The 144,009-nt window shown below is 35.5% G+C and overlaps 8 protein-coding genes and 1 pseudogene across 9 annotated transcripts; 5 read left to right on the top strand and 4 right to left on the bottom strand.

The window, feature by feature from the left end:
* The first annotated feature begins 11,191 nt into the window (after positions 1–11,191).
* LOC138309541 (gamma-interferon-inducible lysosomal thiol reductase-like) lies at positions 11,192–21,024 on the top strand. The gene is made up of 7 exons (XM_069250770.1): positions 11,192–11,358; positions 14,841–15,023; positions 15,785–15,862; positions 16,239–16,349; positions 17,611–17,760; positions 18,492–18,560; positions 19,436–21,024. Exons 1-7 carry the CDS (start codon positions 11,233–11,235, stop codon positions 19,487–19,489), a joined length of 771 nt encoding a protein of 256 aa, XP_069106871.1. The 5' UTR covers positions 11,192–11,232; the 3' UTR covers positions 19,490–21,024.
* Positions 21,025–28,466: 7,442 nt separating this feature from the next.
* Positions 28,467–31,439, bottom strand: LOC138309134 (peroxisomal acyl-coenzyme A oxidase 1-like). The gene is made up of 4 exons (XM_069250285.1): positions 31,282–31,439; positions 30,689–30,879; positions 29,720–29,872; positions 28,467–28,606 (listed from the first exon to the last, which is right to left on the bottom strand). The coding sequence occupies exons 1-4, from the start codon at positions 31,387–31,389 to the stop codon at positions 28,480–28,482; spliced, it is 579 nt and encodes a 192-aa protein (XP_069106386.1). The 5' UTR covers positions 31,390–31,439; the 3' UTR covers positions 28,467–28,479.
* A 271-nt stretch (positions 31,440–31,710) lies between these two features.
* On the bottom strand, positions 31,711–33,679 carry LOC138308469 (X-ray repair cross-complementing protein 5-like). The gene is made up of 3 exons (XM_069249452.1): positions 33,535–33,679; positions 32,420–32,533; positions 31,711–31,921 (listed from the first exon to the last, which is right to left on the bottom strand). Exons 1-3 carry the CDS (start codon positions 33,547–33,549, stop codon positions 31,718–31,720), a joined length of 333 nt encoding a protein of 110 aa, XP_069105553.1. The 5' UTR covers positions 33,550–33,679; the 3' UTR covers positions 31,711–31,717.
* Positions 33,680–35,220: 1,541 nt separating this feature from the next.
* LOC138308468 (peroxisomal acyl-coenzyme A oxidase 1-like) lies at positions 35,221–51,515 on the top strand. 2 transcript variants are annotated; one of them, XM_069249451.1, is made up of 15 exons: positions 35,221–35,360; positions 36,347–36,509; positions 38,569–38,729; positions 39,929–40,036; positions 40,476–40,595; positions 41,324–41,439; positions 41,821–41,990; positions 44,223–44,385; positions 44,788–44,978; positions 45,792–45,944; positions 47,046–47,151; positions 48,112–48,258; positions 48,900–49,106; positions 50,057–50,702; positions 50,876–51,515. In XM_069249451.1, the coding sequence occupies exons 1-14, from the start codon at positions 35,222–35,224 to the stop codon at positions 50,138–50,140; spliced, it is 2,028 nt and encodes a 675-aa protein (XP_069105552.1). In that variant the 5' UTR covers position 35,221; the 3' UTR covers positions 50,141–50,702; positions 50,876–51,515. The 2 variants fall into 2 exon arrangements, with proteins under 2 accessions (XP_069105552.1, XP_069105551.1); XM_069249450.1 differs by having other exon boundaries at positions 50,787–51,515.
* A 2,682-nt stretch (positions 51,516–54,197) lies between these two features.
* Positions 54,198–69,489, bottom strand: LOC138308628 (gamma-interferon-inducible lysosomal thiol reductase-like; annotated as a pseudogene).
* Positions 69,490–78,071: 8,582 nt separating this feature from the next.
* LOC138309724 (uncharacterized) lies at positions 78,072–83,055 on the top strand. The gene is made up of 7 exons (XM_069250942.1): positions 78,072–78,140; positions 78,653–78,775; positions 79,074–79,241; positions 79,554–79,647; positions 79,855–80,033; positions 80,686–81,056; positions 81,340–83,055. Exons 1-7 carry the CDS (start codon positions 78,111–78,113, stop codon positions 81,599–81,601), a joined length of 1,227 nt encoding a protein of 408 aa, XP_069107043.1. The 5' UTR covers positions 78,072–78,110; the 3' UTR covers positions 81,602–83,055.
* A 3,665-nt stretch (positions 83,056–86,720) lies between these two features.
* Positions 86,721–90,298, bottom strand: LOC138308627 (uncharacterized). Its single transcript, XM_069249668.1, has 6 exons — positions 90,172–90,298; positions 89,732–89,781; positions 88,709–88,793; positions 88,573–88,604; positions 88,044–88,080; positions 86,721–87,529 (listed from the first exon to the last, which is right to left on the bottom strand). Exons 1-6 carry the CDS (start codon positions 90,296–90,298, stop codon positions 87,171–87,173), a joined length of 690 nt encoding a protein of 229 aa, XP_069105769.1. The 3' UTR covers positions 86,721–87,170.
* Positions 90,299–95,519: 5,221 nt separating this feature from the next.
* On the top strand, positions 95,520–98,853 carry LOC138309725 (uncharacterized). Its single transcript, XM_069250943.1, has 7 exons — positions 95,520–95,925; positions 96,440–96,505; positions 96,652–96,840; positions 97,085–97,156; positions 97,357–97,485; positions 97,780–97,950; positions 98,328–98,853. Exons 1-7 carry the CDS (start codon positions 95,824–95,826, stop codon positions 98,496–98,498), a joined length of 900 nt encoding a protein of 299 aa, XP_069107044.1. The 5' UTR covers positions 95,520–95,823; the 3' UTR covers positions 98,499–98,853.
* Positions 98,854–98,944: 91 nt separating this feature from the next.
* LOC138308625 (X-ray repair cross-complementing protein 5-like) lies at positions 98,945–127,100 on the top strand. The gene is made up of 20 exons (XM_069249667.1): positions 98,945–98,953; positions 99,532–99,645; positions 100,143–100,326; positions 100,532–100,604; positions 112,436–112,597; positions 113,413–113,527; positions 114,168–114,303; positions 114,766–114,875; positions 115,353–115,415; positions 117,393–117,530; positions 118,066–118,180; positions 118,693–118,753; positions 119,443–119,524; positions 120,703–120,896; positions 121,764–121,857; positions 122,627–122,699; positions 122,848–122,960; positions 123,818–123,914; positions 125,503–125,642; positions 125,830–127,100. The coding sequence occupies exons 1-20, from the start codon at positions 98,945–98,947 to the stop codon at positions 125,842–125,844; spliced, it is 2,088 nt and encodes a 695-aa protein (XP_069105768.1). The 3' UTR covers positions 125,845–127,100.
* The last annotated feature ends 16,909 nt before the right edge of the window (positions 127,101–144,009 follow it).

The following is a 144,009-nucleotide window of genomic DNA, read 5'->3' as shown; positions in this document are numbered from 1 at the left end:
CTATCACATAGCCAAGTGGTTGATATATATCGACAGTGATAGCTGGACCCCTGAAATATTGGACATATGTGTTCACGACGATGCTTTCACAGTCAAAGTCAAAGATTTTTAATAACAAGTATTTGAAATGAATGCATTTCATTGTTTTTAAATAGCAAAAGGATTGGACACGATCGAGTTATATCAACTCATTCGGTTCATTCCTTAATCTGTATTGATAAAAGAACATCAATATGACAGACAAAGTAGCCGGTTATATATGCTACAATTCCAGAAAAAGAGCTAAAATATTATGTAAAATCAAGTCTGTAGAAATACTTTTCATCAAAAGTGACTGCATCATATAGTTTAGTGACGGCAAGGACGTATATGAATTATAAATCCTTGGTGACGGCCACGCGTCCCTTTATTTGCGACAAACATACTTTTCCCCATAATGGTACAAAACACGCGTTCTTTGTAGTCAAACGTAGTGAAACAAGTCACGTGCATATACCTCATTCATGCCATTGGCCGAAATAAGTATGGCATTGTATTATGGGTAACTAGTGATCACGTGAGTGTGTGTTTACTTCCAAATATAGTGATTTCTCTGACCTGGTTTTTAGTATATATAATTGGGCCTTTTGACGAAGATCTTATTTTCTCTGTGTTATATGTATCTGTTCTGAAACCTAAAGCAGGTAATTATATATATCAAAATAAATTTAGAAATCTACGAATTTAGCCGGGAGTAGCCGATCTTCGCTGATCCTAGATTAGACGGTTAGACCTATCGAATTGGTCAATTCGCAATATATAATTTATTTACAAAACGTGAAAATGGCAGTTTTATAACTCATTTCAGATGATTATTTATAGTAAAACAGTACATATGTGCAAGTCAAAATGATATGCATGCAATATTAATAACATTTTGGAGTTCAAATGTTTTCAAATAGATCAATTTTTCCGAAGAAATGGCAAGCAAACTATCACCATATTTGGAAGTAAACACACAATCACGTGATCACTAGTTACCCATAATACAATTGTATATTCCGGCCAATGGCATGAATGAGGTATAAGCACGTGACTTGTTTTACTACGTTTTACTACAAACAACGCGTGTTTTTACTACAAAAAATATATGCAGATGTATACCGAGTTTGGACTTTAAAACCGCGTCCCGGGAGGATTTTTAGCCCAAAGGTTTAATCTGGCCATTGAGACCGTAACAAAAATTCGTTGTGTCTTTATATAAGTGTATCGTGGGATGTAAATATTTATGTACCTATATATATAGAAAAAAAAATACATCTCCTGAAGAACAACGGCAGCTGGGAAAACGTTAGAGATCGATCGCAGATTTGTTTTAGTTTTGGGTTTTTGTTTAAATTTAAATTCCATCACAAGGATATTCATCATTTATTAGAAAGTAAGTAAAACATGAAAAAATCATTGTTTTGTATTTTTCATTTTTCATTTATTCTTTTAATATAGTATAGTATAGTACGGTATGTAATTCATGGACTTGGTACAAATGCTAATCAACAAAACACACACAGCTTCTATTTTTCATTTTTCATTCATTCTTTTAATATAGTATAGTATAGTACGGTATGTAATTCATGGACTTGGTACAAATGCTAATCAACAAAACACACACAGCTTTTAAACGAATTTTCAACCCAGACTACAGTATGGTGGCATATTTCTGCCATCGAGTTGCCGACTTACGACTTAATGATGTCGACATAATTAAGGTATTATGTCGACATCATATAGGAAGATGTCGACATAAACAGAAGAATATGTCGACTTACCACATGTACCTGCCCACATAATGATTCCAAGATAATTATGTAGAAAGTCGGTAACTCGGCGATTAATCGTGTTTATGCTCGGGTGTGACACCGACTTGTGAGTTATTGATGTCGACATCTAAACTAAAAGATGTCGACATCTGGTCTTGAAAGTGGAAATCAAAGGCCACTTATTCATGACGCACTAGTACTGTGTATATGCAGCAAGGTACCATACAGCAGGGATCGACGTTGATTTTGTTAATTCAGGTTTTTATTTATTTGATTTCAAAATTAAAAATTGTGATCCTGCACATCCCGGTCATGCATCTGTAATTAACCTACGTGTACGTAGCTGTTAGTCCGAGCTGAGGAAGTTAGGTGTGCAAGAGGACTCTGCTTTGTACAACGTATTTCCATCCTTTTGGCCATAATTATTTATTAATATAGGGGTATAGCCGTGGGTTGAAAATTCGTTTAAAAGCTCTGTGTGTGTTTGTTGATTGGCATTCGTACCAAGTCCATGTAGTACATACCGTACTATACTATATTAAAAGAATGAATGAAAAATTTAAAAAAAAATGCAAAACAATGATTTTTTTCATGTTTTGTTTTCTTGCGAATCACGAAAAATACCAGTTACGTAATTTAAAAGCCATAACGGTCACAGAACAGGTACACAATACACATTGGGAAACCAGCTTTACTTGTTAGCTTGCCCTGTCCATATATATATATACATAACTATTTACATCCCTCGATACACTTATATAAAGGCACAACGAATTTTCCTTACGGTCAACCTTTCGAATAAAAATTCTCCCGGAACGCAGTTTTATTAGGATTTATTAGGACAATTGATGGATGCAGGCTGGAAGCCTCTATATCCATATCAACAATATATACATTCATAAAATAAGTAAATAAATTCCAGTATATCAATGGCTATGATCCTACAATATAGACTATTAGATTTTAAAACAAATATTTTTCCAGTGTTCATCTAACATTACTTCAAAGTTGTATACAGTATATGCATCTATAATATGTTGCGGCAATTTATTCCATATGTCTACTATTCTGTTACTGAAGAATTTCTTTCTTAATTCTAAATTGCAACGTTTCTTAAAAATTTTCTCAGGGTGACCTGTCGTTCTACCTGTACTGTCCATTTGCAAAAAGTTCTCAGTTACTCTACGATCATATTATGTTTTTTTATTTTAAAAACATTTATAATGTCCCCTCTAGTTCTCCGATGTTGTAAAGTTGGAAGATTTAGTCTTTCTGAGCGTTCCTCGTATGTTAGGTTTTTGAGGTTTTAAGCTCCAAACTCGGGATACATAGATCTGCATCTATTTTTCGTAGTAAAAACACGCGTTCATTGTAGTCAAACGTAGTCAAAAAAAAAAAAAAAGGTCACGTGCTTATACTTCATTCATGCCATTGGTCGGAATATACAATTGTATTATGGGTAACTAGTGATCACGTGATTGTGTGTTTACTTCCAAATATGGTGATAGTTTGCTTGCCATTTCTTCGGAAAAAATTGATCTATTTGAAAACATTTGAACTCCAAAATGTTATTAATATTGCATGCATATCATTTTGACTTGCACATATGCACTGTTTACTATAAATAATGAACTGAAATGAGTTATAAAACTGACATTTCCTCGTTTTGTAAATAAATGATATAATGCGAATTGACCAATTCAATAGGTCTAACCGTCTAATCTAGGATCAGCGAAGATCGGCTACTCCCGGCTAAATTCGTAGAATTATAAATTTATATTGATATATAATTACCTGCTTTAGGTTTCAGAACAGATACATATAACTCAGAGAAAATAAGATTACTAAATACCAGGTCAAAGAAATCACTCTATTTGGGAGTAAACACAATCATGTGATCACTAGTTACCCACATTACAATTCCAGCCAATGGCATGAATGAGGTATAAGCACGTGACTTGTTTTACTACGTTTGACTACAAAGAACACGTGTTTTGTGCCATTATTGGGCAAATCCCCCGCGGATCGTGGTTTCATTTACACCATTTGAAATTGCTAAGCAATACTATCATTTCATAGTTTAATTTCCAAATTCTTTCCAAACAAATGGTTAAGCTTCCGCGTAGCCCACTTAGCTTTTTGGGAATCTAATACATGTACTTGTACACATGCTAAGGAAAATGATGTGCATGCACGGGCTAATGTGCTAAATTGGGACCTACATTATGCTTCGGTAGGTTCCGTACGAAAATGTATCATTTTGTTTGCCAGAATTACTCTTCATAGATTGAAAGGTCTCAAGGCCCTCTACCAATTTTATGAATTTCATGGCCCTGGGGTCTCGGAATTTTCCCCAGGGGAGAGGGTCAAATTTACCATAGTTTATATAGGGAAACACATTTACGAGCATTATTTGCTCGATTTTCATAGGAAATGTAGCAGATGTAATGGAATCAACATGATGGCAACAGAATTGTCCGCCTGGCTGTGTTTTGAGCTACACAAGCGCGTGGGAGCAGTAGACAGGCAAGTCAAATAGTCAGACTAAATTGAATTTTTACAGATAAACACTTTGTTGATAGATCAATAATATGAGAGCCATTAAAATTTAATCTGTTGAAAAAGATTTGGTTACATTGTAAATACTATATCACTAATGCTAGGAGATGCGCACGTCAGTAAATGAGTTTATTTTTATTTCAAATTCTTTAAAGCATTGTTGGTTTTTCCTAAGTTGGACATTGAAATGGTGAAAGAAGTTTTTTTCATGTCCTTGGCATTGCAGTCTTTACAAAGAAATGAGTCAACACCCAGTGCTTCAAAGCAGAAATATATATAATATTATGTATATGTGTTTCTGTTCAAAGGGTATCAAGGTGATGAAATACAAGTACAACCACATAACGTCAGCTGATGAAGCATATGTACTATGGAAAAGAAAATATATCTGTCTTAATTCTTAAGGATTCAATAATTTGGGCTTTGAAGTTGCATTTAAATGTTTAAAAAAAATCCCAATAAAGAATCCGGAAGTTTGATCAAGTGCATATGAATGTTTTAAAGATGCTCCATCGCCGATAGAACATAAATGATACACATCATTTGAACAATAATTGGTGTTTAATCGTGTGTATATATGTCTAATTAACACACACAAAAAAATAAAATAATTAATTACTGTGCAACCAGTACTTCATTTCATATAGGACATAGTGCGACGGATTTTTTTCGGGATACAATTAATTATTTTTAATATTTTTATCTTCAAGTAAAATGAAAAGCTCAAACTTCTCAATGGTGGTAAAGATGTAAAGTCAGTAACTTTTGTAACTGAAGAAAAATTCTAAATCGTCTGCTTTTGTTTTTGATAGATAAAAAAATTACCATTTGTCAGCGGTGGATCATCTTTAAATGGGAGCATAAAATATTTACATCAAAAGCTTTTTGTGTGAAGTCATGTAAGTTAAAATTCTCATAATCTATTAATTTTACAATTTCAGAATAGAAATTATCTGCGATCTTTTAATGGAGGCTGATGTTACAGGACCAGAATCTAAAGTAGGAAGAAGGGAGACAACCTTCAGCGCCTGTCAACGAGACATTTCTTAAGACACCTTCCATCCAACGGGAACCCAAATCTGTGGGCCAGGTGAGATAGAGCTGTATAGAGTACATCCTGCTCCAAGACGTCTTAGAAGGGAAACCACTTTCCAGTGTAAACAGTGTTGTGTTCCATTGTGTTTTGAACTCTGTTTGAATTATATCACACAAAGGCAGAGTTTGTGTTAGCTTACAGAAGGCTTAGAGTAGACTTTGATTGTGAAACATTGATAAATTGAAGATTACATATTGTGCCAGATGTCAAAGTTCATGTATATACTTAAAAATTGCTTGAAATATCATCTAATAAATTTGTGTTGAAATTATAATGAATGTTGACCAGGAAATGTACCAGTCTAATTTTTGGTTGAATAATGCATGGAAAGTGAATTATAATCTTAACTTTTCCACTTTGTGGAAATTCCCTCAAAACGGATTATCTCCCTTGATTGAAATGACAAACCATGTACATTTGCTAAGATAGTTTTTTTTCATTTTTTAATTCATAAAATAAATGCAGATTAAATATATTAATCAAATATGTGTATTAATCTAATTTGAAACATGTTTGTTTTGCTGAAAATTTGCAAAAAAAAATAATAACAATACAAAATATTCATGATTGTAATTTTATTGTTGTTGTTTTTGTACTTGCTGTAAAGTGAGAAAAACCATGTTGTGGAGAAGGAGTTTGTTAGAATTAGAATCGTTTACATATGGATGAGAGTTGAGAATGAGCAGAAGGCAATAAGGATATATATGTCTAACAGTCACCTGAATTTCGATATGCACAGTTATAAAGAATGTTTTACTTTTAAACAAATAATAGATATGTCTCATCCCTGTGACTTGGCACATAGGTCAAGATCATTGATTTGAACAAACTTTGTATCCCTTAATCCCAGCATGCTATGGCCCAATATCATGTCCATGTATGAGGGTCTGGGTTATTAAGAAGATTGTAAATTGTTTACAACAGACACTGGAAGATGCCGGTGTAACGTTGAAAATGGACCTTCGTTGAAAATTGACCTCGGGTCATTTTTCAACGTTGAAAACGGACCCCGAATGCCGTTGAAAATTGAACATGCCGTTTAAAATTGACAGCGTCTAGGGTGAATTCTCAACGGCAGGTCTGTTGAAAAATGACGGTGGAAAAATGACCTTGGCAAACTCTCAACGGACGGTCTCTTGAAAATGATCTTAGTGCATTCACATCTCGAATTCTGTTATCGCCATTCTTAATATAAGCCCCCCCCTTATGTGCTGGTAACTAAATTACGTAATCACCGCGATTTGAAATGAAATTTTGTATTGTTATCATCGTTGTGTTTTGTGTTTTGTGTTGTTGTGTTATGTTATTATGTTGTGTGTTGTTGGATGCTGTGTGGCTGTGTTTTGTGTGGTGTTGTGTTGTGTGTTGTTGTCGTGTGGTTGTGATGTGTGTTGTGTTGTTGTGTGTCGTGTTGCTGTGTGATATATTGTGTGATGTTGTGTTGTGTGATGTTGTGTGTCGTGTTGTGTTGTTGTTGTGTTTTGTTGTTGTTGGGTGGTGTTGTATTGTTGTTGCGTGGTTGTGTGTTGTGGTGTGGTTGTGTTGTGTGTTGTGGTGTGGTTGTGTTGTGTGTTGTTGTGTTGTGTGGTGTTGTTGTACAAAAGATGTTATGTGTCAATATAGGATTAGACATCAGGCATATGCCTATCTTTGTCTTTTCCTGAGAAGTGTCACTTTTCAACGGGGTCCATTTTCAACGGGTCGGTGTGAAAAGTCAGCTAAAGTTCAGTTTTCAACGGTTTTCGGGGTCATTTTTTCAACGTTGAAAAATGACCCGAGGTCAGTTTTCAACGGGGGTCCATTTTCAACGTTACACCGGTCAAAAGACACTTGAGACTTCACTCCCACACGAGGAGATTAATTCAACACGCAACCATATATACTTTCATGGTGTTTTTTTCATAAATCATTACATATAATCCTTGTACACATCCACATCTATAGACAGTGGCGACGCTAACAGGAAATTAATGAATAAGCATTTTGGTGTTTGGGGTCCGGGAGTCTCCCCCGGAAAAATATTACGATTTTGAATGGCTGAGGTAATTTTCAACGATGTATTGTAATGATTTTGCGAGCGCCGAATGCGCGAGATTTTGGTGTTTTGGGGGTCCGGAGGTCTCCCCCGGGAAAAAATATTACGATTTAGAATGGCCAAGATGAGTTTTACGATGTATTTTGAGGATTTTAAAGCGACTTAAAGTTACCTGCATTTAGAAATTATAATTGTGAATGCCGTCATATCATTACCGGCTTCTCACCTTTAGCACATTGTTGATTAACTCAAAAAATAATGAATTGATTTAATTGTCTTGCTAAGACATATAAACAAATTAAATTTTTTTTTGAAATAGTAGAATCCCTTGATGGACATTTTTAGTCTTGTTCATGTGTATTGAATTTTTATTGTTAAAGGTTTGAACATAACGTGATTGAACGTTTTATGAAATGTGCCGCAAAGCTGCAAACATTTCTAAAATGAAGTACGAAAAATGTGCAGGAGAACCCTTTTCTTCCTACGCCCCTGCAGTTGCACATTAAAGTTTAATTAACTTGGTACCCACTACTGACTGATGTAAATCATGCCAATTAAAGATGGATCTTTTCTCTATTTCTGTAATTCTTTACCTTTTTCTTTCCTTTTGGAAATATTTTATAACATGGGAAAACTAAAAATGAAGTCTATTTATTTAAATAGCAGTAATAGCCACCTGTCAGCCATGTTTTTTGTTTTCTGATTGGTCACCTGAGTTCGGATACAGAGTGAAACAAAGACATACACTGTATATAAGCACCATATACTGGCCTATCAGGCCCATGAAATCAGTCAGTGATGATATCAATTTAACCTTTTAATCTATGAAGAGTATTTGATTCCATTACATCTGTTACATTTCATATGAAAATTGAGCAAATAATGCTCATAAATGAAGACCCTATCCCCGGGGACAATTCTGAGACCCCAGGGCCATAAAATTCACAATATTGGTAGAGGGCCTTGAGACCTTTTAGTCTATGAAGAGTATTTCTGACAAACAAAATTATACATTTTCGTACGGAACCTACCGAAGCATAATGAGTTAGGTCCTAGGTCCCAATCTACCAGGCGGGAAGCTGCCATGTAAGCACATAAGCCCGTGCATGCACATGTATTAGATTCCCAAAAAGCTAAGTGTGCTACACGGAAGCTTATAGCTATTTGTTTGTAAAGAAAATAAACAATTATATGATAGTATTGCTTAGCAGTTTCAAATGGTGGAAATGAAACCACGATCCGCGGAGGATTTGCCCAATAATGGTACAAAACACACGTTCTTTGTAGTCAAACGTAGTAAAACAAGTCACGTGATTATACCTCATTCATGTCATTGGCCGAAATAAATATGGAATTGTATTATGGGTAACTAGTGATCACATGAGTGTGTGTTTACTTCCAAATAGAGTAATTTCTCTGACCTGGTATTAAGTATATATAATTTGGGCTTTTGACGAAGATCTTATTTTCTCTGTATTATATGTATCTGTTCTGAAACCTAAAGCGGGTAATTATATATATATATATATAAATTTATAATTCTACGAATTTAGCCGGGAGTAGCCGATCTTCGCTGATCCTAGATTAGACGGTTAGACCTATTGAATTGGTCAATTCGCATTATATCATTTATTTACAAAACGAGGAAATGGCAATTTTATAACTCATTTCATTTCATTATTTATAGTAAAACAGTACATATGTGCAAGTCAGAATCATATGCATGCAATATTAATAACATTTTGGAGTTCAAATATTTTCAATTAAATCACTTTTTCCGAAGAAATGGCAAGCAAACTATCACCATATTTGGAAGTAAACACACAATCACGTGATCACTAGTTACCCATAATACATTGTATACTCCGGCCAATGGCATGAATGAAGTATAAGCACGTGACTTTTTTTTACTACGTTTGACTACAAAGAACGCGTGTTTTTACTACAAAAAATAGATGCAGATGTATCGCGAGTTTGGAGTTTAAAACCGCGTCCCGGCAGGATTTTTAGCCCAAAGGTTGAATCTGGCCATTAAGACCGTAACAAAAATTCATTGTGCCTTTATATAAGTGTATCGAGGGATGTAAATATTTACCTATATATATATATATGTATGGACAGGGCAAGCTAACAAGTGAAGCTGGTTTCCCAATGTGTATTGTGTACCTGTACTGTGACCTTTATGGCTTTTAAATTACGTAACTGGTATTTTTCGTGATTCGCAAGAAAATAAAACATGAAAAAATCATTGTTTTGCATTTTTTTATTTTTTTTTTATTTTTCATTCATTCTTTTATATAGTATAGTACGGTATGTACTACATGGACTTGGTAAGAATGCCAATCAACAAACACACACAGAGCTTTTAAACGAATTTTCAACCCACGGTTATACCCCTATATTAATAAATAATTATGGCCAAGAGGATGGAAATTCGTTGTACAAAGCAGAGTCCTCTTGCACTCCTAACTTCCTCAGCACGGACTAACAGCTACGTACACGTAGGTTAATTACAGATGCATGGCCGGGATGTGCAGGATCACATTTTTTAATTTTGAAATCAAATAAATAAAAACCTGAATTAACAAAATCAACGTCGATCCCTGCTGTATGGTACCTTGCTGCATATACACAGTACTAGTGCGTCATGAATGAGTGGACTTTGATTTCCACTTTCAAGACCAGATGTCGACATCTTTTAGTTTAGATGTCGACATCAATAACTGACAAGTCGGTGTCACACCCGAGCATAAACACGATTAATCGCCGAGTCACCGACTTTCTACATAATTATCTTGGAATCATTATGTTGGCAGGTACATGTGGTAAGTCGACATATTCTTCTGTTTATGTCGATATCTTCCTATATGATGTCGACATAATACCTTAATTATGTCGACATCATTAAGTCATAAGTCGGCAACGCGATGGCAGAAATATGCCATCATACTATGGCCAAATATCGACGATTTCATCGACGTAACAACTTTCATATTTGCAGAAATATATATATATATATTTGGAGAAGCCAAGCTACTTTTTATCTTATTCAAACACTCAGATACTGATATTAAAATTTCCGATATAAAAATTCTTATTCTGATATCGAAAAGTGTATTTTTGATATAAAAAAATTCGTAAACTTCTCAGAGAAAATTGCATTTCTGATATGGGAAATTCTAGCTATTCCCGGTATGGGAATTCAATTATCGATATCGGAAATTAACTCTCACACTAATGCAATAGTAATATAATTCCCGATATCGCCGGGAAATAGAATTTTAGATATTAGAATTCGGTTTTAATTTTCAATATGAGAAATAGATTTTCAGATATCAGAAATTAACAGCTATTCCCAAATGGTCGCCTTTTAAGTAAGAATAGTTTCTACAGAAAGTTATTATTTTAGCATCACCCTGCATGGGTAATGTCGGGATAGAACGATACAAATATATATGTATATGACAAATAAAACCCCTGAAATATGGATGGTGCATTAGCATTAGCTGACAGTATTATTTTTAATATTGCTTTGATAATGTGATATTATTGTGTAAATAAATTTCTTGAAAATCTTTGAAATATAAATAATTTTAAAAAAAAATCGAAGGTCCAAAGATAGATCCTTGAGAAACGCCCTCCCGGAACTAGTCCTGCGTGAGATTCGCTGTCGAATGCGCCTTGAGGTCATATGATATCACATGACCAGACGATGAAGGTGATCATGTGATGTAAATATAAACAACATGGACGGGTTTGTGTGGTGTGTTCTTCTTGCCTTTGTGTCCACAGTATCTTCTGTCGACGGAAGCTTGTGTAATTTCCCGCCAAGTCTATGGTGTTCATCGGAGGAAATAGCTGCCGCATGTCAGGTGAATTTTAGTTTTGTCACTTCTAGCCAAGGACGTATATCTCACTTATAAATCCTTGCTTCTAGCAGACAAAATTCCATCGATGTCGATCCACAGGCGTCTGCATCTGGTTTTGGAAAAATGAAATATCCTACCCCTAATATTTGAATGTTCATATAGTAGGGGTAGGTTATAATATTTTTATCATACCAAAAGCAGACGCTTGCTGTCGATGATTGTATTGAGTGGTTTGGCAGGGGCGTGATTGTGAAAAAAGAATGCTTGAAGTTATTTACAACAGAGCTCGAGACCAAGATCAGATCTCTGTTAATATATACTTTATTTATTTTACATCGATTGAGAAACAAGTTAAACAACTTATGTCAATCACTCTCGATGGCCCGGTGTAAGTGCGCGAGGAGTCTTAGTATGGGAGGAAACGGGAGTGTCCGGAGAAAACCCACGTGATCGGACAGGTGACCACTGACCTTTTCACGTCTGTGCCGGGGATCAAACCCTGGCCGGCTAGGTGAAAGGCGAGTGGCTTAACCATTACACCACCCGATTACCCGTCATTCACTTATAGAATAAATAAACACATTGATTTATAAACAGTTAACTTATTTTTGTATAACTGAATAATACATAAATTATTTCACAGTTACAAATTCAAACACATTTGATGAAAAGCTGCAATGAATACAGTATATAGTTAAACAATTATAGAATGTGTGGGAATATAGGTCACTCGCCTTATATATGTAGCGGGTTTTAATTGTACATAGTGATACAGTCGCTTTCTAGCTTCATGCTGAGGGGAATTTCCCTTTAGTTCAGTCGGTAGAGCCGCAGACCAGTACATTTTAAGTCTGGGGTTGTGTGTTCAAGCCCGGCCGGCGGCACACTACTCTCGCCTTGTTACATTTCAGGTGCTGTAGACCACTCCAAGCGAAAGCTATACGAGATTGAGAGGCTTCGTTGGAGATAGAACCTGGGTTGGTCTGTGTTCAAGGGCAAATACGTTTGAGTAGTGTAGCTTCGCGCGAGGGATAATTTCCCTTTAGCTTAGTCGGTAAAGTGGAGGGGTCAGTAAGTCAGGGCTCACAGGTTTGAGCCCGGCTGGCGGCACACTACTCTCGCCTGTTACAAATCGTATAATGGTTATTATTTTAGTGTGTGTGCCATAATTGCAATGGTTTCTTTCATTTTACCATCTGTTTGAATCTGGTTGTGTATTATGATAGTGGCTATCATTTGTATCTTTGGGCAATCTAGGTTAACTTAATTGGTGTTCATCCAGAAACAACAGGATATTGGTGAGTTGCGGGATAAGGTTCCGTGCTCACTTCGCATATGCCATAGATTGGACCAATCAGAATGGGTGTGCGATGCCACACAGAGAACCAGGGGGAGATACCTCCCCTACCAAGTGCTGACAACAGTTGCCATAGTGCTGACAACAGTTGCCATAGTGCTGACAACAGTTGCCATAGTGCTGACAACAGTTGCCATAGTGCTGATAACAGTTGCCATAGTGCTGACAACAGTTGCCATAGTGCTGATAACAGTTGCCATAGTGCTGATAACAGTTGCCATAGTGCTGACAACAGTTGCCATAGTGCTGATAACAGTTGCCATAGTGCTGACAACAGTTGCCATAGTGCTGATAACAGTTGCCATAGTGCTGACAACAGTTGCCATAGTGCTGATAACAGTTGCCATAGTGCTGATTACAGTTGCCATAGTGCTGATAACAGCACACGTACATATATGTACGTACTTACGTTAGGACACTTAGGGTGTTATATATAGTTTAGGGAGTGGGGTTGCTGTGGAGTTAGCTGGGAGGAGGGAGCGAATAGGAAGGGATGATGGTCATTAGCCAGGCTTTTGGCAGAAACTTGTGGGGGCTAGTGTTATCGTTAGGTACAAACTGTAAATACTTCTGTTCTCTATTCTTACTTTGTTATTGTTTACCTGTATATTATCTATTACTTAGTACAATAAATCTCCATTTAACCTTATACAATGTTTTATTGAATTAATTAGGGGTTGAGCTGTCTCTAATCAGCTCCACATGTGTACAGTGTGTGTGTTTCTACTCTTGGGGTTTGTCTGCTGACTGGTGTCGGGGGATTGTAAATCAAAACTATACAATCACACATTTGGGAATTAACAGTGGTTAAGGGGGTGGGTGGGTGGATATGTAACCCCTGGAGCATCGATGATGAATAGTTACATGGTTGTATGTTTAACTGCATTAGGAGTTCAATTAATTTTACTGAGAATTCCAAAGTTTTTGCTTAAATTGATCCCTGAAAATCATCAAAATTCTTCAATTATCCGATTTCAAAGAAAATTAATATGCAAGGGATTTCAGAAACAATCAGTACTAAGATAAGCAATTGCCTGTAATGCCCCCTTCTGAGTTTTATGTAAAAGGTTTTAATGGAAATGTTTGAATGGAAATAAGAATCTTAGTAAATGGAAGTGGAATTTAGTGTTCTGGGTCATGGAATATAATGGAAATGGATGAATGGTTGATGAACTTTGGTTAACCACCATTACCATGATCACAATTTCTACAATAAATATACTTCCATTACATACCTTGAGCAAGCACATGTACAGTGTACTTTGGTCCATTAGCTGGAGTGGAGCCGTTTCTTACAGATGTCAGTTTTCTACTTTGTTTTAAGACTTTTAATTTATTTATCAATTAAACTTTAATTTACCTTTATAAAGATATGCTCTGATTTTGCCTTATTCTCATTGGCTAATACATGGTCATGTAGTGTTTGATATAAAGCATGTCGACTGGTAGAATCTAAAATAAAGACCTCGGGATATAACGCCTTAGGTCATTATTTTAATTATTATACTAGAACACCATACAAACCTCGAAACAGGTCCATAATTGATATACATGTAAATATTATTGCTGCATGGGTTTTTTTCTAACAAAATTATTGAAATAAGGATAAAATGTAACTTTACCATCTAAAGTTTTGAGGTCACCCACATATACATGTATGATACACCTGACTAATTTATAAATTCTTATGCTAACTATACTTCATTGATTTGTCCTTTAACTGCACGATCATATTATGCTGTATTATGTAGATTTTCTGTATACCTGGTAAGGTTGTCACAGCAACCAAAAGAAAGTGACAGATTGTGTTACTAGCAACAACTGTGACCATGTGTGCACTCACCCATAACTAATGGGCTACTACATAACTTATACTGAATCATTCACACTCAATACGGCACAAGATGGTACAAGATTATATGAAGAGGAAATAACGTGATTTTACATTTCAGATATATATGAATACGTGGTATAATTGACATACAGAAAATATCTGAATGGTACAAAACGACCATAAATACACAAAAACAATCTGTGAAGAAGTGATATGAAAATTTCCAGCTCAGGAAAGACCATCAAGTGGCATGTTATTGGTGTAATATTGATTGTGTTGCTGATTCTCCACCAGGTAACTTGGCAGTGTAAGCAGTACTGGTCTCGGCAGACAGTTGCTGCTCCAGTTCAGCTCACTCTTTACTATGAAACGCTGTGTCCCGACTGTCAAAACTTCTACAAGAAACAGCTCTACCCCGCCTACAAACAGGTTGGGGATATCATGAACATAACCCTGGTTCCCTATGGGAATGCACATGTGAGTAAACAGCTTTATGTTTTCTTTGGTAAAAAAATAGCATGAGTCCGTTTCTGTTCATTTAAAGTGAACAGTCGGGCAAGGATGGCTAAAGTAGGTAAAAATGGTGTGAATGTATCCAGTATAATTTCTTATGAAATGGAAAAATAAAATCTCTCGTCAAAATCTGTCTGCGTACGAAGAAATTAATTTTAAAGTATGGAAATTCTAAAACATCCTCCCGGCTCACTTTGTCCGTGGTTACATTTCCACGCAGCCTCGCTTTCAATTCTTTCAACTTTTCTTTACTTTAATGGTCAGAACTGGGAAACTAAGCAGAACTTGGCCGTCGTATTAATATGCGAGAACTTTTGGAAGGCTAATGAATGCATTTAGACTGGTTTTCTTTGCCCGACTATTCACTTTAATTATAAATGTGTATACGTATATATACATACAGTGTTTGCCCCGCATCACAAATTAAGACATTTTAAAGTTATATAACATTTATGAAGCAAGGTTGATCTTTGACGGTGACAACTAAAACTCAATTAACTGAAAGCGGGTCATATATGTCAAAGTCATTGTTTTAGAGGTCAAGGTCACTTGATCACCATCTCTGATTTAGGCATGGTAAAATCATGTTGCATGTGCATGCTGAGATTTTATGAGAAGCTGTTTAGAATTACAATTAATTCAGTTTCTTTTCAATAACTATAAGAGGTCTAATTGATAAGTCAATTAGATTTTATCATCTTTTCTTATTATTTTTTTTTATAAAGGAGAAGAAGACTTCGGAGGGAAAATGGCAGTTCCAGTGTCAGCATGGAGAACAGGAATGTGTGGGAAATATCATAGATGTAAGTATATGATGTATACTGACATCATACAATATAATCTACATCATAGATTGATGTAATGGCCAGACCACAGTGGAAAAGTGATTTGAAATAAAGGAAACAAACAATTTTACTAAAGAATTTAGGCGACTGGAGAGTTCTGTTTTCTCAATGTCTAACATACTTCAATAACATCCAAACGTAGCGGAATTGGACTGGGTTGATCATTGTTGACCATGACTCAGTCGGTAAAGCATCTGGCTAGTGTTCGGAGGTCCAGGTTCGAACCCCGGTCTGGCCACTACAGTTTCTCTCCTCCTGTTACACTAATAAATAAGTCTATATGGTCGGTTTTGCCATTGACAAATTCTGTATGTAACGTTCTTTGTTTGTGTAGGCCTGCACGATCAGTATTGTGAAAAACTTCACGGTGTATTTCCCATTTATCTACTGTATGGAGGAGAAGCTATACGAAGGCAATATCAAACCTCCAGAGGCCGCTGACAAGGTAATTTCATGTACAGGACTATGTATACTGTGTTATACATGTAGTTGTTTATTTTTATGTGGAGATAATTCCGTGATTTAATATATTTCTGTTTTGTATTTTATAGTGCGTAGAATTTTTTACACATTGTCAATTTTTAACAGTTTTATGCTACAAGGGTTATCATCTTTCATTTGTATTTGCTGGTATTTAAATTCCGAAATATTAACTTTTTCGTAAATATAAAGAAATTTAATCCTCTGAATAAAAGCGACTATACAGTATGGACATACAGTGGAACTTGGTTGATACGAACTCGAATAATTCGACAACCCGGCTTAATACGAAGTACTTTGACGGTCCCGGCCGAATTTCCTCTTTATATTTGTTTAAAGAACTTGGATAATTCAAATTTGGAAAACTCGAAAAACTCAGATAATACGAAGTTAATTTTGGGTCCGAATAACAAAAAATCATACATCAAACGTTCGTATAACTCGAAACGAGATTTCTTGGACAACGAGATCGCCGAAAATGCCGATTTTCTTTTTCATACATCTGCCGTAGAACGGCTTTTCAAAATATATATTTAGATTTTCTTGTTATAATTTTGCAACTACCATCAGTGATTTTACATCTCCTTTTTCGCATCGTTTTACGACATCAAACTAGTCTATATATACCAAATAAAGAGATAGTCAGTAGACATGAGAACTCGCTTAATTCGAACACCCGGATAATTCGAAGTTTTATCTCGGTCCCTTCGAGTTCGTATTAACCAAGTTCCACTGTACATGTACCTTTATTACTAAATACAGTAGAATAAATTTATAACAAACACGCTGAAAAGGAATTTGTGGTTATTAAGTAGCAATTTTCATTCCCTGTTACGGTTCATATAAGATGCCTGTAATAGCTGGTATGTGTATAACGAACTATATTTATAACGAAATGATTTTGTTGGTCCCTAGAGGGTCTTTATGTTAATACATGTACAGAAGTGATGCTTCTGTCAGTTTCATAAAAAAGGAGAAAAATTGCTAAAAGGAAGATATACATTTAAAAATACAGGTAATGCTGTACATGTAATGGCAAGCTACAAACATGAAATGAGATTTGAATCAGATTCATTTAATAAATAGTAACACAATCATATAAAATTATAAATAAGTATTTTTAATTAATTTTAAAGAATGATGTTAAAAGAAATGTTAAAAAGGATATAAAATTATAAAACAAGGTTATACAATTGTATATACATATATTCTTTAATTTATTTCAGTGTGCAAAACTGTTAAACTTGAAGGAAATAGATGCCATCTTGGCCTGTTCTAATAGTGATGCTGGAAACATGCTTGAACACCAGATGGCGCTACAAACAGATGCTCTACAACCTCCCCACACCTATGTACCGTGGGTCCAACTAAATGGGGTAAATATTAACCACTCGCTATTAGGGAAAGTGCAGGGAACAAAGGTCAAGGTCACTGTTAAATCACATAACATTAGAATAAGCTGCCTGTAAACCAAGAGCCATGGTGGCTGATTGGTTAAGATATCATGACTATCACAAGCCCTCCATCTTTGGTTGCAATTTCAAATGCCATGTGAGGCAGTTGCTAGATACTGTGGTTTTTCTCTGGGTACTCCAGCTTTCCTCCACCAACAAACCTGGCATGTCCTTAAATTATTGGTTTGGTTTGTTTAGTTTTACGCCCTATTAACCGCCAGGGTCATTTATGGACATGCCAAGTTTGATGGTTGAGGAAAGCCAGAGTACCCAGAGAAAAAACACCGAACAAACAATGAATCAACTTATTTCCACGCCAATTTAATTTCTCAACTTATCGTCATATTATTCTAAGTACCCGGAAAAGAAACGCTAACCAGGAGCAAATACCCAGCAACTATGACTGTTATATAATAAGACGTTACTAAAATAATCAAACCAAACCGGACAATAAACCAACACATTTTCACGGCAATTTAATTTCGCAATTTATCGTCATATGATTCTACTGCATCCTGAGCTTGGCAAGTTTTCATTATTTTTACTTGCCTTTGAATTAAACCATGTGGAGAATAAGTTAGTTTTACATTTTCCTATGTCAGGTTGAGAACTAGTCATTCTGTGAGATATTTATGTGGCCATTTTTGTTCCAGGTTCACACTGAAAAGATAGAGAAGGAAGCGGAGAGAGACCTGGTAGGCCTGGTGTGTGATACCTATATGGTAAGTATCAAAGCTGTGTGTGTCGATAGCAAATGTTTGTGATAACAATGTTTGATCTAAATTGTTCCATAACTGAAATCTGAGTTGTCCCCTAATAACCAACTTTTAAATTAGTTCCCCTCTAATTGGCTGATTTACAGATGATAATTATTTAGGCACATATCGTGCTTGACACACACATGTACCTACCATGTCATGTACCTACCAATATCAGAGCAAATGTTGTAGCATATACAATGCAAAGCCATGTGCAGTACCTAGGCAGTTTGAATGACATTTGGTGAACCATCATCAGCCAATTGAGTTGGTCATTATAGCCACTTTGATTTACCTCCTGTAGCATATCAGACTTCCTCCTAATATATATATCCCCTATCGAAGGGCAAATCTAAGTGGCTCACAATAGCCAATTTAAGCTGTCCCCAAACAGCCAATCTGAGTTAATTTCCAATCTGTTCTGTCCTCCACCCTTCCCTTACAGGTTATTGCTCAAAGCCAAGAGTTATCTCCCTGTTCATTGAGTGGTTAAGACGGTTTTTAGGACCGTATTTTAGAAATTGAATTTTGAGCTAACAAAATCAATAATGAAACGGTCTTAAGTCTTAACAGACTGAAGTTCAGACTTAACCAATTACAGATGACGTTACAAAAAGCTACATCATTCTTGTCATTTGATTGGCTAAGGGAAAACTTAAGTCTAACACTGTTTAATGATCCTGGGGCCTACAAGTAATGTAAATTTTACAAGATCTTTGAGAACTATGCATGCCTGCCATTAAGAATTTAGACAAAATTAGAGTTATCTCCCCTGTTCACATTTTTAGATTATATTTCTCTTAATTACTTCTAATTTGCCTTTACTTTATACATTGCAGGGTGAAAAGCCCCCAGCATGCCAGAAAGAACTGAAGTTCAAACACAGAATTTAGATGAAGAAGGAAATATTACATGGCATTTAGCTTTCTTTATGAAAATTCATGATATGATCTTCTTGTCTGGAATCATGATGCATAGAAGAAATTTGGTAGATCTCACATTTTAAATTTTGTCAGGATTCATGATGTATGAAAGAGATTTTGGAGACCGTGCATTTTTAATTTTGTCTGGATTCATGATGTATGGAAGAAATTTTGTAGACCTCGCATTTCAAATTGGATTTTCTTAGAGCTGAGAAAGGCAATAGATGTAGAGCTGAAAAACTAAATAGCAGAGAATACTTACAATATACATAGGTAGATTTTATTTTTGCCCCATCGATTTGGTATCCCTGACCTAATCAGCTCTATCATTTAAAGCGTTTATGATGCACTTTTGATTCACAGTTGTTTCTAGAAAGTACAAGAAAAGCTACATGTTTATGCATGATGATACAAGTGTATAATTGACTGATCGTCAGGTGTAATATAGCCACACCTCGTACTTGCAAACTCACATGTTTTAATTCAATGTGTGAGTAAATATCGCAGAGCTCACAATACAAAATGCAATGTCATGTGTTAGTTTTTATTGACAGCTTGCGATTCGTCAATTGTGCAAATATCAGGAATTGTCTCCCTCTGTTGTTTCATTAATAATTAAAGTTATGATATTGTTTCTTATTATAATTTACATACTGACTATTTATTAATATCATTTGTAAATTATTGTGCATGAATTGTATTGATCAAAGTATTTGATCAAGACATTGCTCCTATTTTGATTAGCTAATTTACGATATTGATTAATAATAAAAGAGCTGTGATATATAGTTAGTAATACCATTTTCAAACTATTTTTGTTACATTGTATAACAGTTTTATTTCACGGATGATTTATTTTCACTACCAGTATATTCATGTTGTAACTGAAATATGGGAATTCTAAATACCAGCGAAATATTCAGAAATTAATTGATGTATCCAAAGTGATGTTCAATAATTCAACGAAGTATAGGAATTAATTAACCACAAAATTCAACCTTGGTGAATATGCTCCGTACAGGAAACCGCGAAATATTGACTCAGCAAATTTAAAGTGCTATACAGTAAGACATTGTTTATGCCATTTAATAAATTTATCATACTCATATGACCTTTGTGATGTCACAATTAATACAAGATGCCAGCATTAATTGTGTTAACAAAGCCAGTTTAACTACTTTGCTAAAAAAAACCTTGATTTTGAAATCCATTTACTCAGAAATGTGCATGTGGGTTGTTTTTTCTGTGTGATAACTTATATTTGTGTTAATTTCATGAATTTATATTCAAGATTTAATTTTGTTCTCGATAATGCTCCAAAGTTGATAAGGATATATATAAATATGTCTCGCAATATTGTTTTATAAAAGCTCTAATAAGGAAATGAACATGTTAATACTTAAAAAGAAAATGTGTACTGTCTATTTAATGTTATTCTGATCCATCAGAGTGATGTTAAATATTCTGTATTTTTGTCTGGACCAATAAACCTGTATCAGATGTAATGAATACAAGTGTTATTATTGTGAGATACACAGTTTCATCAGAATTGCCCGATATCATGATAAACAAAAGTGTATAATTAGCCGGTCAGTAAAACATGCAAGAAATGACAAAGAAAACTTGTCGCAATCAATCGCTTGTGTGTGATGTTGCTCACATCATTTCAAATAACAAACGTCTAAACGAATTAAAGAGCACATAAGCACTACGTAGTAATGTAAACATTCAGAGGAGTATTAAAAACATGAGCGACCGGGGAACATGGCAACACTTGAGTCTGTAGAAGAAAGTTTGTACAATTTTCCTGGAAAACGCACACGTCAAATATAATTGATTTTAATCGATCATCGATTGGTTACACAAAACTGATGATCGATCATAAAATTTCAACCGATTCCCAACACTACCTACAGTACAATACAGTTCACAACAAGAGATCAGGTTATTGAATCATTTAATGTATCAATCAATTATCACAAAAGATCACATTTAATCTACTTTTAGTATAAATATATACACGTATATAATACAGTGTAATTAAAAACATCTTTATATTACAGTGTCTGTTTAATAATTTAAAAGATAAGCCCTTCACATGACCTGTCACCTGATAAAATAATATATAGAATTATCTCATTAACCCCTAAAGACACATTTAGACTCTTCTAAATCAAGAACTAGACCAGTCTATTATGAAATTTCAGGGGTGAATGAGTTAATGTGTATTGGAATGTTTCTACAAATTTTGTTAACTTTGATTCAGTTGTTTTGGAGAATTTGAATACTGTATATAAACATGGATATTTTCACGAGTGCTAAATTTCGCAATTTACATGCATACAACTTACGTGGTGTTATTTTTGCAAAAGATACACTATTGGACAACAAAGATCATATATGTACAACATATTATGTGCTGTGGAATTTTTGCAATTAAATAGCCTTCATGAAATTAGTATAAATTTCCCCCTCACGTAAATCTCAGTGCTTACAGCATGTTCTCTTTCATTGTTACAAATGGATAAGAAAATCATGCACAAGGCAGAACAGCCAATGAATGAAAGACAAAGGACAAATTTCAGATGGAATAGCTAGGCCTCCAGTCACTTCATCTCAGTTGATATAAAAGTAATTAAATACATATTATTAAATTTAATGCCATAAATTATGTTCAGACATTCTGTGACCGTAGATATTTACCTCTGTCTAAATTAATATGTTTTATTTTGTCGTACACTTTGAACATTTATCAGTTTGAATTATCACAAAATCTGTATAAAATATATTACTCATGAATTAAAATGTTTTGTTCTTTCAATTATTAATTAACAGAGAGGTAAAGCAACCTTTCGCGTAAGTGAAGATTACACATAGAGCAGACGTAAATATTGCTGTTATCCCTTTACATCATGCATGAATACAATGTTTTATGACATGTTCATGTATGGAGTTATGTTAGCTAGCTATGTTCAGCTATTGATTTGTCAATGTGTTGTGTCTTATTCAAATGCAATTACACACTGTAATATAACATAAATACTTCAAAACAGAAATTACAGCAGATAATAGCAGATGCAAGGCAACATAAAATGATGACGTCATAAACGCTAAATTCCGGGGATTCCCAGTTTACACTTACACGTAAGGTAGCGTAACCTCTCTGATAACAAAATGAGGCATACCTGTACCACTATAGACTATATAAAGAAATCATAATGCTGATGATTTGAGACAAACTTTTGTTATTTTGTGGAACTGTTAAAATAAATGTGACCATACTACTTAAGATAATTTTCAAAACATCACAAAAAATTCCCAAATCTATTTCTTACTTATACTGTACAGTAACCAAATATTAAGATGCATGTTTGATCAATACAACGACTCCAAAACTGTAACATTCAAGTCTTATTACACTGTATATGTACTATTTATTGCATTACAACAACACTCCTCAACATGTATATATCACTTAAAAATGCTCCACCTCCGACAGAGCATAAACCATACTCATCACTTGAACAATTATTGGTGTTAAATCATGCATATATCTGTCTAATTAAACACAAAAATAAAATAATTTATTTTGCTTTTGGTGTATGCACAATCAGTGCTTCATTCCATATAGGACATAGTGCCACTGAATTTTTTCAGGATGCAAGAAATTATTTTTGATATTTTCATCTTCAAGTAAAATTAGAAGCTCAAACTTTTCAATGGTGGTAATGGTGTAAAGTCAGTAATTTTTGTAACTAAAGAAAAATAATAATTCGTCTGCTCTTGTTTTTGATAGAGAAAAAATACCATTTGTCAGTGGTGTAGCATCTTTGATATATATATCTTATCATAATAACACCAATGAACTATTATATACCTCATGTTTATAGTTGAAACACATCAGATGGCCAGAAAATAAAATATTGTGTTTCCCAGTGGGATGTGCCTCCAAACCGCCATCTTTTTCACATGGAGTTATCCCCCTTCTGATTGTACAACAATGTAACGGACATCATAAAATTTAATACAGTTATATATATATATATGTATAAATAGCAAATCACTCATTATTTTCAGGATATAAAAACAATATCTGTCCCCCAGTGACAGTGTGATATGAAAGTTTATTGACCCTCGGGCACATATTACAATTAATAAAAGGTAAATCTTTATAATAAGCGTTACGGCCGATGGCCTGGATGCAAGCGCGCGAGGGGGTCTTATTGTAAAAGGAAAGTGGCGGGACGTGATCGGGCAGGTGACCCCTAACCTTTTCATGTCCGTGCCGGGAATTGAACCCCAGCCGGCTAGGTGAAAGGCGAACTGCTTAACCAATACACCATCAGATCACCCACGTGTAAACCTTTATATCATCCTACCATAGTTATTTATCCTGCAACTGTCCCACATACTGACCGATAACTACTGCCGGGTAAACTTGTGCTTTATCCGTCAATACGAAATGCTTTATCCGTCAATACGATCACGTGAATTTGTTCCATATCTGACGGAACTTTTTCTAACTTGACCCAGAACTTGAACCTTCCGGTGAATGAAACGTCATTCAGTCCCGCTAAAACGTGACGTCACATTCATCGGAATGACGTCATTTTTACGGTATCCAAAATCTCGTATGGCGGTGTAGTTTTTTTCTTGGCTCATGGCAAAGGTACAGTATGTATTGCAAAGTAATTTTTAAACGGGTATATATTGTTTTTTTTTAGTATTTTTATATTGTTTCAGTGATATATTACACTGAATGGATTTACGGATGGTGTTTGTGAATGCGCTTATTTATTTTCCACGGCTGTAAAAAGGAGTACACTCTCATTCGGTTAAGTGAATGAATATTTACCTCCGCATCAAAGAAGCGTCACGCTTCGAGCGAAACCCAGTAAATAACTGTCAATTTGCTTTCGTTTTGAATGCCATAATGGTTGCAGGATAAACAGAATACACGGTTAGTATCTTACAATACAAGTTTTATTTTGGTGCTCGACACGGAAAGCCGAGATGACTCGGCAAAGCCTCGTCATCTCGGCTTTCCTAAGTCTCGCACCAAAATAAACTTTGTATTGTAAGATACTAAGCATGTATTCTCTATATGCATAGTAAAATACTTTTTTTGTCTTAAAACTCGTGTCTTTTATCATTCACTCAAAAAATTTATGTCTTAAACATAAACCTTACACCATTCATTCTTCAAAAAATGTATGTCTTAAACATCAACTTTACACCATTCATTCTTCAAAAAATGTATGTCTTAAACATCAACTTTACACCATTCATTCTTCAAAAAATGTATGTCTTAAACATCAACCTTACACCATTCATTCTTCACACAATTTATGTCTTAAACATCAACCTTACACCATTCATTCTTCAAGCAATTCATATCTTAAACATTATCTCATACCAAACATTCTTAAAATAAAACCAAATAGTTTACATCAACTTCATTCTTATAAATCAAACAATTTATGTCTTAAACATCAAGTGTATAACTAGCCCGAGATACTCTGGCCCTGACACCAGACTTAGACATTATGACAGATAGACGTCTGGTTTAGGGCCAGAGCACAGTAGTACTCAAAAACCTGGAATAAGCCGACACCGTTTGGTATCGGGCCAGGTACTCTCCGATTCAGACTGACCACCGAGAATCACCACTAAACTTAGTCTATTCAACAAATGAATACCATATCTACCCAAATATAGCAATCCGTCGAGATCAAAGAGGATTTGCATACTACGAGAAAATGGCGATGACGACGAGTGAAATTTAAAGTTGCGGAAAAGAAACTACTGTGTTGACACAATAGAACGTGCATGCCTGGTGAAATGGATGGCTATGAGTAGATAAATTATTCATTTGTTGAAAAGGCCAAGGTAAGTGGCGATTCTCGGTGGTAATATTCTGTAAGTAGTCTGAATCGGAGAGTACCTGGCCCGATACCAAATGGTGTCGGCTTATTCCAGGTTTTCGAGTACTACTGCGCTCTGGCCCTAAACCAGACATCTAACTGTCATAATGTCTAAGTCTGGTGTCAGGGCCAGAGTATCTCGGGCTAGTGTATAACAAACATTTGTGTGAGGCTTAATAGGTACATGAACCAGTTACATTTGACAATATTACTTAGTAAGCGTATATGTATGTCTAACAAACTTCAAAGTTTCTGTATTAAATAAATTTCATAAATTTGTTCATTTATCAAGTATAAATATTATAATGCCAATTTTTTGTCATTTAGCAAAAATATCACATATTTACAACCTGCAGTCAAATGTTAAGTACCTGTGGTTATAAAAAAAATACAGCAATGCGACTTATCTCTGTGGCTAGGGACAATGCAGCCATATATAAGGTTCTTATAGATATACAGTCTATTTGGTTTTTAGTAGTCAGGTTTATATGTTCAAGTCTAACAAGTTACAGTTTGGACACCACAGACATGTCGTTTTTGTTGAATTCTCCTCTCATCGGCTTAAGGTACTTATGGTAAGAATCCAGAACCTACAATTTATAATACAGATTTTAAATACTGTTTATACAATGTAAGACATTTTAAGGTACAATATTATAAACAAATAACTTTCATGTTTAAGGAACAATTCACTCAGGCTAATTCTTTTACATAAGCAAGAAGCAAAATATTGCATAAATGTATTGTTCTACATTTCTTATGAAACATAAAACATAAAATACTGACAAATTCCACGTCATTGTTCAGTATTTTAATTAATATCGTTGAAATATCAAATCGTTGATCAATACGATTAAGCAATTACAATATAGTTGCTGTATCCATACCCAAGCCAAAGTAACGCACGTTAAACAAATAAACTACATAACCACTGAGAAGGTGAAAAAATGATTTTTAGGCAAGATAATTCACCTAAGGTAAACACACTACTCTCCGAGCGATTTGAGCAGTTCTAGACAAAAGTTGCATTACTCTACAAGCAAAGGACAGGGTTCGGCATATAAGAAGTTTGACCACAATGTGTAATGGCGGACAGCGAGCGAGTTTGAACATCTACACACATGTCACAACCATGGGGTTTTCAGGCATATTACAGTAAAACCGACTGATCTAATTTCCATTAGAACTGTATTTTTCCCGATATATGTACTTTTAATTTTCTCTTAGACTGAATTGTCCCTTTAAGCAATTGGACACAGAAAATAATCAAATGCTAAAATTCTGGAGTAAAGCAGAACAAGAGATCCCAGAGGGATCTTGGCACCCACCAAAGAATGATCTATATCTGACAAAGGAAAGATGGATCTTTTCTCTACTTTTTAAACTTTTTCAAACATACTACATATCAAATTTGAGACAGATCGCTTCAGTACCTTTTGAGAAATAGCGGTAACAAACTTCAACTATCAAAATCCAAGATGACTCCCTTGACGGCCATCTTGTTGATCAATCGGTCCCAAATCACAATATGTACAACTAGGGCCCTAGGGGAACCTACATGTGAAATTTGAGAAAGATCCATTCAATACTATTTGAGAAATAGCGATAATAAACTTTGAATATAAAAATCCAAGACGGCTGCCTGGCAGCAATTTTGTTGACCGATCGTCCCAAATCACAATATGCACAACTAGGGCCCTAGGGGAACCTACATATGAATTTTGAGACAGATCCCTTCAGTACTTTCTGAGAAATAGCGATAACAAACTTTAAATAACAAAATCCAAGATGGCTGCCTGGTGGCCATCTTGTTAACCGATCGGTCCCAAAATGCAATATGCACAACTAGGTCCCTAGGGGAACCTACATATGAAATTTGAGACAGATCCCTTCAGTACTATCTGAGAAATAGCCATAACAAACTTTAATTATCGAAATCTAAGATGGCGGTCTGGCGGCCATCTTGTTCACCGTTTGGTCCAAAAATGCAATATGCACAACAAGGGCCCTAGGGGAACCTACATATTAAATTTGAGAAAGATCCCTTCAGCACTTTTTGAGAAATGGGGATATCAAACCTTAACTATCAAAATCCAAGATGGCCGCCAGGCGGCCATCGTGTTTTTCCTATCAGCCTCAAAATCTGTATGGCACAAATAGGGACCAAGGGTAACCTCCATGTGAAGTTTGAACAAAATTCCTTCAGTAGTTCTCAAGAAATATCGATAACAAACTTCAACTGTCAAAATCAAAGATGGCTGCCTGGCGGCCATCTTGTTTTTCCGAACAGCCGCAAAATCTGTATGGCACAACTAGGGACCAAGGGTACCCTCCATGTGAAGTTTGAACAAAATCCCTTCAGTAGTTCTCAAGAAATATCGATAACAAACTTCGACTGCCAAAATCAAAGATGGCTGCCTGGCGGCCATCTTGTTTTTCGATCAGCCTCATAATCTGTATGGCACAACTAGGGACCAAGGGTAACCTCCATGTGAAGTTTGAACAAAATCCCTTCAGTAGTTCTCAAGAAATATAGATAACAAACTTCAACTGCCAAAATCAAAGATGGCTGCCTGGCGGCCATCTTGTTTTTCCGATCAGCCGCAAAATCTGTATGGCACAACTAGGGACCAAGGGTAACCTCCATGTGAAGTTTGAACAAAATCCCTTCAGTAGTTCTCAAGAAATATCGATAACAAACTTCAACTGCCAAAATCAAAGATGGCTGCCTGGCGGCCATCTTGTTTTTCCGATCAGCCTCAAAATCTGTATGGCACAAATATGGACCAAGGGGACCCTCCATGTGAAGTTTGAACAAAATCCCTGCAGCAGTTTTTAAGAAATAGTGATAGTGACGGACGACGGACGACGGACGACGGACCACAGACGCAGGGCGGATTTGAATAGCCCACCATCTGATGATGGTGGGCTAAAAATGCACTGTCGGATCATGGTTCAAATCTGGGACCCTCAGAGCGCTAGCTCGATGACTGGTATGAATGGAAAAAACCAAAACCACCAAATTTGATTTATATTTCAAAAGCGTAAATAACTAACCCGGGATGCCCAAACTAACTGCTGTGTTGTGTTGTTCCAAGCTTCCTGCTGACTCTGACCTTCACTGACAAGGTTTTTTATTCTCAGTGCTGCAGTCTGAATCATTCTGGAGAAAACAAAAAAGGAGCAACTTTATTTTTGCTTCTATTAAATTTCTTGATTATCGTGATCTTAAAACAAGCTTGTGGAGTTTACCAAAATTAATCTAATTACTTAATTTTAGTTTCCATATGAATGAGCTAGATATTAGATTTTATTTCTTGAAGTATTAAATAGCATGTGAAATAAATTTGGCTCACAAAATCGTTATGGCAAAGAGATACTTTAAACTTCCCTTGCAAATATGTACATAGTATATATATACAATGTTGGTGATCAAGATTCAAATCCCAAAACAGATATAGAAACTGATGAGATCAATCTGCCATGCATGTTATCCAGGTTTGAAAATTAACACATATCCTACCATATATATTCAAGGCTGAGAAATAGAATTTCCATTTGTACCACATCATCAAAATACCAGGGGTTACTATAACTGTCATATCTATCCATGGACTACTGGTAAGTCATAGCAAAACTGAAGGATCTGTATACAACAACAAATGAAACAGGTAGTTTGGTCATTTGATGTATGTATATCAAAAGGATCAAATAATGGTATACCGGTACTCTATATCCACTACAAAGCACTATGTTACACTACAATACAAGATATAACCACTCCCTATTATGGGTCACATCAGCATGACCCCCTGGCCTCGAATTGGAACATCTCAGGACATACTATCTGTAGCTAGTATCCCTTTATACTTACGATTGAATCAACCACACCAAAGATTTCCTAGCTAGGCGACATGCTCATTGGCTAACCGTAGGGGTCATGCTGATGTGACCTTGAACAGGGAGTTGTTAGATCTTGCATTGGAGCGTAATGTAGAGTATCGTATATAAAGTGTAGCAGAATTACAAGTCTAATTTTTATTCAATTAGGTATGCTGTATGACTTTGAAGTTGGGCGTCACTTTCTGTAATCTTCAAAGGAAGTCAAAGGAAGGTAGGCCTGTGGTTGGTCAGGTTTTTTATGCTAAAATACTTTTACTTGATTAGTTTAGCTCTTACATAGTTTAGGGGAGGATATTACAAAAGTGATAGTAACCCCTGGAATATTCAGGATGCATGTACCATAACTGTAACAACAATTTAATGAATTACTTACCTGGTAGCTCTATGTTCGTATGCATTCACTAAGCAATCAAGCGTGACATCTGATGTCATGGATGATTTGGTGGACAGATTGGTACTCAGATAGGACACAAAACCAGGTAACTTTTCGCCACGCTCCACTTGAGCAAAACATTTCATCAAGTATCTAAAAAAAAAGGACTTTTATTATTGTGGCAAATAAGTTTATACCGTATAAAAATTAGTGAACTGTGTGTAGAAAAATCACTATGGGGGATGGGTCCTAGGATATGGAAAATGTAGAAATTCTTGATGGAAATTCTTGATGGAACCGGCCCGTGGATGCAGAAGTAAGAATCCAGGTAAATTTCAGCTTACTGGAAGGAACTACTTGTTGGTCTCACTCTTTTACATATTTTTTGTGTAGAATAATAGAGTTTCTCAATTACATATATGTCATTGAATTGAAAATGTACTACTCTGTAACAGGTCGATGGGTGATGTTAATGTTCTAAGGTCAGTAGTTAATATTCCCTTGGTTTTCATTTCACTAAATTCACCAATGGATCCAAATTCATGAAGTTTAATGCCGCATGAAATTTCCAATATCATGGTTATATAAGTTATAATATATTGTCTAAATATCGCTTTTAAAAGCCAAAAGTTAATTCGGGAAAATAAACCCCTGCAAATAAGTTCCAAACGGAAAATACATGAAATATTATGCCCACAAAATTTAACAACTTCACAGTAAAATGGCCTCTTGTGAATGTGCTGTACTATGTGTGGGGCTTGCTTGTTTGGTATGGGAGACTGTGTTACGTTTGTGTTGTGTCTCCTTGTGATAGAGAACTCTTGCCCTTTTTATAGTGCTATCTCATTGAGCCGTGCTGCCAAAGGCAACGGACAGCACACCCCACTCGGTCACATTATACCAGCAACAAGCAAACCAGTCGACCAACTTCCATCATTACTTATTGTACCTTTAGAGAAAGTTTCTTACCGAGCTGTTTGTAACATCATAACAGTATTCTCTCCCTCGTATGTACATCCTGGAGTTAAGTCGACATAGATTTTAGGAAGACCACTGGCGTGGGAGTAACCATGGCCACCACAGGCCATTCGGCACTCCTCTATCCCCTTTGTACATTCCCATGAAGCAAATGCCTTCAAACCTGATGAGAGTGCATGTAACTGCAAAAAAAAAAAATTTAAAAATAAAAAAATAAAAATTCAACAAAAATAGAATGGCTTATATTTCCATAAATGTCCAACAATTTCTCATGAACTTATCACTCATATTCTAAGAAACATGTCATCTTGAAAATATACTACCATTTCTTTTTTTAAATTGAAAAAAGAAATTGTTATGTATAGGTACAATAGAATTTTATGTCTAAATCATATATCTGAATTGTTGCAAAAAAGCTGGTAGACCTAAATATGTGATTTAAGCCACTACAAACTTAATATAGTTGACAATGTACAATTGCAATTACAATATTTTTTTAATTTAACTTCCATTGCCTCAGTAACCTCTCCTGATTTGATTTACCTCCCCTTATATGCCAAATAACCTCCCCTTTTTTGACTTACCTCCCCTATCTGATCAAGGTTTCCTTCCTCTATCTGACTAGTGACCTGTAGATATGTCCCATACACAATTTGTCCTGTGAAGTGTAATGCATAGGCAGTTGCCAACATTGGGAAGAGTTTGTGTTGTTGTGTCTGATAGTCTATTATCTGAGCCTCAGGGCCTCTGAAAATGGAAATGGAACAATTTGTTCCTTAACAGATAAATTTATCATATACACATTCAATTAATATTTTTGTCCCCATTCATTAAAGGCTGATGTACCATTCCATGCAATTTCCTCCCTGCCCCTAAAAAAAATTCTTAACGAATTATAATCAAAATCAAATACTGTAAACTTTTTTTCACATGGCGTGTCATACTCAAAACCTACCCGCTAAGGCAGATAACTCTGTAATATGCTCATACAAATTTCTAAAAACATATGGTCTTTCACTTTCACAGCATGATAAGGATACAATCTGCGGAAATGTTGCTCGGCTGAATGTCATTCTGTATTATGTTGAGCAGGTCAAAATCTGCCACGCCTAGGGGGCGTAGGATAGTGATGTTCTCATAACTGTCACCGTCAGCTAAAGGGTTATCTGTGTCCGCTGTCCCAAACAATATCACAGCAATTTCATCTTTAGACTCTGCAAATACCTTTCAAACAAAGAAGGCAGTCAGAAAAAGATATTATTTTCTCATTTTATATCTAGGTAAATTAATACAATGGTTTGTTAGGTGATATTTTTTTTATATCAGTTTTCTATTTATTTTTTTTACATTTTCAAATTACATCACATATAATTGTTTATGATTGTAAATTATTTAATTATCAGAATTCCTGGAATTTGTAATAACTGGATTGGACTGTACATCACATTAACTCAGTTGCTGATAGACGTTTTACCTTCACTGATCAATATAAATATATATAGCAGTCACTTTAATTATAGACATAAACCTTACACACAACGCATCGTATTATAGAGGTACTGTCCATCAATTAAAAATAAACTAAATTAACTTATTCACTCCTGAAAATTCAAAATGAACTGTTCCAACATTTGAAGTAAGTGAATCCCCATGTCTTGGGGGTGAATTAGCCAACTTATAGCATATAACCAAGCAAACAATAATTTCAAGCTTTAAATCTACCTTTCTCTGGACTATCATAGTCATAGCCTCAATGGCCGTCTGTAGTGAAGTTGTCTCCCCTGCCGGGGCCTGGTTCATGGACGGCCCGACATCCACCACAATGGCAATGGCTTCCTGCAAATTTAAACAATGTTTTGAAATTATTGTACAAGAATTTTTAACTGTTACAAAACGTGATTATTTGTGAATTTATCTACATGTATTCCTAAAACATAATATAATTTTTTTGTGTCTTAAAAGACAAAGTTTAAAATTGATTTTCATTAAACTAACATAAAATTAAATGACTGCATAATATGTGAAAATGGTGGTTTTATTTTTCAAATCACATACAAAGAGGCTTTATACAATTAAGTATACTGGTTAAATTGTAACATGTGTATGTCATAAAAGTAAATAACCAAAGTATCAATGCATGCATGTGGACGGATAACCATGCCTAAAACTCAGCTTCTAAAATAAAACTTCCGATCACTCCATTTGTAGTTCTAAAGCTTCTTGAAGCTCTGCCATCTATTAGCAGGAACACTTCTCTTTTGATCTCCTCAGAAGATAATCGCAAGCAAATCAAATTTGCCTTATTTACAGTAACACTATGACCGCCATAAAATAATTAACTTCAATACCTGTTGTTTGAATGTAGCTATGATTTATGTTATCTTTCATTATACATCAATCATGATCTTCCATTAAAATAAACTATTAGCAGTGCCATTTTGCCATTTTGGGTTGCCTCCCTTTAATTTGTTTACATGTTTGTGTACACTCCCACATTGTTTACACGACACCTGTATTATGAACAACTCATTTGTAACTCTATCATGCATCAGACGTTAACTTGTTCGTTCGGAGAATAGAATACATGTAAAGCATTGACAATGAACTGGTGTCAATATCACTCAAAACTTTGCTTTTTCAATATCGAAATCATTGGCAGTTTTTTTGCAAACCATTCCCCCGAGAAAAACATAGTTTCACAAATATCTAAACATATGCATCGTCATTCTTGTGTGTTATTATCATCACAAAGTAGTCGTTTATCTGTATAAAACGATACGTTAGGCTTAAACAGTGTGTCAACATGAAAATCGAGAAGGTTATTGCTGAGCACGCACCTTGTTTGCCGCCATCTTCAATCAAACTGCCAAGGGAGGCAACCCGTGCTAACAGAGGGGCGTTTCAAAAGCTATTTGTACATGTAAAAGTACATTCGGAAACAACCGGTTCGACCGTTTGTAAAAGTCTTTGGCCGTTTTCGATTATTAATTAAAGACGGACCTGGGGAATTTTCATTGTTTTCAGACGAGCCTAAGCAAAGCCCTCAGAGGCCTGTATCAAAATCTGCAGGTCAATCAAGATTCATACTTGAAATAATGACTTTAATCAATGGTCGAACCGTTTGTTCCAAATAGATATCTAAACGAAAACGGCCATTATTTCAAGTATCAGAAACATATATACACAATCTGATTAAAATACAGATCCTTATTATCACTACGTTTGATACGAGGATCTGACAACATCCCATTAGGGGTCACGTCAGGATGACCTTTGGAAATGACCAATCAAATTGGCACTGCCAGAATCTTGACTGGGGTCGAACTAGTTTCAAAAAGCTATCCGAATTGTTTTCGTGTACGTAGTCATCTCGCCCAAAGTGCACAACAATGCTTAATGTGTTTGCTTACTGGGACGACATGGCGTTAACAATTGACGTAGAACTGTGTAAAAAATGTATTTGATCTGGAGTACACGTGGTAAAAGGTCATCCAAACGTGACCACATATGGGATATTGTCAGATCCTCTATTGAACGGAGTGGTTATAAGGATCTGTATTTCAATCAGATTGCATATATACATAGAGATTGGAAACTCATTCTATGTCCTTGTTGACAGGCAGAGGGACCGCCGGTTTATAGGCACTTTGCCTTGGCTAACTACTTTTAAGAATAGGGGGAGCTAATGTTGTCACCCCGGCGTCGGCGTCGGCGTCAGCGTTGGCGTCCCATTTCACGTTAAAGTTTTTGAGCAAGTTTCTGTTTCGTCAATTGTTTAAGCTTAAGTCATCATAAATGTTTATTATTTTATTTTCCTAATGTGTATGGATGCTGAACGTGATAATACAACCAATTTGGGGCCCTATAGGTTTTTTTGAGTCTGTTAATTTGTCATATTTCCATGTTAAAGTTTTTGAGCAAGTTTCTATTTTGTCAATTGTTTAGCTTAAGTCATCATAAATGTTTATTATTTTATTTTCCTAATGTGTATTTTAAACTTGTTTTAAGTAAAAGTTTTAAAAAACTATTTTAAACTTGTGGCAGTTTATTTTTAAGTGCTATTTCATGTATTTCATCCTCACTTGATTGCAAAAAAGATGCCATTATTTTTCACATAGACTCATAACATTTTCTGTGTTTACCTTAAAAAAAATTATACTGCAAAAGAAGACATTTCAACTTCTGTCGGAGGCAAAAGACTGAAGGCACTGCTTGATATTTTTGAATAGTAAATACTTGAACATCAACTTCTTCTGAATAGGTGAGCTTTGCTGTTCTCCAACAGCTCTTGTTCTCGTTTGTAGTACCATGTAGAGTATGATTTTTACCTTTTTTATCTAGACCTCATAAAACGTCTAAAATTGTCATAGGGCACTCTGGTGGGTCCATGATTATATATACCTAATTATCCGATCACTGTGTCTTGTATGGGTTTCCGAGTCTCCAACTATTTACTTTTGATACCACCCCCGACTGCTACTCTATTTTGGAACTCTCTACGTTAGAAACCAGTAAAACATCAAAATGGCTGCACCCAAGAAAGGAAGTATGACTGTAAATCCAGACTTAGCAAAGGAAAGATCAAGAGCATCCTTTGATGTGGAGCAATTGACTTATGCCCTTTACTTTGGAAAGGGAATGACAGAAAGAAAAAGATATCTAGGTACGGATATAAACGCTCCAGAATAATAGCAAAAATGCAAAACATAAATGATGATCAGTTGATCAATACAAACTGTATGACAGTGGACTTTGATCATTCGCTTTCATCACATCACTTTCTGAGTTCTCACATTTTTTTTCGATATATGCTAAGTAATTTCTCCGTGTCGCGTATGTATCAAATGATATTTATTCCGATAAGATTGAATATTGTTAGTTACATAATTTGTAATCAGCAGATCCTGATCATTTGATACATGAACGATCACAGGCGTCTGCTTCTGCTTTGATAAAAAAATATAATAACCTACCCCTACTATATGGGATAGAATATTTTATTTTTTTCAAAACCAGATGCAGACGCCAATGGTATGATCACGGCAAATAATAAAGGTTTCATAGAAACAATTAATTATTTTTTTATAAAGTATGTATACATGGTAAATAGAAAATGAAATTTAAATGATTTATATCAGAGTGTTGTTGATATTTGAATTAAGGCACTGACGAGAAAAACAATGTAAAAAAATAAGTTGACAATAAATATGTACATTAAAAAGGAATACTATTGTCAATTACTGTATAATCAGAAACCAGGGCTCGCGCTGTCAGTCGCCATAATTGCGTCAATGGCAAATTTCAATTGGCGAATCCAATTTTTGACCCAGAGCTAGCCCTGGAAACATATATATGTATATATGTTTGTGGTAAAATGGAACTCATTTACGTACAACATGATTCCTGATAATGTTTGTGCAGGACTATTGTTTTTGTTGGTAATGCAATGACCTCGAAAGATGATATTCCCACTAACATTATTTCAGCGGGAAGATTACAAAGAATAATGTTCTGTCACCACTGGAGGTACTATAATATCACCCAAACATCATCAGGTATCATGTGGTACAAGAATTAGTCTTATTATAAAAGTTGCCTAGCTGGCTTATATAGCTATATCTTATGTTTTTCCTACTTTTTCGCATTCAGAAAATCTTGCCATTAATGATCCAGTGATCAAAGGATGCAAGCCATGGGCATTTTGCTCTCGAGAGGAAAAGTATGAGATGGCTCTAAAGAAACATCTACATATTGCCAAGAAAATAAAGGAACATGGACTAGAGCAGGACTGGGATAAATTCTTCTATACAGAGTAAACAAACTTTAATAATGAATTAATATTTGCTAGCCTACAATTTATTGAAAGTTAAACTCATTATCCCAGAAGAAGAATTTAAATTCTTCTAGTTGAAAAGGCTGGAATACAGTCGTTCATTTTGAAATTTCAAGGATAAATGAGTAAAATTTGTTATTTCACTTAAGTATTGAAGTCACTTTATTTTAATTTCATCGGGGTATGAAAGAAATTTTGTTTGCAAACTGTGTGAATCCGCGTAGCAGATTCTCACAAAGGTTTGCAAAAAAAATTTATTTCATAACCCGATGAAATTAAGAAATAGTGACTTCAATGCTAATAATTAATTTTCCAGGCTACTTTATAAAATGGAATACGTTTACACGTACGATTCTATTGATTTTTTTCCAAGGGATTATTTTTTCAAAATCGATACGCAACGTCAATGTTTCTATTGTGACGCCACGATAGCGTCAGGTTTCCGTGCCACTCCCAGATTTTTTTTTTCATCATGGAATGAAAAAAATGAAGGCCAATCAGAAAGCCAGAAACAAAGAGAAAATTAATTATTAGCTGATAATTGTACTGTGGATTCGTATACGTAATACTTTATAACATTAAAATCGAAGAATTAACTTTTGATATACATGTTTGTTATTAAAGTACACTAGGCTAGCTATATTTGAACAAGAAACTAAAATGTCACATAGAAGAGAATTTTTCATTACCAAATTATTATACAACCGCTACAATTTCAAAAGGTGTAATAGTGATGTTGAAATGGAAGTTCAAATGGTCGCATACAGTTGATATACATGTGTATTATACATGTGTATTCTAACTTCCTTTTAGTTTACTCTTCTTATAGGCCAAGACAACCATGTCTGTTTAGGGTTACATTGGCAAAAAAAATAGAGTCAGTAGGTCGGGAGGATTTTTTTTTCTCATGTCTTTCATTCTAAAATAATGGCCAGAACCTGAGTCTGAGATCAAAACCCAGATTTTAATTTTCTTCGAAAAGTGGAAAAAAATTACCGGATAGGGTCTGATGTATAGAATGGATTTAACGTAGACCGTCCCTTCTGTGACGTCATACGTTTGTTACGTCGCTATCCGAATCCCGGCAAACGTATTTTATTTCTCCGTACCCATCTATTACAACTCGCTTCTGAAATCGGCATTCGAGCAAGTATTTCGTCTAGAACCTTTTCGAGTGTTTACTTGAAGTGTATCAATATAAAGGTGTGCCAATCGGTAAAAACCAACAAGGGTAGATGAATAACATTAAACGTTGAAAAGTGCTACAGATTCGCCTATTTTTTAACATTTTCAGACCAAAAGTTAAGGGGCTGTAGGAAGCAAATCGGTCATAATTTGAAAAATAATGCGGTGAGGTATACTTTTTATTGGCTTATCGTATTGCAAATAAGCCAGTCTTCATGGAAATTCTAACAAATCGATTTTTCTTGAGATCATTTTTTCAGAAAAAAAAGAAAACATTACTATTTTTATGCAATTTTTCACTAAAATTGGGTCCGGACTTAATCTTAAAATAAAGATATCTCGTTTTATTGTGGAAAACCCAGCTTATTGGATATAGTAATGAATTCTATATCACCTACTGAAGGTATGAACATGTTACAGGTATATTATTTATATGTTAAGGGATGCTACAGGGAGGAAATATCATTTATTTAAAAATTCTTAAAATCCGGATTACTAAGTCATTTGTACATATCTTTAAGCAACCCTGGAAGAAAAATTAACCCAGTGACATATGATTTTTATGCGGTTTTTGTGATCAGAGTATACCTAAAATCAAAATATCAAAAAATGAACGAAATCCATGAGAGGAAACCAGAAGGGACGGTCTACCTTAATTATTAACTAAATAAAGCGAATCTAGCCATTCAGAAAATTCCATGTCCAAGTGTTCAGTTAGGTCCACTACATTTACTGGTAATCATTTTCAATAAATTATATCAAATATGAATGGAAATTTTGAAACCTGCATTTGGAATGCAGTTAGTGGATTTTGACCTTTAACCTTTCGCCACTTACTTTGATTGGCCAATAGAGCAGCAGCATGTCACGAGAACAGTCCCATCGGTCTCCATGACACCATGTTCCTGCCAACACTGAGAAAGCAGGCTTCAGAGGAACAAAAGGAAAAGTTCCTTCCATTGGCAGAAAACATGACAATCATTGGAACCTATGCACAAACAGAATTAGGGCATGGTATGTTTATATTTCAAATAATTCGCTTTAATTTTTCAGCAAAATTGAGGATGATTTGTTTAGAATAATTGTCTTAACATTGTCAGTTTAGTGTTTCTTTACAAGGAAGGACAGGGCCATTTCATGTATATGGTTAGACTGGTTGGACCCTTTATAAAATTAATCTATTTCAAGCATATATCCTGACGGACCTGCAGGTTATTATTCAAGCCTAAGTGGACTTTGCCAAGTTTCATCTGAAAACAATATAAAAAGTTTCATCTGAAAACAATATAAAATCATGATCACGAGGTTTGTCATTAATTAAAAAAAAAAAAAATGACTAGATACAACCAGTCAAACTGTATAAATGAAAGCAGCTCATGAATCTCTCTGTAAGACACTTTAAGTTGCTATTAAGTTGTATTAGGAACATACCCCATATGTCATCAGTTTGGTAGCCACCAGCTACTACAAGCAGACATGGATCCAAAATAACCATATTATATAATAAGGTAAGACTTCTGAATCAATACCTTAGAAAATTTTATTTCACAAATCTTGTATGACGCTTTAACACATTGCTCAAGATGTATAACTTTATATAATTATCGAATACTACCGGGTACCTATAACCCTTTACCATCTTGATTCTTCATATACAAATATTTAAAAACCAACATATTTTCGTGACAACTGAATTTCGCGCTTTTCTGCCGAACAACTGACATGTTTTCACAATTCTGTTTCACAATTTAGGCTCTTATGACAATACTTTGTTTAAAACAATTTTGCGGGTACCTGTTTTCGTAAATAAGTTGGTTTGCAACTAAATATCATACTTGATAAATATAGTTGCTTTTGGTTATATTATGAGCTATTGATAGACTTTTAATCTGAATAACCACATGGATCTTTAGGCATAAAGACATTATAATTTACTATAGTTTATTCTGTATTTGCATATTACAGACTGAGTTATCTGCCCTTGCAGGTATTGATTGTGATGTCATGTGTTTGCAAACATAACGTCACACTTTCCAGAGAAAATGGCAGGAATTGCGCATACAAAATAATGATGTCACAGTGCATAATATCACAGTTTTCAGAGAAAACAATATGAATTTCGCTCACAAAATATGATGTCACAATGGATACCACCCAAGGGAGGTAACTCTGTAATGTGCGAAAATGGAAAGACTGTTTGGTTATCTTTATAGGAACCTTCATTCGAGGACTGGAGACTACTGCCACCTATGATCCACAAACAGATGAGTTTGTTCTTCATTCGCCCACATTAACATCTATGAAATATTGGCCAGGAAACTGTAAGTATGTAAGACACATGTTTTTCCCATACTTCACAGGGATAAACAATGGTTGCTAGCGAAAAGATATCCCTTTTCACTTGACAGACCCATATAAGATTATATTAATCTTATTATACAAGTAGATACATTTTATCCATTCCAACCTCAGTATGTGTTTGATATTGGCCAGGAAAATGTATGTATGTAATTATTATACAAGTAAATACATTTTATCTCCACCAGCATCAGTATGCATTAGACAATATCAGATTTGGAAATTACACAACATTTCAGAAAAATCAATGTCATAACCCATTTTAATATATACTACAAATAGGTGTATCTTCACTCCAAAGATTCATCAATGAGCTAGTCAGAGTCTAGTGATGTCAGAATGATTTACATAATGATTTATTTACAAGGCTTCTAACCATCACGCTATTTTGTGTTCATTCAGTGGGGAAAACTGTAAACTATTGCATCATAATGGCCCAACTCTACACAAAAGGAAAATGTCACGGGATCCATACATTCCTACTGCCCCTTAGGGATCTACAAACCCACGAATCGCTGCCAGGTATGTTATACTTGGAACTATTCCGTCTTTGTATATAACAGAGTTATCCACTCTTGACAGTAAATCATAGTAAGCGCCCATGTCCCTATAAGCGCCTCTCCCCTTTTTAAGGCCTCATTTCAAAGACCGAACTATCAAAACTGTGTACATGTAGGTTTGAAATAATTTTGTCTTAAGCACTGTTATTTTTTTCATTTTCAAATGCCCTGGGCTCTTTTTTGGTCAAATACAGTACTCTGAGGCACAAATTTTACCATGATTTACATTAAAAAGTATTGTCAGAGCCCCACATGTGATTACGCTAGAATGATAATTGTAGTGTAATGGGTCTCTCGCGATGAACAAAGTATGGCTATGCCCAAAAAGTTGACATTACAAATCAAATTAAAATTTTATATAATGAAAATACATAAACAAAAATTGAATTTTTACACAGTTATCATTACATTCAATACCTGCCTCCAAGACAACTGAGGAAAATGCAAATAAAGAATTGTAAAACAGCATTTCATATTTTGTTACTGAATTAAGATGTATTTTCATATCTTCGCCAATGACTACAGGGCTTACATAACATGCATATGATATGTGGATCTAAATCTCAAATTTTAAACTTGACAAAAACAGAATCACAAGGCAATACCACAATAAGTTTCATTATAAAGAGATATAGTCAGAGTAGCTATTAGAAATTAAGGTGATGTTAAATTTTAACTTTTGATTTTTAGGAATTGAGCTTGGTGACATTGGCCCAAAGTTTGGATATGGTACTAATGACAATGGTTATCTGAGACTGAACAACGTCCGGATTCCTCGCGATAATATGCTGATGAGGTACTCAAAGGTAAGTACATATGTATTACATAGTTCCTAATTACAGTTACCTCCCTTCTGGGTAGGAATTGATTTTGATGTCATGTGTGTGCAAAATGGCAGTTTGTTGCGCGTTTGCTCAGGATTGCAATCTTCAAACCAAATCTTGACAGAAGTTTAAAATAATTCATAAAACAATTTTAATACATAATACAAGTTTAAAAAAAATTCGCTACCTAACCATGGCATGTTAAGATTAAGTGAAATAGCACACAACAACTGCACATCTTGTCCAGAATTGTCTCAAATTTTCTGGGACTAGACTTATCCGGAAAGAATTTAAAGTATGGAAAGGGTTAATGTTTACTTAAAAGTGTTCCTTCTTTAATGGGGCTGAATTTTCTTTACTCAGGTTCTGAAGGATGGGACCTATGTGAAGCCCCCTAACGCTCGTCTCTCTTACGGATCTATGACCCTGGTTAGGGCTGTCATTGTGGGAGACGCATCACGGGGACTATCACAGGCATGCACTATTGCCATTAGATATAGCGCTGTCAGACGTCAGACTGAGATCTCACCAGGGTAAGAGTTATCTCCCCTCTACTCACTGGAGTCAAAGTTATCTCCTGTCTACTCACCAGAGTAAAATTAACTCCTTTAACTCACTAGGTGAAGAGTTATCCTCCCTCTTTTCACCAGGGTAAGAGTTATCTCCCCTCTACTCACCAGAGTAAAAGTTATCTCCCCTCTACTCACTATGGTAAGATTTATCTCCCCTTTACTCTCTAGGGTAAGAGTGATCTCCCCTTTACTCACCAGAATGAAAGTTATCTCCTATTACTCATTAGGTTAAGAGTTATCTCCCCTATATTATCCTCTATGATTGTTTCACTAAGGTAAGAGTTATTTCCCTTAGGTATCAATCTCTGGCATGGACATAAGTCTGGGAGTCACCCTACAATCTTGAGGGTTTCCTTTAGATACTCTTGTTAATTCTCACTCTACCCTTTGCATGCTTATATCCATCCTCGATACTCCAGGGGTTCCGATCACTAATGATCGCTACACCCCTGGCAGTTCAGCGGAAAACATTTGACCAATCACAGGCTAGCAAAGATTTCCTTTGAAGACTACAGAGAGAGCGACGCCTAACATCAAAGCCACACAGTCAACCACAGTGTACCGTTATATAACGGCTCTTTTGATGTACATCGTAAGACTAAATTACCTGTTTTATTATGTTGCCTCCAGTTTTACTATGAGATAGTCCAGGGGTGTAGAGATCGTAAGTGATCGGAAGCCCTGGAATATCGAGGATGGCTTATATCCAGGCTATTAAGAGTGAGTGTGTATAAGTTAAAGAAACTTATTTTCTTGAATAATTAAGTTTTCTGTTTTACTTTCTTTCATGAAGGAGATTATAAGGTTGTCCAACATTCTGGAATATGGCTTCTAGTCAAGGCAGATACTGTTAAGGTAGCTCCATACTTTTGCAAAAACCCATGTCATTTTTTTCTAACAGGTCTTATTTTCTTGCATTTTTCATGTAGATTTCAAATCTGTAAAGATAAATGGGTGTTCTCGAACTACTTTTTGAGATATTTGAGCTTGAATTATACCATCCATGCAAATTTGCTGACTGAAAATAGAAAAATTTATAAAATTATGTTTTCTGTAATATTAGGGTGAATGTAGTCTCGATCCTGTTGAGTTTTTGTCCTAAATTTCTTACGATAGAACAATATACAAAACTATTTTATTTTTACAAATGCTAACTAATTTTTGTTATTTCCCAGGACCATTTCTATACGTAATTACCATGTTTTGCCATATTTTCGCCCGTAAAATATCAACGAATAGGACAAAAAGGAAATGAAAACCCATGTCAATTTCACAATATTTGTATATGATATGTCCAAGGTAATATGTTTTTCAAATATCATATAAAAACACGGGGTCCTCGATCAAAATTTCACAATTTTGTAAGCTTGAAGTTTGTAACTCGCAACCCTACCCCCATTTCATCCAGTGCTAAGATGGGTTATATTTGACTATTTTTTGAAAATCATGCCGCAAAAAAAACATTCCACATCAGTTCATACGTTTTTGTGATATTATATCTGGTTTATGTCTGTTTGTTTTTATGATTTTCTCCAAATTGTGTGTTTAAAGGAAATCCGTATGCGATTTTTTTAGAATTCCGGAATTTCCATCCGGCAGGGTCCTGTCTTATGATTTATAGCGACGAACGGCACTTCCGGTGTTTAAAAATCCATTCCCATTTACGACAGGGACCGCAAAAACCTCAGAGATAGCATATAATTTTTCACTTCACTGCTTTTATTTGATTTATTTAATGATTTTAAACATTCAATATTATATGTAGACAATTTTCACCTATTGAAAAAATATCCAAGTGTGATGTCGTTGCGTATCGGAAACCATTCTGGAATTCAAAACAACCTCCGCAACTTCCGGTATAGCGTCATATGAATTGGCGCGATTTTCAAAAGTATGGACCTACCTTAACCAACTTTCGTTCGAGGCTACTAAATTTTATGATCAATTGATCACCAAATCACCAATTGATTTGGATCGGAAAATTCGAGAAAAAATAAATGCCATGTGAAAAAAAGTTTACAGTATTTGATTTTGATTATAATTCGTTAAGAATTATTTTTAGGGGCAGGGAGGAAATTGCATGGAATGGTACATCAGCCTTTAATGAATGGGGACAAAAATATTAATTGAATGTGTATATGATAAATTTATCTGTTAAGGAACAAATTGACACATTTATTGTTCCATTTTCAGAGGCCCTGAGGCTCAGATAATAGACTATCAGACACAACAACACAAACTCTTCCCAATGTTGGCAACCGCCTATGCATTACACTTTACAGGACAAATTGTGTATGGGACATATCTACAGGTCACTAGTCAGATAGAGGAAGGAAACCTTGATCAGATAGGGGAGGTAAGTCAAAAAAGGGGAGGTTATTTGGCATATAAGGGGAGGTAAATCAAATCAGGAGAGGTTACTGAGGCAATGGAAGTTAAATTAAAAAAATATTGTAATTTCAATTGTACATTGTCAACTATATTAAGTTTGTAGTGGCTTAAATAACATATTTAGGTCTACCAGCTTTTTTGCAACAATTCAGATATATGATTTAGACATAAAATTCTATTGTACCTATACATAACAATTTCTTTTTTCAATTTAAAAAAAGAAATGGTAGTATATTTTCAAGATGACATGTTTCTTAGAATATGAGTGATAAGTTCATGAGAAATTGTTGGACATTTATGGAAATATAAGCCATTCTATTTTTGTTGAATTTTTATTTTTTTATTTTTAAATTTTTTTTTTTTGCAGTTACATGCACTCTCATCAGGTTTGAAGGCATTTGCTTCATGGGAATGTACAAAGGGGATAGAGGAGTGCCGAATGGCCTGTGGTGGCCATGGTTACTCCCACGCCAGTGGTCTTCCTAAAATCTATGTCGACTTAACTCCAGGATGTACATACGAGGGAGAGAATACTGTTATGATGTTACAAACAGCTCGGTAAGAAACTTTCTCTAAAGGTACAATAAGTAATGATGGAAGTTGGTCGACTGGTTTGCTTGTTGCTGGTATAATGTGACCGAGTGGGGTGTGCTGTCCGTTGCCTTTGGCAGCACGGCTCAATGAGATAGCACTATAAAAAGGGCAGGAGTTCTCTATCACAAGGAGACACAGAAACACAAACGTAACACAGTCTCCCATACCAAACAAGCAAGCCCCACACATAGTACAACACATTCACAAGAGGCCATTTTACTGTGAAGGTGTTAAATTTTGTGGGCATAATATTTCATGTATTTTCCATTTGCAACTTATTGGCAGGGGTTTATTTTCCCGAATTAACTTTTGGCTTTTAAAAGCGATATTTAGACAATATATTATAACTTATATAACCATGATATTGGAAATTTCATGCGGCATTAAACTTCATGAACTTGGATCCATTGGTGAATTTAGTGAAATGAAAACCAAGGGAATATTAACTACTGACCTTAGAACATTAACATCACCCATCGACCTGCTACAGAGTAGTACATTTTCATTCAATGACATTTGTGTAATTGAGAAACTCTATTATTCTACACAAAAATATGTAAAAGAGTGAGTCCAACAAGTAGTTCCTTCCAGTAAGCTGAAATTTACCTGGATTCTTACTTCTGCATCCACGGCCGGTTCCATCAAGAATTTCCATCAAGAATTTCTACATTTTCCATATCCTAGGACCCATCCCCCATAGTGATTTTTCTACACACAGTTCACTAATTTTTATCCGGTATAAATATTTGCCACAATAATAATAGTCCTTTTTTTTAGATACTTGATGAAATGTTTTGCTCAAGTGGAGCGTGGCGAAAAGTTACCTGGTTTTGTGTCCTATCTGAGTACCAATCTGTCCACCAAATCATCCATGACATCAGATGTCACGCTTGATTGCTTAGTGAATGCGTACGAACATAGAGCTGCCAGGTAAGTAATCCATTAAATTGTTGTTACAGTTATGGTACATGCATCCTGAATATTCCAGGGGTTACTATCACTTTTGTAATATCCTCCCCTAAACTATGTAAGAGCTAAACTAATCAAGTAAAAGTATTTTAGCATAAAAAACCTGACCAACCACAGGCCTACCTTCCTTTGACTTCCTTTGAAGATTACAGAAAGTGACGCCCAACTTCAAAGTCATACAGCATACCTAATTGAATAAAAATTAGACTTGTAATTCTGCTACACTTTATATACGATACTCTACATTACGCTCCAATGCAAGATCTAACAACTCCCTGTTCAAGGTCACATCAGCATGACCCCTACGGTTAGCCAATTCAGCATGTCGCTAGGAAATTTTTGGTGTGGTTGATTCAATCGTAAGTATAAAGGGATACTAGCTACAGATAGTATGTCCTGAGATGTTCTGATTCCAGGTCAGGGGCCATGCTGAGGTGATCCATAATAGGGAGTGGTTATATCTTGTATTGTAGTGTAATGTAGTGCTTTGTAGTGGATTGAGAATACCGGTATACCATTATTTGATCCTTTTGATATATGTACATCAAATGACCAAACTACCTGTTTCATTTGTTGTTGTATACAGATCCTTCAGTTTTGCTATGACTTACCAGTAGTCCATGGATAGATATGACAGTTATAGTAACCCCTGGTATTTTGATGATGTGGTACAAATGGAAATTCTATTTCTCAGCCTTGAATATATATGGTAGGATATGTGTTAATTTTCAAACCTGGATAACATGCATGGCAGATTGATCTCATCAGTTTCTATATCTGTTTTGGGATTTGAATCTTGATTACCAACATTGTATATATATACTATGTACATATTTGCAAGGGAAGTTTAAAGTATCTCTTTGGCATAACGATTTTGTGAGCCAAATTTATTTCACATGCTATTTAATACTTCAAGAAATAAAATCTAATATCTAGCTCATTCAAATGGAAACTCAAATTAAGTAATTAGATTCATTTTCTCTACAAACTTGTTTTAAGATCACGATAATTAAGAAATTTAATAGAAGCAAGAATAAAGTTGCTCCTTTTTTGTTTCTCCAGAATGATTCAGACTGCAGCACTGAGAATAAAAAACCTTGTCAGTGAAGGTCAGAGTCAGCAGGAAGCTTGGAACAACACAACACAGCAGTTAGTTTGGGCATCCCGGGTTAGTTATTTACGCTTTTGAAATATAAATCAAATTTGGTGGTTTTGGTTTTTTCCATGATGAAATATTTAGTGTACCTCTTGAATTGTTTGTTTGTTTTTATCTGCTTTTCCTGATGAAACTGGAGGGTACTTTTTCATCTCTTTCTGTCCATATTTCCCTCCATCTCTGTTTGCGAGAGATTTGTCAGCGCTCTCGCAGCTTTTAAATTTTTAACAGATTAGTCACTTTCAACTTCAAATTTTATTTTTGTACAGAATAACAGTGAAAATAAGATATTCAGTTTTTATTGTTTGTGTAAATAATCACAATATATTTTAAAAGCATTAGGAGGTTTCAGGATTCACATCAAGGTAAATTTCACTTTTACTATTTCTTGGAAATAGATGTCCGATTGTTCTTTTCGTTGCATCTTGGTTACTCCAGGGGTTAATTTTACGGACATTATTTCCACCTCTGGTCTATCTCTACTCTTATAGTAAAAGTGAAGGCATGCAGTTCAAGAGAGAAATCTGACCAATGACAGGCCTGCAAAGTCTTCATTAGTTTGAAGACAACATGGAGAGCAATGACAAACTTCAAGGTCACACAGTCAACCACAGAGTACTCATATACAGCTTTTGTTTGATGTGCATCAAAGGACTAAATTACATGTTCTGTTCTGTTGCCTCCACTTTTACTATGAGATAGTCGAGGGATGGATATACCCACAGTCACAGTAACCCCTGGAGTATCGAGAATGCTGGGATATTTACATTGTATTTGATAAATCACTTCATTTCACAAATTGTGGAAACTAACGGGAAATATGTATTGCTTCATGTTGATATTACATATATCGAGGCAAACCAAGACTTGCAAAAAAAAAAAAAAATGTCATTTACATAATATCTCCACATATGAAATGAACACTCATTGATAAGATCCTGTATATACATGTTTAGATTTTGTCATTCACAGGCCCACTGTCATACCTACGTAGTAAAGACGTTTGTTTCAATGCTATCGGGAGGTACCGTGGAAGGCCCTGTACTAAATGTGCTAACATCACTATGTAAACTGTATGCTGTGTATGGTGTTATTCAGCACATGGGAGAATTTATACAGGTAAAGTCTTCTAGTTTACTGAGGTTTGTGATAATAGTGATGATATAGTTTACCCATTCACCCCTGAAGATGCACTTAGATTCTTCTAGTTCAAAGACTAGATTAGTCCATTTGGGAATTGCAGGGGTGAGTGAGTTAAAGTTCACTTACAAAACACCATGATTTAATGTTACAGTAATGACTTTCCAAAATTAAGAAAAAAAGAGATAAGTCTTTAATTCTAAATGTCAAACTGAACTGAAATGTGAACTGAATGAGATGTATCTAATTCTGCATCAGATAATTTCTCCTGTTTTAGTCATATGTGACACATGTTCAATATTAATTAAAAAATATGTAATATACAATGTATTATTATGAATTAAAGTAGAAGAACTTTAATTTTGCGAGATACCTTGTACGGTATAGCTGGTTATTTGCAGGGGTCAAAATTTTTCGAGACTTGAACTAAAAAAAAAATTTGAATATTAGCAGTTTTAAATGTTTGCTATCCATCTTTAAGAGTGTTACTCAACATTTCTCAGATCAAATTTTTACAGTCATTTTTATGGTCCTATGAAATTGCAAAAATAACGTGCCATATGGTATACACTTCAAAACTGGGGTGACATTGATTTTATAAATCCTGTTCTTTTGTACAGGATGGCTACCTCAGTACCACCCAGGTGGACATGGTGATGAACAAACTGATGAACCTTCTAAAGGAGATCCGCCCCGATGCTGTCGCACTGGTAGACGCTTTTGATTATCCAGACGCTATGCTCGGCTCCTGCCTTGGTCGCTATGACGGCAATGTGTACCAGGCTCTGTACGAGTACGCCAAGTCCTCACCACTCAACCAGAAAGATGTGAGTATTATAGTAATAGTCTATCCACTACTGCTGGAATGGTCCGGGGTTCAAACACATCCCTATGAATTTTTTTCCAATCCTATTACATTTGGTACCCCTGTGGCCGAAAATCCTGTTTTTAGCATTCGGAATACACTGAGCAGAGGGATATTCCAACCTGGGTTGTGTATGTCGAGTCTTCGAGGTGAAGATTATAAAATGGAGGGAAGACTATAATGGTCCTGAATCCAGTCATTCGCCAGTGACCAGTCATCGAGCTAGCGCTCTGAGGGTCCCAGATTTGAACCATGATCCAACAGTGCATTTTTCTGCTTTACTACAGAATTTTAGCATTTGATTATTTTCTGTGTCCAATTGCTTAAAGGGACAATTCAGTCTAAGAGAAAATTAAAAGTACATATATCGGGAAAAATACAGTTCTAATGGAAATTAGATCAGTTGGTTTTACTGTAATATGCCTGAAAACCCCATGGTTGTGACATGTGTGTAGATGTTCAAACTCCCTCGCTGTCCGCCATTACACATTGTGGTCGAACTTCTTATATGCCGAACCCTGTCCTTTAGCTTTAGGTAATGCAACTTTGTCTATAACAGCAATTACAATTATAGGTGAATTGTCTTGCCTAATATGCTTAATGTATGTATCAATTTGATTAACGTGCGTTATTTGGCAACGATATTAATACAGCATCTATATTGTAAATTGCTTAATTGTATTGATCAACGATTTGATATTTCAACGATTCATAATTAAAATACTGAACAATGACGTGGAATAGTCAGTATTTTATGTTTATTTTCATAAGAAATTAGAACAATACATTTGTAAAAGAATTAGCCTGAGTGAATTGTTCCTTAAACATGAAAGTTATTTGTTTATAATATTGTTACCTTAAAATGTCTTACATTGTATAAACAGTATTTAAAATCTGTATTATAAATTGTAGGTTCTGGATTCTTACCATAAGTACCTTAAGCCGATGAGAGGAGAATTCAACAAAAACGACATGTCTGTGGTGTCCAAACTGTAACTTGTTAGACTTAAACATAAAAAAGGTCAGGTATAAACCTAGCTACTTAAAACCAGAATGAATCTGTATATCACAAGAACCTACTACATGTATATGGCTGCATTATTCCTTACCACAGGGATAAGTCGCGTTGCTGTATTTTTTTTTATAACCACAGGGATTTAACGTTTGACTGCAGGTTGTAAATATGTGATATTTTTGCGAAATGACAAAAAATTGGCATTATAATATTTATACTTGATAAATGAACAAATTTATGAAATTAATTTAATACAGAAACTTTGAAGTTTGTTAGATATATACAGTATATACGCTTACTAAGTAATCTTGTCAAATGTAACTGATTCCTGTACCTGTTGAGCCTCACACACATGTTTGTTATACACTTGATGTTTAAGACATAAATTGTTTGATTTATAAGAATGAAGTTGATGTAAACTATTTGGTTTTATTTTAAGAATGTTTGGTGTGAGGTAATGTTTAAGATATGAATTCCTTGAAGAATGAATGGTGTAAGGTTGATGTTTAAGACATAAATTGTGTGAAGAATGAATGGTGTAAAGTTGATGCTTAAGACATAATTGTGTGAAGAATGAATGGTGTAAGGTGGATGTTACATAATTGTGCGAAGAATGAATGGTGTAAGGTGGATGTTTAAGACATAAATTGTGTGAAGAATGAATGGTGTAAGGTGATGTTTAAGACATAAATTGTGTGAAGAATGAATGGTGTAAGGTTGATGTTTAAGACATAAATTGTGTGAAGAATGAATGGTGTAAAGTTGATGTTTAAGACATACATTGTGTGAAGAATGAATGGTGTAAAGTTGATGTTTAAGACATACATTGTGTGAAGAATGAATGGTGTAAAGTTGATGTTTAAGACATACATTGTGTGAAGAATGAATGCTGTAAGGTTGATGTTTAAGACATTACATTTTTGAGTGAATGATAAAAGACACAAGTTATAAGACAAAGAAAGAATTTTACTATACATATAACTATGGTAGGGTGATATAAAGGTTTACACGTGGGTGATCTGATGGTGTAGAAGTTAAGCAGCTCGCCTTTCACCTAGCCGGCTGGGGTTCAATGCCCGGCACGGACATAAAAAGGTTAGGGGTCACCTGCCCGATCACGTGGGTTTTCTCCCACCACTCTGGTTTCCTTCCACATTAAGACCCCCTCGTGCGCTTGCATCCAGGCCATCAGCCATAACGTTTATTGTAAAGATTTGCCTTTTATTAATTGTAATATTTGCCCGAGGGTCAATAAACCTTCATATCACACTGTCACTGGGGGACAGATATTGTTTTTATATCCTGAAAATAATGAGTGATTTGATATTTATATATATATATATATATTCTGTATTAAATATTTATATATATATATATATATTCTGTATTAAATTTTATGATGTCCGTTATATTGTTGTACAATCAGAAGGGGGATAACTCCATGTGAAAAAGATGGCGGTTTGGAGGCACATCCCACTGGGAAACACAATATTTTATTTTCTGGCCATCTGATGTGTTTCAACTATAAACATGAGGTATATAATAGTTCAATTTGGTGTTATTATGATAAGATATATATATCAAAGATGCTACACCACTGACAAATGGTATTTTTTCTCTATCAAAAACAAGAGCAGACGAATTATTATTTTTCTTTAGGTACAAAAATTACTGACTTTACACCTTTACCACCATTGAAAAGTTTGAGCTTCTAATTTTACTTGAAGATGAAAATATCAAAAATAATTTCTTGCATCCTGAAAAAATTCAGTGGCACTATGTCCTATATGGAATGAAGCACTGATTGTGCATACACCAAAAGCAAAATAAATTATTTTATTTTTGTGTTTAATTAGACAGATATATGCATGATTTAACACCAATAATTGTTCAAGTGATGAGTATGTTTATGCTCTGTCCGTGGTGGAGCCTTTTTTAGTGATATATACATGTTGAGGAGTTATGTTGTAATGCAATAAATGGTACATATACAGTGTAATAAGACTTGAATGTTACAGTTTTGGAGTCGTTGTATTGATCAAACACGCATCTAAATATTTGGTTACCGTACAGTATTAATAAGAAATAGATTTGGGAATTTTACCACAAGTGTGATGTTTTGAAAATTTATCTTAAATAGTATGGTCACATTTATTTAACAGTTCCTCAAAATAACAAAAGTTTGTCTCAAATCATCAGCATTATGATTCCGTTATATAGTTTATTATGGTACAGGTATGCCTCATTTTGATATCGGAGAGGTTACGCAACCCAACGTGTAAGTGTAAACGGGGAATCCCCGGAATTTAGCGTTTATGAACGTCGTCATTTTATGTTGCCTTGCATCTGCTATTATCTGCTGTAATTTCTGTTTTGAAGTATTTATGTTATATTACAGTGTGTAATTGCATTTGAATAAGACACAACACATTGACAAATTAATAGCTGAACACAGCTTGCTAACATAACTCCATACATGAACATGTCATAAAACGTCGTATTCATAACGTAAATGGATAATGGCAACGTTTACGTCTACTCCATGTGTAATCTTCACGTACACGAAAGGTTGCTTAACCTCTCTATTAATTAATGATTCAAAGAACAAAACATTTTAATTGATGTGTAATATATTTTATCCAGATTTTTATGATCATTCAAACTGATAAATGTTCAAAGTGTACGACAAAATAAAATGTATTGATTTAGACAGAGGTAAATATCTACGGTCACAGAATGTCTGAACATACATTAAATTTAATAATATGTATTTAATTACTTTTATATCAACTGAGATGAAGTGACTGGAGGCCTAGCTATTCCATCTGAAATTTGTCCTTTGTCTTTCATTCATTGGCTGTTCTGCCTTGTGCATGATTTTCTTATCCATTTGTAACAATGAAAGAGAACATGCTGTAAGCACTGAGATTTACGTGAGGGGGAAATTTATACTAATTTCATGAAGGCTATTTAATTGCAAAAATTCCACAGCACATAATATGTTGTACATATATGATCTTTGTTGTCCAATAGTGTATCTTTTGCAAAAATAACACCACGTAAGTTGTATGCATGTAAATTGCGAAATTTAGCACTCGTGAAAATATCCATGTTTATATACAGTATTCAAATTCTCCAAAACAACTGAATCAAAGTTAACAAAATTTGTAGAAACATTCCAATACACATTAACTCATTCACCCCTGAAATTTCATAATAGACTGGTCTAGTTCTTGATTTAGAAGAGTCTAAATGTGTCTTTAGGGGTTAATGAGATAATTCTATATATTATTTTATCAGGTGACAGGTCATGTGATGGGCATATCTTTTAAATTATTAAACAGACACTATAATATAAAGTTGTATTTAATTACACTGTATTATATACATGTATATATTTATACTAAAAGTAGATTAAATGTGATCTTTTGTGATAATTGACTGATACATTAAATGATTCAATAACCTGATCTCTTGTTGTAAACTGTATTGTACTGTTGGTAGTGTTGGGAATCGGATGAAATGTTATGATCGATCATCAGTTTTGTGTAACCAATCGATGATCGATTAAAATCGATTATATTTGATGTGTACGTTTTCCAGGAAAATTGTACAAACTTTCTTCTACAGACTCAAGTGTTGCCATGTTCCCAGGTCGCTCATGTTTTTAATACTCCTCTGAATGTTTACATTACTACAAAGTGCTTATGCGCTCTTCAATTCGTTTAGACGTTTGTTATTTGAAATGATGTGAGCAACAGCACACACAAGCGATTGATTGTGTCAAGTTTTCTGTGACATTTCTTGCATATTTTACTGACCGGCTAACTATACACTTTCGTTTATCATGATATCGGGCAATTCCGACGAAACTCGATTACAGATTTCTTAATCAATTAATTGATCAAACACTTAAACCAACGATGATGAACTCGATTAATCGGAACACCACTGTGTGGGTTAAAGCGTTTTGGCATCAATTATATAATTCCTGGTAATCAACTTGTATCTGTGTATATCACAATAATAACATCTGTATTCATTAATTTGATACAGGTTTATTGGTCCAGACAAAAATACGAATATTTAACATCACTCTGATGGATCAGAATAATATTAAATAGACAGTACACATTTTCTTTTTAAGTATTAACATGTTCATTTCCTTATTAGAGCTTTTATAAAACAATATTGCGAGACATATTTACATATATCCTTATCAACTTTGGAGCATTATCGAGAACAAAATTAAATCTTGAATATAAATTCATGAAATTAACACAAATATAAGTTATCACACAGAAAAAACAACCCACATGCACATTTCTGAGTAAATGGATTTCAAAATCAAGGTTTTTTTTAGCAAAGTAGTTAAACTGGCTTTGTTAACACAATTAATGCTGGCATCTTGTATTAATTGTGACATCACAAAGGTCATATGAGTATGATAAATTTATTAAATGGCATAAACAATGTCTTACTGTATAGCACTTTAAATTTGCTGAGTCAATATTTCGCGGTTTCCTGTACGGAGCATATTCACCAAGGTTGAATTTTGTGGTTAATTAATTCCTATTATTCTTTGAATTATTGAACATCACTTTGGATACATCAATTAATTTCTGAATATTTCGCTGGTATTTAGAATTCCCATATTTCAGTTACAACATGAATATACTGGTAGTGAAAATAAATCATCCGTGAAATAAAACTGTTATACAATGTAACAAAAATAGTTTGAAAATGGTATTACTAACTATATATCACAGCTCTTTTATTATTAATCAATATCGTAAATTAGCTAATCAAAATAGGAGCAATGTCTTGATCAAATACTTTGATCAATACAATTCATGCACAATAATTTACAAATGATATTAATAAATAGTCAGTATGTAAATTATAATAAGAAACAATATCATAACTTTAATTATTAATGAAACAACAGAGGGAGACAATTCTTGACATTTGCACAATTGATGAATCGCAAGCTGTCAATAAAACTGCACATGACACTGCATTTTGTATTGTGAGCTCTGCGATATTTACTCAGACATTGAATTAAAACATGTGAGTTTGCAAGTACGAGGCGTGGCTATATTACACCTGACGATCAGTCAATTATACACTTGTATCATCATGCATAAACATGTAGCTTTTCTTGTACTTTCTAGAAACAACTTTGAATCAAAAATGCATCATAAACTCTTTTAATGATAGAGTTAATTAAGTCAAGGATACCAAATCGATGGGGCAAAAATAAAATCTACCTATTGTAAGTATTCGCTGCTGTTTAGTTTTTCAGGTCTACATCTATTGCCTTACTCAGCTCTAAGAAAATCCAATTTAAAATGCGAGGTCTAAATAATTTCTTCCATATATCATGAATCCAGACAAAATTAAAAATGCACGGTCTCCAAAGTCTCTTTCATACATCATGAATCCTGACAAAATTTAAAATGTGAGATCTACCAAATTTCTTCTATGCATCATGATTCCAGACAAGAAGATCATATTATGAATTTTCATAAAGAAAGCTAAATGCCATGTAATATTTCCTTCTTCATCTAAACTCTGTGTTTGAACTTCAGTTCTTTCTGGCATGCTGGGGGCTTTTCACCCTGCAATGTATAAAGTAAAGGCAAATTAGAAGTAATTAAGAGAAATATAATCTAAAAAATGTGAACAGGGGAGATAACTCTAATTTTGTCCAAATTTTTAATGACAGGCATGCATATTTCTCAAAGATCTTGCAAAATGTGTATCAATTACAGACCCCAGGATCATGAAACAGTGTTAGACTGAAGTTTTCCCTTAGCCAATCAACTGACAAGAATGATGTAACTTTTTGTAACGTCATCTGTAATTTGTTAAGTCTGAACTTCAGTCTTCAGACTGTTTCATTATTAATTTTGGGGCCTGGAATGTTAGCTCAAAACTCAATTTCTAATATACTGTCCTAAAATTCGTCTTAACCACTCAATGAACAGGGAGATAACTCTTGGCTTTGAGCAATAACCTGTAAGGGAAGGGTGGAGGACAGAACAGATTGGAAATCAACTCAGATTGGCTGTTAGGGGACAGCTTAACTTGGCTATTGTGAGCCACTTAGCTTTGCCCTTGGATAGGGGATATACATATATTAGGAGGAAGTCTGATATGCTACAGGAGGTAACTCAAAGTGGCTATAATGAGCTACTCAGATTGGCTATAATGAGCAACTCAATGGGCTGATGATAGTTCACCAAATGTCTATCAAACTGCCCGGGTACTGCACATGGCTTTGCATTGTATATGCTACAACATTTGCTCTGATATTGGTAGGTACATGACCTGGTAGGTACATGTGTGTGTCAAGCACGATATGTGCCTAAATAATTATCATCTGTAAATCAGCCAATTAGAGGGGAACTAATTTAAAAGTTGGTTATTAGGGGACAACTCAGATTTCAGTTATGGAACAATTTAGATCAAATATTGTTATCACAAACATTTGCTATCAATACACACAGCTTTGATACTTACCATATAGGTGTCACACACCAGGCCTACCAGGTCTCTTTCAGCTTCCTTCTCTATCTTTTCAGTGTGAACCTGGAACAAAAATGGCCACGTAAATATCTCACAGCATGACTAGTTCTCAACCTGACATAGGAAAATGTAAAACTAACTTATTCTCCACATGGTTTAATTCAAAGGCAAGTAAAAATAATGAAAACTTGCCAAGCTCAGGATACAGTAGAATCATATGACGATAAATTGCGAAATCATATTGCCGTGAAAATAAGTTGGTTTATTGTCCGGTTTGGTTTGATTGTTTTAGTAACTCTTATTATATAACAGTCATAGTTGCTGGGTATTTGCTCCTGGTTAGTGTTTCTTTTCCGGGTACTTAGAATAATATGACGATAAGTTGAGAAATTAAATTGGCGTGAAAACTAGAACACTGAAACGTCAGAAAGGGCCCCGCTATGTGTCTGACGTGCTTAAGTGAAAAAGTGGTATTTTGACAACGAATTCTTCCGTGTTAGCTATATGTTGCTAATAAATAATTAATGTCAACATTAATTGGGAAACCGATGGTGGTACATTATTATAATTCTTTGGAAAAAGTCTTCCAAGTATTTAACTTGAATCCTTTTTGATTCTAATCATATCATGTAGCCATTTTGATTCAAATCATATTGACTTTAATTAATATATTAAGCAATGAATAATTTTATTTATTATGCCATAACAAATTGTTAATAAGTCCAAAAATGGAAAATGTGTCCACAACCTTTGATGCAGTGACCCCATGATCTTACCTTTGGTCAGTCAAAACTTTGGTGAGTTGACTTCTTGTTTAATTCTGAACAACTCTGCTTCATTATAAATGTTGTAGCAAAATGTTCATGAGAAAATAAATTTTTTTTAAATTTGACCTTGACCTTTGACTTAGTAACCTTGGCCCATGACCTTACCTTTGGACAGTCAACTCCTTGTTTAATTCTGAACAACTTTGCATCATAATGTTATAACAAAATGTTTATCAGTTAAGAGCAACAACATTGTGATTTTTTTAAATGTTAAAATCCAAGATGGCCGATTTTTTAATTTAATTTCAGCCTGAAAAATTACCAAGCAGATCTAGGATGGATGGGGAATCATCATGTAAAATATGGGGAAAATACTCCACTCCCTTCCATCATTAATGTGCAAAAGAAAAAAAACGGACAGACGGACGGACGGACGGACGGACAGACGGACAGACGGACGGACAACCTGATTACTATAGGGCACCCGCATCTCGATGCGGGGCCCTAATAAGTTGATTCATTGTTTGTTCGGTGTTTTTTTCTCTGGGTACTCTGGCTTTCCTCAACCATCAAACTTGGCATGTCCATAAATGGACCCTGGCGGTTAATAGGGCGTAAAACTAAACAAACCAAACCAATAATTTAAGGACATGCCAGGTTTGTTGGTGGAGGAAAGCTGGAGTACCCAGAGAAAAACCACAGTATCTAGCAACTGCCTCACATGGCATTTGAAATTGCAACCACAGATGGAGGGCTTGTGATAGTCATAATATCTTAACCAATCAGCCAACATGGCTCCTGGTTTACAGGCAGTTTATTCTAATGTTATGTGATTTAACAGTGACCTTGACCTTTGTTCCCTGCACTTTCGCTAATAGTGAGTGGTTAATATTTACCCCATTTAGTTGGACCCACGGTACATAGGTGTGGGGAGGTTGTAGAGCATCTGTTTGTAGCGCCATCTGGTGTTCAAGCATGTTTCCAGCATCACTATTAGAACAGGCCAAGATGGCATCTATTTCCTTCAAGTTTAACAGTTTTGCACACTGAAATAAATTAAAGAATATATGTATATACAATTGTGTAACCTTATTTTATAATTTTAGATCCTTTTTAACATTTCTTTTAACGTCATTCTTTAAAATTAATTAAAAATACTTATTTATAATTTTATATGATTGTGTTACTATTTATTAAATGAATCTGATTCAAATCTCATTTCATGTTTGTAGCTTGCCATTATATGTACAGCATTACCTGTATTTTTAAATGTATATCTTCCTTTTAGCAATTTTTCTCCTTTTTTTTTATGAAACTGGCAGAAGCATCACTTCTGTATTTACATAACTAACCTCTAGGGACCAACAAAATCATTTCGTTATAAATATATATACACATACCAGCTATTACAGGCATCTTATATGAACCGTAACAGGGAATGAAAATTGCTACTTAATAACCACAAATTCCTTTTCAGCGTGTTTGTTATAAATTTGTTCTACTGTATTTAGTATTAAAGGTACATGTACAGAGGAACTCGGTTAATACGAACTCGAAGGGACCGAGATAAAACTTCGAATTATCCGGGTGTTCGAATTAAGCGAGTTCTCATGTCTACTGACTATCTCTTTATTTGGTATATATAGACTAGTTTGATGTCGTAAAACGATGCGAAAAAGGAGATGTCAAAATCACTGATGGTAGTTGCATAATTATAACAAGAAAATTTAAATATATATTTTGAAAAGCCGTTCTACGGCAGATGTATGAAAAAGAAAATCGGCATTTTCGGCGATCTCTTAGTCCAAAAACATCTTGTTTCGAGTTATGCGAACGTTTTATGTATGATTTTTTGTCATTCGGACCAAAAATTTACTTTGTGTTATCCGAGTTCTTCGGGTTTTCCAAATTCGAATTATCCGAGTTCTTTAAACAAATATAAAGAGGAAATTCGGCCGGGACCGTCAAAGTACTTCGTATTAAGCCGGGTTGTCGAATTATCCGAGTTCGTATCAACCAAGTTCCACTGTATGTCCATACTGTATAGTCGCTTTTATTCAGGGGATTAAATTTCTTTATATTTACGATAAAGTTAATATTTCGGAATTTAAATACCAGCAAATACAAATGAAAGATGAAAATAATGATAACCCTTGTAGCATAAAACTGTTAAAAATTGACAATGTGTAAAAATTCTACGCACTATAAAATACAAAACAGAAATATGTTGAATCACGAATTTTATCTCCACAAAAAAATAAACAACTACATGTATAACACAGTATACAAAGTCCTGTACATGAAATTACCTTGTCAGCGGCCTCTGGAGGTTTGATATTGCCTTCGTACAGCTTCTCCTCCATACAGTAGATAAATGGGAAATACAACGTGAAGTTTTTCACAATACTGATCGTGCAGGCCTACACAAACAAAGAACATACAGAATTTGTCAATTGCAAAACCAACCATATCGACTTATTATTAGTGTAACAGGAGGAGAGAAACTGTAGTGGCCAGACCGGGGTTCGAACCTGGACCTCCGAACACTAGCCAGATGCTCTGCCGACTGAGTCATCATCATCAATGATCAACCCAGTCCAATTCAGCTACATTTGGATGTTATTGGATGTTATTGAAGTATGTTAGACAGTGAAAAAACAGAACTGTTCAATCTCATAAATTCTTTGGTTAAATTTTTTGTTTCCTTTATTTCAAATCACTTTTCCACTGTGGCCTGGCCATTACATCAATCTATGATGTAGATTGTATTGTATGATGTCAGTATACAATCATATACTTACATCTATGATATTTCCCACACATTCCTGTTCTCCATGCTGACACTGGAACTGCCATTTTCCCTCTGTAGTCTTCTTCTCCTTTATAAAAATTATAAGAAAAGATGATAGAACTAATTGACTTATCAATTAGACCTCTTATAGTTATTGAAAAGAAACTGAATTAATTGTAATTCTAAACAGCTTCTCATAAAATCTCAGCATGCACATGCAACATGATTTTACCATGCCTAAATCAGAGATGGTGATCAAGTGACCTTGACCTCTAAAACAATGACTTTGATATATGACCCGCTTTCAGTTAATTGAGTTTTAGTTGTCACCATCAAAGATCAACCTTGCTTCATAAATGTTATATAACTTTAAAATGTCTTAATTTGTGATGCGGGGCAAACACTGTATGTATATATACGTATACACATTTATAATTAAAGTGAATAGTCGGGCAAAGAAAACCAGTCTAAATGCGTTCATTAGCCTTCCAAAAGTTCTCGCATATTAATACGACGGCCGAGTTCTGCTTAGTTTCCCAGTTCTGACCATTAAAGTAAAGAAAAGTTGAAAGAATTGAAAGCGAGGCTGCGTGGAAATGTAACCACGGACAAAGTGAGCCGGGAGGACGTTTTAGAATTTCCATACTTTAAAATTAATTTCTTCGTACGAAGACAGATTTTGACGAGAGATTTTATTTTTCCATTTCATAAGAAATTATACTGGATACATTCACACCATTTTTACCTACTTTAGCCATCCTTGCCCGACTGTTCACTTTAAATGAACAGACTCTGACTCATGTTATTTTTTTACCAAAGAAAACATAAAGCTGTCTACTCACATGTGCATTCCCATAGGGAACCAGGGTTATGTTCATTATATCCCCAACCTGTTTGTAGGCGGGGTAGAGCTGTTTCTTGTAGAAGTTTTGACAGTCGGGACACAGCGTTTCATAGTAAAGAGTGAGCTGAACTGGAGCAGCGACCGTCTGCCGAGACCAGTACTGCTTACACTGCCAAGTTACCTGGTGGAGAATCAGCAACACAATCAATATTACACCAATAACATGCCACTTTATGGTCTTTCCTGAGCTGGAAATTTTCATATCACTTCTTCACAGATTGTTTTTGTGTATTTATGGTCGTTTTGTACCATTCAGATATTTTCTGTCTGTCAATTATACCACGTATTCATATATATCTGAAATGTAAAATCACGTTATTTCATCTTCATATAATCTTGTACCATCTTGTGCCATATTGAGTGTGAATGATTCAGTATAAGTTATTATAGTAGCCCATTAGTTATGGGTGAGTGCACACATGGTCACAGTTGTTGCTAGTAACACAATCTGTCACTTTCTTTTGGTTGCTGTGACAACCTTACCAGGTATACAGAAAATCTACATAATACAGCATAATATGATCGTGCAGTTAAAGGACAAATCAATGAAGTATAGTTAGCATAAGAATTTATAAATTAGTCAGGTGTATCATACATGTATATGTGGGTGACCTCAAAACTTTAGATGGTAAAGTTACATTTTATCCTTATTTCAATAATTTTGTAGAAAAAAACCCATGCAGCAATAATATTACATGTATATCAATTATGGACCTGTTTCGAGGTTTGTATGGTGTTCTAGTATAATAATTAAAATAATGACCTAAGGCGTTATATCCTGAGGTCTTTATTTTAGATTCTACCAGTCGACATGCTTTATTTCAAACACTACATGACCATGTATTAGCCAATGAGAATAAGGCAAAATCAGAGCATATTTTTATAAAGGTAAATTAAAGTTTAATTGATAAATAAATTAAAAGTCTTAAAACAAAGTAGAAAACTGACATCTGTAAGAAACGGCTCCACTCCAGCTAATGGACCAAAGTACACTGTGCTTGCTCAAGGTATGTAATGGAAGTATATTTATTGTAGAAATTGTGATCATGGTAATGGTGGTTAACCAAAGTTCATCAACCATTCATCCATTTCCATTATATTCCATGACCCAGAACACTAAATTCCACTTCCATTTACTAAGATTCTTATTTCCATTCAAAACATTTCCATTAAAACCTTTTACATAAAACTCAGAAGGGGGCATTTACAGGCAATTGCTTATCTTAGTACTGATTGTTTCTGAAATCCCTTGCATATTAATTTTCTTTGAAATCGGATAATTGAAGAATTTTGATGATTTTCAGGGATCAATTTAAGCAAAAACTTTGGAATTCTCAGTAAAATTAATTGAACTCCTAATGCAGTTAAACATACAACCATGCAACTATTCATCATCGATGCTCCAGGGGTTACATATCCACCGGACCACCCACCCCCTTAACCACTGTTAATTCCCAAATGTGTGATTGTATAGTTTTGATTTACAATCCCCCGACACCAGTCAGCAGACAAACCCCAAGAGTAGAAACACACAACACTGTAACACATGTGGAGCTGATTAGAGACAGCTCAAACCCCTAATTAATTTCAATAAAACATTGTATAAGGTTTAAATGGAGATTTATTGTACTAAGTAATAGATAATTATACAGGTAAACAATAACAAAGTAAGAATAGAGAACAGAAGTATTTACAGTTTTGTACCTAACGATAACACTAGCCCCCCACAAGTTTCTGCCAAAAGCCTGGGCTAATGACCATCATCCCTTCCTATTCGCTCCCTCCTCCCAGCTAACTCCACAGCAACCCACTCCCTAAACTATATATAATACACCCTAAGTGTCCTAACGTAAGTACGTATGTCATACATATGTACCGTGTGCTGTTATCAGCACTATGGCAACTGTAATCAGCACTATGGCAACTGTTATTCAGCACTATGGAAACTGTTATCAGCACTATGGCAACTGTTGTCAGCACCAGCATGCAATCTGTTATCAGCACTATGGCAACTGTTGTCAGCACTATGGCAACTGTTAGTCAGCACTATGGCAACTGTTATCAGCACTATGGCAACTGTTATCAGCACTATGGCAACTGTGTGCTAAGCACTATGGCAACTGTCAGCACTATGGCAACTGTTAATCAGCACTATGGCAACTGTTGCTCAGCACTAGTGGCAACTGTTGTCAGCACTATTGGCATACTGTTGTCAGCACTATGGCAACTGTTGTCATGCACTTGGTAAGGGGAGGTATCTCCCCCTGGTTCTCTGTGTGGCATCGCACACCCATTCTGATTGGTCCAATCTATGGCATATGCGAAGTGAGCACGGAAACCTTTTATCCCGCAACTCACCCAATATCCTGTTGTTTCTGGCCTGATCCTGTTGTTTCTATTGAACACACATATTAAGGTTACCTCGAGTGCACAAAGTCTAACTACTCGATCAGCCACACACTATTCATAAATACAACTACCAGTTAGTTAGCCTTACCCTACTCGGTGTCACATCCTCTAACAGTGATGGTTTATAAAATGAAATCCAACCATTTGCCTATTATGGCAACTAACATGCACGTAACTAAATATCCTTTAGTTTATGCTCGCTTGGTTTAGAAAACAGTGGCGGAGAGTGTAGTTGTGAGAATGCACAGACATGGGACTCGCAACCCTGGGACGCCCTGACTTACTGAGCCCCATTCCCACTTTATAAGACGACTAAGCTTAAGGTAAATTATTCCCTCGCGCGATGCTACACTATCTTCAATACGTATTTGCACCTTGTGAACAATGACCTAACACCAGGTTCTTTCTCCAACGAAAGCCTCATTCTATCTCGTCAGATTGCAGCTTTCGCGTATGGATTAGGGAATTGGTATCGTGGTCTTACAGCCCTGAAATTGTAACAAGGCGAGGAGTAGTGTGCCGCTCGACGGCCGGGCTTGAACACACAGAACCCCAGACTTAAAATGTACTGTGTCTGCGGACTCCTCTACCGACTGAACTAAAGGGAAATTCCCCTCAGCATGATAGGCTAGGAAAGCGACTCTGTAATCACTATTGTACAATTAAAAACCCGCTAACATATATAAGGCGTAGTGACCTATATTCCATACACATTCTCTATATTGTTTATAAACTTCTATACTGTATTCATTGCATGCTTTTTCCATACTCAAATGTGTTTGAATTTGTAACTGTGAAATAAAAAATTAATGTTATTATTCAGTTATACATAATACTGTAAGTTAACTGTTTATATAAAATCAAATTGTAGTTTATTTTCTATTCTAAGTACATAAGTGTGAATGAACGGGTATATCGGGTGGTTTAAATGGTTGAAAGCCACTCGCCTTTCACCTAGGCACGGACCAGGGTCTTGATTCCCAGGTCTACAGACGTGTGGAACAGGTCCAGTGGTCACCTGTTCGATTCACGTGGGTTTTCTCTCGGTACACGCTCCCGTTTTCCTCCCTTTCTAAGAATCCTCGCGCACTTAGACGGTGCCAGCGAGATGTGATTGACATTAAGTTGTTTAACCTTGTTTATCAAATGATGTAAATGATAGAAATAACAGTATGTTTTATGTACAGAGATTCGTTCTTGGGTCTCGTGGGTGCTAGTTGTTTTTATGACTTTAATGCATTCTCTTTTTTCACAATCTACGCCCCTGCAGCGCAATACCCACTCAATACGAGAATCATCGGACAGCAAGCGTCTGCTGTTTGGTATGATATAATTTTATTAACCTACCCTTCTAATAGGAAATTCAAATTATTAGGGGTTTGGATTATTTCATTTTTCCAAACACGATGCTGTCCAGCCTGCATGGTTCGTAACTTCGATGGATATTTGGGTCTGCTTGATATGCCTTGGATTTATATGCGAGATATTAAGTCCTTGGATAGGAAGTGACAAAACTAAAATTCACCTGACATGCGGCAGCTATTTCCTCCGACATGAACAACCTATAGGACTTGGCGGGAAATTACACAAGCTTCCGTCGACAAAAGATACTGTGGACACAAAGGCAAGAAGAAACCACCACACAAAACCCGTCCATGTTGTTTATTTTTACATCACATGATCACCTTCATCGTCTGAGTCATGTGATATCATATGACCTCAAGGCGCATTCGACAGCGAATCTCTACGAAGGACTAGTTCCGGGAGGGCGTTTTCAAGGATCTATCTTTGGACCTTCGATTTTTTTTTTAAATTATTTATATTTCAAAGATTTTCAAGAAATTTATTTACACAATAATATCACATTATCAAAGCAATATTAAAAATAATACTGTCAGCTAATGCTAATGCACCATCCATATTTCAGGGGTTTTATTTGTCATATACATATATATTTGTATCGTTCTATCCCGACAGCGATTAGGCACATTACCCATGCAGGGTGATGCTAAAATAATAACTTTCTGTAGAAACTATTCTTACTTAAAAGGCGACCATTTGGGAATAGCTGTTAATTTCTGATATCTGAAAATCTATTTCTCATATTGAAAATTAAAACCGAATTCTAATATCTAAAATTCTATTTCCCGGCGATATCGGGAATTATATTACTATTGCATTAGTGTGAGAGTTAATTTCCGATATCGATAATTGAATTCCCATACCGGGAATAGCTAGAATTTCCCATATCAGAAATGCAATTTTCTCTGAGAAGTTTACGAATTTTTTTATATCAAAAATACACTTTTCGATATCAGAATAAGAATTTTAATATTTTAATATCAGTATCTGAGTGTTTGAATAAGATAAAAAGTAGCTTGGCTTCTCCAAATATATATATATATATTTCTGCAAATATGAAAGTTGTTACGTCGATGAAATCGTCGATATTTGGCCATAGTATGATGGCATATTTCTGCCATCGCGTTGCCGACTTATGACTTAATGATGTCGACATAATTAAGGTATTATGTCGACATCATATAGGAAGATATCGACATAAACAGAAGAATATGTCGACTTACCACATGTACCTGCCCACATAATGATTCCAAGATAATTATGTAGAAAGTCGGTGACTCGGCGATTAATCGTGTTTATGCTCGGGTGTGACACCGACTTGTCAGTTATTGATGTCGACATCTAAACTAAAAGATGTCGACATCTGGTCTTGAAAGTGGAAATCAAAGTCCACTCATTCATGACGCACTAGTACTGTGTATATGCAGCAAGGTACCATACAGCAGGGATCGACGTTGATTTTGTTAATTCAGGTTTTTATTTATTTGATTTCAAAATTAAAAATTGTGATCCTGCACATCCCGGCCATGCAGCTGTAATTAACCTACGTGTACGTAGCTGTTAGTCCGAGCTGAGGAAGTTAGAGTGCAAGAGGACTCTGCTTTGTACAACGAATTTCCATCCTCTTGGCCATAATTATTTATTAATATAGGGGTATAACCGTGGGTTGAAAATTCGTTTAAAAGCTCTGTGTGTGTTTGTTGATTGGCATTCGTACCAAGTCCATGTAGTACATACCGTACTATACTATATTAAAAGATCGAATGAAAAATTAAAAAAAAAAATGCAAAACAATGATTTTTTCATGTTTTATTTTCTTGCGAATCACGAAAAATACCAGTTACGTAATTTAAAAGCCATAAAGGTCACAGTACAGGTACACAATACACATTGGGAAACCAGCTTTACTTGTTAGCTTGCCCTGTCCATATATATATATATATATAGGTAAATATTTACATCCCTCGATACACTTATATAAAGGCACAACGAATTTTTGTTACGGTCTTAATGGCCAGATTCAACCTTTGGGCTAAAAATCCTGCCGGGACGCGGTTTTAAACTCCAAACTCGCGATACATCTGCATCTATTTTTTGTAGTAAAAACACGCGTTCTTTGTAGTCAAACGTAGTAAAAAAAAGTCACGTGCTTATACTTCATTCATGCCATTGGCCGGAGTATACAATGTATTATGGGTAACTAGTGATCACGTGATTGTGTGTTTACTTCCAAATATGGTGATAGTTTGCTTGCCATTTCTTCGGAAAAAGTGATTTAATTGAAAATATTTGAACTCCAAAATGTTATTAATATTGCATGCATATGATTCTGACTTGCACATATGTACTGTTTTACTATAAATAATGAAATGAAATGAGTTATAAAATTGCCATTTCCTCGTTTTGTAAATAAATGATATAATGCGAATTGACCAATTCAATAGGTCTAACCGTCTAATCTAGGATCAGCGAAGATCGGCTACTCCCGGCTAAATTCGTAGAATTATAAATTTATATAGATATATATATTTAATTACCTGCTTTAGGTTTCAGAACAGATACATATAACACAGAGAAAATAAGATCTTCGTCAAAAGGCCAAATTATATATACTAAATACCAGGTCAGAGAAATCACTCTATTTGGAAGTAAACACACACTCATGTGATCACTAGTTACCCATAATACAATTCCATATTTATTTCGGCCAATGACATGAATGAGGTATAAGCACGTGACTTGTTTTACTACGTTTGACTACAAAGAACGTGTGTTTTGTACCATTATTGGGAAAATCCCCCGCGGATCGTGGTTTCATTTCCACCATTTGAAATTGCTAAGCAATACTATCATATAATTGTTTATTTTCTTTACAAACAAATAGCTATAAGCTTCCGTGTAGCACACTTAGCTTTTTGGGAATCTAATACATGTGCATGCACGGGCTTATGTGCTTACATGGCAGCTTCCCGCCTGGTAAATTGGGACCTAGGACCTAACTCATTATGCTTCGGTAGGTTCCGTACGAAAATGTATCATTTTGTTTGTCAGAAATACTCTTCATAGACTGAAAGGTCTCAAGGCCCTCTACCAATATTGTGAATTTTATGGCCCTGGGGTCTCAGAATTGTCCCCAGGGGATAGGGTCTTTACCATAGTTTATATAGGGAAACACATTTATGAGCATTATTTGCTCAATTTTCATATGAAATGTAACAGATATAATGGAATCAAATACTCTTCATAGATTAAAAGGTTAAATTGATATCATCACTGACTGATTTCATGGGCCTGATAGGCCAATATATGGTGCTTATATACGGTGTATGTCTTTGTTTCACTCTGTATCCGAACTCAGGTGACCAATCAGAAAACAAAAAACATGGCTGACAGGTGGCTATTACTGCTATTTAAATAAAATAGACTTCATTTTTTTAGTTTTCCCATGTTATAAAAACATTTCCAAAAGGAAAGAAAAAGGTAAAGAATTACAGAAATAGAGAAAAGATCCATCTTTAATTGGCATGATTTACATCGAATAGAATCAAATACTCTTCATAGATTAAAAGGTTAAATTGATATCATCACTGACTGATTTCATGGGCCTGATAGGCCAATATATGGTGCTTATATACGGTGTATGTCTTTGTTTCACTCTGTATCCGAACTCAGGTGACCAATCAGAAAACAAAAAACATGGCTGACAGGTGGCTATTACTGCTATTTAAATAAATAGACTTCATTTTAGTTTTCCCATGTTATAAAACATTTCCAAGAGGAAAGAAAAAGGTAAAGAATTACAGAAATAGAGAAAAGATCCATCTTTAATTGGCATGATTTTCATCAGTCTGTAGTGGGTACCAAGTTTATTAAACTTTAATGTGCAACTGCAGGGGCGTAGGAAGAAAAGGGTTCTCCTGCACATTTTTCGTACTTCATTTTTGAAATTTTTGCAGCTTTGCGGCACATTTCCTAAAACGTTCAATCACGTTATGTTCAAACCTTTAACAATAAAAATTCAATACACATGAACAAGACTAAAAATGTCCATCAAGGGATTCTACTATTTCAAAAATGTTTCTTAAAATTTTAATTTGTTTATATGTCTTAGCAAGACAATTAAATCAATTCATTATTTTTTGAGTTAATCAACAATGTGCTGAAGGTGTGAAGCCGGTAATGATATGACGGCATTCACAATTACAATTTCTAAAAGCAGGTAACTTTAAGTCGCTTTAAAATCCTCAAAATACATCGTAAAACTCATCTTGGCCATTCTAAATCGTAATATTTTTTTTTCCGGGGGAGACCTCCGGACCCCCAAAACACCAAAATCTCGCGCACTCGGCGCTCGCAAAATCATCTAAATTTTTTTTTTTCCGGTTGAGACCCCCGGACCCCCCCCCCCCCCCCAACACCAAAATCTCGCGCATTCGGCGCTCGCAAAAAAATCATTACAATACATCGTAAAAAATACCTCAGCAATTCAAAATCGTAATATTTTTCTGGGGGAGACTCCCGGACCCCAAACACCAAAATCTCGACCCTTCGTCGCTCGCACGCCATTTTGCTTATTCATTAATTTCCTGTTAGCGTCGCCACTGTCTAAAGATGTGTATGTGTACAAGGATTATATGTAATGATTTATGAGAAAAACATGAAAGTATATATGGTTGCGTGTTGAATTAATCTCCTCGTGTGGGAGTGAAGTCTCAAGTGTCTTTTGACCGGTGTAACGTTGAAAATGGACCCCCGTTGAAAAACTGACTTCGGGTCATTTTTCAACGTTGAAAAATGACCCCGAAAACCGTTGAAAACTGAACTTCAGCGCACTTTTCACACCGACCCGTTGAAAATGGACCCCGTTGAAAAGTGACACTTCTCAGGAAAAGACAAAGATAGGCTATGCCTGTTGTCTGATCCCATTGACACATAACATCTTTTGTACAACAACACCACACAACACAACCACACCACAACACACAACACAACAACACCACAACACACAACCACGCAACAACAATACAACACCACACAACAACAACAAAACACAACAACAACACAACACGACACACAACATCACACAACACAACATCACACAACATATCACACAACAACACGACACACAACAACACAACACACATCACAACCACACGACAACAACACACAACACAACACCGTGCAAAACACAGCCACACAGCATCCAACAACACACAACACACCAATAACACACAACATAACAACATAACACAACAACACAGAACACAAAACACAACGATGATAACAATACAAAATTTCAATTCAAATCGCGGTGATTACGTAATTTAGATACCAGCACAGAAGGGTCGCTTATATTAGGAATGGCGATAACAGAATTCGAGAATTATGTTTGTGCAACAGCTACATATGTGAATGCACTAAGGTCATTTTCAAGAGACCGTCCGTTGAGGGTTTGCCAAGGTCATTTTTCAACGGTCATTTTTCAACAGACCTGCCGTTGAGAATTGACCCTAGACGCTGTCAATTTAAAACGGCATGTTAAATTTTCAACGGCATTCGGGGTCCGTTTTCAACGTTGAAAAATGACCCGAGGTCAATTTTTAACGAAGGTCCATTTTCAACGTTACACACGGCATCTTCCAGTGTCTGTTGTAATCAATTTACAATCTTCTTAATAACCAAGAACCTCATACATGGACATGATATTGGGCCATAGCATGCTGGGATTAAGGGATACAAAGTTTGTTCAAATCAATGATCTTGACCTATGTGCCAAGTCACAGGGCTGAGACATATCTATTATTTGTTTAAAAGTAAAACATTATTTATAACTGTGCATATCGAAATTCAGGTGACTGTTAGATATATATCCTTATTGCCTTCTGCTCATTCTCAACTCTCATCCATTTGTAAGCAATTCTAATTCTAACAAACTCCTTCTCCACAACATGGTTTTTCTCACTTTACAGCAAGTTCAAAAACAACAACAATAAAATTACGATCATGAATATTTTGTATTGTTATTTTTTTTTTTTTTTTTTTTGCAAATTTTCAGCAAAACAAACATGTTTCAAATTATATTAATACACATATTTGATTAATATATTTAATCTGCATTTATTTTTTTAATTAAAAAAAATGAAAAAAAAAACTATCCTAGCAAATGTACATGGTTTGTCATTTCAATCAAGGGAGATAATCCGTTTTGAGGGATTTTCCACAAAGTGGAAAAGTTAAGATTATAATTCACTTTCCATGCATTATTCAACCAAAAAATTAGCCTGGAACATTTCCTGGTCAACGTCAATTATAATTTCAACACAAATTTATTAGATGATGTTTCAAGTAATTTTCAAGTATATACATGAACTGTAATCTGGCACAATCTTCAATTTATCAATGTTTCACAATCAAAGTCTACTCTAAGCCTTCTGTAAGCTAACACAAACTCTGCCTTTGTGTGATATAATTCAAAACACAATGGAACACAGCTCTATACAGCTCTATCTCACCTGGCCCACAGATTTTGGTTCCCGTTGGATGGAAGGTGTCCTAAGAAATGTCTCGTTGACAGGCGCTGAAGGTTGTCTCCCTTCTTCCTACCTTAAGATTCTGGTCCTGTAACATCAGCCTCCATGAAAAGATCGCAGATAATTTCTATTCTGAAATTGTGAAATTAATAGATTATGAGAATGTTAACTTTTATGACTTCACACAAAAAGCTTTTGATGTAAATATTTTATGCTCCCATTTAAAGATGATCCACCGCTGACAAATGGTAATTTTTTTATCTATCAAAAACAAAAACAGACGATTTAGAATTTTTCTTCAGTTACAAAGTTACTGACTTTACATCATTACCACCATTGAAAAGTTTCAGCTTTTCATTTTACTTGAAGATAAAAATATTAAAAATAATTAATTGCATCCCGAAAAAATTCCGTCGCACTATGTCCTATATGAAATGAAGTACTGGTTGCAGATTAATTAATTATTTTATTTTTTGTGTGTTAATTAGACATATATACACACGATTAAACACCAATTATTGTTCAAATGATGTGTATCATTTATGTTCTATCGGCGATGGAGCATCTTTAAAACATTCATATGTACTTGATCAAAGTTCCGGATTCTTTATTGGTTTTTTTTAGCATTAAAATGCAACTTCAAAGCCCAAATTATTGAATCCTTAAGAATTAAGACAGATATATTTTCTTTTCCATAGTACATATGCTTCATCAGCTGACGTTATGTGTTTGTACTTGTATTTCATCACCTTGATACCCTTTGAACAGAAACACATATACATAATATTATATATATTTCTGCTTTGAAGCACTGGGTGTTGACTCATTTCTTTGTAAAGACTGCAATGTCAAGGACATGAAAAAAACTTCTTCCACCATTTCAATGTCCAACTTAGGAAAAACCAACAATGCTTTAAAGAATTTGAAATAAAAATAAACTCATTTACTGACGTGCGCATCTCCTAGCATTGGTGATATAGTATTTACAATGTAACCAAATCTTTTTCAACAGATTAAATTTTAATGGCTCTCATATTATTGATCTATCAACAAAGTGTTTATCTGTAAAAATTCAATTTAGTCTGACTATTTGACTTAGCTATCTAATGCTCCCACGCGCTTGTGTAGCTCAAAACACAGTCAGACGGACAATTCTGTTGCCATTATGTTGATTCCATTACATCTGCTACATTTCCTATGAAAATCGAGCAAATAATGCTCGTAAATGTGTTTCCCTATATAAACTATGGTAAATTTGACCCTCTCCCCTGGGGAAAATTCCGAGACCCCATGCAGGGCCATGAAATTCATAAAATTGGTAGAGGGCCTTGAGACCTTTCAATCTATGAAGAGTAATTCTGACAAACAAAATGATATACTAATAACCAGTAGTATCTAGGCATTTTCGTACGGAACCTACCGAAGCATAATGTAGGTCCCAATTTAGCACATTAGCCCGTGCATGCACATCATTTTCCTTAGCATGTGTACAAGTACATGTATTAGATTCCCAAAAAGTTAAATGGGCTACGCGGAAGCTAACCATTTGTTTGGAAAGAATTTGGAAATTAAACTATGAAATGATAGTATTGCTTAGCAATTTCAAATGGTGTAAATGAAACCACGATCCGCGGGGGATTTGCCCAATAATGGCACAAAACACGTGTTCTTTGTAGTCAAACGTAGTAAAACAAGTCACGTGCTTATACCTCATTCATGCCATTGGCCGAAATAAATATGGAATTGTAATATGGGTAACTAGTGATCACATGATTGTGTTTACTTCCAAATAGAGTGATTTCTCTGACCTGGTATTTAGTAATCTTATTTTCTCTGTGTTATATGTATCTGTTCTGAAACCTAAAGCAGGTAATTATATATCAATATAAATTTATAATTCTACGAATTAAGCCGGGAGTAGCCGATCTTCGCTGATCCTAGATTAGACGGTTAGACCTATTGAATTGGTCAATTCGCATTATATCATTTATTTACAAAACGAGGAAATGTCAGTTTTATAACTCATTTCAGTTCATTATTTATAGTAAACAGTGCATATGTGCAAGTCAAAATGATATGCATGCAATATTAATAACATTTTGGAGTTCAAATGTTTTCAAATAGATCAATTTTTTCCGAAGAAATGGCAAGCAAACTATCACCATATTTGGAAGTAAACACACAATCACGTGATCACTAGTTACCCATAATACAATTGTATATTCCGACCAATGGCATGAATGAAGTATAAGCACGTGACTTTTTTTTACTACGTTTGACTACAATGAACGCGTGTTTTTACTACGAAAAATAAATGCAGATCTATGTATCCCGAGTTTGGAGCTTAAAACCTCAAAAACCTAACATACGAGGAACGCTTAGAAAGACTAAATCTTCCAACTTTACAACATCGGAGAACTAGAGGGGACATTATAAATGTTTTTTTTAAAATAAAAAAAAAAAAACATAATATGATCGTAGAGTAACTGAGAACTTTTTGCAAATGGACAGTACAGGCAGAACGACAGGTCACTCTGAGAAAATTTTTAAGAAACGTTGCAATTTAGAATTAAGAAAGAAATATCTTCAGTAACAGAATAGTAGACATATGGAATAAATTGCCGCAACATATTATAGATGCAGATACTGTATACAACTTTGAAGTAATGTTAGATGAACACTAGAAAAACATTTGTTTTAAAATCTAATAGTCTATATTGTAGGATCATAGCCATTGATATATATACTGGAATTTATTCACTTATTTTATGAATGTATATATTGTTGATATGGATATAGAGGCTTCCAGCCTGCATCCATCAATTGTCCTAATAAATCGTAATAAAACTGCGTTCCGGGAGGATTTTTAGTCGAAAGGTTGACCGTAAGGAAAATTCGTTGTGCCTTTATATAAGTGTATCGAGGGATGTAAATATTTATGTATTTATATATGGACAGGGCAAGTTAACAAGTAAAGCTGGTTTCCCAATATGTATTGTGTACCTGTTCTGTGGCCGTTATGGCTTTTAAATTATGTAACTGGTGTTTTTCGTGATTCGCAAGAAAACAAAACATGAAAAAATCATTGTTTTGCATTTGTTTTTAAATTTTTCATTCATCTTTTAATATAGTATAGTACGGTATGTACTACATGGACTTGGTACGAATGCCAATCAACAAACACACACAGAGCTTTTAAACGATTTTTCAACCCACGGTTATACCCCTATATTAGTAAATAATTATGGCCAAGAGGATGGAAATTCGTTGTACAAAGCAGAGTCCTCTTGCACTCTAACTTCCTCAGCTCGGACTAACAGCTACGTACACGTATGTTAATTACAGCTGCATGGCCGGGATGTGCAGGATCACAATTTTTAGTTTTGAAATCAAATAAATAAAAATCTGAATTAACAAAATCAACGTCGATCTACACAGTGCGTCATGAAAGAGAGGCCTTTGATTTCCACTTTCAAGACCAGATGTCGACATCTTTTAGTTTAGATGTCGACATCAATAACTGACAAGTCGGTGTCACACCCGAGCATAAACACGATTAATCGCCGAGTTACCGACATTCTACATAAATATCTTGGAATCATTATGTGGGCAGGTACATGTGGTAAGTCGACATATTCTTCTGTTTATGTCGACATCTTCCTATAAGATGTCGACATAATACCTTAATTATCATTAAGTCGTACGTCGGCAACTCGATGGCAGAAATATGCCACGACAACACAAAAGCTAGCTATCTAGCGCTTATTTTCACAAACTGTAAATGTTCTACCGTTGCAATATATAATATCAAAAATATGAAATATGTATTTATTTAAAGATGTTCCACCTCCGACAGAGCATAAATGATATTCATTATTTGAACAATAATTGGTGTTTTATCGTGTATATATATGTCTAATTAACACAAAAAATAATGTAAAATGATTAATTTTGCCTTTGGTGCATGCGCAATCAGTACTTCATTCCATATAGGATATAGTGCCACGGATTTTTTCGGGATGCAATTAATTATTTTTCATATTTTTAACTTGAAGTAAAATTAGAAGCTCAAACTTTTCAATGTTGGTAATGGTGTAAAGTACCTAACTTTTGTAACTGAAGAAAAATACTAAATCGTCTGCTCCTGTTTTTGACAGTGAAAAAATACTATATGTCGGCGGTGGAGCATCTTTAATAAAACACGGGGAATAGTTTGGATAAGTTATCTGTAATGCAATGATAGTTCTGAGTCAGTCACAAAATTCTGTCACGATTGAATGCAAAATGACGTTAGAAATAACACAATTAGATATATGTTAAATCAATAAGAATATATGGCAAAGTTTTCACTTGTGTACTTCATTATGGCCAATTACTTTGCATTCTGTGAAATATTTAAGCATTTAAGGTGCTGTGTTAAGTTTATGAAATATGATACATATGTTGCCGGATATCATCGAAGGCGCCAATGCGACAAAAATCATCGCAAATACGATGTAATGATGCGAAAGTGCGACAAAACAGCCATGTCGCTCTGTCAGTCTGCCAAATTGTCTTCTGCTACCTTATGTGACGTCACAAACAAGACTACCCGGATATAATCACATGACTTAAAGCCAGTGACATAATAATTACCGTGACGTCATAGTAAGCCGAAGCCTAACTACAGAAAGATGCGCTATATGGAAGAAGAAGAAGAAGAAGAACGCACATTTTAGTAAGCAAGAATGAAGCTGTTTGACGTTCGTAATCAGTTCAGGCAGCAACTAAATTTTAATCGAAACAACATTAACAATGTTTCCAGCGAAATTCAAAGACGATATAAGGTAAGTCTTGCAAAAACCGGTGAGAAATGAATGCTGAATCGCCCATCAAACTAGTTAATGTTGAGCTGCTCTTTGGAACTGTTCATTGCGTCAATTTATTTCAAGCCTTGTAATTGCCCGCTAACCGCCACAATAACTGTTTAATTTTAGTAATAAAGACTTCCTTTTTGCTTCTTATATTCTTAATTAGCTGCTATCACTAATACATTATTATGCATTTAGACACATTCCGCGTAAACAGAGTTTGTAATTTTATATCGAATTCCGTGTTTAATCAAAAATTGGTCTGCAAAACTTTCAATATACAGTGTAAAACATTTTACTCACATAATCGAGTTAGTTTTAGTTTTACCAAGATATTTTCTCATTATAGCTTCATTGAGAAAATACATTTTTGTAACAGAATGTTATACCAAGCCAAAAGCCATGCAGTCCTAGACCGGGATGGATACAGGAGAGGGTCATGGTATCCGTGTGTCAACCGTCAAAATATCCGGCACCACTTGACCTTGGACGTCTCGTGCTTGACCCAAGGTCAGATTCAAGAGCAGTCAACAGAAGCGAGGTAAGTGCGAATCCTGATATAAAACCGAGTTATGTATAACGATCAAATTTGTCCATAAAATCAGCCATGGGTCAAAGTCTTTAGAGGTAGTGTTCTTTCTGCACATGTCAAGTTGTGTTGATATTGGTCATTTTTGACACAAGAACTGACGCTTGTGTGTTTTTGATCTTAATACAGAGGTTGTCGTTCACAAAAGTTTTGCTGTATCTGAAAAAGAGACGCGTTACCTTAACTCTAGAACCATTGTTATCATTCTGGCGTTCAACCTGGGTTTCTTTAGGTTTCAGAAACATTTTTAACGTAAAGTTCAGTGTCAATTCAAATTGTTAAAGATGGAGTATTTAGGGAAAAAAACCCATTAACTTGAATTTCAACAGAATGTATGCAGTTAGTTTTTACCTAAAGAAGGCACATGTTTGAATTTGTTCTAATTAATTTGCGCTTCTCACCATTTGACAAAACAGTTCACTAAAAATCTCAATTTAGTAACTCATTATTAGAATAAAACTCGTAATCAAGATTATCCGTATGTTTCACAGACATTCCGGAAAAACATATTACAAGAAAAGTTCCTTGTGATGACTTGCAAGCCCACACCTGTACAGGTAAACACTATGTTTATATAACGAGTTCTCTAAGTTTCTAAGTACAAGTTCTGTCCTCAATTCATTGATTTTTCTTTCCAATCTATAAATGAAAGTGTTTATATCGGTATTCTCTTACATTTCAACAAATTTCTAGTTTCAAATGTGATGTGCATGAATGACTAATGAAAAATATCATGTTGAAACATATAAATAAATGTCTCCAGAAAAACATAGTTCACGATCGTCTTGGGCCCGGCACATTTGGGGACGTCCCCCGGTTACCATCAATGTTGGATGAAGAAAATCTCATTGCGCATGCTCTAGATTTCCAAAGCCTCGATGAAGCAAGACGACTGAGACCGTCTGTATTAATTGAACCGTGGATGTTTGGTCTAAGTTGTTCTCCACTACAGGTACAGCTGAAATGTTTTTGTTTGTGTATATGTATGTTGAATCAGTATTTTGAAAACATCATTTTCAAAATAGCAATGATGTGAATATCAAATTTAAACGACTCCAGTATTGTTATCTAAAGATAAATCAAAATATAGATATTTCCAATGAAAAGTTATGCTGTGCATGAGGTCTTTGGTAGTAAATTGTCATCATATTGAAAAATACATATTGATTTATTCAGAGAGACGAAGAAGCAAGAGAGTCTGTTCTAATTAAACCGTGGATGTTCAGTCTAAGTTCTTCACCACGACAGGTACAGCCGATATATTTTTTGTTTATGTATATGCATGTTGAATCAGTATATTGAAAATACAATTTTAAAAATAGCCATGATGAAAATTTCAAATTTAAAGAACTTCAATTTTGTTATCTAAAGTTGATATAGCTTTAACTAATGAAAACGTCACGCTGTGCATGGATATAATATGAGCTATTTGGTCAGTAAATTGTCAAATCTACCATATAAAAAAATCCTAATCAATATCTTTAGAGAGACGACGAAGCAAGGGAGTCTGTTCTTATTGAACCATGGATGTTTAGTCCAAGTTTTTCACCACGACAGGTTACAGATGAAATATTTATTTATTTTCACAAAGATAAATCATGCAAATTGAAATTTTTAAAACTTTCGCGCTTCTGATATAGCCCAATGTAAATCTTAACCTGTATTCATTTATAAGAAATATGATTTTATTTTGTAATATACATTATATTAAATTAAAAACCGGTAAGAGAACATGATGTTGACCATTTTTATTTTCCCAGGTGAACTCTGCACCAGAGATATCTGATGAAACAAGTGTTGTGTACTCTGAAGGCAGTTCTTTTGTTGGTATAGAGAGTTTAACATCTGCAGCCAGCAGTGTTTTGTCTACAAGTCCCTATTCCGTAAGTCTTATCTGTTCGGAACAATTGTAATGTAGGTCAATTAATAAGATAATGACGTCCGCGTATTTATAATTTTATTGCAAATTCGCTTCAATTTAGTTCATATTTTGTATTTAGCAAAAGTGAAAACAGAGAAAAAAGTTTAAAGATGTCAATAAGAAAAATCAAAGGAGATAAAAACTTGCCTAAAATAATATCATAATTTTATGATTTATCATTAGTAATGCTTTAAATTAACTTAAAACGAGGTGGAATGAATGACAAAACCTATTGTGTGTATGAATGCTTGCTTCTTCAGGTAATTACGACCCCAACATCTTCGCCATCGAGTAGATCTTCCATTGATATTCTGAATGCCTCTTTGACAACATCTTCAAGTGAAATATATTATTCTGATGTGGAAAGTCAAACTTCACGCAGATCCACATCAGCACCAGGACATGTAATTTCTGGAAGTTCTCACTCGGTATGTTAATGTTGGTCAACTGTCCAGTGATATTAAAATGCACAAAGAAACACGAAGAAAAAATATCATTGAACAATAATACAATTATTCGGATGATAACATGGTTTTAACAAACAAGTACAGCACAAGCTCTGATCGCTTGTTGACACGTGTTGTCTTATCTGTGGATTGTTTCGAATCAAAATGTGTAATTAAGTGACGTAACACGTACATATCATTACAAATTAATGAAAATGGTTCAGACAATTCTAAAATGGTGAAAATTTGTCATATTTTAAACTAATGGAGTTGATATATTATTGGATCTTTCAGATTGCAATGGCAGCAATAGAAACCGAGCTAATGGCGCTTATGGATTCACCACGCATAAAATCAGTCCACCAGCAAACTTCAACCAGCTTGTGTGGTATGTTTAGTCATGTGTAAACAAGAGTCTAATTCGTTTGAGAACACAGTGTAAGAGACGATTTACTTCTTTTTATTATTATTATTATTTAACACGTACATTTCAAAATTGCCAAACAGGGTATCGTCTCATTGAAATCTGATGAATATTATGATTTTATATGACATTGAAAAATATAACTTTACTGAAGATGGTCCGTTCATTTAGTATTAATAGGTGGCATGGAATACCAGTACCAACATTCCCACTTCAACTTTTCTGTCCTTGGAAACCAAGTCAGAACCGTCGACGCAACAATTGAGATACTAACAGCCGTTGATTTCCTAAATGAAATCAACTCAGAGAGTGGTGGCTTAAATATCCTGGGAGCCGGTGTGTTTGGGTCGGTGAGTAGAAATAATTTCTTTAGAAGAAAATAAATTTTAACAGTGTTCTTATGACATGGGTTAACAGCTACACAAAAATATCATGTCTAAGACGTATATTAACTATCTTTATTACTTAAAGGCCCACTACCTTTCTGGAGCATAATTTAAAGGTTTAATAGTATAAGAAAATACATATCGATGGCCTAAGATGAGGTAACAATACTAAACATATATGCAAGATTTTCTGCATAATAAATGATAACTTTAGGAATTCATTTCGCTTTTTTGCCGTCTGGAGCAGTGATAGTGAACTACTTGGCGGTATTTAGGACGACGGCGGGAAGTATAGGTCGATCCGCGTTATGAAAACTAACGTTTTATTTTATTAAATTGTTCAAAAGATGAGGTTAAGTGTACTATTAAAGGTAAGATAACGTTTTAAATTCCGATTTCAAAATTTAAAAGTCGTTTCAGAAAGGAAGTGGGCCTTTAAACATTAATATTATAAATCATGAAATAAATCAGGAGTCATCACACTATGTAAAGGATTGAACATTGCGATGCCAACAATAAGTATATGTCTAGTATTCATAAGAAAACAAGAAAATGAAATCGTAGTTTTATCCAGAAATAATGAACTTCTGAACAAGTCTCTACAATTCATTTTCAGGTCTTTACTTCAAAACACCTCGTCACGGGCAAAAGGGTGGCCATCAAAGCCTATCATAATGAAGATATCAAACACATAGTTGCCGAGGCGAGGTATTTACAAGTACTTAATACAACAGGCTTTACGCCACAACTTCTCGGGCTTCTCCCCAACCCCGTAGATCCCAGAGAGATCTACCTCGTGATGGAAATGGTGGGGGAGGGGGTCACCCTACGTAAACGTCTAGAGAAGAATGACCTTAGTGAAAAAGACAAACTATCAATAGCATTAAGACTTGTCATTGGACTACACAGCATTCACGAGAAGAAAGTACTAATCAACGACATAAAAGACGATAATATCATCATATACGGCACTGACCTCAGAGCAAAGTAAGTTATCGTAATGTTTTGAAGTACTTTGAACATAACGAATAATATGCTAAATAGATAGATGTGTAACCGGTGACATGGGGAATACACATGCTGTTAATTGCATCATTGTATCTGAGTTTTTCAAAAATAACTGCTGTTTCTATGGATATTATTCTACGGAATTTGGAAGGAATATAGAGATCTTCAAGAGCATTTGGAATATAGAGATCTTCAATTTTTAAAATTTGATATCAGCAATGATCTTATTTTCACCTTTTGTTATTTAACTTTTGTATCACAGATTCATTGATTTTGGCCACGCCTCTTGTGGATTTGAAAAGACCTACAAAGGGGACACATCTAGGTCTTTCCATCTGGCTCCAGAGGTAAGGAACCACAATCCAACAACCCCTGCATCGGACGTATATAGTCTAGGCGATACTCTGGGATATTTCTCTGTCAACAAGCTCAATAGTCTTGTATACCGATGCAAACGGCCTGATCCTGTGGAGAGGCCATTACTTCCTCACATGGCCGGGGAATTAATGGTATTGTTGAAATAGATAGCTCACTATGTACTGTGATACTTATATTTTTATATATTATTGTTAAATTTACACTTTACTTTTGAAAGTTATTTGTTTCACTATTTGATATATTATAAAATATTTTTTATTCAATATTCATAATAATAGGTGTTTTCCCCCCAGATATTCACATTTACATTGCATTCTTTAAGGTTGATTGTTTTTCAAATCAATATTTATACATATTCCATGTACATCTTAAGTTCAATAACGTTCGAAACAGTGTGGGTCGGTGATTTTAGATGAATGGGTGTGGCATACCGTGCTGTACAGAACAGGATGCGATCCTCTGGCACACTGTGAAAAGTTGTAAGATCGTAAGTCACTGGCGTGGATGGAATAAGCCCGTAAACTTGGCCTGCTGTACATCAGAGATTGCCACTTTAAAATTTATAATTATGGGTAGATTGGATTGGTAATGTTCTAATTATTATTTTTTGTTGTTGTTGCTTTATTCATTATCACTATGAATAAAGATTAAATACAAGTAAACACAATTAATATGTGTAACATGGGTATTGTGTATCAGCTACTATGACACCAGGAATATCATCTGTTTTCTCCGTTTTTTCAATAAAAATTATACGAAATATTCTGAATGATATAATAGCTGAAAATGGAACGTAATATATACAACAATAGATTCTTAAGAATTGATTTCAAGTAGTGTATGGATAATATATCTCATTTTACATTTATAGTTGTTTAATATCTGTTTATATTAGATAGGCTCTTATTTTTTCACTATTTTCATTGGCTAATACATTAGCACGTGAAGTCCAAAATATAGCATATTGATCTTGGTGTTTCCATTTTTAAAAACACCGAGTCAATATTCCTTCGGGAACTTCATTGCCCAAACGCTGCATTCTTCAGGGTGGCGTTCTTTGACCATTGTTTTTCTTGTAATTAATATAAACGATATATCTAATATAAAAATTAATGATCTTTGTCTCGATTCATATGGTGTCATATCACCCTTGAAGAATTTAAAATAATGACCTCGGGCTACGCCTTCGGTCACTACTTATTCTACGCGGGCGATATAACACCAATATGGACCTCAATTAAGGTCAATAATTGATATATATTAGATATGCTCTGATTTCCCCCTATTTTATTGGCTAATACATGGTCACGTGACGTTCAGTAAAAGGATATTGACTCGGTGTTTCCATTTTTAGAAACACCGAGTCGATATTCCTTTGCGAACTCTATTGCCCAAACACCGCATTCTTCAGGATGGCGGTCTTTGATCAATGCTTTTCTTGTAATGAAGATTCTACATTTTTATTTCTAAATTTGCTGGATATTTATTCTTACAATCTTTTGTCTATGTGAACTTCAATAATAACAGTAGATGTTACCATATGATGATTGATCTCATTTTTTCATAATTTTAATTATATAATATCAGTTTTGATATTATTTTAAAATGTTGAATATCAGTAATTATGAAATTTAATTTATTAAATTTCGTTTTGGATGATCTATTTTCAATGTTGAAGACAACAATCGCAATTAATATTTACATATGTTGATAATAAAATGTATAAATGTAAAAAATTGTGTCAACTTGTTTTTAGATCATTTCACCCAGGGTCAGACCCACGGTATCGCATTTGATCTCCGTCCGTCGTATGTCTCCTAACTCCAGTGTCATTACAAACTTGCACTCAAATCGTGGGAAGATTGTGATAAACCAAACGACTCGTCACACCCTGCCGTTAGGTCGAGAAAGGTTGCGGAAAAACAACTACGAAAAGCTGTGCGAATCGAGAAAGCCATGAAACGGTCCCAACATCATACTTCTATCATGGAAGCCAGAACCTCTGATACAAAGCTATTTCATAAACTTGTACAACTCTAACGGAAGAATGAATGTGTTAATATCAGTGAGCTACGTGTTGGTGATGAAATCTACTCAGAGAAGAACGGAATAATGATAGGCTGGACAACACACTTGAGCAAACTAGCTACTCCATTGCAGATATTGTTAACGCAGAATTTGACGATACCCACCGTGATCATGCGCAACTGGATTTCGACCTTATCACCGATATGTACAGTAATGCAGAACCTGTCAAAATTCTCCTACGATGAAGTACGGAAAGCAGTGTCTAACCTCAACACTGGGAAATTCCCAGACACATACGGGATTACGGCAGAACATATTGTGCATGGCGGAGACAACATCATTAGGGTACTATGCGAGATCTTCAACAAAAGATCCACTAAAAGGCCATATCCCAGATAAACTGAAAGTTGGAACGCTTACTCCTGTCTTCAAAAAGAAAGATGACAAATCTGACACAAAGAATTACAGAGGAATCACTGTAACACAAGTCGTTTTAAAGGTAATTGAATCTCTCATCAAACAACACTTACTTCCCTTTATTGATTCGATACAGAACCACATGCAGAAGGGATTCACTGCAAATACCTCGCCCATTCTCTGCGCGCTTTTAGTTGAGGAATTCATTTGAGAGAGTAAAGACCTCAAGAAACCCATTTACATTGCTTTTCTCGACGCCAAGTCTACGTTCGATGTTTTGTCCCATGAACTTCTCCTAAGGAAAGTATTCGACCTCGGGATCGACCCCAATATCTGGTCACTGCTACACAGTCTACATTCTGGAGCGACGAGTGCCGTTAAATAGTGCAAAATCAGAAACATTTTCGATTCAACAAGGTGTGCGTCAAGGAGGTGTGCTTAGTGCAGATGTGTACAAAATCTTCATCAACCAACTTCTCAACGGGCTTGAAAAAGCAGGCTACGGTGCCAAAATGGGTCACATTCTATGTAATGCGCCCACAAGTGCTGATGACGTCAACTTGCTCACTAACGACGCAGACGAGCTACAAATACTCATCAACACAACGGTGAATTACAGCAAAACCGAGCGCTACAGTCTGCAACCAACAAAACGTGTGATATTACCAATATCTACCTTAACATCAACAAAAAACCAAAAGGACTTTGAATACCAAAAGAGAAAAGGTTGGGCACTCGACGACGTAAAGATGCCTATTGTGGATAGAAATACCCATATCGGAGTATCAAGATCGGAACCAAACAGGACATACATGTTGTTGACGGAAACATAAAAAAACAAGGAGGACACTCTATTCACTGGTAGGATCTGGCCTACATGGAGAAAATGGTCTAGACCCAGCTTCAACGATCAATCTATTACTTGTCTATGTAATGCCCGTCCTACTGTATGGTCCGTTGTCAGTATAATGTGACCGGGTGGGGCGTGTTGCTTGGTGTCTTCGGCGGCATGCTTTAGTGATATACCACTATAAAAAGGGCAACAGTTCCACTATACAAGAAGACACAACATAAATATACCGCAGTCTCCCAAAACACGCACCTCGCACAACATACACGCAACACACCGCATACATGGGAGGCCGTCTTTACATGACCATAGCTGTTAATAGGACTTTAATTAATAAGTCAAACAAACAAAAGGTCTGGAACTGTTACTAACGTGTGGAAAACCACTTGAACATGCAGAACTATTCCTTAAAAAGAGCCTCAAACAAAAATTGTCCATCCCAATAACTATACTGTCGACGCCGCGGTATATATTCTGAGTTGAATTCTACCGGTTGAAGCTTTCATTCATAAACGTGCTCTAAGCTTTTATGGAAGCATCATAAGACTGAGTGATTCGTCGATTGAGAAACAATTAGCCAGACGTCAGCTGTGTGTAAAAACGGGAAATTCCAACAGCTGGTACGCCATACAAAATCTACTAGTCCTATACGACCTCCCTAACGAAATTGACCTACTACAGGACAACGTGCCTGAAAACAAGGAGCAATGGAAACGCAGAGCCAACAAATAAGCCAACATGCACTGGAAAGATAAAATCAGCCGCCTAGCGGCATAATACTCTGCCTTACAACATCTAAACATCGAAGTACTCAAACCTGGACAGCTACATCCAACTGTATGTTCCAGTCTACCAAACGACCGTGAACCAGCTCGAATCGCCGTCAAGCTTAAAATCTTAACCGGAACCTATATACTACAAACCAACAGGGCTGCCTTCAACCATAACCAAGTTGACCCCACGTGTCTTCTCCGCAAACAGGCCGATAAAACGACAAGTCATTTACTACTACACTGCCCCGAACTACATGACAGCAGATTGTCGGCTCTAGAGACTATCACATCAATTTTATATAAGAAATTAAACAAGAACTGTATCGATGGAGAAACCATTCTACAATGTATTCTCGACTCCTCTAAACTTCAACTGGATTCAAAGACCACATAAACATTAGAGTTCCATGCACGCAGACTTTGTTACTCCATCCACACTCAACGCTACAAAAGACTGACAAGAAATCCGAAGCGACGTCTAACATAGGATGTGTATACTCGTATGTGAAGAGAATAGAGTCTGGCATATGTACATTTCCCCACCTTAAATTTTTTATATAAAAACCAGGAAAAAAGTCCCATAATTTATGTGACATTTGATGTGATAACTGGGTTTCTTCAATGTATAATTTTAAGTTTCAGAATTCAACGAATTTGTCATTTTAAAATGTAATTAGAATAGAATGAGAAATGGCGATAAGATATTAAACTATCGAAATTCAAAATGGCTGCCTGTCAGTCTTCTGATTGGTCAGAAAATTCGATATACACAACTAGGGTCCAAGGAAACACTAAACTTCATTAAGAGAAATATCTCTTCTGTACTCACTGAAAAATACATGTAGCGGTAACAATAATGTAAATGTACGAACGAACGGGTGAAAAACGAAAGATTATTTCAATAGCCACTCATCTGTCGACGGTGGACTAAAATTGTAATTAGTAATGATGTCCACATACATATATCTGTACTTTGTATATGAGAGGGTCTATTACATTCGAGTGACTTTAGGGGATGAAGAATCTGTTAATGAATCGTCTAAACATTTATAAAATTCCAGTGTTAATTGACTGACGGTACACCGGATATAGCTACCATTGAAGCGACAGCTACGAACAAACACACAAATAACAATGTTTAACATCACTCTAATCACGTAACATTTTGATCAATAAATAAAATAAATTCTTGTCTGATCTCGTTATTACCTGCTATTGAGTGTGATCGACATGCAGTCACTATAACAGCAAATATATGCCAGCCATTTTATCAAAACATCATCGTTCCGTTATGACAGTGAAGGGTTAGTTAATTTATTGGATGACAATGGGATACGGTAGAATCACATACTTAAGTATGCTGTCAATATTTTTATTTTCATTGAAATGCAGATCCAATCATGATATATGTTATTCTCCAAATGAGATAATGTTTCGAAGTAATGCATTTCGTTTAAAATCGTTGATGCAATGGAATCAGTTCACTCTCTGTAGAATTAAAACAAGAAGAAAAATAAAACACAACGGTACTATGTATTCTTTGAAAATCAGTTGACAGATTAATTGTCATAATCGTCTTTTGCTTCCTTCTCCCCCAACTTCTGAGTGAGGTATGTACAGTGGATGACTTAGTCTACGCCTTACACATCACTCGATGGACATGCCCAATAGTTTGATGCCCCTGAATGATGTGAGGGTAGTACTGTTGTCCCTGGTAGGTGTACTGGTGATGGGTGTCACACCCTCAGTGGATTCATACAACAGTTCTTCTTCCTCCGAGATCTTATCAAGATCCGGGAGTATATCCGGCGCAAATATTCTCCTGGAACGCCGAGTTTTCCCTGGAGTTGAAAAACTCGACAATTCGTTCTGGTCAGTAACCTCTGTAGGGATTTTGGTATCATATTCACTTTCATCTGTTTGTAGGATTTGGAGGTCGTCAAAATTACGCTGGCCAGCGGAAATCCGTGGAGGCCCAATGATTTTGTAGCACTTCAGGATCGGGGCTAAAAATGGGAGACATAGAAATTAAATACAAGATAAATGGGCATAGATATGAAGAAATAAAAATCATTAAGCCGAATGTAGGTTGAAGGAAGATAAGAGATGACTAAATCTGTAATTTTCTGTTATTTTTATTTCAATAGCGAGTCTATCAAAGTTCCAGAATTACTTCACTGTGCGATCATTTATTAGAACAATGTACTACCAGTAAACCAACAATTTGTCATTTCGAAATAAATTTCGCGTTTTTATGTCCATTGCCTCTTTTATAGCGATTTAGTTATCTTCGGTGTCTGCATTTCAACGACGGTGCAAAGTAACGCACTGCGCCGGATAAATCAGAGGTACTGCCGTAGTGTAAACGAAGGGAAGTAACTCTGGTATGAAACGTACATCTCAAAAATGGTTTATGGTCAAGTTTGGAAACTGATTAAATTCAAACAAACTTTCCGTAGTTAACAACAACCCTTATTTCTATCCGACCCACAATATGAGATGATCACTGAGTAAACTCACCGATTGGCAAAATACGATGTTTGTTGTATTTTGTAGACTGAAATAAAAAAAGAAAAGACAAAATATTTGCAAAGTTGTAGTAAACATTTTATACACATGGTAACGCTCAAAGAGTCCTATTTCTGGATGGAGGCAAGATCCGGTAACTAACTTTTTAATGGTTTAAAGTTTAAAGGAATTGATGAAAAAATAAAACCGATTAAAAAAACAAAACACAATAACAAAAACAGAACAGAACACTGAAACACGTGAACGAGTTACATACTCTTGAAGTATGAGTTGCTTGTGGAAGAGAAACTTAGGGTGGATTATCTGCCTTAGTAACAATTCGCTCCGTCAGGCGGCGTTACTGATAATTTCCGGTGCGAAGCTTGATAGAGCGTTGACAAACTATAGCAGACAATTTAGTCTAACAGGAAATTACGCCATTTTCTCAAACAACGAAGATATTTTTTCTCACATACACACGACGTGACAAACAAGACATTATTACAATGGAAGATAACCCTGCGTTATAGAGATATCTTACCTCCAAGCTCTCCTTGGCTCTTGACGTACTCTCTAGATACACAAATACGAAACATGGCATGAGTGTAATGAGTAAAGAAACGTCAGGTATGATTTAAATCAGATAATGAAATAGACAGAGTAATAAACATATATACCAGATTCCAGATTTACAACATTTCTTGAACTCTTCTTATATTCCTCCCCATAATTCTGGCTTCCTGTAGAATTTGACTGGGACGGCTAAAAAGAAAATCATCGTGATTTTTTTTTTTTTTTTTTAAATAATGAAGAAAAATATGATCTATTTGTTTTTGTGATTTCAAAATGCATGAAGTATTTATGATATCATACAACAGTGTATTGCTTATAGCTGGTGATTTTCGCTGAGATTCCAAGTTTCTTAAAGATGATCCACCGCTGACAAATGGTATTTTTTCACTATCAAAAACAGGAGCAGACGATTTAGTATTTTTCTTCAGTTACAAAAGTTACTTACTTTACACTATTACCATCATTGAAAAGCTTGAGCTTCTAATTTTACTTCAAGTTAAAAATATGAAAAATAATTAATTGCATCCCGAAAAAAAATTCCTGGCACTATATTCTATATGGAATGAAGTACTGATTGCACACGCACCACAGGCGAAATAAATTATTTTATTTTATTTTTTTGTGTTAAATTAGGCATATTTATACACGATTTAACATCAATTATTGTTCAAATGATGAATATCATTTATGCTCTGTCGGCGGTGGAGCATCTTTAACGAACGCACCGTTATCTGCATTTTTTTTTTTCAAATTTGAATTTTTGGAAAGTTGTCAACAAATTTTTAAATTGGTAACCCCAAACTCTCCGTTACTTTGGCACCGATGACTACAGTCACTTACAAACCAGTTATAGGTAAATCCTGAGCACAGCTCAAAGTGTCACGGCATAAACAATTCCAGAAGAGTTTTTAAAACACTTTTTACAAGAAATATATCTTGATCAACATACACATATCATTCAAAGACAATATTGACAATGTTCAGAATTTCAAGCTGAATGTATTAATTCCATCCTTTGAAATTAAATGTTTTTAAATGCATCGGGCCTCGTTGCTGTACCCTCTCACACATATAACACAGTTTTCGGCTTATCTCCTCAACATACTGAACTTGTACACAAAACTTACCTTTGGTGATACACTGAATGTCCTCTCCCCGGGGGAGCCGGGTATAGGTACTGTAGGGAGACGGTAGATGTCAAATCATCAACAGAATAATTGGTAAAGATGTATTAAATTTAAAAATAATACCAAGCAAAATTTCAATTATTTACAAGCGTAGATTTAGAGACGAGAAATCGTTTAAAACGGACAAGGAAACTTTCTTCAGGACATACTCGAATGCGTCACAGAGCCCGTTTATCTAAAAATATCCCAAGGATTAATAATTTGTCCGTTTTGTTTTTCTCTGCTGCATATGTCATATGTCATATCCTAGATACTCTAATAGGCCATATATATGTTTATTCGTGCCAGATCCCTGTGGCACAAAGTACATACTTTTTGTTAGAGTTGTCTCCCTTTGAGAGACAATGACAATGTACAGTACGGTAGGCTACAAAGCATACATGTCATCTGAAACCTTACGCTACTCACTCTCTGAAATATCCCAAAACTGTCAGAGGTGTCGTCATCGAATTCTGTGTCTTCATCGCCGTAATTAGAAACATAATCACCCATCTCAAACCTCCTCATTTTGATAGCCAAGATATTTGTAACTATAAGTCCTGGCAACTTTCTGCGAAAATGCACGTTTCTGATTGGTTAAAAATCCACACAGGTTTAAACATGGTCAGCTGATTAAGGCTCAGGGTCTGGTAACGATATATTTTAAAGCATTAAAACTAAGTAAAGAAACATGTAATACACAGAATATATCATTTATAGATAAATGACACCCTCTCAACAAGAATTAAAAGAAAATAAATCTAACAGCTGTCGTGAAATGAGTTTTTATTTAAAGTTGTTGCTTCATGGAATAGCCTATGTGATAATGATTTTTAAAGTGATTCATAAATAGTGACAAAAAAATGTTAATTTCATTCTAGTTTTTTTTTTCTGATTATTTTTTTTCATCATTGTTTTGAAACCAAAGACCACAATCTATGTACATAATAATACTGTCAGAAACCCACGTGTGAACTCGTTTTTCATTCATTTTTTTATGTATTTTGTTGTCATGATGTGATGTTTACGTAGAGTCTACACGTGTAAGGAAATGACCATTCTGAGTCTAGCTGGAAAATTACAAGGACGCGTGGACACCTAATATCATAGTCATTTGTGTGTGAAAATGATCATATTTCAAAACTTTTCGAAATCTGCTACTTCGTATGCAGTGCACGTGTCCTCAGTATCTGGAAATATTTAGATATGTTTCCACAGTTCTCATTGGCTAAGGGGATATTTAGCATATCAATTATTTAATAAGTTGATATTACTGTAGCTATTATACTACACTTGTAAACTCACATATGTCTGAACGGCCGAGTTCCTCAGGGTGGTGACCTAAGACCATCAGTCTTCTTCTGCTTATAACCTTGAAAACATTAACTATTTCTTTAATAATTGGCAAATAACTCATGTTTCTCCTTGTATGATATATTTCATTGAAAGCATTAATCAATTATATACATGTATCCGACATTCGTAGCACTAGGGTACGTGTGTCAAGCAGATCATATGATCTTCCGGTTTAAAGCATTGTTCTGTGTTTCGATCTACAGTGTATATACCGTCGATTTTCATGACAATCTTGTAGTAAAAAACACCCCCAAATTCCTCAAAATAATGTAATGTTATTTAATTTAGTTTATATAGTTATCTATTAATTGTATTTATTCACTCTTCACTTATTTTTTTTTTTAATTTTATTTTCTTGGTTTGGTTTGTTTCGATTTCAGTTTTTTTTGTCATCCAATCATTTAAATATATATTCATTACTATCATATTTGGATAGCTCCAAATCGGGAAATCATTTATCTTTATTTTGCTAAACAAAATATCTGAACGTGACTTCAAACAAGCACCCGCTAAAAGTTTAATGCAAGTTTGTTGTGGCTGATTGACAGATTCAGGGTATTGTCTCTCCAGATTCTCCAAAGGACACAATCATTATAATTGTTTGACAATTTTAAGATTCAAAATTACCAGAAACATATATTACATAGAGATTGGAAACTCCGCTTCTTTGTCTTTGTTGACAGGCAGAGGGACCTCCGGTTTATAGGCATTTTGCCTTGGCTAACTTCTTTTAAGTGTATTATTTTAAACATGATATTTTTTAGCATCAACACAAAAGTTAAAACATAATATCATGGTTTGATGTGATTCAGTTTTTTCCCGATTGACTGTGTTATTTAATTACGATTTTTGAAAGCATGAAAATAAGCAAATTTTCCTGGTTTTTCGAAAAAATCAGGCATTCAAAAAAACCGGAAGTGCGTTTTATTTTATTAATAAATAAGTTAAAATATTACTTTTTTTCTATCCAAAATCGTACTCAAACTAAGCACATCTGAAAATTACTGAACTTTTGCAACATATCAAAGTTATTCTTACTATATTCAACTATTTAGAGTTTTATCTTAACACCCCCCATGCACATACAGAGGTACATCTGCCGATTCGTAGAAATGGAGGAGTTGCCAATCTCTATGTATATATATGTTTATGAAAATACGACCAAAACACCCAACACATGAAGACATTAAATATGTTTTTTAGTCTGTTGTATTATAGAAAATAGCTAAATAATTCTATCCATTCATATTTCATTAAAACTAAGTTTAATACACATGTAAGTCCAACTGTACTTTTTACCCGCCTATACACTTCTGTTCAAAGGGACGTAATTCAGCAAAAAGTGAAAGGATCCCATTTAGTATGCTAGAGTTACCTCGCTTCTTATCTTCTCATTGCCTCCAAAAATTAAAAACAAACCACAGGCGTTTGGCTCTACTATAGACATATATAAATAATACTCGTGTCATGGAGAGAAAGAAAAATGTCTTTAGAGCCAAACGCCTCTGAACAAACCGCTGTGGGAGACCTCGATAGTCTCCGCTCTATTAATATTATTTTAGTATTTGTATTTTTTCTATTGTTAATTTCTATAATCACGTGATCATCGTGTTAGTTTTTAGACCTGTGTGCATTGATAAAAAGCGGAGTAACATTGCAAAAATTCGGCAGATCTATTTTCTCTACTCGCGTAGGATTTATGCCATGGTGTATTTACTATTTTATCTGATATATCTGCTATAGCAGGTGACTATAATCCCCGTTTGGCAACAAATTGACTTGGAATGAGAATCTCAACCTACGCCGTCAATTGTATTACTTGCAAATTTATTGTAATACAACCCCAATTGAAAATAAGCATATTAATTCATAACGTTTAAACTAGTAACTTATTGCGTGTTCAACATATTCTCTCGATACGTGATACAGAAATGCACGAAGACAATACATGTTGTCAACATAATATAACGTATCACTATGAAACATGCTGTTCCGTCATGCTTAGACCATATACAATAACAATAGGATTTATGGATTGTGCATTTTAAATTTCTCTGTTTGCTCGTGAAACAATATAAATAAGACATTAGTCAGCCGGCACAAAATTATCAGTCAGCTACCATATGTGAACGACAAGAACTATATACCTGTGATGTAACCATCGTGACACTTATATGCGCGTGACAGCTAATTAAAGTTAATCGTGACGTTCAAAAGTTTAGGCCGAATGCATAACAACAAAAAGGATGCCTGTATATGGAAGACATAGAACGCACATTTTAAGAAACAAGAATGAAGCATGTTGACGTTCGTCTATCAGTTGAGCGCAGCAACGGAAATTTAATCGAAACAACATTAACAGAATTTCACCGTGCGAAATTCAAAGACGATATAAGGTAAGTTACTTGTTAAAAACTGGTGTACGAATGAATGTTTTTAATTTGTTTTTGTAACTTGTCTAATATTGATGTAGTTACTTTGTTACTATTCATTGTGTTTCAAATTATTTCGAAGACATGTTAATTGCGCACTGAAACGCGATAATTAACATTAAAAACAAGAATATTATTTGGCTGTGCTATTGTACTATTAATTATAATTCATAATAATAAAATTACTGAATTTTTTATTCATGATAAAAATCTATAAATGCTAATTATATGAAGCAGCTATTTAATTAAGAACTTCCTTTTTGAATTCAAAGAGGTACAGAAAAACTGTCCGTATATATCCGATGAACAATTTTAATACATACCTAGACCTGTTTACTAGTATTTATCAATGTTTCCGGCTGTACTTCGAGTTATCGATCGTTGTTCATTGAAACATTTGAGAGTGTATAAGCTTGTTTCTTAAAAGAAGTATACTAAAACCCGGTTACAACGAACCTATCTCTGGGGACCAGAAGTAATCACTTCGTTATAATAATAGTTCAGTTATACACATATATTGCAAGTTAACATCCACTGTACATGCAGGTAACTTAGTCTTTATTCTCACCAAGGTCTGGGATGTTGAACAGACGAATTGTGTAATCTGACCTTTTGACTGGAAATCAAAGTTAACAAATCGTTATCACGTTAAATATGGGTTGCTAGCGTGTTTGTTCATAAACAATCAGTGGGGTAGGATAGTTGAAAACGTAATGGGAGCAAAAGGTCATCATTATTATTGTAACCACCAACCTCCTCGCGACGTCACCTCATCAGGAGGAGATTAATTCAACAACACAACTATACATTGACTTTATTTATCTATTTTCATCCGAAAAACATTAAAATCATATATCCTGTGCTACACCAATTTATAGTTTATTTAGGTTCGATAATAAGCGATTCTTAACGGAACTTAAGCAAACTTTGCCAAACTTTGCGTGGGAGCGCCGAAGGGGCGAGATTTTGGGGTCTTGGGGTTCGACATCGGAAAAATATATTTTGATGAGATTTTGTGATTGCCCGAAAGAACGAGTTTATCGGTGTTTGGGGTCGGGGGTCATACCCCCGGGAAAAAACCTTACGATTTCTAGAATGACTAAGTATGAGTGTTCTGCGATGCTACTTTGATGACTTTGCGAGCACCCGAAGGCGCGAGATTGTGGTTGTTTGGGGGTAACAGGCGGGTCTCCCCACGGGAAAAAAAAATAGATTTAGAATGGCTTGAGTTGACCGCCTTTTTACAATGTATTTTAATGCAATTTTAAAGAGTTCTTACCATGAATTTTTTTTTCGATTTAAAGTAACCTGCATTTATAAATGATACTTGTGATAATTGTGTCGTCATATCATTGTGCAACCCCTGCACCAACGCTTCCTACGGTCCCTGAACATGTTTTCACACTGTGTGGTCTAGTCCGATTAGATACTACAATGCTCATATATGTCGTAACCAGGAAATAAGGTTTACGCCAAGGAGTGTGCGTTTTGACCTTTGTTTTAATACTGTTGAGATGAGACGTTTTTATTAAACAATATGAATTGTCAAAGTATTCAGACTAGGTAGGCTGTTGCCTTGTAATTCGAATTATTTTTAGATAATTGTTAAATTTGTGTGAACGCACAACGTTACACGAAGTGCGGTGTGCGCATGAAGTCTGTGCGATGTTGTCGGTACGGCTATATCGTGCATGCAGGATGAGCGATGGAAACGGCTTCTGTGCGAGAGCGATTGTTGTTGACGCATAAGAAATTGCAAAAGGAAATTGAGTATGCATCGTAAGCATATGTTGGTTGGGTTTTATTCAAAGCTTACAAAGTATCACGTAGACGAACTTTTGTCCGTGCAGTACCTATATAGCTAAACATCATCATGACTACTCAGCAAGCATTCTATTATGTAAAAAACCCATCCATTTCTCTTTAAACCGGCGACTTACATGGTTCTCTATTTCCGACTGCTAACGTCCCAAAATCTGCGGTGTATGGTGTGCGGTACGAAACGCATAAAGATGCGATCTGTACGATATTATGTGCGCACACGATCCAAACCGCACAAATCGCTCATCGTTGAAACACCGCAAACAGTGTAGCATTTGTGATCCCATAACTGTACAAACATGTACATGCTTTCCATTCCTTCATTAACTATATTCAATTTTCTAACATTATCGCTTCATTGAGACAATACGTTTTTTGTAACAGAATGTTATACCAAGCCAAAAGCAATGCAGTCCGAGACCAGGATGGATACAAAAGAGGGTCATGGTGTCCGTGTGTCAACCGTCAAAATATCCGGCACCACTTGACCTTGGAAGTCTCGTGCTTGACCCAAGGTCAGACTCAAGAGCAGTCAACAGAAGCAAGGTAAGCACGAATCCTGATATAAAACTGAGTTAAGTTTAACAGTTTTGTCTATAAAATACAACCATGAGTCAATGTCTTTAGAGCCAGTGGTCTTTCTGCACAGGCCAAGTTGTGTTGAAATTGGTCATTTTGGACCACAAGAACTGTTGTTAGTGTGTTTGTGATCTTAATACATTTGTACAGAGGTGGTCGCTCACAAAGGTTTTACTGTATCTGAAATAGAGAAGAGTTACCTTAACTCTAGAACCCTTGTTATCATACTGGTGTCTAGCCAGGGTTTCTTTAGGTTTGAGAAACATTTGTTAACGTAAAGTTCAGTATCTTTTCGAATTGTAAAAGATGGAGTATTTTGTAAAAAAAAAAGCAAATTTCAACATAATGTATGCAATTTGTTTTTACCTTAAGAATGCACATGCTAAAATTTGTCTGACAAACAAGTTCACTAAAAAATCTCAATTTAGTCACTCATTATTAGAATAAAACACGTAATCAAGATTGTCCATCTGTTTCACAGACATTCCGGAGAAACATGATACAAGAAAAGTTCCTTGTGATGACCTGCAAGCCCACACCTGTACAGGTAAACACTATGTTTATATAACGAGTATCTATTTTCTGTATTACATATTGTTATTGTACAGGTTTCTCGTTCATTACTTTTTCTATTACTGTCTGCAAATCGTCAAAAATATGATGCTAAAACAAAAGATAAATTATTCTTTCCAGAGAAACATAGTTCACGATCTTCTTGGACCCGGTACATTTGGGGACGTCCCCCGGTTACCATCAATGTTGGATGAAGAAAATCTCATTGCACTTGCTCTGGATTTCCAAAGCCTTGATGAAGCAAGACGACTGAGACCGTCTGTATTAATTGAACCGTGGATGTTTGGTCTAAGTTGTTCACCACGACAGGTAGAGCTGAAATATTTTTGTTTGTGTATATGTATAATGAATCAGCGTATTGAAGATATAATTTTCAAACGAGTAATGATAGATATTTCAAATTCAAAGAACTTCAGTATTGTTATCTAAAGATACTATATATATATAGCTATTACCTATAAAAAATACGCTGTGCATGGATATCAAATGAGCTGTTTGGTAAGTAAATTGTCAAATATACCATATTAAAAGAAATACTGATTAATTTCTTTAGAGAGACGAAGAAGGAAGCCAGTCTGTTCTTATTGAACCATGGATGTTTAGTCCGAGTTTTTCACCACGAGAGGTACAGCTGAAATATTTCATTTTTTTTCCAAAGATAAATTATGCAAATTGAAATTTTAAAACTTTCGCGCTTCTGATATAGCCTAATGTGATTCTTAACCTGTATCCGTTGATAAGAAAATATAATTTTATTTGTTTTTCCAATTTATATAAACTTAAAAACCGGTAAAAACAGGATGTTGACCATTTTTATTTTTCCAGGTGAACATTGCACCAGAGATATCTGATGAAACAAGTGTTGTGTACTCTGAAGGCAGTTCTTTGGTTGGTGTAGACAGTTTAACATCATTATCTGCAGCCAGCAGTGTTTTGTCTACAAGTCCCTATTCCGTAAGTATTATTAATCTTCTCGGAACAAATGTAATGTAGGTCAATTAATAAGATAAGTACGCCCCGCGTATTTATAATTTCATAGCAAATTCGCTGCAATTTAGTCATATTTTTAGTATTTAGACAAAAGCGAAAACGGCAAACGTTTAACCAAGATGTTTATAAGAAAAATCAAAGGAGATAAAAGCAATATCATAATAATGTGATTGCTTACAGTAATGCATTAAATTAACTTAAAAAGAGGTGGGATGAATGACAAAATCTGTTGTTTTGTATGAATGCTTGCTTCTTCAGGTAATTACGACCCCAAGATCATCGCCATCGAGTAGATCATCCTTTGTTTTATCAAGTTCCTCTATGGTGGCTTCTTCCAGTGATCTTCATTATTCTGATGTGGAAAGTTATAGTTCTCACAGATCCACATCAGCATCAGGAAATTATGTGATTACTGGAAATCCCCACTCGGTATGTTAATGGTGGTCAACTGTTCAGTAAAATTACAAAAACTGAAACAAAACCATTTAATCAAAAATGCAAAGTATTCCGAAGTCTATGAATTAATTAAATTCGGAGGATTATATGGTTTTCACAGATAAGTATTGTATAGCTCAAGCCTTGTTGTTTGCTGCTATGTGTTTTCGTATATATATATATCTATGCATAGTTTCAAAATAAAAAAAATACATTAATGTGACAATTCCACGTTATAAACTGTAAATTGATGTTGTTGTTATTTTCAAAATGTTTGAAGATGGCGTTTTACCTTACCACTTCTGAAAAAAACGGATGTGGTATATGTTTCACAATACATGTAATAAGATATTGAATGTTTGACTCTTCAGGTAATTTTGACTCCAAGATCCTCGGCATCGAGTAGATCATCCATTGCGATACTGAATGCCTCTCTGGTGGCATCATCAACTGAGATTTATTATTCTGATGTGGAAAGTTCACACAGATCCACATCAGCACCAGGAAATGTGATTGCTGGAAGTTCACACGCGGTATGTTAATGTTGGTCAACTGTCCAGTGATATTAAAATGCATAAATAAACATGAACAAGAGAAATAATTGATCAATAATATAATTATTCGGATGATGATATGTTTTTAACAAACAAGTATAGCACAAGCTCTGATCGCTCGTTACCACGTGTTGTCTTATCATTGTGGATTGTTTCGAATTAAAATTATGTAAAAAGTTCAGTGACGTAACACGTACATATCATTATCAACTGTAAATTGATGAAATAGTTCAGACAATTCTAAAATGGTGAAAAATTGACATGTTGTATACTAATGGACTTTTGTATATTGTATATATTGGATTTTTTTAGATTTCCATGGCAGCAATAGAAAACGAGCTGATGGCGCTTATGGATTCGCCCCGTGTAGTGCACCAGCAAACTTCAACTAGCTTGTGTGGTATGTTTAGTCATGTGTAAACAAATGGAAGATCATGATTGATGTATAATGAAAGATAACATAAATCCTAGCTACATTCAAACAACAGGTATTGAAGTTAATTATTTTGTGGCGGTCATAGTGTTACTGTAAATAAGGCAAATTTGATTTGCTTGCGATTATTAATTATCTTCTGAGGAGATCAAAAGAGAAGTGTTCCTGCTAATAGATGGCAGAGCTTCAAGAACCATTAGAACTACAAATGGAGTGATAGGAAGTTTTATTTTAGAAGCTGAGTTTTAGGCATGGTTATCCGTCCACATACATGCATTGACACTTTGGTTATTTACTTTTATGACATACAAATTACTATTAAACCAGTATACTTAATTAATTGTATAAGGCCCCTTTGTATGTGATTTGAAATCAAAAGAAAATAAAACCACCATTTTCACATATTATGCAGTCATTTAATTTTATGTTAGTTTTATGAAAATCAGTTTTAAACTTCGTCTTTTAAGTTTAACACAAATTTTTACATTATGTTTTAGGAATACATGTAGATAAATTCACAAATAATCACGTTTTGTAACAGTTAGAAATTCTTGTACAATAATTTCAAAACATTGTTTAAATTTGCAGGAAGCCATTGCCATTGTGGTGGATGTCGGGCCGTCCATGAACCAGGCCCCGGCAGGGGAGACAACTTCACTACAGACGGCCATTGAGGCTATGACTATGATAGTCCAGAGAAAGGTAGATTTAAAGCTTGAAATTATTGTTTGCTTGGTTATATGCTATAAGTTGGCTAATTCACCCCCAATACATGGGGATTCACTTACTTCAAATGTTGGAACAGTTCATTTTGAATTTTCAGGAGTGAATAAGTTAATTTAGTTTATTTTTAATTGATGGACAGTACCTCTATAATACGATGTGTTGTGTGTAAGGTTTATGTCTATAATTAAAGTGACTGCTATATATATATATATTGATCAGTGAAGGTAAAACGTCTATCAGCAACTGAGTTAATGTGATGTACAGTCAAATCCAGTTATTACGAATTCCGGGAATTCTGATAATTAAATAATTTACAATCATAAACAATTATATGTGATGTAATTTGAAAATGTAAAAAAATAAATAGAAAACTGATATAAAAAAAAATATCGCTAACAAACCATTGTATTAATTTACCTAGATATAAAATGAGAAAATAATATCTTTTTCTGACTGCCTTCTTTGTTTGAAAGGTATTTGCAGAGTCTAAAGATGAAATTGCTGTGATATTGTTTGGGACAGCGGACACAGATAACCCTTTAGCTGACGGTGACAGTTATGAGAACATCACTATCCTACGCCCCCTAGGCGTGGCAGATTTTGACCTGCTCAACATTATCCAGAATGACATTCAAGCGAGCAACATTTCCGCAGATTGTATCCTTATCATGCTGTGAAAGTGAAAGACCATATGTTTTTAGAAATTTGTATGAGCATATTACAGAGTTATCTGCCTTAGCGGGTAGGTTTTGAGTATGACATCAGCAGCTTGCGAGTGTTACATGCTTCACAAAAAATGACATCACAGTGGATACCTACCCCTAAGGGCAGATAACTCTGTAATATGACTCCAATTCTACAGCCTCTCTGCACTCTGGTTCCTCTGAAAACGTTTCTATCGCAACCTACTCCAGCTTGGAAAACTCGCAAGGGAGGTAACTCAATTGTTATGAGATGTTTTCGGAAATACATTGCAAAACTTAAACATGGCAGATTTTATTTTTAGATTTTTTTATACAAATAAGCAGAAGTCGTGTAATGTGATTCAAATATACAGAGTTGAATACAATTATAAAGGGAAAAGCTGGAGTCCTTTTATATATATTTACATTTACTTGTCACAACTGACACTCAAATGATGTCACTAGTGTTAATGTGGTGACGTCAACTGATCACCGTCAAAATGGCTGTTCCATCTTGTGTATTAAGTCATCGTTGATAAACAGTTTTCCTTGTCTAGCTTAAACAATGTTAATGCAGAAACCCTAAAATGAGTTGATAATGTAAATATAAGCATTGGACAATCATATTTTATATAAATGAGCCTGGTCCGACCCCTAGGGGCTGAGAGGTGGGGCACAAAAGGGCAAAATTTTCTTATTTTTTAAGCTTTAAAATCCTACTCCTCCTTCATCCTTGGATGGATTTCATCTATATTTGGTTTGAAACATCATTGGGAAGGACAATCATATTTTATATAAATGAGCCTGGTCTGACCCCTAGGGGCTGAGAGGTGCGGCAAAAAAGGGCAAATTTTCTTATTTTAAGCTTTAAAATCCTACTCCTCCTTCATCCTTTGATGGATTTCATCCATATTTGGTGTGACACTTCATTAGGGAAGGACAATCATATTTTATATAAATGAGCTTGGTCGGACCCCTAGGGTCAGAGGGGCAGGGCCTCAAAAGGGCAAATTTCTTAATTTTAGCTTTAAAATCCAATACTCCTCCTTTATCCTTGGATGGATTTCATCCATATTTGGTGTGAAACTTCATCTAGGGAAGGAAAATCATATTTTATATATAATGAGCCTGGTCCGACCCCTGGGGTCAGAGGGGCGGGGGCCCCAAAAGGGCAAATTTTCTTAATTTTAGCTTTAAAAATCCTACTCCTCCTTCATCCTTGGATGGATTTCATCCATATTTGGTTTGAAAAACATCATTGGGGAAGGACAATCATATTTTATATAAATGAGCCTGGTCCGACCCCTAGGGGCTTCTGAGGGGTGGGGCTCCAAAAGGGCAAATTTTCTTATTTTAGCTTTAAATTCCTACTCCTCCTTCCTCCTTGGATGGATTTCATCCATATTTGGTGTGAAACTTCATTAGGGAAGGACAATCATATTTTATATAAATGAGCCTGGTCCGACCCCTAGGGCTGAGAGGTGGCGGCACCAAAAGGGCAAATTTTCTTAACTTTAGCTTTAAAATCCTACTCCTCCTTACATCCTTGTGTGAAACTTCATTAGGGAAGGACAATCATATTTTTATATAAATGAGCCCTGGTCCGACCCCTAGGGTCAAGAGGGGCGAGGCCCCAAACGGGCAAATTTTCTTAATTTTAGCTTTAAAATCCTACTCCTCCTTATCCTTGGATGGATTTCATCCATATTTGGTTTGAAACATCATTGGGGAAGGAAAATCATATTTTATATAAATGAGCCTGGTCCGACCCCCTAGGGGCTGAGGGGTTGTGCCCCAAAAGGGCAAATTTTCTTATTTTAGCTTTAAATTCATACTCCTCCTTCCTCCTTGGATGGATTTCATCCATATTTAGTGTGAAAAACATCATTAGGTAAGGACATTTCATATTTTATATAATTTGAGATAGGTCTGACCCCTAGGGGCTGAGGGGTGGGGCCCCAAAAGGGCAAATTTATCTTATTTTAAGCTTTAAAATTCTACTCCTCCTTCATCCTTGGATGGATTTCATTTATATTTAGTGTGAAACATCATTGGGCAAGGACAATCATGTTTTTATATAAATGAGCCTGGGTCCGACTCCTAGGGGCTGAGGGGATGGGGCCCCAAAAGGGCAAACTTTCTTATTTTAAGCTTTAAAATCCTACTCCTCCTTCATCCTTGGATGGATTTCATTTATATTTGGTGTTAAACATCATTGGGGAAGGACAATCATATTTTATATAAATGAGCCTGGTCCGACCTCTAGGGGCTGAGGGGTGGGGCCCCCAAAAGGGCAAATTTTCTTAATTTTAGCTGGCCCACTTCCTGTTTTCAGGTTTCACTCTCTGATCTCAAAGAAAATTGGTTATAGGGGTTTTTTTAATTGATGCCGAACAACGTGCAAACATTTTCGTAAAGATGTATTGTATTCCAAGATGGCCGCTGGCCCACTTCCTGTTTTAAGGTTTCAGTCTCTGATCTTATGAAAATTGGTCTATAGGGGTTTTAATTGATGCCGAACAACATGCAAAACATTTTCGTAAAAAGTTTGGTATTTCAAGATGGCTGCTGGCCCACTTCCTGTGTTGGGGTTCATTTCAGATCTCAATGAAAATTGGTCTAAAGGGGTTTTAATTGATTCAGAAGGGGGGAAACTTTAGGTGATGGGATGTCATGTAAGTATGGATGGGATGTCATGTAAGTATGGATGGGATGGTCATGTAAAGTATGGATGGGATGTCATGTAAGTATGGACATGGGATGTCATGTAAGTATGGATGGGATGTGTCATGTAAGTATGGATGGGATGTCATGTAAGTATGGATGGGATGTCTGTAAGTATGGATGGGATGTCATGTAAGTATGGACAGGATGTCATGTAAGTATGGATGGGATGTCATGTAAGTATGGATGGGATGTAATTTAGTATGTCAGATATGGATGGGATGTCATCTGTAAGTATGGATGGATGTCATGTAAGTATGGATGGGATGTCATGTAAGTATGGATGGGATTGTCTTGTAAGTATGGATGGGTGTCATGTAAGTATGGATGGGATGTCATTGTAAGTATGGATGGGATGTCTTGTAAGTATGGAGGGGATGTCATGTAAGTATGGATGGATGGGATGTCGATGTATGTATGGATGGATGGGATGTCATGTAAGTATGGACAGGATGTCATGTAAGTATGGATGGGATGTCATGTAAGTATGGATGGGATGTCATGTAAGTATGGATGGGATGTCATGTAAAGTATGGATGGGATGTCATGTAAGTATGGATGGGATGTCATGTAAGTATGGATGGGATGTCATGTAAGTATGGATGGGATGTCATGTAAGTATGGATGGGATGTCATGTAAGTTTGGATGGGATGTCATGTAAGTATGGATGGGATGTTCATGTAAGTATGGATGGGATGTCATGTAAGTATGGATGGGATGTCATGTAAGTATGGATGGGATGTCATGTAAGTATGGATTGGATGTCATGTAAGTATGGATGGGATGTCATGGTAAGTATGGATGGGTTGTCATGTAAGTATGGATGGGATGTCATGTAAGTATGGATGGGATGTCATGTAAGTATGGATCGGGATGTTATGTAAGTATGGATGGGATGTCATGTAAGTATGGATGGGATGTCATGTAAGTATGGATGGGATGTCATGTAAGTATGGATGGGATGTCATGTAAGTATGGATGGGATGTCATGTAAGTATGGCAGGGATGTCATGTAAGTATGGATGGGATGTCATGTAAGTATGGACGGGATGTCATGTAAGTATGGACTGGGATGTCATGTAAGTATGGATGGGATGTCATGTAAGTATGGACAGGATGTTATGTTAGTATGGATGGGATGTCATGTAAGTATGGATGGGATGTCATGTAAGTATGGAGGGATGTCATGTAAGTATGGACAGGATGTCATGTAAGTATGGACAGGGATATCATGTAAGTATGGATGGGATGTCATGTAAGTATGGATGGGATGTCATGTAAGTATGGATGGGATGTCATGTAAGTATGGAATGGGATGTCATGTAAGTATGGGATGGGATGTCATGTAAGTATGGATGGGATGTCATGTAAGTATGGATGGGGATGTCATGTATTGTATGGACGGGATGTCATGTAAGTATGGATGGGATGTCATGTAAGTATGGATGGGATGTCATGTAAGTATGGATGGGATGTCATGTAAGTATGGATGGGATGTCATGTAAGTATGGATGGGATGTCATGTAAGTATGGATGGGATGTCATGTAAGTATGGATGGGATGTCATGTAAGTATGGACAGGGATGTCATGTAAGTATGGATGGGATGTCATGTAAGTATGGATGGGATGTCATGTAAGTATGGATGGGATGTCATGTAAGTATGGACAGGATGTCATGTAAGTATGGATGGGATGTCATGTAAGTATGGACAGGGATGTCATGTAAGTATGGATGGGATGTCATGTAAGTATGGATGGGATGTCATGTAAGTATGGACGGGATGTCATGTAAGTATGGATGGGATGTCATGTAAGTATGGATGGGATGTCATGTAAGTATGGATGGGATGTCATGTAAGTATGGATGGGATGTCATGTAAGTATGGATGGGATGTCATGTAAGTATGGACAGGATGTCATGTACAGTATGGATGGGATGTCATGTAAGTATGGATGGGATGTCATGTAAGTATGGACAGGATGTCATGTAAGTATGGATGGGATGTCATGTAAGTATGGACAGGATGTCATGTAAGTATGGATGGGATGTCATGTAAGTATGGATGGGATGTCATGTAAGTATGGATGGGATGTCATGTAAGTATGGATGGGATGTCATGTAAGTATGGATGGGATGTCATGTAAGTATGGATGGGATGTCATGTAAGTATGGATGGGATGTCATGTAAGTATGGATGGGATGTCATGTAAGTATGGATGGGATGTCATGTAAGTATGGATGGGATGTCATGTAAGTATGGACAGGGATGTCATGTAAGTATGGATGGGATGTCATGTAAGTATGGATGGGATGTCATGTAAGTATGGACATGTATGTAAGTATGGATGGGATGTCATGTAGTATGGACGGGATGTCATGTAAGTATGGATGGGATGTCATGTAAGTATGGATGGGATGTCATGTAAGTATGGATGGGATGTCATGTAAGTATGGATGGGATGTCATGTAAGTATGGATGGGATGTCATGTAAGTATGGATGGGATGTCATGTAAGTATGGATGGGATGTCATGTAAGTATGGATGGGATGTCATGTAAGTATGGATGGGATGTCATGTAAGTATGGATGGGATGTCATGTAAGTTATGGATGGGATGTCATGTAAGTATGGATGGGATGTCATGTAAAGTATGGATGGGATGTCATGTAAGTATGGATGGGATGTCATGTAAGTATGGATGGGATGTCATGTAAGTATGGATGGGATGTCATGTAAGTATGGATGGGATGTCATGTAAGTATGGATGGGATGTCATGTAAGTATGGATGGGATGTCATGTAAGTATGGATGGGATGTCATGTAAGTATGGACGGGATGTCATGTAAGTATGGATGGGATGTCATGTAAGTATGGATGGATGTCATGTAAGTATGGACGGGATGTCATGTAAGTATGGATGGGATGTCATGTAAGTATGGATGGGATGTCATGTAAGTATGGATGGGATGTCATGTAAGTATGGACAGGATGTCATGTAAGTATGGATGGGATGTCATGTAAGTATGGATGGGATGTCATGTAAGTATGGATGGGATGTCATGTAAGTATGGACAGATGTCATGTAAGTATGGATGGGATGTCATGTAAGTATGGATGGGATGTCATGTAAGTATGGATGGGATGTCATGTAAGTATGGATGGGATGTCATGTAAGTATGGACGGGATGTCATGTAAGTATGGATGGGATGTCATGTAAGTATGGATGGGATGTCATGTAAGTATGGATGGGATGTCATGTAAGTATGGATGGGATGTCATGTAAGTATGGACAGGATGTCATGTAAGTATGGATGGGATGTCATGTAAGTATGGATGGGATGTCATGTAAGTATGGATGGGATGTCATGTAAGTATGGATGGGATGTCATGTAAGTATGGATGGGATGTCATGGATGTAAGTATGGATGGGATGTCATGTAAAGTATGGATGGGATGTCATGTAAGTATGGATGGGATGTCATGTAAGTATGGATGGGATGTCATGTAAGTATGGACGGGATGTCATGTAAGTATGGATGGGATGTCATGTAAGTATGGATGGGATGTCATGTAAGTATGGACAGGATGTCATGTAAGTATGGACAGGATGTCATGTAAGTATGGACAGGATGTCATGTAAGTATGGACAGGATGTCATGTAAGTATGGATGGGATGTCATGTAAGTATGGATGGGATGTCATGTAAGTATGGACGGGATGTCATGTAAGTATGGATGGGATGTCATGTAAGTATGGACAGGATGTCATGTAAGTATGGATGGGATGTCATGTAAGTATGGATGGGATGTCATGTAAGTATGGATGGGATGTCATGTAAGTATGGATGGGATGTCATGTAAGTATGGATGGGATGTCATGTAAGTATGGACGGGATGTCATGTAAGTATGGACGGGATGTCATGTAAGTATGGATGGGATGTCATGTAAGTATGGATGGGATGTCATGTAAGTATGGACAGGATGTCATGTAAGTATGGATGGGATGTCATGTAAGTATGGATGGGATGTCATGTAAGTATGGATGGGATGTCATGTAAGTATGGACAGGATGTCATGTAAGTATGGACAGGATGTCATGTAAGTATGGACAGATGTCATGTAAGTATGGATGGGATGTCATGTAAGTATGGATGGGATGTCATGTAAGTATGGATGGGATGTCATGTAAGTATGGATGGGATGTCATGTAAGTATGGATGGGATGTCATGTAAGTATGGACGGGATGTCATGTAAGTATGGACAGGATGTCATGTAAGTATGTGATGGGGATGTCATGTAAGTATGGATGGGATGTCATGTAAGTATGGATGGGATGTCATGTAAGTATGGATGGGATGTCATGTAAGTATGGATGGGATGTCATGTAAGTATGGACAGGATGTCATGTAAGTATGGATGGGATGTCATGTAAGTATGGACAGGATGTCATGTAAGTATGGATGGGATGTCATGTAAGTATGGATGGGATGTCATGTAAGTATGGATGGGATGTCATGTAAGTATGGATGGGATGTCATGTAAGTATGGACGGGATGTCATGTAAGTATGGATGGGATGTCATGTAAGTATGGATGGGATGTCATGTAAGTATGGATGGGATGTCATGTAAGTATGGATGGGATGTCATGTAAGTATGGATGGGATGTCATGTAAGTATGGATGGGATGTCATGTAAGTATGGACAGGATGTCATGTAAGTATGGATGGGATGTCATGTAAGTATGGATGGGATGTCATGTAAGTATGGATGGGATGTCATGTAAGTATGGACGGGATGTCATGTAAGTATGGATGGGATGTCATGTAAGTATGGATGGGATGTCATGTAAGTATGGATGGGATGTCATGTAAGTATGGACAGGATGTCATGTAAGTATGGACAGGATGTCATGTAAGTATGGATGGGATGTCATGTAAGTATGGACAGGATGTCATGTAAGTATGGATGGGATGTCATGTAAGTATGGATGGGATGTCATGTAAGTATGGATGGGATGTCATGTAAGTATGGATGGGATGTCATGTAAGGATATGGATGGATGGATGTCATGTAAGTATGGATGGGATGTCATGTAATTATGGATGGGATGTCATGTAAGGTATGGACAGGATGTCATGTAAGTATGGATGGGATGTCATGTAAGTATGGATGGGATGTCATGTAAGTATGGACAGGATGTCATGTAAGTATGGACAGGATGTCATGTAAGTATGGATGGGATGTCATGTAAGTATGGACAGGATGTCATGTAAGTATGGACAGGATGTCATGTAAGTATGGATGGGATGTCATGTAAGTATGGACCAGGATGTCATGTAAGTATGGATGGAATGTCATGTAAGTATGGACAGGATGTCATGTAAGTATGGATGGGGAATGTCATGTAAGTATGGATGGATGGGACATGTCATGTAAGTATGGATGGGATATGTAAGTATGGATGGGATGTCATGTAAGTATGGATGGGATGTCATGTAAGTATGGATGGGGATGTCATGTAAGTATGGACAGGATGTCATGTAAGTATGGATGGGATGTCATGTAAGTATGGATGGGATGTCATGAAAGTATGGACAGGATTAGTATGGATGTATGGATGTCATGTAAGTAAGTATGGACAGGATGTCATGTTAGTATGGATGGGATGTCATGTAGTATGGATGGGATGTCATGTAAGTATGGATGGGATGTCATGTAAGTATGGATGGGATGTCATGTAAGTATGGAAGGGATGTCATGTAAGTATGGATGGGATGTTCATGTAAGTATGGATGGGATGTCATGTAAGTATGGATGGGATGTCATGTAAGTATGGATGGGATGTCATGTAAGTATGGATGGGATGTCATGTAAGTATGGATGGGATGTCATGTAAGTATGGTGGATGGGATGTCATGTAAGTATGGATGGGTCATGTAATATGGTAATGGATGTAAGTATGGGCGGGATATCATATCCCCTATGTCTTGGAAACCTCCAAGGGTCCTTTTGTATGGACGTTGTCTATCTCAAATTATGTGCATGGACAGGATGTCATTTAAGTTTTTGTATGGATATTGATGTCATGTAAATTTGGACTCAAATGGCATGTAAATATGTTTATGCGCTGTCATGTAAGTATGGGATGGGATGTTCATGTAAGTATTGTTGGGGATGTGGATTTCATGTTAAGTATGGCGACAGGGATATCAGGTGATGGAAGTATGGTCATGGATGGACATGGTAGCGTATGCCATGGCGTCCGGGATGTCCGTGTAAGTATGGAATGGTCCGTGTCCGTCGTAAGTATGGATGGACGTCCGATTCCGTCGTATGATATTCGCTGGTATAACGCTGGTCCTTTCAACAAAATTTGGGCTACTAACTGAAAATTGTACAAATGATGGGGCTGACCCCCCAGGGGCGGGGCCAAAAGGGGTCAATTTGGCTATTTCCATATAAACGACTTCTTCTCTGAAACCAAGCATGGGATAGCACCCATAATGCAATGGTAGCATCCTTATAGGGTGGGGATTCAAAATTGTACAAATGATGGGGCTGACCCCCCGGGGGCCTGAGGGGCGGGGTCAAATGGGGTCCATTTGGCTATTTCCATATAAACGACTTCTTCTCTGAAACCAAGCATGGGATAGCACCCATAATGCAATGGTAGCATCCTTATAGGGTGGGGATTCAAAATTGTACAAATGATGGGGCTGACCCCCCGGGGGGCCTGAGGGGCGGGGTCAAATGGGGTCAATTTGGCTATTTCCATATAAACGACTTCTTCTCTGAAACCAAGCATGGGATAGCACCCATAATGCAATGGTAGCATCCTTATAGGGTGGGGATTCAAAATTGTACAAATGATGGGGCTGACCCCCGGGGGCCTGAGGGGCGGGGTCAAATGGGGTCAATTTGGCTATTTCCATATAAACGACTTCTTCTCTGAAACTAAGCATGAGATAGCACTCATAATGCAATGGTAGTATCGTTAAAGGGTAGGAATTAAAAATTGTACAAATGATGTGGTTGACCCCCCGGGGGCCTGAGGGGCGGGGTCAAAAGGGGTCAATTTGGCTATTTCCATATAAACAACTTCTTCTCTGAAACCAAGCATGGGATAGCACCCATAATGCAATGGTAGCATCCTTATGGGTACTAACTGAAAATTGTACAAATGATGGGGCTGACCCCCCAGGGGCCTGAGGGGCGGGCAAAAGGGGTCAATTTGGCTATTTCCATATAAACGACTTCTTCTCTGAAACCAAGCATGGGATAGCACCCATAATACAATGGTAGCATCCTTATAGGGTGGGGATTCAAAATTGTACAAATGATGGGGCTGACCTCCCGGGGGCCTGAGGGGCGGGGTCAAATGGGGTCCATTTGGCTATTTCCATATAAACGACTTCTTCTCTGAAACCAAGCATGGGATAGCACCCATAATGCAATGGTAGCATCCTTATAGGGTGGGGATTCAAAATTGTACAAATGATGGGGCTGACCCCCCCGGGGCCTGAGGGGCGGGGTCAAATGGGGTCAATTTGGCTATTTCCATATAAACGACTTCTTCTCTGAAACCAAGCATGGGATAGCACCCATAATGCAATGGTAGCATCCTTATAGGGTGGGGATTCAAAATTGTACAAATGATGGGGCTGACCCCCCGGGGCCTGAGGGGCGGGGTCAAATGGGGTCCATTTGGCTATTTCCATATAAACGACTTCTTCTCTGAAACCAAGCATGGGATAGCACCCATAATGCAATGGTAGCATCCTTATAGGGTGGGGATTCAAAATTGTACAAATGATGGGGCTGACCCCCCGGGGGCCTGAGGGGCGGGGTCAAATGGGGTCAATTTGGCTATTTCCATATAAAAGACTTCTTCTCTCAAACTAAGCATGAGATAGCACTCATAATGCAATGGTAGTATCGTTAAAGGGTAGGAATTAAAAATTGTACAAATGATGTGGCTGACCCCCCGGGGGCCTGAGGGGCGGGGTCAAAAGGGGTCAATTTGGCTATTTCCATATAAACGACTTCTTCTCTAAAACCAAGCATGGGATAGCACCCATAATGCAATGGTAGCATCCTTATAGGGTGGGGATTCAAAATTGTACAAATGATGGGGCTGACCCCCGGGGGCCTGAGGGGCGGGGTCAAATGGGGTCAATTTGGCTATTTCCATATAAACGACTTCTTCTCTGAAACTAAGCATGAGATAGCACTCATAATGCAATGGTAGTATCTTTATAGGTTGGGGATTCAAAATTGTACAAATGATGTGGCTGACCCCCGGGGGGCCTGAGGGGCGGGGTCAAAAGGGTTCAATTTGGCTATTTCCATATAAACGACTTCTTCTCTGAAACCAAGCATGGGATAGCACCCATAATGCAATGGTAGCATCCTTATAGGATGGGGATTCAAAATTTTACAAATGATGGGGCTGACCCCCAGGGGGCCTGAGGGGCGGGGTCAAAAGGGGCCAATTTGGCTATTTCCATATAAACGACTTCTTCTCTGAAACTAAGCATGGTATAGCACCCATAATGCAATGGTAGCATCTTTATAGGGTGGGGATTCAAAATTGTGCAAATGATGGGGCTGACCCCCAGGGGGCCTGAGGGGCGGGGTCGAAAGTGGCCAATTTGGCTATTTCGTTATAAACGACTTCTTCTCTGAAACTAAGCACGGTATAGCACCCATAATACAATGGTAGTATCCTTATAGTGTGGGAATTCAAAATTGTGCAAATGATAGGGCTGACCCCCCGGGGGCCTGAGGGGCAGGGTCAAAAGTGGTCAATTTCCATATAAATGACTTTTTCTCTGCAACTTAACATGGGATTACGCTCATAATGCAATGGTTACATCCTTATAGGGTTTGGATTCAAAATTTTGCAAATGATGGGGCTGACCCCCCGGGGGCCTGAAGGGTGGGGTCAAAAGGGGTCAATTTAGCTATTTCCATATAAACGACTTCTTCTCTGCAACTAAGAATGGAAGAGCACTTATAATGCAATGGTAGCATCCTTATAGGGTTGGGATTTGAAATTGTACAACTGATAGAGCTGACCCCCGGGGCCTTAGACGGCAATAGATGCGAGGTCAAAAGGTCAATTAGGCTACTATTTTCATATAAATTACTTTGTCTCTGAACCTATGTATTGGATAGCATATTTGTATGGTATCAATAGCATCATTGTATGGTTGTGATTCAAAATTAAACTTTGGGAGTCAATTTTGCTTATTTTTCTAATTGTCTGAGTCTTGTGATAATTACTAACAAAAAACAGGGTGAGCGATACAGGCAGCATTTTAGTGATTTTTATTGTTTGATGTTTGTTATAGTGGACCTAGCTTAGACGATGATGACGATAATGACAGTGAAAAACCTGGACCAAGTACAATGTCTAATGGTCATCGTAAAGAGCGCACGGCCCAACAGAGAGCAGGAGAAGCCATGCTGCGTCATATCCTACAGGAAGTCGATGGAGAGTGTTACAGTTTTAAGTACGTATTAATATAAGACTCTGTCATTTGTGGATATGAAGGATAGGGGTATTCTTCCCAAGGCCAGGGTTACAAAATGTTGTAAATCCTGAGGCTTGTGATCCAGAAAGTAGAATAATCCCCATCATTCATATCTGCATATGAAAGAGTATTATTTTTCTCACAACTCAACATTTTATTGCAATTTTACTACTATGATTTTCTGCCATTTTGAAATTAATTCCAAAAAACCTGACTACAAGCCAATTCTGCATACATGAAAATTGCTTGTTATTTTTAACGCAAATTTCGTTATTTGTATATAATTAAATAAACCAAGCCTATAGTTTCTGGGGAAAAATAATAAAATTTCTACCAAGTTAATAGTAATTTTGTTGACGCTGTGACGTCTAAAGGCTTTATCTCATGGGTAGCCATGTAATACAACCTCAGGCAACACAAGAGTGTTGCTCAAGACCAGCCAGTATTACTCATCCTTGATAATCCAGGGGTTACTATCACTGACATTATATCCACCCCTTGACTATCTCATAGTAAATCTGGAAGCAGTTGAAGAGAAAAACTTGGACCAATTAAAGGCATACAAAGACTTTCTTTGAAGATTACAGAAAAAGTGACACCCAATTTCATAGTTACACACTCAACCACAGTGTATCGCTATATGGCTGTTTTGATGTACATTAAAGGACTAAATTACCCATTTTGTTCTGTTGCCTCCACTTTTACTATGGGATTGTCCAGGAGTGGATATAACGACAGTATATTTTTGTGTGTGTATATTAACAATATTGAGTATTAAATGAATTTGTTTGCAGTGAGGCCCTGCCTGCCCTTAGCAATTTCCAGAGTCGACAAATTAAGCAAACAGCTTGGAAGTGTCAGCTAGAAATAACGTCAGGGATACGTATACCTATATGTTCCTACGTCAAGGTAAGAAAATACTGCTAAAATATAAAAAAAAATTATATATCTCCTGCATATTAAGACCACTTTATTAGGGTCCGAAATGGCAGCCTGCGACTTTATTTAATTTAAGCACTAGTCCGATGCCCATGACTAGTAATTTTACGGCCAGTCTAGCGCTAATTGTAATGAACTAGTCCGATTGGACTGGTGACTTCCCGCCCAATTAAAATCAATATAAAATACTATATCTGCAGTGGTCAATTGAATTTTCAACTCATTTTTAGTGCATTCTATATGTGATTATTTCAGTCCGGATGCGTCATTTTGTTAAAATTTGCGTTCACGTACGTATCCAGACTGCAAATTTGTGTCAAAGATCATAAACTGATGATGACCGTAGTGCTGAAGCAAAACGTCTGTATATTTAGTTTGGACTAGTGTTTAAATAGCTGGATTTGTGAAATTTTAAAGTTTACTAGCCCAAAGGACTAGCAGTGAAAAAAGTTATCGTCACAGCCTGAAATGCAAACTAATCATTGTATAAGGACCATTTGACAATAGAGATCACTCTCCTTGTGTAGTCATTCTAAAGAGCTGTGACTGCATACAGAAAATGTCTTCTAAATGCAGATTTGATAACAGAAGGAAAAAATTGTTATTTTAGTTGAAAGATTTCAAGTTAAAACAGAGTTGGAAAAATGTATACGCAAAGGACCCATCGGAAGAAGTAGGTAACCTCCGCACATATCACATGAAGGATGAGGAAGAAACAGAGATTGATCGGGAGGACATGATAGAAGGTGAGAGGTCAAAGGTCATTCACTCATCAGGAAGTACTTGAGGTCAAGGGTCATTCACGATTTTACATTTTAAGATGTGTGGTCTATGAGCGAAATGATAACATACATGAAAATGGGATTGCACTGTAATCTATTTTGTCCCTTGAAATTTTTTGTCCTGAAGTTTGGTCAAAGCAAAATACAAGTGATAAAAAATTGGGATCGAAAATGGCATCCTGTGATAAGACATGTGAAAGGTTAAGTCACTTGAGGTCAAAGGTTATTTCATATTGGTTGGTAGAAGGATTTGTTATGTACATGGTGTAGTACGGAAAATTATTTAAAAAATATTCTGTCTTTGAAAAATGTGTTCCTACCATAACAATGCATTTCTGTGGTAACTAGCTAGTAGGTCATAAACTCTCTGTGATACAGGTCATAGCTATGGTAACACAATGGGTAATAATCTTGTTCTTTGATTAGGTCATTGCTATGGAAACACATTGGTACCAATGTCAGAAGATGACAAAGCTAATATGAAATACAAGGCAGAAAAGTGCTTCAAAATCCTTGGCTTCACAAAACCAGAAAATGTAAGCAAAATCTCACTGATTTTAGGTCACTTGACCATAGGTCATGGTGATCTATTGTGATAGTCTTTTGTCCATCGTTGTCCGCCATCCTTTAACATTTCCTTGTGAATGTGATAACTTGAGTAAATATGAACCAAGCTAAATGAAACTATGTTCCTATTTCATGAACAAATGACATCAGTTGGCTAGTAATTAGATGACATAACTAACTTGTATTTAATATCAGGTGACCGTTAAGGCCCAATGGCCTCTTGTATTTCAATTAATTTTCTTCTGAATATGGCAATTCTTCCAAAATGTCTGATTAATCAATTATCATTCTTTAAGAACTATGAATGTTAGAAAATTTATTTAAGTGGCAAAATAAGTAAAAGATTTGATTGATGACTCAATTTCTGACCCTAAATTGACAGATACTGGGTAAACAACTTTAAACTGAAAATTGTTACAAATAATAATTTGTTTGCTTCCTAATAGGTGAAGAGACACCATTACCTCGGGGATGGTTCATCTTGTGTGGTGGCTGACAAAGGGGATGAGGTGGGTAATTGTATGTATGGTAGTGTGAACTCAGTTGGTAACGGAGCATGTTAGCATGATTGATCTTCATTTTGACTACATATAAGGTAGTATGAACGCAGATACTATCCAATATATTCTATGGAGTGTGTTAGCATGTTATGTCACAAACTACTACTGGGTACAGTACTACTTACTGTTAACCCAATGTATACTGAACTTGTATGAACTTAGTTATATTCAAGTACACCTAAGAAGTGATATATAGGCCGGCATACAAAATATCGTTAGTTTGAAAAAAGGCTAATTCCTTAACAAAATCTCAGATGAAAAAAGCACTCATTTGGATATTTCCAATCATGTATATATCATGTGGTGTTTTTAGCCCACCATCATCAGATGGTGGGCTATTCAAATCGCCTTTCGTCCGTGGTCCGTCGTCCGTCCGTCCTTCCGTCCGTCCGTCCGTCCTTCCGTCCGTCCGTCCGTCCGTCCGTTAACAATTCTTGTTACCGCTATTTCTCTAAAAGTACTGAAGGGATCTTTCTCAAATTTCATATGTAGGTTCCCCTAGGACCCTAGTTGTGCATATTGTATTTTGGGACTGATCGGTCAACAAGATGGCCGCCAGGCAGCCATCTTGGATTTTGATAGTTAAAGTATGTTACCGCTATTTCTCAGAAAGTACTGAAGGGATCTTTCTCAAATTTCATATGTAGGTTCCCCTAGGACCCTAGTTGTGCATATTGCATTTTGGGACTGATCGGTCAACAAGATGGCCGACCAGCCGCCATCTTGGATTTTGATAGTTAAAGTTTGTTACGGCTAATTCTCAGAAAGTACTGAAGGGATCTTTCTCAAATTTCATATGTAGGTTCCCGTAGGACCCTAGTTGTGCATATTGCATTTTGGGACTGATCGGTCAACAAGATGGCCGACCAGCCGCCATCTTGGATTTTGATAGTTAAAGTTTGTTACCGCTAATTCTCAGAAAGTACTGAAGGGATCTTTCTCAAATTTCATATGTAGGTTCCCCTACGACCCCAGTTGTGCATATTGCATTTTGGGACTGATCGGTCAACAAGATGGCCGACCGGTGGCCATCTTGGATTTTGATAGTTAAAGTTTGTTACCGCTATTTCTCAGAAAGTATTGAAGGGATTGTTCTCAAATTTCATATGTAGGTTCCTCTAGGACCCTAGTTCTGCATATTACATTTTGGGACTGATCGGTCAACAAGATGGCCGACCAGCAGCCATCTTGGATTTTGATAGTTAAAGTTTGCTACGGCTATTTCTCAGAAAGTATTGAAGGGATTGTTCTCAAATTTCATATGTAGGTTCCCCTAGGACCCTAGTAGTGCATATTGCATTTTGGGACTGATCAGTCAACAAGATGGCTGCCAGGTAGCCATCTTGGATTTTGATAGTTAAAGTTTGTTACCGCTATTTCTCAGAAAGCACTGAAGGGATCTTTCTCAAATTTCATATGTAGGTTCCCCTAGGACCCCAGTTGTGCATATTGCATTTTGGGACTGATCGGTCAACAAGATAGCCGCCAGGTAGCCATCTTGGATTTTGATGGTTAAAGTTTGTTACCGCTATTTCTCAGAAAGCACTGAAGGGATCTTTCTCAAATATCATATGTAGGTTCCCCTCGGACCCCAGTTGTGCATATTGCATTTTGGGACTGATCGGTCAACAAGATGGCCGACCGGTGGCCATCTTGGATTTTGATAGTTAAAGTTTGTTACCGCTATTTCTCATAAAGTATTGAAGGGATTGTTCTCAAATATCATATGTAGGTTCCTCTAGGACCCTAGTTCTGCCAATTGCATTTTGCGACCACCATCTTGGATTTTGATAGTTTAAAGTTTGAAAAGCAGAAAAAAGAAGTGTAAGTTTGAAAAGCAGAGAAAAGATCCGTCTTTCATTTGTCAGACATAGATCAATCTTTGGTGGGCGCCAAGATCCCTCTGGGATCTCTTGTTATTTACAGGCTGCGGCTGTTGCGTTATCCTCCCTGATACAGGCACTGTACGAAACCAACATGGTCGCCATAGTGAGGAAAGTATACAGTGCAGCATCCGGACCCAAGCTGGGATGTCTCATACCACACATCAAAGCAGAATATGAGGTGAGTGAGAAACAAAACTAAAATTGACTGCACAACATCCGGACCCAAGCTGGGTTATCTCATCCATCAAGGTAAAGGGCATGTGTGTTTCAGTTATTTCACTTCATGTTTCATAACTGAGTTGTCATTCTTCTGTCTCTAATTTCACTAGCAGGCTGAAAAAATAAAGTAAAATTTATAGGCAAACCCTTTTGAATTAATAGAATATTCCTGTTAGTCTTTAATATCACATCTAAGGGCTGTTGTGACCGAGTGGATAATTAAAGATGTCCTGACATACTACCAGAAACCCACTACCTCTGGGTCATGTGTTCAAATCCCATGTGGAGCAGTTGCCAGGTACTGACTGCTGGTTGGTGCTTTTTCTCCAGGTATTCCAGCTTTTCTCTGCAAATAAACCTGGTTCATCCTGAAAATGACCTTGGATGTTATAGAACATTAAACCTAATCAGACCAAATCAAGCAATCACATCAGTTCTTTCTTTTATTTTTCCATTGTTTAATATGATGATGTGATTTTACACTTGTGTTTCAGTGTTTCCTGTACGTTGAGATACCGTTTATGGAAGATATCCGACAATTCACATTTGGTAGCCTGCCTATCTCTAAAGAAAATGTGTCGGCAGGAAATACAAAATTTGTACCATCAGGTAAGAAATCAAATACACATTTAATGGTTTTTCAGAGACTGAAATGAATAAAATTACCTGTTCTGAAAAAAATTGTCCAGACAACTCTTCCTAAACTACTAGGTGGGGATCACGTAAATGCATGTTTTTTTTTCGTTTTTTTTGTTGTTTTTTTGCCATGGTAACCAGGTCACTATACAGATGTTTTGTTAATGCTCATTAATCATTAAACATTCATATCAAAGCAATGGGCGGAAGATCGAAAGTGGTAAACTTCCACGTGAGTCGGAAAGGTCATTATGTCTGAAATAAGTAACTATAATTTTGATCAATTTTGTTTCCAAATTTGGTCGATTGTTGTTACATAATGGAGGAATATTTGGTTGCCATGCTCTGAAATAAAGTATAAAAAGTGTTGTTAGGAGGTTTATTAGTTAGTCATTGTTTTACTGTTCTAGTTTGTCATTGAAACTATTGTGTATCTTGTTAAACTATAAATAAATTAATTTGAGAGTATGCTTTGTATTTGACAGAAAAACAGTTAGAAGCTGTTGACAACCTGATCACATCAATGGATCTTTGTCAGTCACAAGAGTAAGTAACAAACTTATGATTCATGGATATAAACTTCATCTGGATTGTGATCCAATCTTAGCAAACTCGAAAAAATAATAGGTATATACCGTATTCAACCAAATAAGCACTCGGAGCGCTTAAGAAATTGATAAAAATGAAAAGGTGCTAATAAGTCAAAATTATTGCAAATGTATACAGTTTTGTGTAGTTTTGGTCCTTATTTATGCCTGGGCAATTGCAATTGAGTCCTCAAAAAGGGGGAGGGGCGCTTATAGGGACATGGGCGCTTATTGGGTCGAATATGGTATGTAGACTTCAAGTTTGAAGATCTATGTCAATTGACTGTTCTAATCATCAAAAAATTTCACAAACAATCATAGTTGACTGAAACATTGTAAAGTTAAAAAAAAAAACGGAGTACAGTGGGCCCACGATAATCTAGATGCTGGTTATCCAGAAAACTCACAACTCAGGGAACAGTTTTGATTATTGTCTTACTAAGTAAAAGAAATCCAGAATTCTGGAAAATCTCTATCTGGAATGTTTCAGCTGTTGATGTATGTGTTTGAGTGAAAGCTGCACTGGAGTTAAGCGAATAGGTAGAAACTTGCATTTTAATGAAGAATAATGAAGATTCAGTAGATTTTAGGGCCTAATATAGTCCTTAGTCAAAGACTCCTTAGTTTACACCATCTTTGTGATTTTAGTAATGATGACGATGAAGAGGAAACTACAGAGTTTCTCAAGGCTAAGCTGACCTTTAACCCTCATTTCCAAAGACTTTACCAGGTAGGTCATTATATACTATTTACTTGTTCAGTGTGTGTGGTGACATGCTTCAGTGAGATAGCACTATAAAAAGGACACGAGTTCCATACTACAAAGAGTTACAACATTAATACACCTAAGTCTCCAAAAATACATGTGTAACACAAGGTACTCCTTAATATAAATGACCTTGGCTGTTAATATGACATTGAACTTATCAGCCAACCAAAAACTTAAAAATGTTACAGTATTACTGTATGTATAAAGGGCAAAAGGAGTGAAATTGATACAAAATACTTTTCCATTATCGTGTTTTTGTTTATCAATGAGTTATCTGCACTTCTGGGTAGGAATTGATTGTGATTGCATATGTTTACAAGCGTAACATCACACTTTTCAGAGAAAAGGATGCTAGTTCTGCTGAGAAAATATGGGAGATAACTCTGTGAAACATAATATGCAAGGACAGAAAAGAGGGTAGAGTCCAATAGTTTGTGAAGTTTACTTTTTAAAAGTTCAGGGTTATAAGGTCACCTGACCATAGGTCAAAGTGACCTATTGCGATAGTCTTTTGTCCGTCATCATCCGTCGTACGTCGTCTGTCATTTCCTTATGAACACGATAACTTGAATGAATATAAACCAAGCTTATTGAAACTTTGTATGTAGACTAACATTGGAAGGATCTCAGACGAGTTTGAAAATCAGCTTGATTCCAATAATAATAATTGAACCTTGTGAACACAAAAACTTAAAAAATATGAACCGAGCTTAATGAAACTTTGTATGTAGACTAACATTGGAAAGATCTCTGACAAGTTTGAAAATCAGCTTGATTCGATTGTAACTTACAGAGTTATTGCCCTTTGCAATAATAATAATTTAACCTAAGCTTGTACATGTGAAAACGATAATGTGAGTAAATATGCACCAATCTTAATGAAACTTTCTATGTAGACCTATTAGATCTATGTCCCTATTTCATGAACAAAAGTCATTAGTTGGCTAGTAAATGACATACTTAATTTTTATCAAATAACAGGTGACCCTTAAGGCCCATGGGCCTCTTGTTTTTGATAGTATAGATACATTAGTTGTGAATGACTTTTAATAGCTGGTGGGTGTTAGAAAAGCTGATATATCTTTGGATATTTGGTATACAAAACTTCTTATTTACTTTACGTTTCATATGTTTACTAGTGTCTTCAACACAGAGGCCTCAATCCTGATGAGCCATTAGCAGAATTGTCTCCCCTAGTAGCAAATTACCTGAAACCACCACAAGAGGTCCTTACAAAATGTGAAGAGCATCTCGACAGCATGAAAAAGTTATTCAAACTTGAGGTGGTAAAACAAAAGGAAGAGAAGACTGGTGAGAATCAGTTCAAAGAGAGGTATGTACAAAAAATTTGCAAACATTTTAAAAGAAAAACAATTGGAGAGGGTGCTGCAGTTGCCGAGCGGTTAAGATGTCTCCACACAGTACCACAAGGTATCTACCTCTTGGTTTCAAATTCGAATCCCATGTTGGAGAGATGCCAGATACTGACTGCTGGTTGGAGGTTTTTCTCTCCGTACTCTGCTGATAATGCTGGCTCGTCCTTAAATTACCCTGGCTGTTAATAGGGCATTAAACTAATCAGACCAAACAATTGCAGAGAGTCTCATAGATTCTCAAAAATTGAATGAAGATTAAGATTTAAAGAAAAGATGCTGAATTTCTTTTCTTGATCATACGAAGTTGGTAGCATTGTATTTAATAGCAGGTTAGATCTATTTAATCACCTAGGATGATTGTCAAAAAAGACTAGACAAAGGTATTGGTTTCGCAGTTGCATTGGGAGTGACATCAACAGTTATAAATTGCCCTTTGACAATTTAATAATCACATTCCATCAAACTGAAGCTTAGAGGCCAAGTTACTCTTTATATCAGACAAATAATTGAGATAGGGAAAAATGATTTAACATGGTTCTAGCATTATTGTAGTCAAAATTATATTTTAAAAAATTGTTAGATTTTGCTGCTTTTTATACACTCTATGATATTGAGAAATAATCATTCTGCTTGTCTTTTGTCAGATACACTTCTAACATCATAAATAATATGTTTTATAGGCTTGATAAATTATTATGCAATTTTCGATTTGGTGTAGGATTTTTATGACAATGACAGAAATGAAGTTTGAAAGTTGTTTAGTTAAAACAAGTATTATGAGTGATTTAAAATTATCCTGATGTTATTTTTATTTATTTAAATAGTGATGAAGGTGAAGCCACAAAAGCTAAGAAGCCTCGCCTTGACGATGACCTTGAAGGTGGCATGGCTGATATCACCAGGGCAAAGGTCACTGAGGTAAGGAAAGGGGTCATAGGGCAATGAGGTAAAGATAGGTGTCAAAGGTGAAACGGTAAGGGTCATACATCTTAAATGTCAAAGGGTCACTGAGATAAGGGGAGGGGTCATAGAGAACAAAATTTCATGTAAGGGTAGGTGTCAAAGAACGCTGAGGTAAGGAGTTATACATCGCTTGGATAACTTCATCCTCGATTCTCCAGGGGTTCCGATCACTTACGATCTCTACACCCCTGGACTATCTCATAGTAAAACTGGAGACAACAGAACAGAAATTTAGCTCTTTGATGATGATCAAAAGAGCCGTGTAACGATACACTGTGATTGACTGTGGCTTTGAAGTTGGGCGTTGCTCTCTCTGTAGTCTTCAAAGGAAATCTTTGCTGGACTGTGATTGATTCAAATGTTTTCCGCTGAGCTGCCTTCAGTTTTACTGTGAGATAGTCCCTGAGTGTAGAGATCGTAACTGATCAGAACCCCTGGAGTATTGAGAATGAGCTAGTCCATGTCCTGCCTTCAGTTTTACTATGAGATAGTCCCTGAGTGTAGAGATCGTAACTGATCAGAACCCCTGGAGTATTGAGGATGAGCTAACTAGATTACATAGGCTTAGGTATGAAGAATAAAAAGAGGGTAAAGGACACTGAGTTAAATTGATGCAACAGTAGTAAATGATTTCCAGGAGAAAATATGAAAAATGATAATTGACAAAGAATCTCATTATTAAAAGAAAAAATTGATTGTTGATACAAAGCATTGTATATTGAAGGTCGGTACTGTGACACCTGTGGAGGACTTTGTCGCATTCATCAATCAAAAAGACGAGGATAAGTTTGAGGAAGGTAACACCAGTTTTTTTCGTTCTTTATAAGAGTGATTTTTTTAATGATACTTTTACATTCATAGGGGTGTCAAATCATATCTGATTTCAATAAGTACAACATGTTTTGTCTTACAATACAAGTAATCATAATATTATCGTTCCTTTAGCGAGTGAACAGATGCAGAAGAGGATAGAACAGATTGTAGTTGACTCCTTCGGGTCCCAGTTTTACCCTAAAGCTATGGATTGTCTCAAGGCTCTCCGATTACACTCCATCAAGGTAAGTCTTCATCATCTTCATTTTATCTCCGCAACAAAGTTTACAGGGGACCCTGAAATCGGGCTGTCCATCTGTCCGTCTGACTGTCTGTTGTCTGTCTGTAGATACAACTTTGTCCAGCAAACTCCTAAACTATTTGACAGATTTTGATAAAATATGATCCACAGAAACCAGACATAAAGAGGAGCTGAGTAAACTATATAGGGTTCTGCAATGTCCCCTATTAATGGAGTTGTTACTAAATTTGTGGAGCTGGGGGTGTTAGTCATCCATTCTGGCAACAGTTCTGGTTGTATTGGAATCCAGTAACTTTCATATTGGTAAACAGCAGACCTAAGGAGCATCTAAAGACTGTCAGTGAATTACCGACAATGTTATGACACGCTTCCAATGGTACAATCTGATTTAGGGGTAAAATGGTAATAGATAAAATAACCAATGACTGGCAAAATATAAACAGTTAATAAGAACACTAAATCTTGTGATGTTTTACACAGATTGGATATGATAGATTATAATAGGTGACAATGGAAATTACCATATTTGACAGCCAATAACCTATTCTGCAAATAAGACCCCCTCATCTAATTACATCAATGACAAACATTCCAAAATCAAAGATGATGGCCTATAATAGATCTGAGAATGTATTCAGACAAGTTGTCTACAAATGAGACTCCCTTCATTTTCAACTTTTATTTCTACTCAGGGATTGGGTCTTGTTTGCAGTCAATACCAAAAATAGCCTCATTACTTAATGAATTTGAAAATTATTTTGTAATCATTGTAGTTCAGTGAAGGTGATCTTTTTACCTGATACATGTATAATACATAATAAATATGTTTTTGTATTGTAGAAAGCAGAGCCAGGTTTATTTAATACTTTTATGAAGAAGTTTAAGGATACACTCATTGCCAAAGGAAGGAGAGACTTCTGGGAACAAGTCGTCACAGGTAATTGATATTGAGTAATTTACAGGTAATTAATATTGAATAATTTACAGCAACAGGTAATTAATATTTAGTAATTTATAGGTAATTAATATTGAGTAATTTACTGATAATTAATATTAAGTAATTTATAGTAAGTAATATTGAGTGATTTATGGGTAAGTAATATTGAGTGATTTATGGGTAAGTAATATTGAGTAATTAACAGATAATTAATATTGAGTAATTAACAGATAATTAATATTGAGTAATTAACAGATAATTAATATTGAGTAATTAACAGATAATTAATATTGAGTAATTAACAGATAATTAATATTGAGTAATTAACAGATAATTAATATTGAGTAATTAACAGATAAGTAATATTAAGTAATTTATAGTAAGTAATATTGAGTGATTTATGGGTAAGTAATATTGAGTAATTAACAGATAATTAATATTAACAGATAATTAATATTGAGTAATTAACAGATAAGTAATATTGAGTAATTAACAGATAAGTAATATTGAGTAATTAACAGATAATTAATATTGAGTAATTAACAGATAATTAATATTGAGTAATTAACAGATAATTAATATTGAGTAATTTATAGGTAATTAATATTGAGTAATTAACAGATAAGTAATATTAAGTAATTTATAGTAAGTAATATTGAGTGATTTATGGGTAAGTAATATTGAGTAATTAACAGGCAAATAATATTGAGTAATTAACAGGCAAATAATATTGAGTAATTAACAGATAATTAATATTGAGTAATTAACAGATAAGTAATATTGAGTAATTAACAGATAATTAATATTGAGTAATTAACAGATAATTAATATTGAGTAATTAACAGATAATTAATATTGAGTAATTTACTGATGATTAATATTGAATAATTTATAGGTAATTAATATTTAGTGACTTAAAGGTAATTAATATTGAGCAATGTATAGGTAAGTTATATTGAGTAATTTACAGGTAAGTAATATTGATTTATTTATAGTTAATTTATATTGAGTAATTTACAGGTAAGTAATATTGAGTAATTAACAGGCAAATAATATTGAGTAATTAACAGATAATTAATATTGAGTAATTTATAGGTAAGTAATATTGAGTAATTTACAGGTAAGTAATATTGATTTATTTATAGTTAATTTATATTGAGTAATTACCAGGTAATTGATATTGACTAATAGAATCTAACATTGCATCATGGGGCCGCAGTGACCAAGTGGTAAAGATGTCTTGATATATTACCACAAGTCCTCCACCTCTGGGTCACAAATTTGAATCCCATGTGCGGTAGTTACCAGGTACTGACCGCTGGTCAGTGGTTTTTCTCTGGGTACTGGGGCCTTCCTACACCAACATCAACAGACCTGCACGTCCTTACATGACCCTGGCTGTTAATAGGACATTAAAGTGATAAAACCCAAAAACCCACATAGCATTGACATTAACACATCATTTTTTACAGGGTTCTAATGTCCTACTAATCAAATTAACCATTGGTGTGTAATGCATATCTGGATGTCTTGCGAATACAATTCTCATTGTGTGCTGTATAAATATAAACGTTTTATATACCACCAGAAAACCAGGGCTTAATATCTAAAATGGAGAGTGAAGATAGCAATGTGACGAAGGAAGAAGCCAAGGCGTTTGTAAGTGAGGAGGAAGAAAAGGATGAAGAACCGGAGAAACAAGAGACTGGAGATGATGCTGATGATCTGGTAAATTCTTAATCACAGACATTGAAGTTTGTCTTTCTTTATGTGACGTTATCTTCGCTTGAGAGCTGCATTTAGCTCAGCTATATAAGTACAGGAACACTCCTTTATTTCTATTTTCCAGAAAGATACATAAATCACTTACACTAAATAAATATTTCCTTGAAATTCTTTTTATTTTTACTTATAGTTGGACATGATGTAGTATTGGAATCTTCAAAGGACCCAATTTATGTCCTGACGGCCATGGGACTGAAATGGCTAGGCGGTGTTTCATGGATACATCCAAATGGCAGCTTGGTTAGGAGACAATCCTGGGAACAAATCTGGAAAACAAACTAGGGTGGTCCCTGGACAGATAAAAATGACCATCATTTCATGATATCATGTTGTTGAAAATGATAGTTATTAAAAGTCAGTGTTCATTTGTTGAGCTCAGCTTTCATCAGTTGTCCCGGCATCCTACCAGAAACAGTTTCAATGAAAGGTTTTTTTAGCTATCCGTCGGATCTTAAGATGTTAGTATATATATCGATTCCCCCCCTTAAAAAAAACTTTTGAACTCATTTACCACCTGAAAACACGTTTAGACTCTTCCAAATCAAATACTTGACCAGTCCAATATGAAATTTCAGGGGGGAATGAGCTGAGTAAATTTTTTATTAAATTGCTACTATTTCTATAGATTTAGAGACAATATAATATTAGTTACGTGTGTCATAGTTTACCTTTATACAGATACTCATGATTACATAGTTTTGTGAGCAGGAATTTTCCTCAATTTTTTCTCGGTTATCAAATATTTCATATTGGGCATTTAAAAGTGCACATTTTTATACAGCTTTTTTTTTAATCGTTAATATGGAATTTTTGTAGCATCCTCACTCTAGTTTATATTGATTAAGTAGTCTGTTAAAAGAATTATATAAGATGTGCTATATTTTATTGTTTATGTATTACTGTCTGACCGAATGTAATGAATACTTTCTGAAAAATGAGGAAGAGGGTGTCAAACAGGGTATTTACCCTCTCAGCATGTAATAGCCATTGAGTGACTTTTGTCATGAGAAAAATATTCATTTTGTTTCTTACATCTTCATACAAAATGTATGTTCAAGAAAATGAAATGAAAAGTTTGAGAAGCCATGTGCGAAATCTCCCCTTACCTAAAGTCATACCAATACATTTATTAAAATAATTGTTGAAATAAGTGAAAACGTTCATCAATTGGCGCTTTTTGATATGGATGTGAAAGGGGAGATAACTGTCTGTCTGTTAGGGATAGATGTGATGTGCTCTCTATTGTTCAATAGACACAGGGGCTTGGCGATAACATTTTTGCTGTTAATAGATAAATATATGTATAATATTTGTATGTTGAAAGTATCAAGCCCCTGTGAATCTTGTTGATTGTTAAATGTATGTAGTGAAAATGAGCGACAATAAATGTGAGATATTAAAGGGCGTTGTGTTGTATTATGATGCCATCAGATAGTTGGGCCTGTTAAACATTAAAATCATGAGTACACAATTTACAATTGTAAGCAGTACTAGTGTTTGGTTTTTTTTAAATAATGCTCACTAGCTGTTCTCACAAAAAATTATTGAAAGACCAGAAGATTGGTATTAAGGGGATGATCGACTGCAGCTGTTATACACTGACATAGGTGAAAGTGCCACTACCAGCCAAACACTGCAAATTAGTACAGTAGGTCAGGGAGTGGTCACACCTCTTTTGTTTATTCATTATCAAGCTAGTACCCCACTGCCCGAAATATGCAAACGTCTAAACGGGACAAACAGGACAGGGCGTCAGGTAAAAGGGACACAGCGCGGTGCAATGCTAATCGGCCTATGGAAAACACTAAATTCATGAAGGCACCCGATTTCATTTCGGTGAACAAAAGACGAAATATTTGTGTAGAAATCGGAACCTGGTTAGTTTGTCATTGGCTAATTACAAAAGGTGTTTTTTGTTTATCGCAAAATCTTTCACTCCAAAATTTAAAGATACGGTTATTACACGAAAAGCCTATTGTAATAAACATTCCCTTTAGGCTTGTTACGTTCTCGAAAATTATCAGAAGGAATTCAGGCTGGAAAAATACGGCTACAATTCCAGTAATCCAACTAAGGCCCATCATCGAAGAAATGACGATGGACAAGCTGTTACCATCAGCGCCCCACCTTTAAGGCAGATTCTTCTCTAAATGAGGTAAATCCACATGTTGTGTTTTCAAATGGCGGTATTTGTGATTCCTCTATTTCGATGATTGCATCATTTGTTCTGATCTGCATCAAAGCAACAGTCATCGTAATTTCGCCAGAAGCGGTCGCATCGGCAGATGGTATTGTTGGGAGTTGAACATGAATGGTAATTAGCATGGCATAAATCCTGGAGAGGCGAAGTAGTGCTCTCACTTGAAACTGCATGCAACATTGCCATTCCATACACGAACACAAGTCTTTAAAGCACCATCGTCTTGAGTTTTACTTCTGTCCTATATCTGTAACATAATGAATCCAACCATTGTGTGTTTGTTAGAAACAGTACACCAAACAGGAGAGTCATTTATTGATACTTTTCGCTGGCGCTTATCCACCAGATATATTGTCAGCCTATCATATTTGGACTAATAGATGATACTATAAAAAACAATTCGTATTGTATTTATATCATTAAAGTGAACAGTCGGGCAAGGATGGTAAAGTCGGTAAAAATGGTGTGAATGTATCCAGTATTTTTCTTCTGAAATGGAAAAATAAAATCTCTCGTCAAAATCTGTCTGCGTACGAAGAAATTAATTTAAAGTATGGAATTCTAAACGTCCTCCCGGCTCACTATGTCCGTGGTTACATTTCCACACAGCCTCGTTTTCAATGCTTTCAACTTTTCTTTACTTTAATGGTCAGAACTGGGAAACTAGGCAGAACTTGACCGTCGTATTAATATGTGAGAACTTTTGGAAGGTCATGAACACATTTAGACTGGTTTTTTTGCCCGACTATTCACTTTAACTCTGTTATATGCCTGTTTTATTACTAGTGATCCAGAACGATCTTTGAGTGATCCCGTGAAACGATCTTTGAATTCATTCATCACAAATGCGTAAAACAAATCAAGGTAATAATGCTTACACAGAAAGAATTTCTCATCCACAAATGATCCCTGACATCCGGTGTACTTACAAACATATATAAGGACGTAAGATTAACCTCATTATAATGCGTTCTGAACCATTTCTGATGTAAATAAGTGGTTAGAATTCGAATAAGTAATCAATGAATCGAGTAAGTAATCAGGAAATCGAATAAGTAATGGGCCCTTAATGTGTCATTAAAAGGTCAAATGAATCATCGTCATGCATTATAATGCGTTCTGAATTATTTCTGATGTTAATTAGTGGTTAGAATTCGAATAAGTAATCAGAAATCGAATAATAACAGAAATCGAATAAGTAATGGGCCCTTGATGTGTAATTAAAAGGTCAAATAAATCATCGTCATACATTATAATGCGTTCTGAATTATTTCTGATGTAAATAAGTGGTTAGAATTCGAATAAGTAATCAGGAATCGAGTAAGTAATCAGGAAATCGAATAAGTAATGGGCCCTTGATGTGTAATTAAAAGGTCAAATAAATCATCGTCATGTATTATAATGCGTTCTGAATTATTTCTGATGTTAATTAGTGGTTAGAATTCGAATAAGTTAATCGGTAATTGAATAAGTAATGGAATAAGGAACTATAAATTAGGAATCAACTTCATGGAGGTTTTTAACCAGATTAAAAGGCATGATTTGGGCGAAATGTGTAGACGACAGACACACAGAAGGACAAATAGACAGACAGGCGTGTTCTAGTGTATACCACCCCGCAAATGCTATCACCGAGTTTCTATTAAAGTATCAAAATGATTTTAGGCTTAAACTCATCAAATGAAAATAAATTGAATTTACAGTATCGAAAAATACATGTAGCATACAGGTGCCACTAAAATGTATAATTTACTTTAATTTTCTTGTGCCAGAGCCGATTTTGAGCCGATTGAACATCTAACGTTACGTTCAGTGCCCAAAAGCCGATTTTGAGCCGATGCAGGTGCTTCAAAAATCGACATCGCATTTTCTAATTTTATTCATAACTATTCGGTAGCGTGATATCTCCTCTTAAAAATGATACCTTTTTTGACGTCATATCTTGTAAAATGACGTCACTACACTTAAAAATGACGTCATGAACTTTTGGAAGCTGTCGTGACTTATGACGTCGAACGCAACGTCATTTTCGTGAGTGGGTATCAGCCTCCGAGGCTATAGTGCAACGATATCATACTTTCCATTGCCACTCCATCTTACAGCAACACGTAGATCTATTATTAGTTATATAGTCAGTTACTGACCCCCTATAAAGGCATAGAGGGTCAGTAAGATTTATAGGGGGCGAGGGCGTAGCCCGAGCCTCCTATACTTCTTACTGACCCTCTATGCCTTTATAGGGGGTCAGTAACTGACTATATAACGAATTTATCGCATCGAGGGCCTTAAATCATACTGGCGATTCTTTGTTTCCTATTTCATAGTATTTGTTTGGTCAAGAATATGAAATCAAACTTAAATCATACTGGCGAATGATAACAAATAATCGACACTTTTAAAATAATTGGCCTACTTCAGTAGGCTATACATTTATTTATTCATTTATTAATTTCAAGAATTTTCAAATACACTGTATAAGGAACCTGCAGAATAATACTGAATAATTCATAAATCAACAATAAGTTCGACATTCCTATGTACACAGTAGGCCTACCTCAATACGACACCAGACCGTCTGTATATATTGAAAGCATCACAAACAAGAGTGACACAAACATCCATCTAACATTTTAAGCACAATCTCCTTGATCATCTGTGCATTCTCGCTGAGATAATCACTTAAAAGTTATGCCGATAAATTGGTTGTAGAGTGAGGATTGATCTGTGGGTCCGAACACCTCTATTTGTTTATAATCACAGTCTAGAAAACGCTTGAATTGCTACGTTTGACTTTCGCCACGTTATCAACTTTCAAACTGGCGTAGGGGAAGCAACTCGTATATAAAAAAATGCATTTCATTTAATTTGAAGTATTAAAACGATTAAAATTATTTTTACACAAAAATTAACAAGTAATATATAGTTTTACGGTAATGAAGTGGTATATTTAGTTGAAGAGAATGTGTTTAAATTTTGAAGCGAGGGCGACAGCCGCCATATTGCACCATAATAAAATTTACTGACCCCCTATATTTTAAAGTGTTAGGGGGTCACCACGTGACAGCTCTACGCCAATCATTTGGGGACATTTCTGTCCGAGGTGCGATAAATATGTATAGTGTTCATTGCAGTACATTACATTTGTCATTATTGTACATTGCTTGGAATACAATGTATCGCTGTTGTACAAACACATGAAAAGTTTAAATATATATCAACAACAGCGATCAAGCATTGTATTCCAAGCAATGTACAATAATGACAAATGGGTTAAGTTTTGATTAAAAACCCTTTTCTGAAAATTTATGAATAAATTATTTTATATTTTTCATGTTTCCGGCAATTTTTTATTTAGAAAAAATGATGGTTCAAAATTTGACAGAAAATTTTGGGGAGTGAGATCACAAAATTTGACTAATGTAAAATATTGACAAAGGATTGAATACATATAATTCCTTGGCATTTTCTTAATTAGATTTGTTCAGAAACTGTGACCATTACACATGTAGAACTACTACAAATCGGTTGTAAAAGGCGAAGTTTTTTCAGAGGAAATATAGGGATCAAACGATAAACCAAGGAATCTACCTTTACTTCCAATAACAAAAATAAAGAAAACAGGAGATGTTTGTTCCAAAAATGGACACTGTACGACATACATACATGCATAACGAATCGTTATTGGCATTACAGTAGTCGGAATTGGTCTTCTAACAGCAGATTTGAATGCAATAGTGTGGGTGAATTCACCTGAGAAAAAGTCCGTTTCATTTGAGGTGGCGGACACTTCAATATTAGTTTCTATTCCGCTCTAAAGAAACGCAGGGACATGGGAACTTTGAACATCTTATATACATACTTGAACCATTCTACTGTCCATACAGGTCAATACCAGACGTTTTAGGGCCTATAAAAATCGGTAAAACATACTCTTCTGTCGCTACACTCCGTTTAAGCCTGAAAGTCATTTAGGTTCACTAGGGTAGCGTGTTGATTAATAGTCTACTCTAGCTGGAGTTGGTATCATGGACATAATCAGGTACATGTACCTGTGTTGTACACGATAACATAAATGCGTATTTTAGTTCATTATACGAGTTGTGTGTGCCTGGAAAATGTCAACTAAAGATGACAATTTAGCCTTTGGTACGTAGTGTATACACAAAGAAAAAAAGAGAGAAACTGCGTAATATTGAATTTTGATGACGAGTTTTTGTAAGAATAACTCAGAAGAGGGATAATCAACACATACAGGAACATAGCGTCAGGAAAAACAGGAGGCGATATAAAGTGTACATAAAACAAACTCATATCCCGAATCATTTTGTTTGTTCTGCTGACATGGTTAACATGCAGTATCAAAATGTAAATTGGAACAACCAGAATGTCTTGAGAACAATAGGGTGGTAGGGTATCTCATTAAGGCCCATTGTCTCGTTATTTATGACATATTTACGTTTATATATTTATTTCACGTCGGGAGGAATAACCGATGCAGTTCAATGCCGGGCACACACAAGTTTTTATGTTTCTCGCAACGTTTACATACACAAATACTCAATAATGGAACTTTCTTTGCAAAATGATTTTCATGTCATTTTTATTATTAAAGGTATCAGCTTTAATTGGAAAGCGATATTTCATCCGTTTGTTTTTTAGACGATTCAACGTCAAATTCAAACAATATTGTTTTCTCTCTCATTAATATCATTTATTAAACAGCACAAGTCTTAACAGTACTAGATCAGGATAATTGATTTTTTTCCTTTTGAATTTAATAACTATTTATAATTGATTTTTATTTTGCTTACGAACCGATATCATCGAATGTTTTACAAAATCAAAATATTTAAATTTTGAACAATTACTTTATTCATTTCAGTTATTTAAAATTAGTTTTTCTTCTTTTCACACTCTGCCAATTTTCATAGTACAATTTTTGTTTAAAATTTTATAACATTTTATTTTTAAAACAACTACATGTAATACACGTTACATTTTACTTTAAAAAAAAACCTCATCCATGTTGCATTTATTTTGTTACAATGACTTGTTCATGATTATGTTGTTGTTATATACGTAATATTTCATATGGAAGTTCTTTTAACAATTTATATCTTACTTTATTTGTTGACATTTATACATATTTTACATATTTTCATATACTTATGGGAAGTTTCTCTCACGTGCTAATGCATGGAGAAAAATATGTATTTATAAACTTTCCATTTTTTATGTTGGAGGCGGAGTAGTGATGTGATATAACACACACATTTAATTGTTGTTGCTCCGACCTTCTAATAACATAACACGCACAATTCACAACATTTTTTACACAATAACAAAGAACTTTCAATTTAATTTTCATCTTTTCCTTCTGAGAACAGCATAACATGAAACCTTAGAAGTCATACAGTTTGGATTTTTTTTATATTGTTTTTTTTTCTTCTTCCTTTTTGTTAGATAATTACATCATTAATTTACATACCACTTAATATCATCAACATATGTAAATCCAAACATCATTGTTACATTGGACATTTACCCGAAAATTTATTTTAATGTGTTTTATTGAAATATTTGCTTTTTATGACAAAAGAATGGTGTACAGTTATGTTCATTTCACAGTGAACTTTCTTTAGATGTTTTTAGTATAACCGATGCCTTTGTATGGAAATTTAATTTTCTTTTGTAGCATAATGATTTCAAATTTTAACTAATTTGAAATCATATATGAGTGTAAGGCGAATGTAATATAACGATGCCTTGATATGGAAATTTAATTTAAAGATTTAAGTTAAAGTAAGCTATATATAGTATATAACTTGATAATTTGATTGACCAATGTGAATATATCTTCAGGCAGTTGATTCAGGAACATCGTCTAAGAATTAAGTCCATATAGGAAGTTATTTCATATCTATGAAGTTGTTATTCCATCATTGCCTGACATCATTTAAAGGAATCGTGATCTTTACGCCATTCCTGCTTCCTGGTATCGAATATATAAGAGATTAGGGATATTCTTTAAACACACTCCGGACACAACATACACTACAGACATGACACACTTCACACCAGGACACCTCTGCAGATACCAACACTAGGAAGGATGGAAATTAATTGTATGAACATGTATTTTAGTAGACGGAGAAGTTATGATTGTAATTCCCGTTAGGATGTATAGGACTATACCTTAGTCCACTATACTAAGTATGCATATGGAAACAAATTAAAAAAAAACATGGAAAGAAGACAACGCCTTTATCGTAATTATTCATCAACCACAACTACCAAAAAATACATCATCAACAACAAAAACTTTATATAGATAGTTACTTGGGTTACACGATGAGGACACGGAGGCACTTTTACGGACCGGACCATGAACACTTCGCGGAGCTACGCCACTATGGGATCATCATTGCCACAAGAATACAGCCACCCAAACCCATCACCACAAACCACACAAAGAACGAAACAAGAGGAACCGAAATGCAGAGACCACCAACACCCTACTGACCACTACACAACCAGCACCGTGAATGAGCCATCGACTTAACGACAGAAGATCGAAGACAAAAGACAAACAAAAACTGAATTACTGTAATTTTTTTTTTTTTTTTAAATTTTGGACATTTATAAATGTGTTTTTATATATGGGAATTTACTTTTTGGTAATGCATAGTGTTTTCTAAACTGATGTAATTATACATTTTTAAAAATTTGTTTTCATCTAAATATCATGTGTTTTAAGGTACCAATTATCAGTAAATTTATTATCATTTTTTTACATACATATAACAGGATGATAATTGTTCTAAGCGAAACGTTATGTAGTAATGGAATACATTTTTTTAATTCAATGTGGTAAATATAATTTACTTAATTACACTTAAATATTTAATATTACCATACTATTAATATCATTATTATTAATTTTTCCTAAGCTAACAGATTTTTGAGATTTTTGGATAAATAATGTGTTGTTAATTTAATTTCTATTAACATGTTTATTACTTGTGCTGTTCAATTATGTCATTTACAGAGAAAGTTCCTCAACATACCTTTTTGTTTTAAATTATTATTTTCTCATTTACACAAATACATTTTTTATACAATATATATTTAAACGTCTGGTTTGTTCTGCTGACATGGTTAACATGCAGTATCAAAATGTAAATTGGAACAACCAGTATGTCTTGAGAACAATAGGGTGGTAGGGTATCTCATTAAGGCCCATTGTCTCGTTATTTATGACATATTTACGTTTATACATTTATTTCACGTTGGGAGGAATAACCGATGCAGTTCAATGCCGGGCAAACACAAGTTTTTATGTTTCTCGCAACGTTTACATACACAAATACTCAATAATGGAACTTTCTTTGCAAAATGATTTGCATGTCATTTTTATTATTAAAGGTATCAGCTTTAATTGGAAAGCGATATTTCATCCGTTTGCTTTTTAGATGATTCAACGTCAAATTCAAACAATATTTTTATCTCTCTCGTTAATATCATTTATTAAACAGCACAAGTCTTAACAGTACTAGATCAGGATATTTGATTTTTTTTTCCTTTTGAATTGAATAACTATTTATAATTGATTTTTATTTTCATTACGAACTGATATCATCGAATGTTTTACAAAATCAAGATATTTAAATTTTGAACAATTACTTTATTCATTTCAGTTATTTAAAATTAGTTTTTCTTCTTTTCACACTCTGCTAATTTTCATAGTACAATTTTTGTTTAAAATTTTATAACATTTTATTTTTAAAACAACTACATGTAATACACGTTACATTTTACTTTAAAAAAACTCATCCATGTTGCATTTATTTTGTTACAATGACTTGTTCATGATTATGTTGTTGTTATATACGTAATATTTCATATGGAAGTTCTTTTAACAATTTATATCTTACTTTATTTGTTGACACTTATACATATTTTACATATTTTCATATACTTGTGGGAAGTTTCTCTCACGTGCTAATGCATGGAGAAAAATATGTATTTATAAACTTTCCATTTTTTAAGTTGGAGGCGGAGTAGTGATGTGATATAACACACACATTTAACTGTTGTTGCTCCGACCTTCTAATAACATAACATGCACAATTCACAACATTTTTTACACAATAACAAAGAACTTTCAATTTAATTTTCATCTTTTCCTTCTGAGAACAGCATAACATGAAACCTTAGAAGTCATACAGTTTGGATTTTTTTATATTGTTTTTTTCTTTTTCCTTTTTGTTAGATAATTACATCATTAATTTACATACCACTTAATATCATCAACATATGTAAATCCAAACATCATTGTTACATTGGACATTTACCCGAAAATTTATTTTAATGTGTTTTATTGAAATATTTGCTTTGTATGACAAAAGAATGGTGTACAGTTATGTTCATTTCACAGTGAACTTTCTTTAGATGTTTTTAGTATAACCGATGCCTTAGTATGGAAATTTAATTTTACTTTTGTAGCATAATGATTTCAAATTTTAACTAATTTGAAATCATATATGAGTATAGGGCGAATGTAATATAACGATGCCTTGATATGGAAATTTAATTCAAAGATTTAAGTTAAAGTAAGCTATATATAGTATATAACTTGATATTTTGATTAACCAATGTGAATATATCTTCAGGCACTTGATTCAGGAACATCGTCTAAGAATTAAGTCCATATAGGAAGTTATTTCATATCTAGGAAGTTGTTATTCCATCATTGTCTGACATCATTTAAAGAAATCGTGATCTTTACGCCATTCCTGCTTCCTGGTATCGAATATATAAGAGATTAGGGATATTCTTTAAACACACTCCGAACACAACATACGCTACAGACATGACACACTTCACACCAGGACACCTCTGCAGATACCAACACTAGGAAGCATGGAAATTAATTGTATGAACATGTATTTTAGTAGACGGAGAAGTTATGATTGTAATTCCCGTTAGGATGTATAGGACTATACCTTAGTCCACTATACTAAGTATGCATATGGAAACAAATAAAAAAAAACATGGAAAGAAGACAACGCCTTCATCGTAATTATTCATCAACCACAACTACCAAAATATACATCATCAACAACAAAAACTTTATATAGATACGTTACATTGATGCCGTGACATGCGATGGAATCTTGGGTTTCACGGAGGACACCACTTTACGGACCGGACCATGAACACTTCGCGGAGCTACGCCACTATGGGATCATCATTGCCACAAGAATACAGCCACCCAAACCCATCACCACAAACCACACAAAGAACGAAACAAGAGGAACCGAAATGCAGAGACCACCAACACCCTACTGACCACTACACAACCAGCACCGTGAATGAGCCATCGACTTAACGACAGAAGATCGAAGACAAAAGACATGTAGCGTTTCTCCAAAATATGATAGCACTTAGGCTATGACGAGACGCTATTTTGTATATCGTAAGTCCGTGATGGAAGGTGACTACGGCAGGGAAAACTAGAAAACATCACTTTAAAATTCACATAATTTATTCACATAAACATCCACGTAATATAGAGTTCACAATAAATCCATGAGGAACGCACACACTATTTTTTCACATTAACATCCAAGTAATATAGTTCTCAATAAATCCATTAGGAACGCACACACTGGTACACTGTTTCACTTAGGTTCACTCTTAGTAAATATCCATAATGGCGAAGTATTCAGTACATCCCAAGTATAAATCCCATAGTCACAAACACTAAGAATGATAGAATAATCCGTATATATCACATCACAGATACATGTAGGAAATATCCGTACAGTTCATCCCAAGTAGAAATTCCATAGTCACAAACACACTAAGTGTAGTAAAGTAATCCGAATTAAAATAGCTGATCCTAAGAAACATGGAGTAAGTCCCAAAATTTCATGTAATCTGTCTTTTCTTCACTGAAGTGAAGAGTTATATACCACTTTCATACTATGATCTAATTGGCTAAAACCTCGCTCCTTCCATATTCATTCTCACGTTCATTAGCTGAATCTTAATATGATTACGTATTTTTACCTACTTCCATCCCCCCATCCCGACCTAACTCTAATTGGCTGGCCGGAGTGACCACTACCTAAATTTAGCTCTCTGTTACTATTAATACGAACACCTTATGCAACCTGTCTATCAAACTGGACCCTAATACACAGCCCTAGTCGTAAACAACTCCTTATATGGAAAACGGAATGCGGTGCCCTAGCTCCCTTATACGTAACGACCCCAGATGGGCACGTGCGCGTGGCCACCTGGTCCCTAACTGTCCTATGTATGTATATATACACTAAACATACTGCATATATATAAACTAAAACTATGAACTAAATAGTATAAAACTGTTATTTTACAATACAAATAAACTTTAACTTTAACAACTAATAAAAACTAAGCGTGACATAAATTTCCACGCTACACTACCCCCAACTTTTCAAGTTTTGTCCCCGACAAAAGTTAAGGTACTATAACTGAATTACAGTTAAACAATGGTATAAAATAATGAAATCAGGTACTGCAAACATGAAAATTTACGCGAAGAGTAATCTTCGCCAACTGCAAAAAGGATATATATCGCGCGCTATATCCGGTGTACATAAATATTAGAAACCAATTCCGCGCGCAATATCCGGTGTACATTCCGTGATACTATATAGACGTCCACGCGTATTCGTTGAGAAAATACCAGCTTCGCGACAATTTAACACGTTTTCCGCGCAATGAAACATGCGCGAATATATCCACGTTCACAGTCACTGATCTATGAATATTTATGATGAAAGAAACAAGCCACACAGTCAACTCTCATTCACATAATTATTTCAACAATAATGATCAACATGAAATAAAAAATCAACATAATAAATCTAACAAGAGAAAATGTCACATTTGGAATGAAGTAATCCACTCATGGGAAAGAACACATATACTTCACTTAAAAGTTAAAAGTCAATTGTTCACGAAAGTAACTTTTTACGGATATCATACCGATAATCCGGACACACTTCAAGTCTCTGCTCACAGATAATCCATATGTCATATTGTACACTTGAAATAAGTGTTGACATATATTGTTCACTACACAAATTATAAATCCACGTAGAATCACTTTTAAAATAAGTGTCACGTATATATCAATCCACGTTAGAGGAATGTCACATTTTAATAATCCACAGAATTGTTCATCACTTGGATATCTAAGTGTCACGTAAAATGAATATCTCACATAATAATCCACAGAATTGTTCTTCACTTGGATATCTAAGTGTCACGTAAAATGATATATAAGTGTCACGTATATATATCCACGTAAAATGAATATCTCACATAATTGTTCTTCACTTATATGCTTTATGTATAAGTGTCACACGTAACTTTGCGCGAAAGTCACATTATTATTTCAAAAATGTTCATTTCACAATTCTTCAGAGTCATCTGTAACGGCCACCACACAATAGGTCATCATCAGCAAAACAGGTAATTTCAAAATGTTCATCGTAGCCCAGCCTTGTTCCGGTACTGCGACAGGCATGGTACAAGTACGTGTACACACACAACGTCCAGGTACATCTTCCGGTTCGTCCTTTTTTTCAACAAGGGTTTCTAAGGCTAGCGCTCTGGATGGATCACCACCACAACATTATCTTTGGAATCAGCCCATGTTCATGTGTCTCACGGATACTGGTTGTAACAGGTTCCAGGTCACTCTTGGGACATCACAGCTCATACAGCATGTAGTTTCTTGCCTCCGTGTTCAGCATAAATCCCCGTGTGGACGTCTGGATTTCTTAAAGTTGAAGTTAACCATATCTTCACGTCACCAAAAGTTTCTGTTGTCTACCACCAAACTTTACATTGCTTGATATGGCCATGTAGACACTTCGCTATAAATGCGAAGTTTTCACCAACTTCCTGACATATGGTTCTGGATCGGTCTTTGGTGATTACATCTTCAGCGTAGCCTCTGTTCTTGAAGAATCAGTCCGGACGCCATCCTGGACACCACATGTCACAGGTACGTCACTTGTCTGCAGAACAAGTGACACCTTATAGGCCTTCAACTTCAAATCGGCACCGTCAGGTATCTTCATGCATGACTGCCATCAATAAAAGTTGTCCATCTTCTGACTGAAATTCTTCCCGTACACAATAACACAGTCCAGATAAAACACTGCAATGTTCCACTGTAATCCACTCAGCGTTTTCTCAATAATTCTGGAGAAGTGATCCAGGCGTTGACCAAACCGAACACCATCACTATAACATTGGTACAATCCACTTAGTGGAATAGCGGAGGCGATCTTCAATCTATCGTCTTCACTGAAAGGCACTTGATGATAATCCATTTGTCGATCCACAGATAAACACAACACAACTTTAATATCACACACCATGTTGACGTCTTTACGAATAATATACACAAAATGGGGTTTCCTAACAACGTCGTTTTTAAGTCGACAACACTGTCCTGCAACTGTCCCAATTAAAATACAATATAAACTTTATGGACTCTCCGATTTCCTCTATCAATCATTGTGGTTTCTTGCATGGCTACAATCCCTCGTCCAATACTTCACACTTGTCGAGGTATTCTCTCCATAGTGCTTCCTTAAACAGCACGTGATCCATTGGCTTGATCGACTGTCTTAACAACGATAGTTCCCGAATGATAAATTTTGATAAAATCACTACCACAAACAACGTGTTTACATCGGCTGTCTTACACAGGGAAAGGTCAGGCTCCAATACAGGACGATCCTCATAGCACCGCTATAGAGATCTTTGGATATAAAAGTACGTCTCCGGTGTCAACTTTCCAGTCCACCATATTACGCACTTCCGTAGCTAAATCACACATTATTACATCACACATTACTCTGGTTTCGAGTAAGTCGTACTCTTCTTCCTGTTTGCAGTTTCCCGCGGAAGAAATAATTTCACAAAACTCTGTGTCTGTATCCCTCTTAGTAGCACATATTGCTGGGTACAGTCTTAACTCCGTTCCTCGCCTGTATTAGTCCTCCATTCCCGCGCGGCCGACGCGCACGCACGGCCTACTGCTCCAGCAGGGACACACTTGACGGAATTTCGTGTACATAAAATATCGCTTCATCTTGGCTGTTTGACGACATTAATTCACTATCGTCCACTAATCCCTGGGACATATTTGTCACTATGTCTACCATCACGGGATTCTGAATCGAATTCACTATCACAGAACACACGATACACAACCAGAACACTTGAGTTCCAAACACTTTAAACTCTTTTATGAAGCACGGGATAATGTGGTTTGGGTATCTATGGTACATTATACCCACAGAACTTGCCAAATACAGCAACACAATCATCCATCTTAGAATGAATCCCTCATATTGATGTTCCGACTTGCGTTGATTCGCTGTCCGTGAACTCGACGCACAAATATCACAATTTACTGTAGTCCCTAGTCCAACACTCGGAGTAGAGGTCACTGATGATATTTCAACATCCGAATCACGGAATGTCCGAGGTGAATAATAAAGCACATCAGCACTCATCACTTCACTCTGGTCGAAATTATAATTGAAATTCCGACGCACAGGCGGAAAAGTGAGCCCTCGCTGAAATGGTCTCCTCGATGTTTCCGAAATATCCATTATCATAAATAGTCACAGATATAAAATCCAAAAAGTTCAGTATAGTAACATTTCCACTGCCGTAATCATGGTAACTTCCATCCCACCGCTGCCACCATTTGTAGCGTTTCTCCAAAATATGATAGCACTTAGGCTATGACGAGACGCTATTTTGTATATCGTAAGTCCGTGATGGAAGGTGACTACGGCAGGGAAAACTAGAAAACATCACTTTAAAATTCACATAATTTATTCACATAAACATCCACGTAATATAGTTCACAATAAATCCATGAGGAACGCACACACTATTTATTCACATTAACATCCAAGTAATATAGTTCACAATAAATCCATTAGGAACGCACACACTGGTACACTGTTTCACTTAGGTTCACTCTTAGTAAATATCCATAATGGCGAAGTATTCAGTACATCCCAAGTATAAATCCCATAGTCACAAATACTAAGAATGATAGAATAATCCGTATATATCACATCACTGATACATGTAGGAAATATCCGTACAGTACATCCCAAGTAGAAATTCCATAGTCACAAACACACTAAGTGTAGTAAAGTAATCCGAATTAAAATAGCTGATCCTGAGATACGTGGAGTAAGTCCCAAAATTTCATGTAATCTGTCTTTTCTTCACTGAAGTGAAGAGTTATATACCACTTTCATACTATGATCTAATTGGCTAAAACCTCGCTCCTTCCATATTCATTCTCACGTTCATTGGCTGAATCTTAATATGATTACGTATTTTTACCTACTTCCATCCCCCATCCCGACCTAACTCTAATTGGCTGGCCGGAGTGACCACTACCTAAATTTAGCTCTCTGTTACTATTAATACGAACACCTTATGCAACCTGTCTATCAAACTGGACCCTAATATACAGCCCTAGTCGTAAACAACTCCTTATATGGAAAACGGAATGCGGTGCCCTAGCTCCCTTATACGTAACGACCCCAGATGGGCACGTGCGCGTGGCCACCTGGTCCCTAACTGTCCTATGTATGTATATATACACTAAACATACTGCATATATATAAACTAAAACTATGAACTAAATAGTATAAAACTGTTATTTTACAATACAAATAAACTTTAACTTTAACAACTAATAAAAACTAAGCGTGACATAAATTTCCACGCTACAGACAAACAAAAATGAACTGTAATTACTTTTTTTTTTTTTTTTTAAATTTTGGACATTTATAAATGTGTTTTTATATATGGGAATTTACTTTTTGGTAATGCATAGTGTTTTCTAAACTGATGTAATTATACATTTTTTAAATTGTTTTCATCTAAATATCATGTGTTTTAAGGTACCACTTATCAGTAAATTTATTATCATTTCTTTTACATACATATAACAGGATGATAATTGTTCTAAGCGAAACGTTATGTAGTAATGGAATACATTTTTTTAAGTCAATGTGGTAAATATAATTTACTTAATTACACTTAAATATTTAATATTACCATACTATTAATATCATTTTTATTATTTTTTCCTAAGCTAACAGATTTTTGAGATTTTTGGATAAATAATGTGTTGTTAATTTAATTTCTATTAACACGTTTATTACTTGTGCTGTTCAATTATGTCATTTACAGAGAAAGTTCCTCAACATACCTTTTTGTTTTAAATTATTATTTTCTCATTTACACAAATACATTTTTTATACAATATATATATTAAAAACGTCTGGTTTGTTCTGCTGACATGGTTAACATGCAGTATCAAAATGTAAATTGGAACAACCAGTATGTCTTGAGAACAATAGGGTGGTAGGGTATCTCATTAAGGCCCATTGTCTCGTTATTTATGACATATTTACGTTTATATATTTATTTCACGTTGGGAGGAATAACCGATGCAGTTCAATGCCGGGCAAACACAAGTTTTTATGTTTCTCGCAACGTTTACATACACAAATACTCAATAATGGAACTTTATTTGCAAAATGATTTTCATGTCATTTTTATTATTAAAGGTATCAGCTTTAATTGGAAAGCGATATTTCATCCGTTTGCTTTTTAGACGATTCAACGTCAAATTCAAACAATATTGTTTTCTCTCTCATTAATATCATTTATTAAACAGCACAAGTCTTAACAGTACTAGATCAGGATAATTGATTTTTTTCCTTTTGAATTTAATAACTATTTATAATTGATTTTTATTTTGCTTACGAACTGATATCATCGAATGTTTTACAAAATCAAGATATTTAAATTTTGAACAATTACTTTATTCATTTCAGTTATTTAAAATTAGTTTTTCTTCTTTTCACACTCTGCCAATTTTCATAGTACAATTTTTGTTTAAAATTTTATAACATTTTATTTTTAAAACAACTACATGTAATACACGTTACATTTTACTTAAAAAAAAAAAAAACTCATCCATGTTCCATTTATTTT

This window comes from Argopecten irradians, chromosome 15 (genome assembly GCF_041381155.1).
Source record: "Argopecten irradians isolate NY chromosome 15, Ai_NY, whole genome shotgun sequence".
Lineage (NCBI taxonomy): Eukaryota > Metazoa > Mollusca > Bivalvia > Pectinida > Pectinidae > Argopecten > Argopecten irradians.
Note: the sequence above shows the minus strand (reverse complement) of the source record. Positions and strands in the feature narration are given on the sequence as shown.

Coding starts and splice junctions, on each gene's coding strand:
- LOC138309725 (XM_069250943.1), top strand. CDS start 95,824: ATGGTGTCCGTGTGTCAACCGTCAAAATATCCGGCACCACTTGACCTT. Junction 96,841..97,084: donor TAAGTTGTTCACCACGACAG/GTAGAGCTGAAA, acceptor TAATTTCTTTAG/AGAGACGAAGAAGGAAGCCA. Junction 97,157..97,356: donor CGAGTTTTTCACCACGAGAG/GTACAGCTGAAA, acceptor TTATTTTTCCAG/GTGAACATTGCACCAGAGAT.
- LOC138308625 (XM_069249667.1), top strand. Junction 99,646..100,142: donor CTATGATAGTCCAGAGAAAG/GTAGATTTAAAG, acceptor TTTGTTTGAAAG/GTATTTGCAGAGTCTAAAGA. Junction 114,876..115,352: donor GCTTCACAAAACCAGAAAAT/GTAAGCAAAATC, acceptor GCTTCCTAATAG/GTGAAGAGACACCATTACCT.
- LOC138308627 (XM_069249668.1), bottom strand. CDS start 90,298: ATGAGGAGGTTTGAGATGGGTGATTATGTTTCTAATTACGGCGATGAA. Junction 89,782..90,171: donor CGTAAGGTTTCAGATGACAT/GTATGCTTTGTA, acceptor GTCTCCCTACAG/TACCTATACCCGGCTCCCCC. Junction 88,081..88,572: donor GAGCCAAGGAGAGCTTGGAG/GTAAGATATCTC, acceptor TTTTTATTTCAG/TCTACAAAATACAACAAACA.
- LOC138308468 (XM_069249451.1), top strand. CDS start 35,222: ATGGCTGCACCCAAGAAAGGAAGTATGACTGTAAATCCAGACTTAGCA. Junction 41,991..44,222: donor CAGACTGAGATCTCACCAGG/GTAAGAGTTATC, acceptor TTCCATTTTCAG/AGGCCCTGAGGCTCAGATAA. Junction 49,107..50,056: donor CACCACTCAACCAGAAAGAT/GTGAGTATTATA, acceptor TATAAATTGTAG/GTTCTGGATTCTTACCATAA.
- LOC138309541 (XM_069250770.1), top strand. CDS start 11,233: ATGGACGGGTTTGTGTGGTGTGTTCTTCTTGCCTTTGTGTCCACAGTA. Junction 15,024..15,784: donor TTCCCTATGGGAATGCACAT/GTGAGTAAACAG, acceptor TTTTTTATAAAG/GAGAAGAAGACTTCGGAGGG. Junction 18,561..19,435: donor TGGTGTGTGATACCTATATG/GTAAGTATCAAA, acceptor TATACATTGCAG/GGTGAAAAGCCCCCAGCATG.
- LOC138309134 (XM_069250285.1), bottom strand. CDS start 31,389: ATGTTGGCAACTGCCTATGCATTACACTTCACAGGACAAATTGTGTAT. Junction 29,873..30,688: donor ATGATGTTACAAACAGCTCG/GTAAGAAACTTT, acceptor CTTTTTTTTTAG/ATACTTGATGAAATGTTTTG. Junction 28,607..29,719: donor TACGAACATAGAGCTACCAG/GTAAGTAATTCA, acceptor TGTTTTCTCCAG/AATGATTCAGACTGCAGCAC.
- LOC138308469 (XM_069249452.1), bottom strand. Junction 31,922..32,419: donor CTATGATAGTCCAGAGAAAG/GTAGATTTAAAG, acceptor TTTGTTTGAAAG/GTATTTGCAGAGTCTAAAGA.
- LOC138309724 (XM_069250942.1), top strand. CDS start 78,111: ATGTTCAGTCTAAGTTCTTCACCACGACAG. Junction 78,141..78,652: donor TAAGTTCTTCACCACGACAG/GTACAGCCGATA, acceptor TTATTTTCCCAG/GTGAACTCTGCACCAGAGAT. Junction 79,242..79,553: donor TTTCTGGAAGTTCTCACTCG/GTATGTTAATGT, acceptor TGGATCTTTCAG/ATTGCAATGGCAGCAATAGA.